The 124,806-nt window shown below is 35.3% G+C and overlaps 1 protein-coding gene and 1 pseudogene across 5 annotated transcripts; both read left to right on the forward strand.

Moving 5' to 3' along the window:
• Positions 1-38,049: 38,049 nt before the first annotated feature.
• Positions 38,050-87,684, forward strand: LOC309661780 (UDP-glucuronosyltransferase 2C1-like). 4 transcript variants are annotated; one of them, XR_014264272.1, is made up of 8 exons: positions 38,050-39,719; positions 46,103-46,251; positions 53,157-53,288; positions 60,959-61,046; positions 62,399-62,618; positions 69,325-69,468; positions 77,966-78,113; positions 85,610-87,684. XR_014264272.1 is itself a non-coding variant. In XM_082463823.1 (8 exons), exons 1-7 carry the CDS (start codon positions 38,999-39,001, stop codon positions 76,068-76,070), a joined length of 1,473 nt encoding a protein of 490 aa, XP_082319949.1. In that variant the 5' UTR covers positions 38,050-38,998; the 3' UTR covers positions 76,071-76,116; positions 77,966-77,984. The 4 variants fall into 4 exon arrangements, 3 of the variants coding, with proteins under 3 accessions (XP_082319949.1, XP_082319948.1, XP_082319947.1); XM_082463823.1 differs by lacking the exon at positions 85,610-87,684 and adding an exon at positions 76,052-76,116 and having other exon boundaries at positions 77,966-77,984; XM_082463822.1 differs by lacking the exons at positions 77,966-78,113; positions 85,610-87,684 and adding an exon at positions 76,052-77,093.
• On the forward strand, positions 87,335-117,071 carry LOC309660868 (UDP-glucuronosyltransferase 2B17-like; annotated as a pseudogene). Its single transcript, XR_014268390.1, has 5 exons — positions 87,335-87,421; positions 99,969-107,871; positions 112,513-112,661; positions 112,769-112,823; positions 116,234-117,071. The product of XR_014268390.1 is annotated as a UDP-glucuronosyltransferase 2B17-like (transcript).
• The last annotated feature ends 7,735 nt before the right edge of the window (positions 117,072-124,806 follow it).

The following is a 124,806-nucleotide window of genomic DNA, read 5'->3' on the forward strand; positions in this document are numbered from 1 at the left end:
ACTGCATTGTAAATCTAAAAAAGATTTCAATACCACATTTTCTTTATCACAACACTGTAGATATAATCAAAATATCCACCTCAATTTTTCACTTAATTTTACACTTTTCATGTACTTCTATCAAAGTTTCCCTTATAGTTAAGGTGATGTTATTAGCTGCACTCACATAGAATTATTATAATTTCCCAGTGAACTGAAAATTTTAATATTTTTTTCTCAGTGATTTTGTTTTTGATAATGCTTTTTTAGTCAAAGTAAATTATTTTCTAATATCAATATAACAATATCTGCATTCTTTAGTCAAGTATATATGTGATATATTTTTCATATATTTACTTTAAATGTGTAATGTTGTAATGCTTTAGATGTTGTCTTTTTATCTAAAATATAATTAGACATTTTTTAATCTACTGTTTATGAGTATTTTCTAAACACAAAATTTTAATCTGCATTTATTTATTTGGAAACTACTATATTTCATTGTCATTATCTTTTCATGGGTTTTCTGGATTTCAGTTTATATTTTCCCATTTTTCTTTTGTTTTTAGAATTGGATGCTTTTTGTTTTGCTGTGCTTTTCCTTTTTTATTTTTTTTCTACTTATTTGGAAGTTACACACTATACTAATATCTAGGTATACCTCTTTTACCCAGTGCATAACTGAATTTTTATAACCTATGTAAGCTTTACATCTTTTACTTGGAAATTTTTATCCAGTGATATATTCTAGTGAAACTGACATATTTTACTTTTATAATCATTTTATATATTTCAATTTCTCTGATTTTTAAAAATTATTTTTCTTTTTGGCTTTTTATTATTTTCTTATGGACTAGAAGTTTTATTATATCTTTTATTAAAGTATAAATGAGAAGAAAAACTACAATCCTGCAGCCTGCGGACCAAAAACCACAGTTACAGAAAGATAGAGAAGATGAAAAGGCAGAGGGCTATATACCAGATGAAGGAACAAGAAAAAACCCCAGAAAAACAACTAAATGAAGTGGAGATAGGCAACCTTCCAGAGAAAGAATTCAGAATAATGATAGTGAAGATGATCCAGGACCTCAAAATAAGAATGGAGGCAAAGATTGAGAAGATGCAAGAAATGATTAACAAAGACCTAGAAGAATTAAAGAACAAACAAACAGAGATGACCAATACAATAACTGAAATGAAAACTACACTAGAAGGAATCAATAGCAGAATAACTGAGGCAGAAGAACGGATAAGTGACCTGGAAGACAGAATGGTGGAATTCACTGCTGCGGAACAGACTAAAGAAAAAAGAATGAAAAGAAATGAAGACAGCCTAAGAGACCTCTGGGACAACATTAAACGCAACAACATTCGCATTATAGGGGTCCCAGAAGGAGAAGAGAGAGAGAAAGGACCAGAGAAAATATTTGAAGAGATTATAGTCGAAAACTTCCCTAACATGGGAAAGGAGATAGCCACCCAAGTCCAGGAAGCGCAGAGAGTCCCATACAGAATAAACCCAAGGAGAAACACGCCGAGACACATAGTAATCAAATTGGCAAAAATTAAAGACAAAGAAAAATTATTGAAAGCAGCAAGGGAAAAACGACAAATAACATACAAGGGAACTCCCATAAGGTTAACAGCTGATTTCTCAGCAGAAACTCTGCAAGCCAGAAGGGAGTGGCATGATATACTTAAAGTGATGAAAGGGAAGAACCTACAACCAAGATTACTCTACCCGGCAAGGATCTCATTTAGATTTGATGGAGAAATCAAAAGCTTTACAGACAAGCAAAAGCTAAGAGAATTCAGCACCACCAAACCAGCTCTACAACAAATGCTAAAGGAACTTCTCTAAGTGGGAAACACAAGAGAAGAAAAGGACCTACAAAAACAAACCCAAAACAATTAAGAAAATGGTCATAGGAACATACATATCGATAATTACCTTAAACGTGAATGGATTAAATGCCCCAACCAAAAGACATAGACTGGCTGAATGGATACAAAAACAGGACCCATATATATGCTGTCTACAAGAGACCCACTTTAGACCTAGGGACACATACAGACTGAAAGTGAGGGGATGGAAAAAGATATTCCATGCAAATGGAAATCAAAAGAAAGCTGGAGTAGCTATACTCATATCAGATAAAATAGACTTGAAAATAAAGAATGTTACAAGAGACAAGGAAGGACACTACATAATGATCCAGGGATCAATCCAAGAAGAAGATATAACAATTATAAATATATATGCACCCAACATAGGAGCACCTCAATACATAAGGCAACTGCTAACAGCTATAAAAGAGGAAATCGACAGTAACACAATAATAGTGGGGGACTTTAACACTTCACTTACACCAATGGACAGATCATCCAAAATGAAAATAAATAAGGAAACAGAAGCTTTAAATGACACAATAGACCAGATAGATTTCATTGATATATATAGGACATTCCATCCAAAAACAGCAGATTACACATTTTTCTCAAGTGCGCACGGAACATTCTCCAGGATAGATCACATCTTGGGTCACAAATCAAGCCTCAGTAAATTTAAGAAAATTGAAATCATACCAAGCATCTTTTCTGACCACAACGCTATGAGATTAGAAATGAATTACAGGGAAAAAAACGTAAAAAAGACAAACACATGGAGGCTAAACAATACGTTACTAAATAACCAAGAGATCACTGAAGAAATCAGAGAGGAAATCAAAAAATACCTAGAGACAAATGACAATGAAAACACGACGACCCAAAACCTATGGGATGCAGCAAAAGCGGTTCTAAGAGGGAAGTTTATAGCTATACAAGCCTACCTAAAGAAACAAGAAAAATCTCAAGTAAACAATCTAACCTTACACCTAAAGAAACTAGAGAAAGAAGAACAAACAAAACCCAAAGTTAGCAGAAGGAAAGAAATCATAAAGATCAGAGCAGAAATAAATGAGATAGAAACAAAGAAAACAATAGCAAAGATCAATAAAACTAAAAGTTGGTTCTTTGAGAAGATAAACAAAATTGATAAGCCATTAGCCAGACTCATCAAGAAAAAGAGGGAGAGGACTCAAATCAATAAAATGAGAAATGAAAAAGGAGAAGTTACAACAGACACTGCAGAAATACAAAACATCCTAAGAGACTACTATAAGCAACTTTATGCCAATAAAATGGACAACCTGGAAGAAATGGACAAATTCTTAGAAAGGTATAACCTTCCAAGACTGAATCAGGAGAAACAGAAAATATGAACAGAGCAATCACAAGTAATGAAATTGAAACTGTGATTAAAAATCTTCCAACAAACAAAAGTCCAGGACCAGATGGCTTCACAGGTGAATTCTATCAAACATTTAGAGAAGAGCTAACACCCATCCTTCTCAAACTCTTCAAAAAATTGCAGAGGAAGGAACACTCCCAAACTCATTCTATGAGGCCACCATCACCCTGATACCAAAACCAGACAAAGACACTACAAAAAAAGAAAATTACAGACCAATATCACTGATGAATATAGATGCAAAAATCCTCAACAAAATACTAGCAAACAGAATCCAACAACACATTAAAAGGATCATACACCACGATCAAGTGGGATTTATCCCAGGGATGCAAGGATTCTTCAATATACGCAAATCAATCAATGTGATACACCATATTAACAAACTGAAGAATAAAAACCATATGATCATCTCAATAGATGCAGAAAAAGCTTTTGACAAAATTCAACACCCATTTATGATAAAAACTCTCCAGAAAGTGGGCATAGAGGGAACCTACCTCAACATAATAAAGGCCATATATGACAAACCCACAGCAAACATCATTCTCAATGGTGAAAAACTGAAAGCATTTCCTCTAAGATCAGGAACGAGACAAGGATGTCCACTCTCACCACTATTATTCAACATAGTTCTGGAAGTCCTAGCCACGGCAATCAGAGAAGAAAAAGAAATAAAAGGAATACAAATTGGAAAAGAGGAAGTAAAACTGTCACTGTTTGCGGATGACATGATACTATACATAGAGAATCCTAAAACTGCCACCAGAAAACTCCTAGAGCTAATCAATGAATATGGTAAAGTTGCAGGATACAAAATTAATGCACAGAAATCTCTTGCATTCCTATACACTAATGATGAAAAATCTGAAAGAGAAATTATGGAAACACTCCCATTTACCATTGCAACAAAAAGAATAAAATACCTAGGAATAAACCTACCTAGGGAGACAAAAGACCTGTATGCAGAAAACTATAAGACACTGATGAAAGAAATTAAAGATGATACCAACAGATGGAGAGATATACCATGTTCTTGGATTGGAAGAATCAACATTGTGAAAATGAGTATACTACCCAAAGCAACCTACAGATTCAATGCAATCCCTATCAAATTACCAATGGCATTTTTTACGGAGCTAGAACAAATCATCTTAAAATTTGTATGGAGACACAAAAGACCCCGAATAGCCAAAGCAGTCTTGAGGCAAAAAAATGGAGCTGGAGGAATCAGACTCCCTGACTTCAGACTATACTACAAAGCTACAGTAATCAAGACAATATGGTACTGGCACAAAAACAGAAACATAGATCAATGGAACAAGATAGAAAGCCCAGAGATTAACCCACGCACCTATGGTCAACTAATCTATGACAAAGGAGGCAAAGATATACAATGGAGAAAAGACAGTCTCTTCAATAAGTGGTGCTGGGAAAACTGGACAGCTACATGTAAAAGAATGAAATTAGAATACTCCCTAACACCATACACAAAAATAAACTCAAAATGGATTAGAGACCTAAATATAAGACTGGACACTATAAAACTCTTAGAGGAAAACATAGGAAGAACACTCTTTGACATCAATCACAGCAAGATCTTTTTTGATCCACCTCCTAGAGTAATGGAAATAAAAACAAAAATAAACAAGTGGGACCTAATGAAACTTCAAAGCTTTTGCACAGCAAAGGAAACCATAAACAAGACCAAAAGACAACCCTCAGAATGGGAGAAAATATTTGCAAATGAATCAACGGACAAAGGATTAATCTCCAAAATATATAAACAGCTCATTCAGCTCAATATCAAAGAAACAAACACCCCAATCCAAAAATGGGCAGAAGACCTAAATAGACATTTCTCCAAAGAAGACATACAGACGGCCACGAAGCACATGAAAAGATGCTCAACATCACTAATTATTAGAGAAATGCAAATCAAAACTACAATGAGGTATCACCTCACTCCTGTTAGAATGAGGATCATCAGAAAATCTACAAACAACAAATGCTGGAGAGGGTGTGGAGAAAAGGGAACCCTCTTGCACTGTTGGTGGGAATGTAAATTGATACAGCCACTCTGGAGAACAATATGGAGGTTCCTTAAAAAACTAAAAATAGAATTACCATATGACCCAGCAATCCCACTACTCGGCATATACCCAGAGAAAACCGTAATTCAAAAAGACACATGCACCCGAATGTTCATTGCAGCCCTATTTACAATAGCCAGGTCATGGAAGCAACCTAAATGCCCATCAACAGACGAATGGATAAAGAAGTTGTGGTACATATATACAATGGAATATTACTCAGCCATAAAAAGGAACGAAATTGAGTCATTTGTTGAGACGTGGATGGATCTAGAGACTGTCATACAGAGTGAAGTAAGTCAGAAAGAGAAAAACAAATATCATATATTAATGCATGTATGTGGAACCTAGAAAAATGGTACAGATGAGCCAGTTTGCAGGGCAGAAGTTGAGACACAGATGTAGAGAATGGACATATGGACACCAAGGGGGGAAAACTGCGGTGAGGTGGGGATGGTGGTGTGCTGAATTGGGCGATTGGGATTGACATGTATACACTGATATGTATAAAATTGATGCCTAATAAGAACCTGCAGTATAAAAAAACAAACAAAACAACTAATACTAAACTTTCATTGGGTTATTTGTATGGAAATATGTTAATATAAATGTTTCAGACATTACATGAAATTCCTAAAAATCTTATATTTGTATTTGTATGGAAATATGTATGGAAATATGTTAATATAAATGTTTCAGACATTACATAAAAAAAAAAAAAGTATAAATGAATTACAAAATTATATCTGTTTCAGGTGTACAACAAAATGACTCAACATGTTTATGCATTACTAAACAATCATTAGTATAAGTCTAGTTACAACATGTCACCATACAAAGATACTACGATATTATTGACTATATTCCCTATGCTGTACATTACATCACTTTGACTTATTTATTTTATAACTGGAAGTTTGTACCTTTTAATCTCCTTCACCTATTTCACTTATTCCCCCAGCCCTCTCCCCTCTGGAAACCACCTGTTTGTTTTCTATATCTATCTATGAGTCTGTTTCTGTTTTCTTATGTTTGTTTGTTTTATTTTTAGCTTTCACATATAAGGGAATTAAATGATATTTGTCTTTCTCTGTCTGACTTATTTCACTAAGAATAATACCTTCTAGGTCCATCCATGTTGTCGCAAATGACAAGAATTCTTTCTTTTATATGACTAATATTCCATTGTGTTTGTGTATATATATGTAAATGTATATATATATATACATATATATACACACATATATATACATGCACACACATATACCACACTTCCTTATCCAGTCATCTGTTGATAGGCATTTAGGTTGCTTTCATACCTTGGTTATTAAAAATAATGTTGCAACGAAAATAAGGGTGCATATATCTTTCTGAAATAGAGTTTTCAGTTTCTTTGGATAAATACCCAGAAGTGGAATTGTTGGATCATATGGTAGCTCTATTCTTAATTTTTTGAGGAAACTATATACTATTTTCCATAGAGGCTACACCAATTTACATTCCCAACAAAAGTGCATGTGGGTCAAATAAATAAATAGTTACACAGGAAGTGGAAATACTCTTGCTATATTATCTAGTTCAAATTCCACTAAAACTTTAAAAATAAGCACTTCTTTAAAGTCGGTGTGTATACCACCTAGCCTGTTTTTATTCCTTAATTATTTAATTCTATATATTTCTGCATTCTCTCCTAATTACTCACCAACTCTGAACTCTTATATTTGTTCTAGCAAAAAAAATTATCCTAATCTTAACCACCTGTCTCTACAATCTCAAATGTACAACGTTTTGTTCTTATTATTGAGAAAACTAATATATTTATAAACTTGAAGTTAATGATTATTACTACTATAACTTTATGAAAGCTAAACAAAAATCTGAGATGCAACTATTCAATATACAAATGATTTCCCAGAAAATAAACATGGAGCATGACAGGTCTTTCTTCAAATGATGAGTTTGATAAATATATCTGACTTGTTATATATGTATCATCTTCCAAATGGTGCAAAATCCTCCTTTCATGCCTTGATACAAACCCAACACTTTGAAAATTTATTTCATAACACATCAACACTCAAAATTCAAATTTGTTCCTATATACCACTGTACAAGTTTGCTAGAGCCAATGCTGCAAAGTAGTATAAGCTGGGTGACTTAAACAATAAAAAATTATTTTCTCACAATTCTGAAGGCTTGAAGTCTAAAGTCAAGGTGTCAGCAAGGTTGGTTTCATCTAAGATCTCTCTCCTTGGCTTACATATGGTCATCTTCCTCTGATGTCTTCACATGGTCTTCTGACAAGTCCTCCATATAAGGTGGGCCCTATATGACCTTATTTTACCTTAATTCCTCTTTCAAAGTGCTATCTCCAAATAAACTCACATTCTGAGGCACTTGGGGTTAGTACTTTTTGGAGGGACACAATACAGCCCATAACAAACACCATTTAAAATTTCAAAATAAATGCTATATTTTGACCAAAACATCAGTAGTAAATTAGAGTATGATTCCTCAAAGTATACACCTATCGTCACCCCAATATTAAGAAAATACAACAGTGAGAGAAAATATTCTACTCAAATAATATTTATATTTTTTCAGATTTGAAAAAGCATGATATTCACATTGATTACAATAACTCTAAAAATGATTGTAACACTGAAACAGCGCTTAGTATACAAAAAAAGTCATATATATATACATATGTATGTATATATATTGGGTGGGCCAAAAAGTGCCTTCGGTTTTTTAAGTAAAAATAAAAGACACATTTTTCATTTTCACCAAGAACTTTATTGAACAACGTATCCACCCTTTTATTCCACTACCTTCTGCCATTTTTCAGCCAACTTCATAATTCCATCTTCTCAAAACTCTTTATCTTTTTGAGCAAAGAACAGTTCCAGGTGACTTTTACAGTCTTCCAGGGAATTGAAATTTTTTCCATTAAGAGAATTTTGTAAAGAACGAAATAAATGGAAAACTGAAGGTGCAATGTCTGGTGAATACAGCAGATGAATCATAACTTCCCAGCCAAGCTGTAACAGTTTTTTGCCTGGTCATCAAACAAACACGCGGTCTTGAGTTATCCTGATGGAAGATTATGCATTTTCTGTTGACTAATTCTGGACACTTTTCGTTGAGTGCCATTTTCAGTTGGTCTAATTGGGATCAGTACTTGTTGTAATTAATCGTTTGGCTTTCCAGAAGAAGCTCATAATAGGGGACTCCCTTCCAATCCCACCATATACACAACATCACCTTCTTTGGGTGAAGACTGGCCTTTGGTGTAGTTGGTGGTGGTTCATTTCTCTTGTTCCATGATCTCTTCTGTTCCATATTTTTGTACAGTATCCACTTTTCATCACCCGTCACAATTTGCTTTAAAAAAGGAACGTTTTCATTACATTTCAGTAGAGAATCGTATGAGGAAATATGGTCAAGAAGGTTTTGTTACCTTAACTTATGAGGAACCCAAACATGAAAGCGATTCATATAACCAAGCTGGTGCAAATGATTTTCAGCGCTTGATTTGGATATTTTGAGTATGTTGGCTATCTCCCTCATGGTATAACGTTGATTTTTCTCAATTATTGTTTCAATTTGATCGGTATCAACTTCAACTGGTCTACATACCATGGAGCATCGTCCAGCGAGAAATCTCCAGCATGAAACATCACAAACCACTTTTGACACATTCGATCAGTCACAGCACCTTCTCCACACGCTGCACAAATCTTTTTTTACGTTTCAGTTTTTACTTTTCTTGAAATAATAAACATAATATGCCGAAAATGTTGCTTTTTTTCTTCCCTCTTCAATATTACAATGGCTACACAAAAATTCACCAATTTTGATAAGTCTTTTTATAAATGCATGCTAATATGACAGCTGTCACATGCAATCTAACAAAATTGTTTCGAATGAAGTTAAAGGCAACTAAGTGCTACTGGAGCCATCTTACAGAAAAAACTGAACAAATCTTTTGGCCCACCCAATATATATATATATATATATATATATATATATAGTCACCAAGAACTATGGTTCCTGTAAAATACTAATAGCCAGATACTAGTATATAAAATGTGAAGTTCTGACATTGTATATATTTTTAGGAAATAAAACAAAATCCAAAACCATTTTTGTTACTGTTGAAAGTCAAATATGTCAAATAACTTAGCTGTGGGCACTATCACCAAGTAAAACCAAACTTGTATGAGATGATCACTGGATACAAAGCTGGTGAACTAGGACCTGACACAGGTAAGAAAGTTGTACTGGTTCTAGGAGAGGGTAGGAAACATGAAAACACCCTTCTACATAATTCACATTTCTTCCCCAGCCTCACCCTCCCTCCCCCAAAGGTTTCACAAAATGCCAGTGCCCAAAAAGAATCATAATTCTATAACTAGCAAGATAAAAGTTTCTCCCAAACTTCCTTGATGTTGGGCTATAAGTGAATTCTAAAGTATGCATCAGCTAAACAAGGCCATCAGTCACCCAGCTGGAAGACTGGTGCATAGTTTCCTCCTAGGCTGGTGGTACTAGAAAGTACTCCAGTTTTTGAATGGAGCCAGATTTATATGTTAGCTCTGTAAAATATTGAGCTACTGTAGCAGCAAATACAAAATTACAGAAACAAGACAATTTTATTTAAGAATTCATTTCTGTTACATTAAAACAATTTTTTTCCCTTCACATCTGTTTCCTTTAACCAGACATCAATTTCTTCTATTGCTGAATTATGGTCTATTGCACTGCTGTGGAGAAGGGCAAATTCAAATTCTGGAAAGTTTAAATTTAATCTTAAAAATGTGAATTCAGGAATTTTTAAGTAAATAAAAGTCTGTTCTAAAAGTATCTCTCACATGTATACATATATTTAAATACTAAAATAAGCTACCTAGGATTTTTGTAAAATGGCTCTTGAAAAGATAGCAGAGGCACAAAGAAGCCATATAGTATTTTCCAACTGGGCGTAAGGTGTCACAAGGGTACCCTACAAAAAGGCAGACAATCTCTATCTGATGCAAGAGGAAGCACCAGCAACAACGGAAAAATCAAATACATTATTGGGACCTGGACTGAAATCAAATTTTACTCTATTAGGGGTTGTTGTCTTTAAAAAAAAAAATCTTGAAATCTAAGCATTAGAAGCCATTGCTTTGTATAAGGAAAATGAATAAAGTTTATGATCTTACACCTTCCAAACACCTGACGGCATTCACTTCAGACACCTGAAAGATGAAGAGCAGTGCAACTTTCAATAATTTAATGGACCAGTCTCAGTATGAGAGACTTTACATAGCATTTGTCAACTTGAAAATTAAATTGATAACTGAAATAAAAGAAAGCGCTTAGAGAAAACACAATTATAAACTAATCATAGAAAAGTTTCTTTCTAGAAAAAGCAAGTGTTTCTAGGAACTGCATGAAAGGCTTCCCATCTTTAAATGAACACAGTCTCCGCTCATACCAAGGAAACAGCATGTGTTTTGAGGAGATGACGGTGCCTCTTAATGTAGGGAAGATTGACACTTCCTCAGCAGATGATATAATTTAGTAACCTAAACATTCATTTACAGGATGATTTCTTAACTTGTTTAATTGAATAATGACATCTGGATATGGTTAGACCAGTATTTGGGAAAACAAGGACAATTTAATAAATGTCATGACCTCAAACCATCAAGAAGCAATTTTATCAATAAATCATCACATTTGAGCCTAGGACTTTAAGTTTAATCAGCAAAATTAGTCAGTTTAAAAGAGAAAGGTAATAATCAAAGAATCTGATTTTATAAACCAGGCACTTCAAACTGAAATTTAAAAATTTTAGTTAAAAAAAAATTTTTTTTAAGTTTTCTGTTTTCAACCAACTGTCTGAACCCTTAAATTCTTTATAAACTATTATGTACGAGAATCTTGGTATTCGTTGGAACTGGCCTGGCCCCTAGGCAGAGGGAGATACGTAACCGAAGTAGCACATATACTTTAAGGCAGTCTCATGTTTCGGATACTGCCAAATCGAGATGCCAATAACATCATCACCTGACATCTCTGCAGAGACAGTTTGTAAAGATATGGAACTATTACTTTTTTATCATAAAAATATAATCACTATGATGTAGTAGAAATATCTAACTGTATTAGTTGAGTATGAAGTTAGAAAAAAAAAAGTACAACTATGATGTCATTAACAGTCTTCATCCCATAATCTGACATAGGCTTAACTCCCCATTAATAAATCTCAACATATTTATAATCTAAAAATGAAATACCCACAGAATGTCTGCTCCTTAGTTGAACCTGGAAATTGGTTCAATTCCACTTCATTGTTAATCTGAGCCATTATTGCTTTTGGCAAATTATTCTTGCTAAGGGCCTACCAAATAAAAATGCACTATGTCACCAACATTTTGTCAAGCAAAAATGACACTGAAAGAGAAAAATGGGTATAGGCAAAATAAGGATTAACTTAATTTAAATTTTGATGATTTGAGCTTAAAGCCTATAGGAGTAGGCTTAGCTGTAAATATTCCTCATAGACATGGTTACTGGAATAAAGCTCCCCCCCAATTCTGTTCCACTGATTCAGAAAAGAAAATCTAGTTTGTATGTATGTTTCTCTCAGTAACTTTCAAAATCTAAATATATTATAAATAAATCATCTTATGTCAATAACTTACACTGAAAACCACATTTACTACCTTTTAGCAACTTTGGGTACTTTCCAGATGTGAACTTTACTATTTTTTCCCTCCCATTTAATATTAATAACTAGAAAACTATTCTCCCTCACTCGGATCTATATTCCAAAGCTATAACTTCACATTTTGCAGATGAGTGAAAATAGAGTAAGTACTACACAAAAGTTTCTAATTCTTTTCATCAATTCCTTAAATCTCATAGTCCTTTCAGTTACAATATTATAATTTTAGGATTGTTCATTCATCAAATAATAAGAATAATTCTCTCTGTGTGGCATACTAGTACAAATTGCCATTACATTATAAAGTAATGTATTTCTCAGGGGCTACAAAGCTAAAAGAAACTAAAACATGATCTGAGAATCTTCAAAATAAAAGCCACTAAACTAGATAACGGTCTTCTATTTAGATTAAGAATGAGAAAAAAAATAATAAGAGATAAAATAAAAGACTGAAAGAGTTAATACAGCTTCCAAAGTCTCCCAGGGAATCATTTATACATCAGGAGAGACTGGTTCAGTAGTTAGAAGGTAACAGAGTTACCAATGATAAGTAGATAAGTACATTAGATGTGCTGGCTAGTTCATTCTACTTGGTAAAATAGTTTAACAAAATGGAAGGGTTTTTTTTTTTTAAACCAAGGGGCATGTGTCATAACATGGAACCAGAATGGAAGTTCTGTAAGCCAGAATGGTTGCTGAAATGTTAAAATTTAAGAATGAATGTAGCTATTTAAACATTTTAGTATACTTTGTCTCACTGAAATTGAGAATTTTAAAAACTGGCAATGTAACTAAATATATAACTATTTATTTAAAATAGAAATTAATAAGATTACTTTAAATTCAAAGTAAGAAATACCCATTTAAATATATTTGTGGGTGATAACCTCCAACTGTACCCTTTTCTCGAAAACTTAAAATTCAAAAAAATGAAAACTAATATTAATGGTTTTTTTCTGAATTAATACAATCACTGACATGCTAGATGCTTCCACTGTTAGAATACACCCTTAAAAATGGAAAGAATGACTGCAGGAACTGTAATATCCAGTATCACAGCAAACATCTTTGTTCATTTCTAAAGTATGGATATCATACCTATTTGATAGCTTTAAAATGAAAAATAAATGCTTTTCCTATATAAAATACTTGGTTTAAAAAGGCCATTTATCTTGCATCCTAAAATTTAAGCCCTTTAAATATCACAAATTTACCCTCTTGGGCCTTTAAGAAAGATATCTATCCTAAAGTATTCTAAACTGGAATTTTCTTTTTTATGTTTAGTTATACTGGTGATTTCTAATGGATGGGATAATATAACTGACTTTCATCTCTTTGCAATGTTTTCCATATATTCTGATAAAATTATACATCCAGGCATCCTTCTCTTAAATGAATTTAAAATAAATCTAAATAACATTATATACAATTATCCCTTGCAAATTAGTTTCTTAAAACAGATCCATAAACTAAATATCCTTAAACTGTGTATCATGAAAAATGTAGGGCCTCACTGAAATAGAAAAAAAGAAAAGGCCTTTGTCTGTATCATATGGTAATTACTAGTTAGTTACCTGTAGGTAGATTCAAATGTTTCATAAAACTTGGAAATCTGTATAATTTGTCATTACCAATGAAAATCTAACGTTTCCATTCGGTAAAAAATAGACAGTGATGGTAACCCTATATTTTGAGAACACAGAACACCTCAGAGCTGCCAAAATTGTGTAAGACTCTCTTAATGCAAAATTCTCAGGACAGGTGGTGTGCTGAAACACTTTCAACCAACAAATCTCCAAACGGTTCTGATATATTTCTTCTCATTAACCCTATTTCTTTCCTTCCTTTTTTTTCCTTCCTTCTTCTTTTTTAAAAAAATAACTCTTAGAACTGAGGGCAACAGTGACTCCTGGTCATAATTTTACCATTCTTTGTCTTGTCCATATAAGATTTTAAAATTAACTTTGAGGTTTATCTACTGGTATGCATAACAGTTACCAAAGAATCTATGTGACATTAAAAGTAAAACTTCCTGACCTTTCCAGTTGAGAGACAGCAGTACTGCTATTAATAAGTATCACAGTCCGTTGAAGAAAGCATAAATAATGGAAGGCCATCATAACCAGTATATGTTGATTTTCCTGAAGGTACTATACCTATGTTTTGGAGCAAAGAGGAAGCAACAGATTCATGAGTGAGAAAAGGAGATGGAAACCAGTTAACAACAGCAGAATATGGAGAGACAGAAAGAACATTAGCCTAAAAAATCTTCAGGGAGCTCACTTTCCCTTTCTTTACATCTGTAAGGGATAAAATAAGTTATAGAATTAGTCAATTAACAAAATGAAACAATTAAACCACTATAACTTAAAAAAATTTTTTAGTAAGGTCTAGCACCCAGACAAAACTGAGATCTTGTGTTTTGAATAAGAAACTGTATTTTCTTTTTCTAATCTAACCAGGTGCTTTCATAATTATTAAACTTCAGGTATATACATGGAAAAAAAGTTACTCAAAAGTTTATTGTTCATGGACTCTCAAATAAATATTTAAATAAATCTGAAGAAAAGAAACCAAACCATTCTATTCAAAGAGACAGGGCATAATGGTGAACTTTTTTAGACTCAGTTAGAAATTACTTTGATTTGTGTTTAATTTTAAGCACTTGAATTCCCAACCTGTAAATGTAGCTTTTAGTAAGCTTTTGATAGTTTGAGCTATGTTGCTCAATTTTATTGACTTTTCATGTCAGATCAGCCATGCTCAATTTCAAACATTGGTAAGGGCAGGCCGTCCAAAGTTCAGCCATGTTCTCCATTAAATGGATGAGAGATTGAAGCACAATATACACTAATCATAACTCTAGATTATGAGCTTCCTATGTTTGGTTTGAGCCTAGATTTAGTTAGAGCAAGAGCTCTTCAAATGAAAAATTAAAGTGACTTTAGGATTTTCCTCTGGGTTGTAATCTAACATGGGCAGGCCATTTGTTAGGTAGCACCTGTTAGGGTACCAATGAAAAGAAATACACACACACATACACACTTAAATATGCATAATTCCAGAAGGTTTATACTTAAGTGTTTTAAAGTAATTATAATAATATAATATATTACATTATATCAATACCAAACCACAGGAGAAAGATCTGAAAACCTCAGTTTTCGTAATTAGTTTCACATTGTTGGTCATTTCTGGATCTGAAACATTCCTTATTCATTAAAGTCCAGAGATATAAATGGATGTATATTGTGGTAATAATTTTGCTCTTCAAAAGAAAAATAAAATAATAAAATTGTCTGCCCTGACAGGTCTTAAACAGAAGTCTGTTTTCAAACCATTTTTCCCTACCCAGAAACTAATATTGTCATCATGTACTTCAAGATTAATCTTTATTCAAACTACAAATATCACAAAAATTGCTTGAGAAAAAAATATACCTATGCTGTTTGGTAGCTTTTCTCTAAATGTATTCTATAACATCACCTCATGGTAGATAAGCTTCAGACTTTAATCACTAACACTTATTTTCCTCATAAAAGTTCCATATAGCTTCACCTGTATTTTTCATCTGTAATAAATTCTCACTCTAGTTGTTCTTTGCTGCAGGAAATTATGATCTACAGTGAATTCTGTTTTTAAACATAAATCTTGATTGTAGAATTTAGAATGTGAACATGATTCTAGAGATATAGTTTGCTCAATACAGAATAGAATAGGCTACTGTATGCTATATTAGGAATGACCTATCTTAGAGACTTGGTTCAAATTTCAGTTAACAGAATGCTCACCACTAGGCAAGGGATGTCAACAGGTTGACAGAATAGGGTGTCCCTCACTCATCCACCCACAGCAACAATAATTTGGCAGTCATCCACAAACAAGAGTGCTTTTGTGGGAGTTTTGGGATCTAGATGGTGAAACCCCTATGGAGCCCAAGACTGTGGAGGGCCATTTTAAAAAGGTAGGTCTGCACCCTGGTGGTAGGCTGGCCAACTATGATCCTAGTTACAGATCTGGAAACAGCCCCATGTTCCTATGGATTTGGTTAGAGCCCTGATTGGCCTTCGTCTTGCTACTAGCATCATTCACCAAAGGGCTCAGAGCTGCACCTGCCCGTACCTCAGGTCTGAAGATCTTGGTCCCTACTGAGGATCCTGAAGCAGCCCTATAACATAGCTTCAGCCCCTCAACTAACCAACCTTAGCTGCAGCTGTGGTCTATATGTACTCCTGCCAGCCCAGGGACCCAGTGGGAGTCATGCCCATCTGTGCCCCTGGAGGCAGGTTCCCTGACCTCAACCTAACTGCAGGTCCTGCAACCCCTTTGATTCAGCTCCAATCCCTCCTAGTCACAGTCATGCCTGCCCAGAGATCTGGCAGGACACACCCTTATTCATGCCCCCAGAGGCAGGCCTTCAGATCTTGGACCTGGCTGTGAACCTTAAAAGCAGCTCTGTGACCCTGTTCCAGCCTCACTCAGCTGTGGTCCAGGGCTAGTCCTGCCTGCCCAAGGACCCACTCAGTGACCCAGTAGGAGTCCTCCCAGGAACCTGGAGAGAGCCACACCTACACAAGCACCTGTAACAGTTCTGCTGTATGTGGACCCAACGGCGAACATGTTAGAGACCATGACAACACTAATCATAAAAAAAGAAAAATGATAAATTTAAGCACATTAAAACAAATAACTTCTACTCATTAAAGACATCATGGGAAGAGTGAATAGACAAGGCACAGAGTGAATGGAGTTTACAATGGATTTTAACATATGCCCCATCACCCAGAAGTAGCTAGCCTAATTGAAAGATGGAATGGCTCACTGATGAGTTATAGCAACACTTGGAAGGCAACACCCTGAAAAGACTTTTTGTTTGTTTTATAGGAGGCAGTGTATGCTTTGATTCAGAGACTATTATATAGTGATATCTCCCGATAGCCAGCATACATGGGTGCCAGAATCAAGAAGTGGAAGTGGGATTATACTCTTACACCTGCAGAATTTTCACTTCCCATTCCATCGACTGACCTCAGTTCTCAATGGGGAACCTTTCTGTGACCAAGTCCAGACTTGTACTGTTCACCACACAAAAGGCCAACAAATTGAAAGATGAGGTGTTGGGGCAAGGACTGAGGAGATGGTGGACTAGTGTCCCAAAGAACCATCTTACTCAAGCTAGAATTCAGGTTTCTTTTATAGTGAAAGAGAAGGGGATGTGGCTGGTTGTTGCACACTTCTTGGTGCTGGCCAGACCCAGAGGGGATGTGATAATCCTTTGCTCTTGCACCTGTCCACATAGGTCTAGTCACAATATTCCTGTAAACCTCCAAAAAGACAAATGTTAGTCTCTGTTTTGCAACTTTTTATCTCTATGTGAATGAAAAGTTTTATACCTTTAAAGGTCAAGCCTGGGAGGCACCTTGAGAAAGGACTATTATATTCCAGGCTATAGGAAACATTCTTTTACAAAGGGGCAGAGCCAGTATGACTCAGCACAGGCAACAGAGCACAAAGGTTAGAGCTAAAGGAATGGGTCCAATATGGAGTCGGGTTTGTTCTTCTTATTTGATTTCCACCAGGGGACTCAATAATGGTTCCACTGAATTGGAAGATGACACTACCACCTAGTCATTTTGGGCTTTTTATGCCTCTCAATCAAAAGGCAAAAAAAGAAAAAAAAAAAGAAAAAGAAAAGAAAAGTTAATCTATTGTATGGAGTGATTCATTCTGATTATCAAGGGGAAGTTTAGCTGCTGCGACAAAATAGAGATAAATAGGACTATGTCTGGAACTCAGGGGATTATCTGAATGCCTCTTTTGCTTCAACACCAAGTTGCAAATCTTAATGGAACACTAACAGCAACCAAAAAAAGCCAAGATGGTTAAAGAATCACACCTTGTAGGAGTGGAGATTTGGATCACTCCTCCAGGTAAAGAACCCAGAAAAGTTTCTGGTTGAAGACAAGGAAGTATGAGATGGGCACTAAAGAAGAAAGCCACAGATATCAACTATGACATAATAACCAACTTACAGAAATGAGGACTAAAGTATCTTTGATATTTTCTCTTTTCTTGTTACATGTATGTGTTATTTGTGTATAGTAACCATTTTCTTCTTCTCTCTCCTTCCCATTTTATTTCATATACAAATTGTTAGAGATTAACTCACAATATAATCTTTGAATAACAGAATATTTATGGAGATGATGACTGAATTTAAAGAGTGTTTTTTAAATGTTTATTCTGGAGAAATTATACATATAAAAGTCAATTATTTACTTACATTCAAATGTAAAATTTAAGTGAATAAAAGTCAATGCACAGAATAAATGGAACAGGACTGAAGTAAGAATATTATTATGTGCTGAATAAGTCTAATTTTATAGAACCTTTACCTCTAATGATTAATTACCTTGGCCACACATCTCCATTTTGGAATCAGATGGCCCAGCATGTAACAAGTTCTCTGATTTTGGACAAGATGTATATTACCTATAAAGATGTTATTACCTATAAAATATGGATGGCTTAAGGTCGTTATAAGGATAAAATGAGATAATGTACACAACGAACTCAGTTCAGTGAAATTGGTAGACATTTAATAAATGTAAGTCATCCATTCATTCATTTTTCTCATTCAACTTATTTACCATGCACTTAGAGTGGAATAGACAGTCTGTTAGGTACTGACACCTCTTTTCATGGAAATTAAAGTCATTTATGGGAGGAGGTGACAGATATTAAATTTCCACTTCAACAATTTTTATCTAAATTGATCTCACTTCTCCAAACCTGTTTGTTTCTTTTACAGCATTTATGATCATTTTTCCCTTGGTTTTTGCCTGTTTGCTTTTTCTATCTTCTTTTTTAGACTATAAACTTAAAAAGGCAGGGATTCTTTCTGAACTATCTCTCTCTCAGTCATCACAATGCACAGCACAGTGTATAACATCTATAAATAATTGTTGTTGAAGATTTTTAAATAAATTATCATTCTAATACATAATTACATATAAGTACTCTAAAAAGTTGTAACAAGAGACTCTAAAAAAAATAACCAACAGAAGTGACAAATGAGAAGAAAACAGAAACAAAAGAAGATGCCAAGTTTCCCAGTCCAAAGGAGAAGATGGAAGAACTGTTGCAGAACAAAACTTGGGTTCGTTCACCTGATGTGCAGAAAAGCCAATCTACTGACACCAGGTGGTGGTGAAGGGGACTACAGCATTTATTGTAAGGCATCAAACAAGAAGAGACAGCTAATGCTCAAAAGACCTGAACTCCCTAATGACTTTCAGAAAAGGGTTTTTAAAAAAAGTATGGGACTTCCCTGGTGGTGCAGTGGTTAAGAATCCTCCTACCAATGCAGGGGACACAGGTTCGAGCCCTGGTCTGGGATGATCCCACATGCCACGGAGCAGCTGAGCCCGTGCACCACAACTACTGAGCCTGCGCTCTAGAGCCTGCAAGCCACAAGTACTGAGTCCACATGCCACAACTACTGAAACCCATGTGCCTAGAGACTGTGCTCCACAACAGGAGAAGCCACTGCAATGAGAAGCCCACACACTGCAATGAAGAGTAGCCCCCACTCGCCGCAGCTAGAGAAAGCCTACGTGTAGCAACAAAGACTCAATGCAGCCAAAAATAAATAAATAAATTTATTTAAAAAAAATAAAAACAGTATGAGGGAGAGGATTACAGAGTGTGTGATCAGCTCACACACAATTCTCTTATCAGTTGTTGGTGTGGTAGCAGGGTGATATTTGGGAATCTCATTCATCAACCTTCTGGTTTCAACTGGTCTGTGGGGGTCTTTGTGCTGGTGGCCAACATGCAGTTAATTTCTTGCAGCCGGTGAGGGTTTTAATATTTGCAAAACAACTCAAGGATATGTCTCAGGATATGATCTATAGCCTTGAGGAGGAACTAAAAGTCCTTGAATTTGTTTTATGTCTAAACTATTATTGTTTTGTCTCACTTGACTGTTTTCCTTTGTTTCTGCATTTTCTCACTTCTCTGACTGAATTTCTTTGGAACTCGAGGAAGGCCTAGGAGGCTAAAGTTTTTCTACAAACAAGAGGCAGGGGTCATGGGGTTCTCTGTCCTGGGGAAAGCCCCCCAAGGTCCTGCTTGGTTTCAGAATCAGTTTTAGACTTTATATCTCCCAAAGGAACTATTACCCAATCACTGGAAAAGCTAAAGGGAAATGTTTTTAAGGTTCACAAATGTGCTGTGTGCAGTTTCATAATGAAAAATCTCCTGCAGTTCTATGACAACAACCTGTAACACAAATTGAATGATTCTTCTTACCAGTGCCCAAATGTGGCCTCTGTTATATGTCCCAAGTCTCTCTGTCCAGGCAGCTCTTCATAGTGAACAAATTGAAGTAACCTCAGCCAGTGTCCAAACAGAATGGGTGTGGGGAAGGTAACCCACAGGAGAACAAACCTAGGCACAAGGATAAATCATCTGATGGTGTAGTGTCAGAAAGATAAAGCGAAGTGTGTGCAAAACATTTTGCAGCTGATGCTGCCTTAAATACTCACATGTGGACACATGACATGATCTTTATTAAATCCAAAGAAATGAGTTCAACTGAGAAATAGCTACAGATGTCTGTTAACCTAAAAAATAAAACAGCCAGGAATTTAACCAGCAAAATGGGTTTATCTGGGAACAGCAAAGAATTGCAATTCAGGACAAGCAGGCTATAGGAAAAGCCATAGGCAAGTCCAACAAACAAAGGAGAGGAATGTTATTTTATAGAGAAAAAGGAAGAAGTTAGGAGGGATTGTTTTGAAGGAAAATCCATTGGACGAAAGTGAGAATTCAGAGCGAAAATGTTCTCACTGGCTTAGTTACTGGGGTGTTCAATTTTCTGAAGGAGATGCAATATACATCTTTCCTGTTGAGACTTGTAACTGACAATTCTTTCCTGTTGATGACTCTTCTTGTTGGGGTCTGTAATTGAGAGTCCTTCCTGTTATTGACCAAGTGGTACTGTGTGAGAGCTCCCCCTTCTGGCCTCTGACTCCATTTTAAATGAGGTTGCTCTTTATTAATTTTCACATGCCTATAAGGAAAATCTCTGTCCATGTTGGATTGAAAAAGGCAGGGCATTTTTGTTGCAAAAAAATGCATCTTAGTCGAGTTAACAGTATGGTCTAGGCTGTTGCAGTATATTCTCTTTCCATGTGCCTTCTTCATCTTATATATGTACTTGATGAGTTTAAAACATATTTGAGTTTAAAAGAGTTTGCATATATTTAAATGAATAACATTTTATAATCTTTGTTACAAGTTTATATCAGTATCTGGTGGAAAATGTTTTGAGTTTTTTAGGGTTAATTTCCTCTTTTACTATTTCTTTAAAACAGAGTTCTTCATAACAGAGGAAGTTCCTAAATTCAAATAAACCATTTTGGATGTTGCAAATATTAAAAATATTAGTTTGTTAACTAATTACAGGTTAAGATATTGCCTTTTTAATTTTTAGAATTAAATTAGAGCAATTTTAGAATTAATTAGAAATTAATTTAGAATGTGTTTTTTAACTTTTATATTTACTACATAAATTATAGGTGATCATGGGTCTCAATAACATTAAGAAAGCTTCATTACCTTAACATTATCCTCAGTGTGCCTACTCTAAGTCTAAAAGTGCACATTTGAAACACAGCTGCAGAGATGGGTTCCTCACAACTTTTTTTTTAATTTAATTTAATTTTATACTTTTTATTGGAGTATAGTTGCTTTAAAATGTTGTGTTAGTTTCTGCTCACAGTTTTTTTTAGGCCACACCAAACAGTTTCTATTTTATTTTTTTCATTAATTTTTATTGAAGTATGGTTGCTTTACAATGTTATGTTAGCCTCCACTGCACAACAAAATGAATCAGCCATACACATGCATATATCCCTTCTCTTTTGGACTTCCCTCCACTTAGGTTACCACAGTGCATTAGGTAGAGTACCCTGTGCTATACAGTAAGTTCCCATCAGTTATCTATCTTATACATAGTATCAATAATGTATATGTGTCAGTCCCAATCTCCCAATTCCTCCCACCCCACCCTTTTCCCCCTTGGTATCCATACATTTGTTCTCTATGCCTGTGTCTCTATTTCTGCTTTGCAAACCGGTTCATCTGTACGACTTTTCTAGATTCCATATATATGCATTATTATATGATACTTGCTTTTCTCTTTCTGACTTACTTCGCTCTGTATGACACTCTCTAGGTCCACCCACGTCTCTACAAATGACCCAATTTCATTCCTTTTTATGGCTGAGTAATATTTCATTGTATATATGTACCACATCTTCTTTATCCATTCATCTGTAGCTGGACATTTAGGTTGCTTCCATGTCCTGGCTAGTGTAAATAGTGCTCAAAGAACATTGGGCTGCATGTGTTTTTTTGAATGGTTTTCTCTGGGTATATGCCCAGTAGTGGGATTGTTAGGTCATATGGTAGTTCTATTTTTAGTTTTGTAAGGAACCTCTATACTGTTCTCCATAGTGGCTGTATCAATTTACATTCCCACAAACAGTGCAAGAGGGTTCCCTTTTCTCCACACCGTCTGCAGCATGTATTGTTTATAGATTTTTTGATGATGGACATTCTGACTGGTGTGATACCTCACTGTAGTTTCATTTTGCATTTCTCTAATAATTAGTGATGTTGAGCATCTTTTCATGTGTTTGTTGGCCATCTGTATGTCTTCTTTGGAGAAATGTCTATTTAGATCTTCCACCCATTTTTTGATTAGGTTGTTTGTTTCTTGGATATTGAGCTGTATGAGCTGCTTGTATATTTTGGAGATTAATCCTTTGTCAGTTGTTTCATTTGCAAATATTTTCTCCCATTCTGAGGGTTGTCTTTTTGTCTTGTTTATGGTTTCCTTTGCTGTGAAAAGCTTTGAGGTGTCATTCAGTCCCATTTGTTTATTTTTGTTTTAATTTTCATTGCTCTAGGACATGGGTCAAAAAAGATCTTGCTGTGATTTATGTCAAAGTGTGTTCTGCCTATGTTTTCCTCTAAGAGTTTTATAGTGTCTGGCCTTACAATTAGATCTTTAATCCACACACTAAACAGTTTTTAAAGCAGCCTTACAAGTAGTTTTTTTTTTTCCCAGTGGTGGAGAAAAACTTAGACTAATAATCCAGTAAGGAATGCAGATTTTCTTAACTTAATCTTGAGGAATGGGGAAGAATGGTATTATATAAGAAAAATGTGGACTTGTTTTCTGGGCCAATTTGCAAGGCTGGTTTAAAGGGCACATGGGATAAAGTTATAAAAGGGCTGGACTACTGTAAAAGTTACAAATATGTAGTTAAATCAAAGTTATAGAGGCAAGTTTTGTCATGTAATTTATTCGATATTAGAGAAACAATCAGCAGTATCAAGTATTTCTCTTGACCCTTGACAGTAAAAATATCACAACTGACTTAATCCTTTCCTGTTGGAAGAGTTTGCATTTCCTGTTCTGGATGCCACTGCCAAACATCCTGGTACTTTGAGTTGGTGTGCATGACTTCAACAACTGCTTTGACAATGCAGCAGTCTGAGTATTGCAAATGGCTGTTAGATTAAGCACTGAGCTACCTGGGTTTAGTTCAGTAATTTCAATAAGCATGTTTATTGTTGGTAGTTCCACTTTATTGAAGTGCAGCAGAGGTACTCTATTGGCTCTTCCATTTGTAGTTCTCTGGAAGAATTATATTTTTTCTTGTCTTTTTTTGTGTTTATATATTTTATTTTACATTTTAATAATGTTATGTAATTTAAAAAAGAAATGTTCTGTGTGTATAGATATTTGCATGATATAATGTAGTTGATATTCAGTTCCTCAAAAGGTCTTGCTGCGGTCAGATGTTATGTACTATATCCATCATGACTATATTAAACACAGCTCATATGTGAATAAATATAGGATGTTTGGCCAAATAATAATAATGAAAATAATAATAATAATATTAATAACCTAGATTCAAGACTTCACCTCACCGTGTCCAGCAATCCAAAGTTATGTCATAAACCTTGTCAAGTCACAACCTGTTCTTTACAAAGTCTTCCTTGATATCACCAACCAGGCCCCAACACCCTAACTATCTTCCCCTGACTTCCCTGATCTGAAGCAGTAAAAAAGCCCAGTCAAAGTACTTTACACCCTTCCTGTAATAAATCAAATGAACCTAGCTTTGGTGATTTTGTATTTAATGAGTTTCTTACTGTAGTGCATTAAAAATGACTGTTTGCTTTGTATCTCCTCCTATCAAGAGGTGGAAGCTACTTCTCCACCCTTTGAATATGGGCTTGACTAGTGACTTGTTCTAAAACTCAATAGAAGAAGCAGAAGTGACATTGTGTGAGTTCTAAACCTAAGCCTAAAACTTTCATGCAAGCTGTTATAGAATTCTGCTCTCATCTCAAAAAGTTCAAGCTTGTCTGTTGGAGGGGCCACAAGAAAGTGAAAATCAAAGCTTCCTACTAATCTGCCAAACTCCAGCTATGTGACTGATGCCTTCTTGGATCATTCTGCCCCAGCTAAGCTGATGGCTAACTCTGTACTAAAGAGTAAGCTCAGGGGAGCTCCAAAGATAACACTTCCCTGACCCCAGACCAAACTGCTGGTCCAGAGGGTCATAAGCAAATAATATGGTGTTGTTTTAACCCTAAGTTTAAGAATGGTTGGTTATTTTTTTGTATGGTGTTAGGAAGGGTTCTAATTTCATTCTTTTACATGTCGCTGTCCAGTTTTCTCAGCACCACTTATTGAAGAGGCTGTCTTTGCTCCATTGGATATTCTTGCCTCCTTTATCACAGATAAGTTGACTATATGCACGTGGGTTTATCTCTGGGCTTTCTATCCTGTTCCATTGATCTAAATTAGAACACTCCCTAACACCATACACAAAAATAAACTCAAAATGGATTATAGATCTAAATGTAAAACCAAACACTATAAAACTTTTAGAGGAAAACATAGGCCGAACCATCTATGACATAAATCACAGCAAGATCCTTTTTGACCTACCTCCTAGAGAAATGGAAATAAAAACAAAAATAAACAAATGGGACCTAATAAAACTTAAAAGCTTTTGCACAGCAAAGGAAACCATAAACAAGACAAAAAGACAACCCTCAGAAAGAGAGAAAATATTTGCAAACAAAGCAACTGACAAAGGATTAATCACCAACATATACAAGCAGCTCATGCAGCTCAATATCAAAAAAACAAACAACCCAATCCAAAAATGGGCAGAAGACCTAAATAAACATTTCTCCAAAGAAGATATACAGATTGCCAACAAACACATGAAAGGATGCTCACCATCACTAATCATTAGAGAAATGCAAATCAAAACTACAATGAGGTATCACCTCACACCAGTCAGAATGGCCATCACCAAAAAATCTACAAACAATAAATGCTGGAGAGGGTGTGAAGAAAAGGGAACCCTCTTGCACTGTTTGTGGGAATGTAAATTGATACAGGCACTATGGAAAACAGTATGGAGGTTCCTTAAAAACTAAAAATAGAACTACCATATGACCGAGCAATCTCACTACTGGGCATATACCCTGAGAAAACCATAATTCAAAAAGAGTCACGTACCACAGTGTTCACTGAAGCCCTATTTACAATAGCTAGGACATGGAAGCAACCTAAGTGTCCATCAACAGATGAATGGATAAAGAAGATGTGGCACATATAGACAACGGAATATTACTCAGCCATATAAAGAAATGAAATTGAGTTGTTTATAATGAGGTGGATGGACCTAAAGTCTGTCATACAGAGTGAAGTAAGTCATAAAGAGAAAAACAAATACCATATGCTAATACATATATATAGAATCTAAAAAAAAAATATATATATATATATATATATATATAGTTCTGAAGAACCTAGAGGCAGGACAGGAATAAAGAAGCAGACGTAGAGAATGGACTTGAGGACCCGAGGAGGGGGCAGGGTAAACTGGGACGAAGTGAGAGAGTGGCATGGACATATATACTACCAAATGTAAAATAGATAGCTAGTGGGAAGCAGCTGCATAGCACAGGGAGATCAGCTTGGTGCTTTGTGACCACCTAGAGGGGTGGAATAGGGAAGGTGGGAGGGAGACACAAGAGGGAGGAGATATGGGGACGTATGTATAAGTATAGCTGATTCACTTTGTTATAAAGCAGAAACTAACACACCATTGTAAAACAATTATACTCCAATAAAGATGTTAAAAAAAATGGTTATACAGCAATATATAACAGAGATATTTTGATTTATCAAAAACACAGTACATATGTAGCTCTTTAAATAAACAAGCCCAAAGAATATTAATATAGTGGATCAGTGTCAAATTGGAAAAAAGTCCAGAGTGTCAAAGACTTCTAGGTTACTCGTACAAACTCTATAATGGTTGATAAACTTTCATTGAGAAACTATCATATTTCCATTTCCTCACTACTCTTAACAAAATATATCTTTTTAATTTGAAATTTATATATTATACATATATATGTGTGTGTATGAATTCTAACAAACACAAAGAAAGTAAGGTTTCTTTTAAAATACTAGAGGGAAAGTGTAATAAGTAAAAAAGGGTCTTACCTAATACTCCACTGTACACAGATAATCCCCGGGCTGTGGTAACTGTGACTATTTTACTCCTTTTGGTCACGGTGAATTGGGACCATATACTTTTGGAAGAATAGTTACTAGTGGTTGTGATATATCAGGTACTGGATAAATATGAGAAAAACAGAAATTATGAGTAAATGAAGGTACATGTTTGTTTCTGCATTATATTTTCTGTGGCAAATATAATGACAGAATGAGGACTCTAAACCATCATATTAAGGTTAAGTGAGAAAGCCAGAGGAGCGTCCTTAGCAGCTCCTAATATAAAGAAATTCTCACCTCTTGCAGAAGGAAAAAAAATCAGTATCATTTTAAAATAAAACATTTCCAGTTCTACTTAAATTCCCAACCTAGTTTTAAATTTTTCGAAGATCAAGACCCTAGTTGAGAAAGAGCAGAATGCCCAAGAAATAGTTAATGTATGTGAAAATCTTGAATTCCTAGATTCCCATGAGCTTATTCCTCTCTATGAAGGGGTAGCACTTCTCCATTGCTTGAGGATGATATACTGTCCTCTACCCTCCAGAACATCTTGCATCCCTGCCAGTATCTGCTCTTATCTCCCTTCTTGGCCACAGGCCAATAACTAGGGTTAATCACGTGTATAAAGCCAGGTATAAGATGGATCTACTAAGGGAGGAAACATAGTATAACTCAAAAGAACTGGAGGACCTATCCAATATTTACCAACAGGAACTGAGGGATTATATGTGGAACTGTATGCTGAGGAAAGGATTAAGGAAAGTAGAAGATAAAGTTGTATAAGGAAGCATCTTTTTAAATTTTGGAGCACTCTCTCAGGACATAGGATTTAATACCTGGGTTTAGACTCCAGGAGAAACTTGGAAAAAGTGATGACCTATAGGAAGTAAAACTGATATGCTGAAAGTGCCATGATAAACAGTGAAAGAAGGAATCCAAAGGCTTAGAGTAGTGGATATATTAAGATTTATATGCTTGTAAGTCTGGAAAATCTACCACATGATTGTTTACTGAAGTTATAAAATGTTCATTGTGGCCATACTGTGAGGGCGAGGCTGTTGGCAGTAACAAAACTGAGCTCAATGATGTTAATTGTAATCAAATCCAAAAATAATACAGACTAGGTGATGGTACTCAGTCATCAGAAGTCAAGCAGTCACAATGGTCACAGTGAACAGTGAGGTTAGAGTGGCAACCAGGCAGTCTTAACCCATGAAAAGCTATCAGTATGGTGATAGAGATAAACAGGCCACCAAAAAGGGCATTGTCCCGTCTATTCTACCAGAAGAGCTCGAGGATGAGTATCCGAAGGAGGAGGACCATCGCTTCCCTCAAATCATAATCACTTGCCAAGCTTTTAGACCTGAGAGTGTTTAGACCTGATCCACTGACTAATGAAGAGACTGGGTCCTTTAGAGGAAGAACGCTGTAGCATCACAGTAAGTGTACGTGCTAATAATTTCCTCAGTTCTTTCCCAAGAGGACGGCAGCATCCTCGGACAGCTGATGATTTTTTCAGTCCCTCAAATATATAATTGGATAGCAATACTTTGTCAGTGGCACAAATCCAAACTGTATCCTTGACATGTGGGATAAAATTTGTAATAGTGGGAAAGGTCGGGTAGAAGCACTCTGTATTAGATTCCTAGGGCTGCTCTAACAAATTACCACAAATTTGGTAGTTTATAACAACTGAAATTTATTCTTTCACAGTTATGGAAGCCAGAAGTCCGAAATCAAGGGGGTGTTATGGTCCATTACTTTTTGAGATTTCTTGAAAAATCCATTCCATGGCTCACTACAAGATTCTGTTGGCTTCTGACAATGCGTGCTGTTCCTTGGCTGTGGTTTCTCTCCAGTTGCTGTCTCTCTTCACATCACCTCTTCCTTTGTGTGTCTATAAACCTCTTCCATCCTTCTTGCCATAAGAATATCTGTCATTGGATTTAGAGTCCATCCTAAATCCAGTAGGAACTTATCTTGATATCCTTAACTTAATTACAGGCATATTTCAGAGGTACTGCAGTTTGGGTTTCAGACCACCATAACAAAGCAAAAATCACAGTAAAATGAGTCACAAATTTTTTGGTTTCTCAGTGTATATAAAAGTTATGTTTACACTACAATGTAGTCTATTAAGTGTATAAAAATGTACCTTCCTTGATTAAAAAGTGCTCTATTGCTAATAAATCTGAACGTTCAGTGGGTCATAATCTTTTTGCTGGTGGAGGTCTTGCCTTGTTAAAGACTGTTAACAGATCAGGGAGTTGGCTGCTTAAGACCAGGTTGACTGTGACAATTTCTTAAAATAAGAAAACACTGAAGTCTGCACATCAACTGACTCTTCCTTTCATGAATAATTTCTCTGTAGCATGCAATGTTGTTCGATAGAAGTTTACTCTCAGTAGAACTTCATTGAAAATTGGAGTCTATCTGCTCAAACCCTGCTGCCACTTTATCAACTAAGTTTATGTAATATTCTAAATCCTTTATTTTCATTTCAACAATTTTCACAGCATCTGCACCAGCTGTGCTTTCCATTTCAGGAAATCACTTTCTTTGCTCATCCATAAGAAGCAACTTCTCACCGGTTAGTTCTATCAGGAGATTGCTGCAGTGAATTCAGACCTTCAGGGTCCACATCTAATTCAAGTTCTCTTTCTATTTCCACCACATCTGCAGTTCCTTCCCCCACTGAAATCTTGAACCCCTCAAAATCATCCATGAGAGCTAAAATCAACTTCTTTCAAATCCCTGTTAATGTTGAGATTTTTACTTCTTCCCATGAATCACAAATGTTCTTAATGGTGTCTAGAATGGTGAATCCTTCCCAGAAAATTTTCAACAGACTTTGCCTAGCTCCATCAGAGGGGTCACTATCTGAGGCAGCCATAACCTTAAAAAATATATTCCTTAAATAATAAGAGTTGAATGTTGCAATTACTCTTTGATCTGTGGGATGCAGAATGGTTGTTGTGTTAGCAGGCATGAAAACTACAGTAATCTCATTACACATCTCCATCAGAGCTCTTGGGTGACCAGGTGCTTTGTCAATGAGCAGTATATTTGAAAGGAACCTTTTCTTTCTGAGCAGAGGACTCAACACTGGGCTGAAAATATTCAGTAATCCATGTTGTAAAGAGGAGATGTGCTGTCATCTGTTTTGTTGTTCCATTTATAAAGCACAGGCAGAGTAGATTTAGCATAATTCTTAAGGGCCGTAGGACTTTTGGAATGGTAAAAGAACACTGGCTTCAACTTCAAGTCACTAGCTGCTTTGGCCCCTAACACGAGAGTCAGCTTGTCCTCTGAAACTTTAAAGTCAGGCATTGACTTCTCTTCTCTAGCTATGAAAGTCCTAAATTGCATCATCTTCCAATATAAGGATCTTTTGTCAACATTGAATGTCTGTTGTTTAGGGTAGCCACTTTTATGAATGATCTTAGCTAGATCTTCTGGATAACTTGCTGTAGCTTCTACATCAGCACTTGCTGCTTCACCTTGCACTTTTATGTTATGAAAATGGCTTCTTTCCTTCAACTAAATGATTCAAACTCTGCTAGTTCCAACGTTTCTTCTGCAGCATCCTCACCACTCTCAGCCTTCTCAGAACTGAAGAGAGTTAGGGCCTTGCTTTGGATTAGACTTTGGCTTAAGAGAATGTTGTGGCTGATTTGATCTCCTATCTAGACCACAGACATTTTCTCCATATCAGTAATAAGACTATTTCACTTTCTTATCATTTGTGTGCTCGCTGGAGTAGCACTTTTCATTTCCTGCTAGAACTTTTCATTTGCAAAACTATTCCTTGATTTTGTGCAGGAGGCCTAGATTTTGGCCTACCTTAGCTTTCCACCTGCCTTCATAACTAAGCTTTATTATTTCTAGCTTTTGATTTAAAATGAAGTACATTCAACTCTTCCTTTTACTAGATACTTAGAGGCCATTGCAGTGTTATTAATGGCCTAATATCAATATTGTTATGCCTCAGGGAAGCGGGAGATCTGAGGAATGGAAGCGAGACAGGGGAATAGCCAGTTGATGGAGCAGTTAGAACACATATATTTATTGATTAAGTTCACCATCTTATATGGGTGAGGTGTTCTGGTGCAACCCCACAACTTAAAATAGTAACATCAAAGATCACTGATCACAGATCATCATAGAAAATATAATAATAATGAAAAAATTTGAAACATTTCAAGATCACCCAGACGTAACACAAACATATGAAGTGAGCAAAGGCTGTTGGTAAATGGCACGGATTGACCTAATTCACTCAAGGTTACCACAAACTTTCACTTTGTCAAAAGCCAACATGTGTGAAGCACAATAAAGCAAAACACAACAAAACAAGGTATGACTGTACATTTCAAGGACGCTTTCTCTATATAAGATCAGTTTCATAGTTACAACATGGACATATTTTGGGATATCCACTGTTCAACCCACTATAGCCTTGAAACATCTTCCTCTCACCACCACCCTGACCCAAACCAAAGCACAAACAGAAGATAAGAATCACATTTCTATGGATGGTACAAATTAACGATCTCAAAAAGTTAAAGAATGCAGGATGATTAGCTCCATCATATCTGGGCCCTGCAAAACCAAAAGATCCTGGAAAATGGTTCTGGCCTCCTGCAAACTCATCCAAGAATTCATTCTACTCTCAGCCTCTCTTTAAGATGGGATATCTCTGCTAGAGCCTATTAACACATCTTCAGGTACATAGTAGGAGGTCATTTCTTTGGTGATTGTGTTCTCTGCCATCTCTATTTGAGAAGATCAGACAGAGTGCTCATTCACTTGGAACAGAAACAGCAGACATTTACAATTTTTACTGAGGACCAAATAAAATAAACTTTTTTCTCTTCCCTCATGATATAGGCCAATGAGATATGAATTATCTGGATATCCTTCAGAAAATTGTATGAACTGACTATGTTAATATAACATTGAGCTAATCACACAGGACAAACAAGAAGTGAATAGTATGTTGGACACCTGTGTAAGACACATGCACCTTAGAAAGTGGGAGATAAACCCTATGAATATTCAAGTGTGATCTGCCACATCAGTGACATTAATTGGAATCCAGTGATCAGGGGTATTTGAGGTCATGATTTCCAAAAGAGAATAGATTTTTGTATTTGCCTTTCTTTCTACAAAGAGAAAAAAACAGTAGTTATTTGTAGGCCTTTCCAGGAATTGGGGAAAGCATATGTATTCCATCCTGTGACTCATATGCCAGGTAACACAAAACACTACCAGTTTTGAGTGGGCCCATAGCAGAACAGAATTCTGCAGTTGGTGTAGCCTGTGATGGGCTATAATATTAGGTAGACCTTATAGTATTAAATACATCAATAGTGAGAAAAGACACTGTGTGGGATCTCTGCCAAGGTTAATGGCAGAATCACAACATAGCAATACAAAGTCATCTGGACTGAAGAATTCCATGTGTTTGGAAAAACAACTCCTGGCATGCTATGGGACCCTGTTAGAGATGGAACATTCAACCATAGAACAGAATGTTATTCCCTACCAGAGATTATCCATCATAGAATAGGGATTAAGCAATAAAGTAGGCAAAATTACCCAGCCAGGTCACATCAGACAGCCTTTATTATCATCCACCCCAGTGCCTGTCCCTAGAACAAATTAACAAAGTTGTTATGGTGACAGCGAGTGGAGCTATGCATGGGCTCCAATGTATGGGCTCCTGTTTACCAAGGCTTATGTAACTACCCCCTAACTGAGTATCAAGATGATCACATCTGCTAGGAATCTAATTAAACACTGAGTTCCTGATAAGGCACTGTTGTATGAGTAGACCAACTGGATACTGGGGGCCACTTTCCTAACTTGGATCTCTTCCACACTGGCTATTTACCCTGACAGGAATAGTCACATATACTAGGAATTACTTTATCTTATTATCTGCATGAACTCTGCAAAAAGGTCACATTCCATTAACCAGGAATTTTAGCAATTTTAACAGTTCATAACACTGAAAGATATAAAAATGGTAAAAAATTAAGATATTTTAAGGTCATGGGTGAAAATTGACTTCAGCATGTGAACACAAAATCTTACTTACCAAATGACTAGCTTACTTATTTGGTAGAAAACAGTGTGGGACATTTTGAATTTCCAAATTATGCTGTTCCTATTCCAGATGTCAATTCTCCTCAAATTCTAATTTCTTTTTCTACAATCATTGATACCCCCAGTTTCTGCTGTTGATTCTATTTGGGGCAATGTAATCTCAAAAGTGGCTACAGTCAGAAAGCTATAGTGATCTTAGGGTTCACCTAATTAGCTTCCCTTCTCTTAGTTGTCATGTTTCTGTGATGCCTGATTTCATAACTGAAAATAGTGTTACATATAATTTGTCCAGTTTTCTATTTGTTCATGGCAGAGGGTTAGTCTGGTCCCTGTTAACACTATCATGGCCAGAAATGGAGTCAATACCTTAAATGACTTAATTACTAAGCAGTTTAACCAACTTGGAATAGTCTTTGAGTAGACAAATGGAAGCAGAAACTGAGGAAGATTTCTAACAAAAAGGGAATTTTTGTAATGTAGAAATTCAGTGACTCGCTGAACTCATATGTAAGAGAAAGCACATCCTCTTGTTTTTCCAAACTTACTAAGTTTAGGAGAACAAAGTAAACACCTTTTATTCCTCCTAAAGTACAACCAGGCCAGGAAACACCTAATAATATTGAGAGAGTAATGTTGATAATGGATATATTTGTTGGCTCTGGGTCAAAGTTCTTTAACTCTTCTGTAGTTCATGACAAATATAATTCTGAAAAAGTGTTGATGCAGAGAATTTTTTAGTGACATCTAAGCATTATTTAAAAATTTTTTTTCCAGTTTATTGAGATAAAATTGACACACAACATTGTATAATTTTGATGTGATTTGAAATGCTTATATATTACAAACATATAGACATATACTGGTATTAATTAACACCTCTATGACACCACATAATTATCATTCTTTTCTTTTGTGGTGAGAAAATTGAAAATCTATTCACTTAACAACTTTCAAGCATAATACAATACTATTAACAATAATCACCATTCTGTAAATTGAATGCACAGAACTTATTCATCCTATAACTGGAAGTTCGTGCCCTTTGACCATCTTCTCCCCCTTTACCTTAACCCTCAGCCCCTGGAAACTATCATTCTATTCTCCGTTTCTATAAGTTTAGCTTTTTTAGATTCCATATATAAGTGATATCATACAGTATTTGTCTTTCTCTATCAGACTTATTTAACTTAACATAATGACCTCAAGGTCCATCCATGTTGTGGCAAAAAGAAAGACTTCCTTCTCTCTCATAGCTAAAGAATTTTCGATTGTATGACATGTATCACATCAACTTTATCCACTGATGGACACTCAGGTTGTTTCCATATTTTGGCTGTAGTTAATAATGCTTAAATAAACATGAAAGTGCAGATATCTCTCCAAGATTCTGTCTCCATTCCCATTGGATATATACCCAGAAGCAGAATTGCTTAATCATGTGGTAGCTTCATTTTTCTTTTGAGAAACCTATATAGTGTTTTCCATAGTAGCCATATTAATTTACATTTCCCAAAACAGTATACTAGAGTTCTCTTTTCTCCACATCCTAACCAACACTTTTTATACTTTGTGTTTTGATGATAACCATTTTAATGGGAGTGAGGTGACATATCACTGTGGCTTTGATTTGCATTTCTGTGATCTTTAGAAATGTTGAGCACATTTCAATGTAGTTGTTGGTCACATATGTATTCTTTGGAAAAATTATATTCAATGTGTCTGCCCATTTTTAAATTAGACTTTTTTTACTGTTAAATGTATGAGATTTTTTTCTTAATTTTTAGTGGAATATAGTTGATTTACAATGTTGTGTTAGTTTCTGCTGTACAGCAAAGCAAATTGGGAGATTGGGTTTGACGTATGAATTCTTTTTATATTTTGGATATTTTTTTTTAAATTAATTTATTTATTTATTTTTGGCTGTGTTTGGTCTACGTTTCTGTGCGAGGGCTTCCTCTAGTTGCGGCGAGCGGGGACCACTCTTCATCGCTGTGCGCGGGCCTCTCACTATCGCAGCCTCTCTTGTTGCGGAGCACAGGCTCCAGACGCGCAGGCTCAGTAATTGTGGCTCACGGGCCCAGCCGCTCCGCGGCATGTGGGATCCTCCCAGACCAGGGCTCGAACCCGTGTCCCCTGCATTGGCAGACAGATTCTCAACCACTAGCGCCACCAGGGAAGCCCTGGATATTAATGTCTTATCAGATATATGATTTGCTAACATCTTCTCCCATTCTGTCAGTTACCTTCTCTTTTGTTGATTTTTCCTTTTTCTGTGCAGAACTTATTAGTTTGATAAGGTCCCACTTGTTTATTTTTGCTCCTGTTGCTGTGCTTTTGGTGTCAATCCAAAAAATCGTTGCCAAGACCAATGTCAATGAGCATTTCTCCTGTCTGTTTCTCTAGGAACGTCTTCAGTTTTTGTTATATTTAATTCTTTATCCATTTCATGCTAATTTTGTGAGTGGTGCTGTATAGGGGTTCAGTTTCATTCTTCTACACGTGATGATCTGGTTTTTCTACCCCATTTACTGAAGAGATTATCCATTCCCCGTTTAGTGTTATTGGATTTTGTGTCAAATATTAGTTGACCTTACTTATGACAGTTTTTTTTGAACTCTCAATTCTGTTCCATTGGTCTATGTGCATATTTTATGCCAGTGCCATACCGTTTTGATTATTATTATTCCTTTGTAATATAATTTGAATCAGGAAGTGTGATGCCTCCAGCTCTGTCCTTCTTTCTTGGGATTGCTTTGGTGTTTTGAGGCTCCATACAAATATTAGGATTGTTTTTTCCTATTTTTGTGAAGATGCATTGGAATTTTTATATTAACTGCATTAAATAGAGAACGCTTTGGTTAGTATGGACATTTTAACAATATTCTACTCATCCATGACTTTGTATATCATTATAACTTTTTGTGTCTTCTTCCATTTATTTCAAAAATGTCATAGTTTCTTGTGTAAAGAACTTTCCTTTCACCTCCTAGGTAAATTTATTCCTACGCATTTTATTATTTGTTATGCTATTTTGAATGGGATTGTTTTCTTTGTCCCTTTTTTAGGTGTTTTGTTAATAGTGTATAGAAACACAAATCATTTCTTTTATGTTTATTTTTATCCTGAAAATATACTGAATCCACTGATTATTTCTAACAGTTTTTTGGTGGAGTCTTTAGAATTTCCTATATATAAGATCATGTCATCTGCAAAGAAACACAATTTTACTTTTTCCTTTCAAATTTGGATGCCTTTTATTTTATTTATTTATTTATCTATTTATTTATTTATTTTTGGCTGATTGCTCTGGCCATGACTTCTAGTACACTGTTGAATAGAGCGTATGTGTTATTCCTGGTGAAATTTCAGAGGGAAAGTTTTCAATGTTTTATTATTTTCTATTATGTTATCTGTGGGTTTGTCATGGATTGCCTTTATTATGTTGAGTCATGTTCTCTTTATACCCAGTCTAAGTGTTTCTATCATGAAAAGATATTATGTTTTTTCAAAATTTTTGCATCTATTGAGATGATCACATAATTTTTATTTTTCATTCTTTTAATGTTGTGTATCACATTATTGATTTACTTACGTTGACCCATCCTTGAATCCCAGGGATAAATCCCATTTGATCATGGTGTATGGTCCCTTTTTTTTGCACTGTTTAATTTGGTTTGCTGATGTCCTATTGAAAAATTTTACGTCTATATTCGTCAAAGATATTGGTCTGTAATTTTTTACTCACTCAGATTTTGTTTTTCTGGGAAAGTATTTCTCTCTATTTTTGAAGGACATCATTTTCAGGTAAAATATTTTCAGTCACAGATTTTGTCTTTCAGAACTTTGAATATATGAACCAACTCTGTCCTGGCCTGTGAAGTTTCTACTGAGAAATCCAATAATATTCCAATGGGGATTTCCTTGTATGATATGAGGTGTTTTTTAGACTTTCTCAGAACATTTCTATGGATATGTCTGTTCCACATTGCTTCTTCCCTCTTGAGGGGGATTTCTTTTGATTGTATGTCTCCTTTTGATCCCACAATGCAAGCCACATGTTGAGAGTCTCCCATTCATTTTCCCTAGTACCAAGTCCTGAAATGTTAGTTTGTGAGTATTCTTCCAATCCAACAGATATGGATCCGATTTCTGCACTTGCTAATTCCCGCTTTCCATGGCAGTGCACAGAAGGATACATTTCTGTGGGTCAGGGAGGAGGAGCAGAGTGGTGTGGGTGAGGTACACGAAGCATTGGAGAAACCTGTGGCCACTCAGAGGGGTCTGCAGATGAGGCGCCTAAGGAGATGGTGGGAATCCTGATGGAGTCCACAAATTGTTTAGCAGGAAGAATCACAAAGTGGTTAGTAGCATTGCTTTGATGAGTTCTAAGGCCTGGCAATGATCCCAGCCTCTCGTAGCCCCTAAGCTTTTCAGATCACCTCAGTAATCTCAGTAAGGTGAGGAAAAAGTGGACATTCCTTATTGCTGGGGAAACCAGGCACTCACTCATACAATTTCACTTTCCCCTGTGGGAGACATTACATTTCACATGGATCTTTCTTGGCACTAAGCCACAATAATTGGGAAAGGATTGACACAGAAAAGTGAAACTATTCATCTTACCCTCTTCAATGCACACGTTCTTGGAATTATTTGCTCCAGTGGTGGGACAAAACTTCTTCACTGGACTTTCTGATTCCCAGAAAGTTATGCTCACCCCTGGGGGACTGCCAAAATCATTGTTCTGTGGGGATGACAGTAGAGATATCTTATTCTGCAGTCCTGCTGATGTTACTATAGAAAAGAAATTCTTACCATGAAAACCTCAAAGGAAGCTGATATCAATGGAGGTGGAAGAACATAAGATTAGAAAACAAGTCAGGATCTTGTGGGCCATTTCAGAGAGTATAGATTTTAATATATAGATGAGAGAAAGTTATTAAAGCATTTTACCCAAGTATGATAATTTCTAAAACAGATTTTTTTTTGCAAGTCAGACAAGTTTTTTATGGAGAGTGAGTTGCAGGTATGCAGAAGTTGAAGCAGTGATATTGGAAGGGTACTGCAGTAAGTCAAAGTTAGTTATAAAAATGACTAGAGTCAGATAGATGCAGTGAAGACTACAAATGAAAATAGGTTGATTTATAATTTGTGAGTAGAATATATAGAAATAGTAAGCAATTGAATAATTACACAATTACATTTTTATTAAGGACCAGTTATTATCATCATATATTCTTATTGATTAATTGCTTGAGGAAAATCAACTTTTTAAGTAAAAGGATTATAGATGAAGTTATTGTCCTAAATATCATTGAATCCATTTCTACATGGGGTAGTGTCTTCCAGTTGTGAAGATCCAAGCAAAAAATAGAATTTTACATTATAAAAAGTATCTTAGAACAGGAAGGCAAAGAAAATAGAATTGGATGTGCTGGAAGGAAGGATAAGCTTATCAAGTTATGTTCTTCATGACTTCTCCATTCTAAGATATCTCTTCTCAATATAACATTAATCTGATGAGAACCAGAACTTGAACTCCTATCTTCAATAACAGTAAAAAGATATCTTTTTCTTTTTCTCTTAAAGATAGATGTGATTTAGCAGGAAAGGCACTGAATTTAGCTTCAGAACATTTGGATCTAAATCTCCCTGCCTTAACATCTCAAAGTGTGCATATTCTCTCCTTCTGGCAGTAAGTGATGGCCTCATTCTTATCTGCAATATTTAGCAGAATTATCAGCAAGAGAAACACTACAGAGACCATTTTGTTCAAAAGAACATTCAAATAAAAGCAGAGAAAAAGATCCAAAAAATCTAGTCTTATTTGAATATGCATCAGATGATGATGGATTTTCTTAACATTATTTAGAAATTATTATGGATTTGTGTTTAACTTCACACCCCCTTTTTTTGATATCCTCTAAAAGAAGTTTGGTAACTCTCATTCTGAGGTTTGTTTTTTTTCCCTAACTTATTTTATTGACTTTATTGACATTTTTTTTTTCCATCAAGGCACTTGCGTTTCATTTTACTCTTCAATACAAAGTACACAACTCAAAGTTCAGCCCAACCTACTATAAATTGATTGGGAGGGTCAAGGACAAATCTTTGGATTGTGAGTTTCATGCACTTGGTATAAGCTCAGATTTAGTTTGAGCGAACTTAATATCATGAAGACTGTGAAAAGCTTCTGTGTCCTTTTTATGCTGCATCTATCGTTCTTTGACTCTGGAAGGACTGGGAAAGTACTTGTATGGCCCATAGATTTTAGTCATTGGATTAATCTAAAAGTTATTCTGGAAGAACTCCACCTTCATGGGCATGAGATAACCATCCTGGTACCTTCAACAAGTTCTCTGCTTGATCATACCAAGATTCCCTTTAATGTGGAGATACTTCAACTTTCAATAAGTAAAGAAAGTTTCATGGAAGAGTTCAGTGCTGATCTCTATACACTTTCTTTTGAACTGCCGAAACTTTCATGGTGGGACAGGCAAGTGAAACTGACAAAAGTTATAAACAATTTTTTCGCATCAGCCAAAAGAGTATGTGACAGTGCTGTCACAGACAAGGATTTACTCAGCAGGCTACAGGCAGCTAAATTTGATATCTGTATTGCTGACCCTTTAAGCTTTTGTGGGGAATTGGTGGCTGAACTCCTCAATATTCCATTTATATACTCTTTTCGGTTTTCCTATGGGAATGTCATTGAGAGATTGTGTGCTAGGCTTCCTATGCCTTCTTCATATGTTCCTGGCATCACATCAAGACTGACAGACAACATGACTTTTATACAGAGACTGGAGAACTGGTTATTGTATACAATGAGTGATATGATGTCTTCATACTACGCATTTGCAGAATGGGATGAGTATTACAGCAAGATTTTAGGTAAGAGAAATTTGCATGTAATAATGATTCTTATTTCATATGTAAAATGTGAATATTTATCTGACTGTAGGAAAACTTACAAAAGCCTTTTTTAAGTGAGGACCCAAGCTCCTGTTGCTTAACTGTTTTGAGTGAAAACAATAAAAACAACTCTTTTTCTTTCTTTTTTTTAAACTTTTTCTTTTTTGTTTTTTTTTTAGATCATTGAGTACTGCAAATATATCAGAGAGGGAATATTCTCTATATTTCTCCATAAATTCTGTTTGATGCTACTAATTGTTTTTCAGAGTATCTGGAAAACCCAAATCTGATGTGCGCTTAAGTTCCATAAACTTGGACTACTTCTCTCTTGTTTACTTCTCCTTTTATACACTTGTTTTCTTTCTGATTAACCTGCTGTTTCTCAGGCTTTCTGTTTGCATCCTATCAAGGCTTGATTGACTGATTCCTGGGCTTGGAAAGTGGTAAGCATGAAACTGGAAAATAAATAAATATATCTTGATTTCATCTGCTCTTGTCTTCCAAAGGAGAAACAAGGAAGATTTTTCTCTAAAGGACCATGTTTCTAGACTTTTAAACTTATCTCATTGTTATCTTGTTGTTATTGTTCTATTCATAATTGCATTAGAGGTCAACTAGAGAGCTTTGACCCTGAGCGCAAAGCTTTTCTCAATTTAAACAGGTCTGTAACCACTTTAATTTTCCTTTTGCATAATTGATTTTTTTATTAAAGAAGCTTTTATTTAATTGTGTTAAGGATGATTTTCCATAGTATATTAGTTACCTTAGAGGAAGCAGTATCCTATTTATATTATTTAGTTAGATTTTTGGAGATATAATTAATATATAACATTGTATTAGTTTCAGGTGTGAATGAAAAAGTTAATCAATAGTCAATCTAAGAAATGGAAAACTTTATTTGAGCCAATGTGGGGATTATAGCCCAGGAGACAGTCTTTCAGAAAGCTCTGAGGAATGTTTCACCCATTAGAAGTCAAAGCACAGTTATATATTTTTGAGACAAAGTGTTTTACATCAAAGGGTTATACATCCTAGTAATGTATTGATGGTTTACATAGGCCAACAAAGCGAGTAATGAGTTACTGTGACCCTTTAGGGGATTAAGGAAAGAATGTTGTATCGTAAGGAGTTACCTTGCTGGCACCAGGAGGAAATTGGCTTTTTTGTTTGTTTCGTTTTTGTTTTGTTTGTGAGCAGACATTCCTGTGTCTTCTAAGGAGATCTTGTTAATGTACAATGCAGATGCAAAATGTACACTAAAGGGGAGCAGGGTGGTGGCTCAAATGGCAGAGAAAATTTTACATTAAATTTTTCTTGTCCTGCCTTAAAATCGTTTTGTTTCATCACAGGTAGACAACGTAATGATTTTATATTTGTATATATAGGGAAATGATCGCAACAATAACTCTAGTTAACATTCATCACCACACATGGTTAAAAGCCTTTTTTATCTTGAGATGAGAACTTTAGATCTATTCTCTTAGCACATTTCAAATATTCAATACAGTATTATTAACTATAGTCACCATAGTCTACATTACATCCCTAGGACTTACTTATTTTAGAACTGGAAGTTTATAACTTTTGTCCACCTTTACCTACCTATTGTGCCCACCCTCCAACCGTAGGATCTTGCAACAACCAATCTGTTCTCTGAAACGTTTTTTTTCTTTTTTGTTTTGTTTTCTTTTGAGGTTCCACATCTAAATGATATCAAACAGTATTTGTCTTTCTCAGTCTGACTTACTTCATTTACCACAATTTCCTCAAGTTCCATTCTTGTTTATGCAAATGACAGGTTGTCCCTTCCTCTCATGACTTAATATTACTCCATTGTTTATATAACCATGCTTTCTTTATCCATCATCCATTGGAAAACAGATTGTTTCCATATTATGGCTATTGTAAATAATGATGCAATGGACATGAGAGTGCAGTAAAAATTTTATTTTGACTTTTTTGAGGAACATTCATACTATTTTCCAAAGTACCTGCACCAATTTACATTCCCACCAACAGTGCACAAGTGTTCCGTTTTCTGCACATCCTCACCAATATTTGTTATCTCTTGTCTTTTCGATGACAGCTATCCTAATAGGTGTGAGGTGATTCCTCACTGTGATTTTGATTTGCCTTTCTCTGATGATTAGTGATGCTGAGTACCTTTTTATGTATTTGTTGGCTATTTGAATATCTTCTTTGGAAAGATGTCTACTCAGGTCCTTTGCTCATTTTTTTAATTGAATTATTTGCATTTTTCTTTGTTTGTTTTTTTGCTGTCGAATTCTATGAGTTCCTTAGACATTTTGGGTGGTAATGACAAATCAGATACATGGTTTGCAAATATCTTCTCTCATTTCATAGGTTGGTTTTTCATTTGTTGATCATTTCTTTTGCCGTTCAGAAGCTTTTAAATCTGAAGTAGTCTTCACTTTTTTATTTTTAATTTTATTGCTTATGCTTTTGGTGTCATATTTAAAAAACCATTGCCAAGACCCATGTCAAGGAGCTTTTCCCCTATGTTTCCTTCTAGGAATTTTATGGTTTTTCAGGTCTTATATTTATGTTTTTAATCCTTTGCAAGTTAATTTTTGTAGCAGAGTAAAATGGGGGTCTAGTTTCATTCTTTTGCATGTGAATATCCAATTTTTTCAGCAAAAATTATTTAAAAGACTGTCTTCCTCCATTAAGTATTTCTGGCTGCCTTGTGAAATATTAGTTGACCTTATATGCATGGGCTTATTTCTGGGCTGATCAATGGGTTTATTTTCATGCCAGTACCATATTGTTTTGATTAGTTCAGCTTTAAAATATTGCTTGAAATCAGAAAGTGTGATGCTTCCAGGTTTGTTCTTCTTTATCACAATTGCTTTGGCTCTTTGGAGTCTTTTGCACTTCCATATAAATTTTAAAAGTGTTTTCTTTGTTACTAATTTTAACAGAAGTATCTCTAATACCCTACCATTACTAAAAATTAATTTTATTCCTAAAGAATTAAAATTTACCCTTATAGTTGCGATCTATTATTTTATGTAGCCACTTCCTTTTTTCTTTTTCAGATATCTGTTCAAAATTTCCTCTGGGAAATTATTTCTTCAACAACTCACAAACAATATGGGTGCTTCTAATGAAGTATGCTGCCCAGGAATATACCATATATTCAAAAAAGGCATATGACCTAATCAAGGTCGACATGTTGCACTGAGGATTTTTCTGGGCACTCTGTGACAGAAACAGGTGCTTATATCTCTAGACTTGACCCTAAAAAAAAAAAAAATGTGGACAGAAACTGCTGTACCCATCACTTACCCAAAGTCACAGCCCAAGCTGCAAAAGGCAAAACCGAAAAAAGATAACTTAAAATCTCATCCTAGTGACATTTTCTGAGCCATGGATCAAGCAGTGACTGATCTACAGGTGTATTGAAGTTATTTGTTTACCTCTGGTTCCAGCAATTTTGTACTCAGTTTTGGAAGCTCTTTTATAGTGAGGCATAAGTTATAGGACATAACTCTGTCTCTGATTCCTTGCTAGCTCTTGGCACCTTAGAACATTCTTTTGGGGAACGTATCAATAATCTGAGAAAGAATAATAAAGGCTTGGTAAATAGAAGAAAAAATTTCTTTTACTCTCATAAATTTTAAAATGCTATTAGATATAGATTGTCATTCAGTATCAATTTAGTATCTTCCTTATAAAATGCATTCCAAGTATATTTTTCAAATTTTAAAACTATAACTCATAACTTATACAATTATAAATTGAATCATGTCATAGATATGTTCAAATAATTGAGGAGGAAACAAGTAAGAAGGTATCTGGTTCAAACCATATTTTGAGGAAATATTAATATAACGTTTTGGGAGACAAAGGAATGTTAGGATAATACTATTGGGTTAGACACAAAAATGGTCAATGTCTAATAGGGCAATAAATTCATAATTTAGGGGGTGATCTTTTCTACCAGACAGAAATATGCACGCCAACTTTTTAACTTCACAGTGCCTGAACAAAAAAGTCCACAATAAATCAATAATAAATAACAAAATAAAATGTAGGCACACTTTCCTGAAGATGTAAATAATCCTTTAATCATTCAACAAATGCCCTAGCATTATATCAAATGTGGCATTGCTTTTGGAAATTTGGAAAAGCTTTTCCAAATCTGAGATATTTTCTCACAATCTCCTTATTCAGATCAATTATTTTTTTACTTCTCCTACAACATTATCTTCATTTCAATAAGATGCATTAAGCACACCAGATTACTAAATCAGTAGTGGAGAATTAACAGGAAAAAGATGTCGTCTTGATATGAAAGAAAGTGAACCAAACATATGACCCTGCAATTCTACTCCTAGGTTTATAACCAAGAAAAATGAACACATATGTCCACAGAAAACATATACATGAATGCTCATAGCAGCATTATTCATAGTAGACAAATGTGAAAACAACCCAAAAGTTCACCAACTAATGAATGAATGAACAAAATAATGTATATCCCTACAAAAATATCATTCAGCAGCAAAAAGTAATGAAATATTGATACATACTACCACGTGGATGACCCTTGAGAAACATTATGCTAAATGAAAGAAGGCAGCAAAAAAGACCACATAGTGTATGATTTCATTTATATTAAGTTAAATAAGGTTTTTCTGGAATAGGCAAATGAAGGAAAAAGTAGATTAGTGGTTGTCACGGGCTGGGAAGAGGGAGAAATGAAGAATGACTGCCAATGGATACAGGATTTCTTTTGCAAGTAATAAAATATTTTTTTTTAATATTTTATTTATTTATTTATTTATGGCTGTGTTGGGTCTTCGGTTCTGTGCGAGGGCTCTCTCCAGTTGCGGCAAGTGGGGGCCATTCTTCATCGCGGTGCGCGGGCCTCTCACTATCGCGGCCTCTCTTGTTGCGGAGCACAGGCTCCAGACGCGCAGGCTCAGTAATTGTGGCTCACGGGCCCAGTTGCTCCGCGGCATGTGGGATCTTCCCAGACCAGGGCTCGAACCCGTGTCCCCTGCATTGGCAGGCAGATTCTCAACCACTGCGCCACCAGGGAAGCCCTAAAATATTTTTTAATTTAATAATGGTGATGGTTTCACAATGTTATAAATGTACTAAAAACTACTCAATAGTTTATTTAAAAAGAAGAATTGTATGGTATATAAATTATACCTCAATAAAACTGTCATTAAAAAAGCGTGGGAGTAAAGCATCACACAAAGAGAATAAAATTATACCCATGGCTGATACAAATAGGGCTCCAATATGGGGTCTGTACTGGGTCTGAAACTGGATTTTGAATACTTTTGTCATTACCAGAATAAAACCCCTAAATTACTGAGATTTGCTTGTGATCTCTTACATAGATAGATTGTCCTGGTCAGATCAAAACCCTTATATTTTCTGATCAAAACTTTAGCACACTTAGAACACCAAGGAGAATATTCAAAAAGCCATGCGGTGAGAAACCAGATAGCTATGGTTTCCTCCTATCAGTGATATGGAGTACGTATTTCAAAAGGACACCAAAACTCTGGGTAAGGTTCCTTATACCACAGTAATTGAATAGAATTCAGAAATGAAGCTCTGGTTCCCAACTAAGTAAAATGATTTAATTCAGAGTCACTAATTTGAGTTTTTATTCTGTTAATGTTCACTTGATTTCCACTTCAGTTCAAAGGTATCCCTTTTGTACTGTTTATCAGCTAAGTATGTCAAAATAGCAAATATTTCATCACCAAATTATTATGCAGTGCTCTCTCTTCACCAAAGAGGACAAAGTCTTGTAAAACAGGAGCTATAATTATGTACAGCAAAGGAATAATCACTTTTAAATTTTTATGAAAAGATTTCCATTCCTGATAGGATATAATTAGTTATGGAAGCACAGTCCCAAACACCAGAAGAAAAGAGGGATAAATTTCAAAAGCTGTTTTTAAAAGATATCAGAGGCTTTTGGAGCAATGAGGATGAGATAAATTGGAATTCCAGAAGACGAGGAGACTCTACCATAGTAGGCTGGGATCACTGGCTGAATTTCTTATTCATTGCTAGGAGCACCTGCTGATTCTGAGCTTGGAGTGGGGCTCAGGCTTAGCTCAAGCAGAAAGAGTCTGTTGGCAGAGAAAAAGCAGCAGGCTTTTGCCTTGTTCCATACTTAAATCTGTGTTTGGTTATTCATAATCTCAGTACTGTGTACTCTTGGGGGGCAAAGGCCTATTGATTTCTCATGGGTTGCATAGAACTAATATTGCTTCTTTAAAGATTTTTCTTAGAAAGTTCTATGGTAAAACATGTCTCATTTAACATATCAGATTGTTTTCCCTCTATCGTCTTCTATTTTTGTTCAGGAAAACGTACCACATTATGTGAAATTATGGGGAAAGCTGAAATGTGGTTGATTCGAACATACTGGGATTTTGAATTTCCATTCCCTTACTTACCTAACGTTGAATTTGTTGGAGGACTGCACTGCAAGCCTGCAAAGCCCCTACCTAAGGTAATTAAAGGTGTTCCTTTTTGCTTCTCTGAGTATTTACCTCCTGGAATCATTTCTAGTTTATTATTTTTTTAGTATTTGATCCTCAAACTGAAAACCTGGACACAGGAATTAATGGGAATTATCCACCTTAGACTATTACATTACCATTAAGTATTTACTACATTATTGTGGTAATCATTAGTGATGCATATCGAATATGCCAGATATTTGACAACAAAAATGTCCCTAGCCCCTGAGTTTAGTGGAATTGTCCAATACTCTCAGGACAGTGAGAATGAACTGAAGTGACAGGTATCACTTCCAGGTCCAACACTTAATTGTCAGGTGCACTTACTCCAGAGTTCTCTTTTCCTTTGTGATATCTTTGGGGGCTGTGTTCCAGAGTAGCTACTCTGCCAATCTGAGTCCTGGTTAAAGAATATATATAACAGTTGCAGCTCAATAGATGGACATATGACATGGGAAAGAAATAATGTAACAGGGAGGAGCCAAATCTTGACTACATGTTGGATCTGTTTCTTTTACTTTAACCTTTGCTTTCCGCTGCTTTTGTTCACTAAAAGGATACTGTCTATACATAATGGCCTGCCTTGGGGAACCCTGCCCCTCTGCCTGAATGTTAAACCAAAGTGCCTTTGTTCAGGCAAACATCCAGACCCTGTCCACCTGTGGATGGCTACAAGAAAGAAGAAATTAACACATCCCCTCCCCGAGGCTGGCCGTTCTAGGTGATATTTGCAAAATATATGGCCTTTTTACTTTACTTCCTCATCTCCCCCCCACTCTCTGTTCTATAAAAGAAACTGGCATCCAAACCCCGATAAGATGGTTATTTTGAGACTTTAGTCTGCCGTCTTCTCAGTTTGCCGGCTTTCTGAATAAAGTCGTATTCCTTGCCTCAACACCTGGTCTTCAGTTCATTGGCCGGTCCTGCAGCGAGCAAAGCGAGCTTGGACTTGGTAACAATAAGGTGTTGTTTTAGGCCACTGAGATTTTGGAGCTGAAAGTTATTTTGCATAACCTAGTCTAAAAAATGGACATAGTAGGGAAATTATAGTAGTTTGAGAAAAGATCAAATAGAGATGGATGGCCCACCCAAAATCCTGGCATAAGTTCAGTAATGGTGACCTGTTTGGTTTGAATAGAGGAGAGAAATTAGCCTGGAGAGGTGATCGCAGGATAGGTTATAAATAAACAAATGGGCAATACTAAGTATTCTTTACTTCAAATTTAAGGTCAATGAATGATCAATGTATAATTTTTAAGCAGTAACGTGATACAACTTACCCTTTCATAAATATTATCTATTGAATTGTTTGGAATGTAACAAGATTTAAAGGAGGGAAATGAGCTGAGATAGAGGTGCAATAGTTCCTGCAAGCCGTTATAGAGATCCAAACTACAATATGATAGCAATTTTGAGTAGAAATGGAGAGGTTTAGGAAGTATTTACAAAGAAAGTCAATAGGATTTTCTGATAGGCTGGAGATTAAGGGAGAGAGTTCCAGAATTAATCCTTGGCTTTTTGTTTCTTTGTACATGTCATTTCTTTACATTTATTTATTTATTTTTTGTACAGACAATTTAGTAGAGAATATTATCATTTACGAGGAGAAGAGGGAAAAGGGAGCAGTTGTGAGGAAAAATGATTTGTTCATATTTGCATATGCTGAATGCGGTACAATGCAGTGTCTAGCAAGCATCTATCAAATACATTGGTTTAATCTCAGGGAACAGATTTATGTAGTATTTGTGTTTTTTTTAATTAATAGACTATTTTTAGAGACACAGTCACAGCAAAATTGAGCACAAAGTACAGAGAGTTCCACCTATCTCTTGCCCCCTCCCATGCACAGCTTCCCCAGCCATCAATATCCCACACTCCTGCAGCACATCTGTTACATTTTATAAACTAACATTCACATTAATCTCAACCAATGTCCACTGCATACAAAAATGTTAACTCTTTGTGTTGTACATTCTATATTTTGATAAATATATAATGACATGTATCTACCCTTATACTCTCATACAGACTCTCCACTGTCCTAAAAATTCCCTGTGCTCCACTTCTTCATCCTTCCCTGTCCCTAAATTTCTAGAAATCACCATTTTTTTTACTTTCTCCATTGATTTGCCTTTTCCATAAGCAGTAGTCTCACATTAGCAGTCAAGGAATAAGAACTCATGACTTTTTACTGGCTGCTTTTTGTGAGAATTACATCACCCAGAGTGGAAAACAGAACTTGGGGTGGATCAAAATACTATAAACTAGATGCCTAAGGCTTCTGTGAAGAGGGGTTATTCCTGAAAACCTGACCATTGACATTAGAGCAATAGATGACAGTATAGAATAAAGACATAAAGACAAGGATACTTTTTTAAAAAATTGAATTTTAAAAAATATTTTATTTTATTATTATTTTTTTACTAGGGTATACTTGCTTTACAATGTTGTGTTAGTTTCTATTGTACAATGAAGTAGAGTTCCCTGTGCTATACAGCAAGTTCTCACTAGTTATTTATTTTTTACATATTAGTGTATATATGTCAATCCCAATTTCCCAATTCATCCCACCCCCCCTTTCCTCCCTTGGTGTCCATACATTTGTTCTCTACATCTGCGTTCTATTTCTGCCTTGCAAGCAGGTTCAACTGTACCATTTTTCTAGATTCCACATATATGTGTTAATATATGATATTTGTTTTTCTCTTTCTGACTTAACTTCACTCTGTATGACAGTCTTTAGGTCCATCCACATTTCTACAAATGACCCAGTTTCGTTCCTTTTTATGGCTGAGTAATATTCCATTGTTTATATGTACCACATCTTCTTTATCCATTCATCTGTCGATGGGCATTTAGGTTGCTTCCATTACCTGGCTATTGTAAATGGTGCCACAAAGAACATTGGGATACATGTGTCTTTTTGAATTTTGGTTTTCTCTGGGTATATGCCCAGTAGTGAGATTGCTGGGTCATATGGTAGTTCTATTTTTAGCTTTTTAAGGAACCTCCATACTGTTCTCCATAGTGGTTGTATCAATTTACATTCCCACAAACAGTGCAAGAGGGTTCCCTTTTCTCCACACCGTCTGCAGCATTTATTGTTTGTAGATTTTTTGATGATGGCCATTCTGACTGGTCTGAGGTGATACGTCATTGAAGTTTTGATTTGCATTTCTCTAATAATTAGTGATGTTGAGCATCTTTTCTTGTGTTTTTAGGCCATCTGTATGTCTTCTTTGGAGAAATGTCTATTTAGGTCTTCTGCCCATTTTTGGATTGGGTTGTTGTTTTTTTGATACTGAGCTGCATGAGCTGTTTGTATATTTAGGAGATTAATCCTTTGTTGATTCATTTGCAAATATTTTCTTCCATTCTGAGGGTTGTCTTTTTGTCTTGTTTATGGTTTCCCTTGCTGTGCAAAAGCTTTTAAGTTTTGTTAGGTCCCATTTGTTTATTTTTGTTTTTATTTCCATTACTCTAGAAGGTGGGTCAAAAAGATCTTGCTGTGATTTATGTCAAAGAGTGTTCTGCCTATGTTTTCCTCTAAGAGTTTTATATTGTCCAGTCTTACATTTAGGTCTTTAATCCATTTTGAGTTTATTTTTGTGTATGGTGTTAGGGAGTGTTCTAATTTCATTCTTTTACATGTAGCTGTCCAGTTTTCCCAGCATCACTTATTGAAGAGGCTGTCTTTTCTCTATTGTATATTCTTGCCTCCTATGTCATAGATTAGTTGACGATAGGTGCGTGGGTTTATCTCTGGGCTTTATATCCTGTTCCATTGATCTATATTTGTGTTTTCGTGCCAGTATCTTTGGAACAGGGTCTTTTCTTTTTAAAATTTAGCCCCATCTACTGAAGAACTAGAGGGAGAATCACAGTTAATCATGTATGTGTGTTCTTGTAACTCTCAGCACAACAATCCTCTAGTGAATGTGACCCAACTAAGGATCTGCAGTTAGACTCAGACTTTCATCTTTTCCTTGTAAGGAAGACATAGGAAAATGTTGGGGAGAGGAGTGAAAAATTTCCCTCGCACTACAACATGATAAAAATGTCAGTTTGATTTTGAATGCCACAACATGTTTGTGGAATTACAGAATTTGTTTTTCTTTGTTTTTCGTGCATCTCGGGGCGACAGAATATATTAATCATACTCTCAGTTCATTCCACTCCATAATCAGCCCATGACAAACATCTCTTTTGGTTGATTTTTCTTACGTTTTTTCTTTATCTTCTTCTCTTCCATTACCCCACAACCAGTGGGTACCCAGTCAAATGCATTTAATATTTATCATCTTATTTCAATTTAAACAGATAACTGTGGATCCTCAAACTATATGTAGAAATGATTTGAGTTTTTTAATTATATAAATGATGTTATGTTATAATTCACACTTTCTCATTCTTATTAGTCTATATAATTTTTTTCATATGTATCCAAGTTTCTATTTGTAAATCCATTTCATTCATTCTGACTATAGCAGAGAATTTTGGTATATGTATTTATTCCCCACAAAGGACAATTTGTGTCCCTATATCTATCATACAACAAAGAATATTGGGAGGAAAAATTGCAAACCTATGCATATATTTGAGAATTATATCCAATAGTGGGATGATAGTGTCATGGGTCATAGGCATACTTAATTTTTTTCTGCATTTAACTTCACTTAATATCTATAAAAATGTATTGTTTCATCAGGAATGCTTAGGGGGTTACATCTTCCACATCTTATCTAAACCTTGATTATTATTCTATTTTCTAATATGGGTCAGTTTCATAGAGGTAAAGTGATATCACACTGATGAATTTTATTTGTAATCTCCATTTATAGCAAAGTTGAACATTGTTTCAGAAACTTATCAGTTATTCTTATTTTCCCTTTCTGAAACTCAAATATTTAGTATATTTTTTGGATAATCTTTTTTTTCAAGTAATATCAATTCTTTCTGTAATTTAGAATATCTAGGTATTAATCCTTGATCTAGCCATTGCAAATATCTTCTCCTATGACTCCATATATTTGTTAATATTTTCTCTAATTACTTTTTTAAACATAAAACACCAAATTTGATGTAATCAAATCCATTTTTTAATACATTATGATTTGTACTTTTAAAAATCTCATTTAAAATATTTTTCTCTTTATTAAGGTTAAAAAGACATTCTCCTATATTTTATTTTTAAATGTACAATATTATATTTTAACATGATACATTTAATCCATTCAGATTTTTAAAATTAATACATGGTAGGAGGTAAATATTCACCTCCCTTTTTTTGTCTGAATAATGAACATATTATTGTACCACCACTTAATAAACCATCCACCCAGTGTGATATTTTCTCACTGATTATCCCAGTGAATTGTGATATCATCTTACCATACAGGAGGCTTTCACATACTCATGGCTCTCTTTCTGGCCTCACTACTTTATTCTATTGTTCACTTTGTTAGCAGGTCAGTAGATTTCATTTTGTATTGTGTATTATTATCGGATTGAAATAGTCTCCAGTGCTCCTTTTTCTTTTTCAAAATTCACTCATTATTTATGAAAATGTATTTTTATATAATTTTAAAAATATTTCCTAGTATCTGAAGAATATGATGATATAATTGAAAATAAATTTAAAGTGATTGATAGCTTTACAAATTATGTCAATCCATCTATAAATACACTGTAACAGTTAATTTTATGCATCAATTTACCTGGGCCAGGTACCCAGGTATTTAGCCAAACATCACTATGGAAGTTTCTGTGAGGGTATTTTTGGATGACATTAACATTTAAATATGTGGACCTTGAGTAAACAAATTGCTCTCCATTATGTGACTGAGGCTCATCCAATTAGTTGAAGACCTGAATAGAACAAAAGACTGAACTCTCCCAAGGAAAAAAAGAATTCTGCCAGTAGACAGCCGTCAGACTTGAACTAGGGCTATGGCTCTTCTCTGAGTCTCCAGCATGATGACCTATTCTTCAGATTAAACTTTCCAAACTCCATAATCATGTGAGTTAATTCCTTAATATAAATTTCTTCCTTGTCTTTCCACTTTAAGTCTTACACATTTTTATCTTCTCTTATTTGGTTGAATTAGTTTTGTTACTAGTTCAACTTAGGATGAAAAGATTTCTTTTTACTTCATCATAATTAGATATGATATTTTTATTTTTAATGGAAAGCCATATATTTCTATTATATTACTGTTAACCTCAGAGTATTCATTATAGTTCTTTCTGCATGTCTTATCTGGTCAGGAATTTATATGGCTACCTCATTTCTAAATGTGTTTGTGGAAGCTTATACGAAGAGAAAATATAACCAAAATAAAAGAAAATTGAAATTTAGAAAACAGAAAAAAGTAAATATACCAAAAGTATGTCATTATACTGACTGTGATTCAGCAGCAAAATGAATGATAATCTTATTAGCATCCAAGGCTAAATATAAAGTGAAACACCAGAACTATTTAACTTAAACTAGAAATTTGGCTCTGCCAGCTACTGCTGCATAGACTTGGACAAATTACTTAACCTTACTGAGATAGCTTTCTCATCTGTAAATGTATACATATCTCTTAAGATTCCCATATATCTAAGTTAAATCATACATGTAAAGAGCTCTGTAATTGGGAGAAGATAACATGTAGTCAATAATTTGTAAACACACACACACACTCCCCTCTATCATGCTGAAGGGAACCTCCAATTTAAATCATTTTTAATTTGCTTAATAACCAGTGATTTCAGGTCATATTTTGTATACTGAAATGGTTAACATATGAAAAAACAGAAGTGTTATAAGAATTCAGACATGTTGAGAAAAGTGTGTGACTTATTCTTGTAACTATCAACTTTCATATAAGAAAGACTATTTCCCTCACAGGAGTTAGAAGAGTTTGTTCAAAGCTCTGGAAAAGATGGAGTTGTGGTGTTTACTCTGGGGTCAATGATCAAAAACCTCACAGAAGAAAAGTCTAATGTGATTGCATCAGCCCTTGCACAGATTCCACAGAAGGTCAGATAATCTTATTTTTTCAGGGAGGGACAGCTACTTTAAATTCCATGAAGATATCCTTAAAAGTGTGCTTAAAAAAGTAGGAAAAGTTATTGGTATTGTTAGTGTCAGTTTAACTGAAGTGTAAAGAAAAAATATTAAATGGTAAAACAGGATACTTGATTCTTATCTTACTTTAAACCTGGCATTACTAACAGGAAAACATATTGCAGAATTTTCTTTAAATAATTACCTAAAACTTAATCATTCACTACTGTCAAACAATCAGTCAAATTTGTGTCTAGGTTTTAAGGCTTCCATGTAATCTAACATTGTTTTTTGGTGTTTATTGGTGTTTTTTGGTTTGTTTGTTTGTTTTTTAATCTGAGGCATATACACAAGTTACAACTACCTTGATGGAGAATAAAGGATTAGATATTCAAAAATACAGCCTTAATTCACTGGATGCCTTGGGACTATATTTCCTTATAATTAATGGATTTGTACCAGGCCATGGTTGAGCCTGGAACTGACAACTTACATTCCTGGAATACTCCTTAATAGATACTCTTCATTTTAAACAGTTAAAATCTTTAATAATACAGTACAAGATTTATGCAGTTCACTCCTTGAAGTTCCCCCAAATTATAATTTTTTATTTATACCATTCTAGGTTATAACTGAGTGGCATTGTTTTTAAACTACCATGAGCACTTTTTTCCCCTACATTTAGTTAAAATAGAAAATTGCATGTAACTTTAAGTTACAAATGCTCACAATAATTATTGTATTCATAACCAAATTACTTTCAATAATTGTTTTGTGGAAGCAGCACCCATTTAAATATTTAATCTAAATTCCAACTTCATAAAAATATTAAACTTTCAATTGCATTAAAATACAATGTTTACAATGTGAAACCAGGGTAGACTAGGAAGCACCAAACCTGTCTCTCTACCTAAACAAAATTGTACTAGCAAAAACTGTCTGAAGTAACTATATTGGAACTCTGGACTCTAACTGAGCACTTGCAACTCACAGTGGAAAAACTGAGTGGGAACTGTGGTTAATTTTAGTCAATGTCATCCCTTTAGAATAGCAGCAGCTTCAAAGTCTTCATCACTCTGTCCCATGGCAGCCAACATGCCTGCATTCCTGGTGTAATTTGGTGGAACCGGTAGACAATAAAGACCTTATCCTCCAAATACTGTGGTTCTGCATTCTAATTGCTGATTACTGCCCATGATCATTGAGGTATATGCACAGAAACTGGGCACAGTTGTTTCAACATTCATTAGAAGAAGCAACTTCCAGGGGTTTTAAAGGATAAGCTTTTTTTTTTTTTTTTTCCTTTTTTCTCCATTTGGGAGCCAGGCATTAAAGAATTAGACCATTAAAAAACAACCTCACAAACAGTGGAATTTAGAAAACTATGTGCATGTCCAGGGAAAAACACTGGCTCATAAAATACCTGAGAAAACCTAAAGCTTTAACCTCAGCCTGATTTCTAGCAAAGAGAAACACTTCAACAATAGCAACAACAAAATCAAACTCTAACAAAGGGGCAAATCTGATTTCTGAAGATAGAACATTATAAAAAGCAAATGTACAATACTCGAAAAATATCACAAGGCATACAAAGATAGATGAAAGTATGGCCCAATCAAAGGAACAAAATAAACTGAGAGAAACCATTCCTGAGGGAGCCTGGATTTTGGAATTACTAGAAAAGGCCTTTAAAACCACATTTTTAAAGATGTACAAAGAACTAAAGGAAGACAATGACAAAGAGAAGAAAATGATGGAGGAACAAAAGGAAATATTGATAATGAGAAAGAAATAATTTTTAAAAGAACCAAAAAGAAATTCCAGAGGTAAAAATCACAATAACTGTAATGAAAAGTTCACCTCGGGTTCAAAATCAGACATGAGCAGGCAAAAGCATCAGCAAACTTGAAGAAAGAATATTTGAAATTATCGAGTTCGAGGAAGAAAAACGAATGAAGAAAAATGAACAAAGCCTAAGGGACTTGTGGGACACCATCGTGTGACTGAGCATACACATTGTGGGAGTCTCAGAAAGAGAGAAATGGGCAGACTGGGCAGAAAGAATATTTAAAGAAATAATGGCTTAACATAGTCCCAATTTAATAAAATACATAAATTTACAAATCCAAGAAGCTTAGTGAACTTCAAGTTGGATAAACTCAAAGACATCTACACCAAGACACATTATATTCAAGTTGTTGAAAACCAAAGATAATGAGTGACTATTGAAAGAAACAAGAGAAAGAATTCATCACCTAAAAGATATCTTCAATAAAGTGATTAGCCAGTTCCTCATCAGAAACACTGGAGGCCAAAAGGCAGTGGATTGGTAAATTCAAAGTGCTGAAAGACAAAATTGAAATTGAGTTATTTGTAGTGAGTTGGATGGACCTAGAGTCTGTCATATAGAGTGAAGTAAGACAGAAAGAGAAAAACAAATACCATATGCTAACATATATATGGAATCTAAAAAAAAAAAAATGGTTTTGAAGAACCTAAGGGCAGGACAGGAATAAAGATGCAGACGTAGAGAATGGACTTGAGGACACGGGGAGGGTGAAGGGTAAGCTGGGACGAAGTGAGAGAGTGGCATGGACATATATACATTACCAAATGTAAAATAGTTAGCTAGTGGGAAGCAGCCACATAGCACAGGGAGATCAGCTCGTGCCTTGTGACCACCTGGGGGGTGGGATAGGGAGGATGGGAGGGAGATGCAAGAGGGAGGAGATATGAGGACATATGTATTTGTATAGCTAATTCACTTTGTTATAAAGCAGGAACTAACACACCATTGTAAAGCGATTATACTCCAATAAAGATTAAGAAAAAAAAAAGAAATCTTTAACATTACTGTGAACTGGAAAATTAGACACCCACAACTTGTAGACCCCTAGTTGAAATTTTGATACAAAGAGAATTGGTGAGGGAGTTATATTAAAACATTAAACCTGTGAATATGTGAACTCTTAAAAAAAAAAAGTAATGAGTACAGTTTAAGAGACCTCTGTGACAACATCAAACATACTAACATTAACATTATAGGGGTTCCAGAAGGAGAAGAGAGAGAGAAAAGGGTAGAGAACATATTTGAAGTCATAATAGCTGAAAACTTCCCTAATTTGGGAAAGGAAATGGTCTTCCAATTGTAGGAAGCAGAGACAGTCCCAAATAGAATGAACCCAAAGAAGACCACACCAAGACACCTTGTAATGAAATAGCAAAAATAAAACATAAAGAGAGAATTTTAAAGGCCCAAGAAAAAAGGAACAAGTTAAGTACAAGGAAACTCCCATAAGGCTAAAAGCTGACTAGTCAGCAGAAACACTGCAGGCCCGAAGGGAGTGGCAGGATATATTTAAAATAATGAAAAGGGAAAACTTACAACCAAGAATACTCTACCCAGTAAGGCTCTCATTCAGATTTGATGGAGAGATCAAAAGTTTTACAAGCAGCCAAAAGCTAAGAGAGGTCAGCACCACCAAACTAGGTTTACAAGAAATGTTAAGGGGACTTCTCTAAGTGAGAAAGAAAAGCCCACAACTAGAAACATAAAAATTACAAAGGAAAAATCTCATTGGTAAAGGCAAATATGCTGTAAAGTCAGTAAATCAGCCATGTATTAAGCTAGAAGGAAGGCTAAAAGACAAAATTATACAATCATGTATACTCACAATAACTAGTTAAGGGATACACAAAACAAAAAGATTTAAAATATGATGTCAAAAACAGTAAATGTGGTGAGGGAAGTAAAAAGGCAAGGTTGTTTAAAATTCATTTGATCTTCAAAGATCAGCAACTTAATCATGTACTTTACATATATATGTATGTATTTTGCTAAGTACAGTGTGAGGAATATGGACAATAGCTATGTAATATCTTCACATGTTGTAACTAGACTTATCGTGATAATCATTTTGAAACATATAGAAATACCAAATCACTATGTTGTGTAACAGATACTATCATAGTGTTGTAGGTCAGTTTTACTTCAAAAACAAAGAAGAAACAAACAAACTCACAGAAAAACAGATCAAATTTGTGGTTACCAGAGTCAGGGGATTGGGGAAGGGACAATTGGAAGAAGGTGGTTAAAAGGTTCAAACTTCCAGTTACAAGACAAATAAGTACTAGGGATGCAATATACATCATAAATTTAGGTAACACTGCTGTCCTTTATATGTGAAAATTGTTAAGAGAGAAAATCCTAAGAGTTTTCATGTCAAGAAAAATTTTTTTAAATTTCTTTAATGTTGTACCTACTGTGAGAATCATTTCATAATGTATGTGAGTAGAATCATAATTCTGTACACATTAAACTTACACAGTGCTGTATGTCAATTATATCTCATACAACTGGAAGATAAAAGAGGATATTATGAAAAGTTGCACAACAAAAATTAGACAATCTAGAAGAAGTGGATAAATGCCTTGAAAAACTCTATTTACTTACACTGACTAAAAAAGACAGAGATTACTTCAACAGACCTATATCAAATTAAGAGACTGAATTAGTAATCAAAGACCCGCCAAAAAGGAAAAATCAGGGTCAGATAACATCAATGGTAAATTCTACCAAATGCTTAAGGAATTGAATAATTAAGGTAATCCTTTTCAAATATTCCAAAAATGTGGAAAGAAGGAAACAATAAATTATTCTATGAGGCCAAATGTTCCCTGATACAAAAGCCAGATAAAGACATCACACAAGAATAAAATTACGGACCATGATCATTTCTAAATATAGATATTAAAATACTCAAGAAAATATTTGCAGATCAGATCCACTAGAATGTTGAAAAGAGTATTCACCATAGTAAAATAGTATTTATGCTATTTATGCAAAGTAAATAAATATTACATTGATTGATTTACCGAAAGTAAATCAATCAATGTAATACATGATTATAATGAAGGGGAAAAAAAAAACCACTATCAAATGATCATTTCAACTTACAGAGAAAAAGAAGTTGAGAAAATCCAACATTCTCTACTGATAAAAACTCTCAAGAAACTAGGAACAGAGGGAAAAGCCCTCAATATGATACAGGGTATTTCTGAAAAACCCACAGCTAATATCATACTCAATGGTGGAAACTAAGATCAGGAACAATACAAGGATGTATCATTTCACTGCTGTTAAATAACCTTATACTAGAAGTTTTAACATGGGGATTATACGGGAAAAAGAAATGAAAGGCATCCAAATTGGAGAGACGTAAAACAATGTGTATTTGCAGATGACATGATCTTATGCATAGAAAATCTCAAGAATTCACAAAAAGCTACTAGAACTAATTACCAAACTTAACAAAAGTGCAGAATACAAGATTAACACACAAAAATCAGTTTTGTTTATCTAAATGTCAATGAACACTCTGAACATGAAATTTTTTAAATTCCATTTACAAGAACAACAAAACAAATACTTAAGAATGAATCTAATCAAGGAAGTAAAATATTTGTTGCTGAAAACCACAAAATATTATTGCTGCAAGAAATTAAAGAATGCCTAAATACTTGGAAAGTCATCTCATGTTCATAGATAGGAACGTTTAACATGGTTAAGAAGTCAACACTATCCAAAGCAATCTACAGATTAATGCAATGCCTATCAAAACTCTAACAGCCTTTTTTATAGAAATGAGTAATCCAATCCTCAACCTCATATGGAACTATAAGAACTACAATCAGACAAAAAAATCTTGAAAAACAACAAAGTTAAAGGAGTCACATTTTCAAACATTGAAATTAGAAATATGCTATAACACCTACAGTAAATTAACACTGTTGTACTGGAAGAAGGACAGGCATATAACCCAATGGAACAGAAGAAAATGCAGAAATTAATCCTCACATATATGGTCAACTGATTTTCAACAAGAGTGCAAGACCGTTCAATAGGGGAAAGGACAGTCTCTTCTCAACAAATAATGCTGATAAAATCTTGATATCCACATGCAAAAGATTGAAGTTGGATCCTTACCCTACACCATATGCAAAAATTAACTGAAAATGGATCAGAGACAAACTTTAAAAGTAAAACTGTAACACTTTCCCAAGAAAATTCTCAGGGAAAACTATCACATTGGATTATGTCAGGATTTCATAGATATAACACCAAAGCACAAGCAAAAAAAATTTAAAAATAAATAAATAAATTGGACTACATCAAATTGGACTACATCAAATGCAGAACTTTTGTGCATCAAAACATACTATCAAGAAAGTGAAATACAATGTACAGATTGGGAGAAAATCTTTGCAAATCATATCGCTGACAAGGAATTAACATGCACAATACGTAAAGAACTCCTGCAACTCAACAACAGCAACAAAAACCCAATTGAAAAAGGGGAAAGTACTTGAATAGACATTTCTCCAAAGAAGATATACAAGTGGTCAAAAAGTATATGAAAAGATGCTCAACATCGTTAATCATTAGGGAAATGCAAATCAAAGAACAAAGAGATACCACTTCACATAGGACAGCTATTATTTAAAAAGAAAATACAAGTGTTAATGGAGAAATGAGACCTCCTGTATTACTAGTAGGAGAGCAAAATCATGCATCTTCTCTGGAAAACATTTTTGTGGTTCCTCAGAAAATTAAACACGGAGCTATCATATAACCCAATAATTCTAATCCTGGCTATATAGCCAAAAGAATTGAAATCAGGGGCTCAAACAAATACTTGCACACCAATGTTCACAGCAACATTATTCACAATAGTAAATGAGTGGATAAAGAAAATGTGATATACACACAAAACAGAATAGTATTCAGCCTTAAAAAGAAAGGAAATTCTGGCATGGTACAACATGCATGAACCTTGAAGACAATGCTAAGTGAAATAATGCTAAGTGGGAAAAGGGCAAATACTGTATGATTCCACTTATATCAGATGTCTAGAGCAGTCAAATTCAAAGAGACAGGAAGTAGAATGTACTTTACCAGGGGCTAGAGAGTGGAGGAAATAGGGAGTTATTGCTTAATGGTACAGAGTCTATGTTAGGGAAGATGAAAATATCTGGGGTATAGATAGTGCTTATGGTTACAAACATTATAGATGTATTTAATGCCACCAAATTCTATACTTACAATACTTTAAAATGATAGGTATCATTATGTATATTTTACTATAATTAAAAAAGGCAATGCTTGATTCTATATTACTGTGTCTGTGTATATATATATATATATATGTATATATATATATATATATATATACACACACATACATTTTTATATATAAAACAAAGGTCAAAGCATTAACAGTTTCTTAGTGAGGTAAATAACATCTCTCCCCTTTGCCTCTGAAAACTATTTCAAAAATCCCCTTTACCAGAATGGCTTAGTAACACCACTATGTAATTGTTTCAGGTACAGGTTATCTTTTTTCTTCATCTCCTAAGTGAGAATTAACCTGATGATAGCCTATCGATTAGAATTATTGCAAGCATTTGTAAACATGGTTATAGCGTCAATGGTTTAAAAACATTCATTACTTAATCACTTCAGGCCTCAGTTTGCTTGTGTATTACCTGGAGGCACCAAACCAGGTTAATTCTAAGTCAGTTGCTTCCTTCTGATAGGATGTGATTCTAAAAATTTTCTAGAGTAAAGGCATTTATCTTAACAGGTCCTATGGAGATACACAGGAAAGAAACCAGAAACTTTAGGAGTCAATACCCGACTATATGAGTGGATTCCACAGAATGATCTTCTTGGTAAGACCAAAGAGAAGCAAAATTAAATGGAAGTGAATGAGGGATAATCTGAATGATTACTCAATAACAAATATATCCAACAAATTTCTATTCAAAATAAGGAATAAACAACAACAAAAAAAAACCCTTGATGTCTTCACATTTCTTGTGGAGCTTGTTAAAGAAAAAATTATAAATGGCACTTGTTAAAGACTGTAAAGCACACATTATTCAAAACCATCATGATAAGTATAGTTACTACTGCAATGGACTTCTACAGTAAGTCAGAGAGATTGGGCTCAACTCTGAGTGCAAAAAGGAAAAGTGGGAAATTTGTAGGCAAAGTTCAGAGTGGGGGGTGTCACTGGATGGAAGATTACTAAGGAAACCTCAGGGGCAAGGGGGGACCCTGGCAAAACTGACTTAATCAGATTCTTGCTGAAGGCAGACATCACTTGGGGGATGGTGAAGTATGAGGCAACAGTTACATAGGGTGATCAGATATCAGGCTGGAAGAGTCTAGCTAAACTGACTTAGCAGGATGCTTGCTAAAATTGGGCCATGCATAGATAAACAAATAAACCCCCAAATCAGGGCCTAGTTGAGAAGAGAGTTCAGAGGAGTTTGACTAGACTTTGGTCAAGGATAGAATCTTTGTTAAGTTCTAACATAAATATGGAATTTATAATTCTCCCATTTATGATACAATCTCTCCCTCCTCAGAATCAAAGTCAAGGAAAGTACCTTTAGATCAGGCTCTCATTAACTTTTGTATACAATATTGCAGCATCCTCCTGACTTTCTGTATCCAGTTTCTCCCACCCACCTCTCTTCTCTTTTACTCACTATAACTATTTGAAAACAATCTGATAAACCATTTCACCAACTATAATGTTATAAATGGTTCCACATTACTCAAAATAAAGGGCAAATTCCCATTTTCCTAAACAGAAACCTCATGACCTTGCCCTCATCTATCTTTCTAGCCATTCTCACATTGAAACCCTGCGCATATTACCCCCCTTCCCCATCCACAGAAGCATTTTTTTTCTTAAATCCCTCAGTCCTGTTTACTAAAGTATTCTCACCCCAAAAACTTGTCCAAAGGCAAGTATTCTTCATCATTTAACTCTGTGCAAACCTTTCAGAAGCTTATGGGATCACTTAATTGCTGGAATCACTAGTTGCTGCTTAGCATGGAATAATCAATTGCTGCTTTCTTTCGAGTTTATAGGAATTTACATATGGCCTCATGGCACAGAATTATATAGAAGATGCTCCATAATTGAATTAATTATTTATACAGGTGTCATGATTTTCTGTTTCTGAAGCTCTTACAACATGGAATAATGATACATATTTTTTCTTTTTAGGTCATCCCAAAACCAGAGCTTTTATTACTCACTGTGGAACCAATGGGATCTATGAAGCTATTTACCATGGGGTCCCTATGGTGGGAATTCCCCTGTTTGGTGATCAGCATGATAATATTGCTCGTATAAAAGCCAAAGGGGCAGCTGTTGAAGTAGACTTGCAAAGAATAACAAGTTCCGATCTGCTTAACACTTTGAAAGCAGTTATTAACAACCCTTCGTGAGTACAGAATATATTCTTTTCTGAGAATCATCAGTATTTTAAAAGGAGTAAATTGTTTTATTCTACTAAATTGATTACTTTTACATAATCACCAGGGCCTGGCTAACATTAAATATGATTGTCTTATACCTTTCAAATTTTATGAATGCATTTAGATTCACCTGGGCAATAGATTACTGGGCAACAATTTACAATATCAAAGAAATACTAAATTTATTTAAATAAACTAAGCTATTACTAAATATTATTATTTTTATTAATAGTATTTATTGTATATTTCTTAAAAATCGCAGATATTACCATTATAAAGAATTTAGGCAATATGACAAAAACATAAGGAAATAAAAATGAAAAACCACTTAACTCTCTTCATGTAGCTATAACCAATTACCAGTAGAAATATTACCTCAGCTATTTCCTTGTACTAATTTATAAATAGAAAAGAAAAATAATCTTATAAAAATGGGATCATGCTACTTTTTCATTAAAAATATTTCAAGAGAAAGTCAATGAAGTAAAATTGAGAGCTCCAAATGGAGACATAGAAGACCCCAGCCTCCCTGTCCCCTGACAAAGATCAACAATTAGACACTATCCATGAACAAAAACATCTCTGGGAGAGCTCTAAAGTTCACTTAAGAAATTTTAGCAACAATGTGGAACAAAAAAACTCTGAGAATAATCACACAAGAACAGTGGAGACAGCTTATTTATGCCTGCATCATCCCATCCCCAGGCCAGCATTGTTCAGCACCAACAGAGATCTTCCCAGCTAGAAAGAGTTCCTCACCAGGAAAGGAAGAGTGAACTGAGTGACCAGCTTCTAAAGCCTTTTGGGGCACAGAAATAGAAAAAACAATCCTAAATTTGTATGAAGCCACAAAATATCTCAAATAGCCAAAGAGACTTTTCTCAGACTTTTCAAGTCCTGAGAAAGAAGAATGAAGCTGAAGGCATCCCACTTCCTACTTCAAACTATACTGCAAAGCTATAGTAAATTTAAAAGTATGGTATTGGCATAAAAATAGACACATAGACCAATGGACAGGATTGAGAGCACTGAAACAAACCTTCATATACAAAGTTGAATAATATTTGAAAAAAGAGCCAAGAATAATCAATAGGAAAATGGTTGTCTCTTCATTAAGTGGTACTGGGGTAAATTGATAATCATATGCAGGAGAATGAAATTTGGACCCCTATGTTCCATCACTTAGAATCATTGACTAGAAATGGATTAAATACTAAAACATAACCTGAAACCATGAAACTCCCAGAAGAAAACAAAGGGGAAAAATTCCTTGGCAAGGCTTTTGCCAACAATATTTTAGGTATGACACCAACAACACAAGGAACAAATGCAAAAATCAACAAGTGGGACTATATCAAACTTAAAAGCTTGTGCACAGCAAAATAAATGATCCACAAAATGAAAGGCAACCTACAAAATGGAAGAAAATATTTGCAAAGTACATATCTGTTAAGAGGTTAATATAAAAAACATATAAAGAACTCTTATAAAGCAGTTACTGAATAGATATTTGTCCAAAGAAGACACGCAAATGGCTAACACGTACATGAAAAGGGGTTTGATGTCACTAAGCATCAGGAAATGCAAATCCAAACGTTAATAAGGTATCACCTCACACCTGTTAGAATGGCCACCATCAAAAGACAAGATATACTGTCTTTTCATCTTGTTTATTGTTTCCTTTGCTGTACAAAAGCTTTTAAGTTTAATTAGGTCCCATTTGTTTATTTTTGTTTTTATTTTCATTACTCTAGGAGGTGGGTCAAAAAAGATCTTGCTGTGGTTTATGTCAAAGAGTTCCTACGTTTTCCTCTAAGAGTTTTATAGTGTCTGGTCTTACATTTAGGTCTTTAATCCATTTGAAGTTTATTTTTGTGTATGGTGTTAGGTAGTGTTCTAATTTCATTCTTTTACATGTAGCTGTCCAGTTTTCCCAGCACCACTTATTGAAGAGACTGTCTTTTCTCTGTTGTATTTTCTTGCCTCCTTTGTCGTAAATTAGGTGACCATATGTGCGTGGGTCTATCTCTGGGCTTCCTATCCTGTACCATTGATCTATATTTCTGTTTTTGTGCCAGTACCATACTGTCTTGATTACTGTAGCTTTGTAGTATAGTTTGAAGTCTGGGAGCCTGATTCCTCCAGCTCCGTTTTTCTTTCTGAAAATTGCTTTGGCTATTTGGGGTCTTTTGTGTTTCCATACAAATTGTAAAAATTTTTGTTCTAATTTTGTGAGGAATGCCATTAGTTTGATAAGGATTGCATTGAATCTGTAGATTGCTTTGGGTAGTATAGTCATTTTCACAATATTGATTCTTCCTATCAAAGAACATAGTATATTTCTCCATCTGTTTATGTCATCTTTGATTTCTTTCATCAGAGTTTTATAGTTTTCTGAGTACAAGTCTTTCAACTCCTTAGGTAGGTTTATTCCTAGGTATTTTATCCTTTTTGTTGCAATGGTAAATGGGATTGTTTCCTTAATTTCTCTTTCTGATTTTTTCTTGTTAGAGTATAGGAATGCCAGAGGTTTCTGTGCATTTATTTTGTATCCTGAAACCTTACCAAATTCATTGATTAGTTCTAGTAGTTTTCTGGTAGCATCTATAGGATTTTCTATATATAGTATCATGTCATCTGCAAACAGTGACAGTTTTACTTCTTCTTTTCCAATTTGTATTCCTCTTATGTCTTTTTCTTCTCTGATTTCTGTGGCTAGGACCTCCAAAACTATGCTGAATAAGAGTGGCAAGAGTGGACATCCTTGTCTTGTTCCTGATCTTAGAGGAAATGCTTTCAGTTTTTCACCATTGAGTGTGATGTTTGCTGTGGGTTTGTCATATATGGCCTTTATTATGTTGAGTAGGTTCCCTCTATGCCCATTTTCTGGAGAGTTTTTATCATAAATGGGTATTGAACAAAGGCTTTTTCTGCATCTATGGAGATGATCATATGGTTTTTATTCCTTAATTTGTTAATATGGTGTATCACATTGATTGATTTGCATATACTGAAGAATCCTTGCATCCCTGGGATAAATCCCACTTGATCATTGTGTATGATCGTAAAGACAACCCTCAGAATGGGAGAAAATGTTTGCAAACGAAGCAATGGACAAAGGATTAATCTCCAAAATATACAAACAGCTCATGGAGCTCAATATCAAAAAAAAAAAAAAAAAAAATCTAATTAAAAAATGGGCAGAAGGGGCTTCCCTGGTGGCTCAGTGGTTGAGAATCTGCCTGCCAATGCAGGGGACACGGGTTCGAGCCCTGGTCTGGGAAGATCCCACATGCCGCGGAGCAACTGGGCCCGTGAGCCACAACTACTGAGCCTGAGCGTCTGGAGCCTCTGCTCCACAACAAGAGAGGCCGCAATAGTGAGAGGCCCGCACACTGCGATGAAGAGTGGCCCCCACTCGCCGCAACTGGAGAAAGCCCTCACAAAGAAACGAAGACCCAACACAGCCAAAAATAAAAATAATAAATAAATAATAAATTAAAAAAATTAAAAAAAAAAAAAAAAAGGGCAGAAGACCTAAATAGATATTTCACCAAAGAAGACATACAGATGGCCAAGAGGCACATGAAAAGATGCTTAACATCACTAATTATTAGAGAAATCAAAACTACAATGAGGTATCACCTCACACTGGTCAGAATGGCCATTATCAAAAAATCTAGAAACAATAAATGCTGGAAAGGGTGTGGTGAAAAGGGAACCCTCTTGCACTGTTGGTGGGAATGTAAATTGATACAACCACTATGGAGAACATTAAGGAGGTGTCTTAAAAAACTAAAAATAGAACTACTATATGACCCAGCAATCCCACTCCTGGGCATATACCCTGAGAAAACCATAATTCAAAAAGAGACATGTACCACAATGTTCATTGCAGCACTCTTTATAATAGCCAGGACATGGAAGCAACCTAAATGCCCATTGACAGATGAATGGATAAAGAAGATGTGGCAAATATATACAATGGAATATTACTCAGCCATAAAAAGAAACAAAATTGAGTTATTTGTAGTGAGATGGATGGACCTAGAGTCTGTCATACAGAGTGAAACAAGTCAGAAAGAGAAAAACAAATACCGTATGCTAACGCATATATATGGAATTAAAAAAAAAAAAAGGTACTGATGAACCTAGTGGCAGGGCAGGAATAAAGATGTAGACATAGAGAATGAACTTGAGGACACGGCGGGGGAGGGGGAAGCTGGGGTGAAGTTAGAGTAGCAGCGACATATATACACTACGAAATGTAAAATAATTAGCTAGTAGGAAGCAGCAGCATAGCACAGGGAGATCAGCTTGGTGCTTTGCGATGACCTAGAGGGGTGGGATAGGGAGGGTGGGAGGGAGGCTCAAGAGGGAAGGGATATGGGGACATGTGTATGCATATGGCTGATTCACTTTGTTGTACAACAGAAACTAACACAGTATTGTGAAGCAATTATACTCCAATAAAGATCTGTTAAAAAAAAAAAAAAAACAAGTTATAACAAGTGTTGGTGAGGATATGAAGAAAGGGGAACTCTAGTGCACTCTTGGTGGGAATTCAAATGGTGCAGTGACTATAAAAAAGAAGTATGGAGGCTCCTCAAAAGATTAAAAATAGAACTACTACACTATCCAGTAATCCTACTTCTGGGTATGTATTTAAAGGGAATAAACACAGAATATGGAAGAGATATCTTCACTCCCATGTTCATTGCAGCATTCTTCACAATAGCCAAGATATGAAAACAACCTAAGTTTCCGTCAGTGGATGAAAGGATAAAGAATATGTGGTATATGTATGTAAAGGAATATTATTCAGCAAAGAGAAAATAGGAAATCTTTCCATTTGTGATAATATGGCATCATGCTAAATGAAATAAGTCAGAGAAGGAAAAATACTATATGATAGCACTTATATTTGTATATAAAAAGTGAAATGCACAGAAACAGATACTAGAGTGGTGGTTACCAGGAGCTAGGAGTTGGAGGAATGAAGAGATATTATACAAAATTACAAACTTTCAGTAAATTGAAACTTACTTCAGTGAATAAATTGTGGGGAACTTTGTACAACATGAAGATTAGCTGTGATCATAAATAAATAAATAAATTCCTAATGATGAATGGTTATACTTATTTTGTTATTCTTTCTCACAAAAATCAAATAAATATATTCTGTGAGGAAAAAACATTAAAATTAGAAGTATTGCCAGGCTTTGGATAAATATTTCTTTAATATCAGATAAATTCTTACTAAAAATTTCATATAAATCTATGAACAAATTTTGACATTAGAGATGAGAATAATTATTTTGTAAATGTTTCCAATTTTGGTCAGTATAGAATGACTTTTGCTTGAAGTCAATTCTCAACTTCCAGCCCATGTCTCTTAAACATCACATGTTAATTTCTGTTAGCTGTATTATCATTACAACATTATCAAAGCTTACAACATACACATCTTGCCCATGACCACATTTCCAACATTGTTTAGCATTAGTTTGGTGTTTATATGGACTTGATGTAATTCACGTTTTATTACAGTATTTCTATTCCTGAACAATTTTGTTTTTATTATTTTTTTATCTGACAAATATTTTGTTTCTGTGTCTTGGAGCTTTTGTTGTTGTTGTTTCCTTGTTTTCCTGAGATATATCCAGAGGTATTTACTCCTTAAATTCTTGTGTATTAAGAAAGGCCTGTTGTAGTGTGTTGTTTGGTTTTTTTTTAGCCAAAGAGCAACAGGACTTTGTATAATTTTTTTTTTTTTTTTGGCCACAGTTATCTTCCTCAGAACTTTCTACATGCTGTTCCACTATTTTCTATAATTTAATGTTCTGTATTCTCCATCAATGGCGACTGCACTTCAATTTGGGAGAATACCCTCCCTTCATCTCCTTCACAAACCCAAGGAAATCTTTTCTCTAAGTCAGCCGTTCAAAAACTTAAACCAAAACCAGGGACTGGTCTTCTGTTCCTTGACTAAAATTAGAAGGGTTAGTGTTCTAGTTGTTGCCATTTTTCCCTCTCACCTCTGCACTTGCATCCCTCTGTTGCCTGAAGCAAAGTTTCCAGCATCTACTCAATCTCAGGCCCTTCTTCTCTCCCATAGGGTCACTTTTTGTTTTCAACTGAAATGTCAGGGTCATGAAGATCACAGACTGAAATCTTTCTTGCTACTGTTGAAGACTAGCTTCTTGTTAACACTAACACTCCAGACAGAACCTGAGGAAGGTTGGGGGGGAAGAGGAAGGGGTTCCTTTCTCATAGACCTACCCCTCAATGCTGCTTCCTGTCACTATCATGTTCCCAATACCACACTCAACAAATGAGATCAAATTCTATATTCTCAACCTACATATTCTACATTCCTATTTCTGAACTTCTAAAATTCTACTTCCAATTAGAAATACTTTTCTCCCCTACCTCCAATCATTACTAAGACTATGAAACATCCAATGAATTCCAGCTGATAGACCACCTTATCTAGAAATATCTCAAGAGGAAACAAACTTTCATGTGCATTCTGTGCCCTTAGTGATATATTTATGAAATAATGTATTAATAATTATGTAATATACCTTTAATAATATATAACAATTTTAGGTATTTCATGTCCTTAACAAATTTTTCAAGTGAGTATCTACATATTTATTCAATCCTTAGCTATAAAGAGAATGCTATGAAGTTATCAAGAATTCACCACGATCAGCCTATGAAGCCCCTGGACCGAGCAGTCTTCTGGATTGAGTTTATCATGCGCCACAAAGGAGCCAAACACCTTCGGCCAGCCATCCACAACCTCACCTGGTACCAGTACAATTCTTTGGATGTGATTGGGTTCCTGCTAGCATGTATGGCAACTTTTATATTCCTGGTCACTAAATGTTGCCTGTTTTGTTACTGGAAGTTTGGTAAAACTGCAAAGAAGAAAAAGAAAGAGTAGTGTTTTTTTGTTTTTTTGTTTTTTTAACAGTTGCGCTGGAAACCTTGATAAAATCCATCTGAATTAACCCAGCCACTGATTTGAACAGATTCCTCTCCTACTCTCCTGGGTTCTTATCCATTCCTCAGCTTATCAAGTCACAGATCAAAGACTCACCCCAAAAATGTGCCACATGACTTAGAATTAAGGTTTAAACTAATCTATTCTTTAAAAAGAGAGGATAAACAAATAAACACATGGAAGTTGCTACCATTAAAGACTTAGTGCTTTACTTCATTCATTGTTTTCAGCTCAACAAATTGAGATGTTGTTTGAGGCCTTGGGAACATAATGATTAATTCTATTTTCAGTACTGATCATATTGAATATTTCCTAAATATCTAACATCATTTTGGGTCCAGTATGTAAGAATTATTGCATATTATCTAAAGGAACTAGACAAGAAGTAGTGTAGAGCATACTCTCTCTAGTCAGAGCTTCCCTTCCAATCAGGAAGGTCAGGAGACTGTTAGGGTTTCTAGTCTGCTATTAAGCATGTTTTACACCATCACTTTCCTTTTATATGACACACTGGACTTTGTTCCTCTTAGAATACAAAACACTATTTTTGGTCTTTGATTTGAAGATTGTCTTTCATTTGGATATTAATAATGATAGTACTTCATTTGTATTGTAACACTTTGTGGCTTCGGAGAACTAGCTAATTATCATATGTTAGCATGGTTAATAGTATGATGGAGCAAAAGTAAATGATTGGAATTTAATACCCACTTTTTAAAAGTAACTTAATTTTTTAAAAAATTCTTTCCTACGTTAACTTTACTTACAATAAACATATTTGGAAATAAGCAAACTTCTTAGACTACACTGCAGATTCTTTGGGGGAAAAATGCATTTCTCTGGAATACTATCTGCTATGAGGATGATTTCTACATATAATCAGAAACTCGGTGAGTTTCCTCATTTCTTCCTTTTCTTTTACTCCATAACTTCCACTGGTCTTCTCATAAACTGTATTGTGATCACTATACCAAGCACAAGTACTTAGGCTTCTTATTAACTAGCGTCAGCCTGAAATCTGCAGTAAACATGAAGACAACATGTTGGATTTTAATAGAAAGATGTCTCAAAAAAAAGAGTATTCCCTCTCCTTCTTCTCTAACCATACAGGGTCAATTTTGGAGAGTTCTGACAATGATTTTATTTTGAAATTCTGCCAAATTCTCCATTTTAAAAAAAAGTCTCTTTCTTTCATTTCCAAAAAGTCTATCTTCAGTATGCTTGCCAATAATTTGCCCATGAGGTCAAAAAATTATTCAATATAATACATATCAACCAAGTTCAGTAATAATTTACTATGGACTGTGATATTTATAACCCAAGCAAAATAGACTGAAAGTTACTATCATAGAACAAATATAAGTCTATCAAATATAAAATTATTTTAGAAAATAATATAAAATTATCTTAGGACAAATGAAAATTATTTGGGCATTTATCTGTTTTTTTAAATAAGAATAGTGGCACAAATAAGTACAATGTAAATATAAATTTATTCTTGAATGGCAAATTAACTATAAAGAAATATAGCAGAAAAAAACGTATTTTCTTAATTTTATGAGATTTGAAATAATTAAATAATTATACTTTAAGGTATAAAGTTTAAAAAATGTAAGCACTAATGCTGTTTGTTTTAAGATCTAATTCATGTAATCAAAGCAATAACTTACCACACTTCTAAATCATTTATTCTGGCAATAAGATAATGTCCTTTCCTATAATAATCTTTAAAATCATAGTTTAATCTTAATGTCAAGATATCTCTTCACTTTTTCATTCTTATAAAATGATTTAATATAAAGGAGTTTAAACTCAAGATTTGGATACCTTGTTAGCAATTTCTGTTTATTCAAAAGAACTGCTCCAACAAATAAATGAATATATTCTATTTATAGAGACCAAAGCTTTTCTTAAACACAAATATTTACCTATTTATATCATCTATGCATCATTATATTAACTATATTAACAATCTGGTAATAATTTTAGGTATGCAGAAGTTAAACCTTTCTAATATGTTACATTTTTCTAGTTTAAGTTTCAATAAGAAGACTTTTTTCTGGAGTTTGATGACCTCTGGCTTTCCTAGTCAGTTAAAACAATATGATTTAAAATACTCTATTTGTAAACTACATATAATCTATATGTGGCTATGTTAGGAAATCCTGCTCAAATATCTTCTGTGTCATGACTTATTTGAAAATGATAATAGGCATATGCAGGTATTTTGTACATGTGCACATGTATATATGTGTGAACACAAAGTCAAGCTCTATCTGTTATAAATAAAAAGTGATTCATATGGTTGTATGTTTTGATTGTCAAACTTGCTTCCCTTTTCTGATGAGGGAAGTGTTTGTTACTGTAATGTTCTACATATTTTACCAAAAATAATGATTAACCTACAGCCTCAGATCTACCATACTCCCCAAATTTATGGGAATATCAACGGTGATATTTTAAAAGGCAATACAGTTGGGACTTAGAATCTGAGTCTGCTGCCTATGGAACAAGGAACCATCAGTCCCACAATGCACATTGAATCGTTACCTACCCTTGGCTTCTCAATTTCATTTCCTCTGCAGGTTCTTTGCTTCTGAATCCCACTCCAATTCTACCATGGTTCTAGATTCTGGCTCTAATGTCTCACTCTCAATTCCTCCATTAATTTCCCACAGAGATGACCTTTTTATATCTTCAGATGTAAACCACTCCTATATGATATCAGAAGTCAACATGATACCATGAAATGCAGGCACCTATTTTTCACCCTTAAAGCATCTGTCAGGTGGTAAAATCATGATTCTTTTACAGAGGGAAACCTCCCCACATCTTAGATCATTTGCCCTGGTTAACATGCTTCATTTTAGATCCTGTCTCCTTTCCAGGACTCCTAGACATAAAATCTCATCATGCAGGTAGTGATAGTGATGATCCTAAAACTCATGGAGAATTTGGAACAAATTAGACCTTTCTTCCTTTATTGATATAAAACTGCTATTTCATCATGCTCACTGAGAATGAAGAAATGCCCCAAGGTCGATATAAATGGTTAAATGAGAAACTGATTTCTAAAGATGACAAATTCTTCCATGCTAAGTATGGAAGTGCAGCATAAAGAATTTGCATCACTCACATGTGTCTCAATTTGGTCTCCAATTGCACTAGTCAGCCACCAGAGAATAAACAGGTTACACATGAGAAGGTGAATTTCCTTTTGGAGTGTAAAGAAAGGCAAGCAGAGAAGCCCCAGTGGCTTAAGAGCCCACCCTAATGATGCAGATCTCACGAGGAATCAACAAGTCTTCCCTACCATAGCGAAAAGACTCATCCTTCTATGTATATTTTATAGAATAAAGGTTATTGCAGGACTAAATTCCTGGTTAATCCATGATCAGTAAGGTGAGTGATGAATGAGATGCACTAAATTAAATGATGTCTTTCACCTCCATCTCCATGTCATTTATATTCTTCTTCCTAGGTAAGTTGGAACTTCCTGAAATATATTGATTATTGCAATTTAATATAAGTAAAAGGTTGCTTGATAACTGCCTGGAAAGAACAAGTCCATGAAGAAGTATAGCATGATTTAATCTATCAAATGTTTTCCCATATCTAAAGTTGTGTCTCTGGTTTCAAGAAAAAATATAAGTATTAAACAAACTGAAAAATATTACTAAGCAAGCAGGAATGGGTAAAAGGGAGATTCAACAGCAAAAAGCTAACAATTAGCACTTGTATATATTATAGCTTGGTCAAAATATCTCCTTTGTCAGTTTCTATCCATAGACTAAATCAACAATGCTGTGATGGGTGCCTGTTCAAGGAATGACATAAAAAATCTGGAAAGTTAGGCTGGAGAACTGACTTGGTTATAAAAGCCTATTGGCAGTAATCGTACAATCAGAAAATAGATACTTGATAATAATAATCCTAATGTTAATCCCCAAAGTTTTAGTTTTCCTTAGCAAATAAATTTTAATCCATTGAGAAGGAAGGAGTAATAACAGACAATGCTCAGAGACAACTCATCCATAACTAAGCAATTTTCCTTCCTAATAGAGAAATAGCACAGATACAATAATAGAAAAACTTGAATTTGGAGAAGAGATATCAGAGATATCATTCTGAAAGCTGCAGGAACATCAGATGTGAGCCCATAGAAATGTTTGATTTGTAAGGCAAACAAACATAAAGTTTACATAAAGTAGTCATACTTTCTTATGTTTAAAGTAGATTTTTTACTAAAACCATATTTGAAAGATGTACTTCCTCATGACTTTATTTATATTTAAATGAAGTTTCTTACTGCACTATAATATAAATGGTTACGTTTGCTTTGTAACTCCTCCTGTCAAGAGGTGAAGCTACTTCTCCAGCCTTGAATTTGGTCTTGCCTCATGACCCGTTTTAAAACCCAACAGAAGGTAGCAGTGTTTGTGATATATCATGTATTTGATAAATATGGAAAAAGCAGAAATTATGAGGAAAATGAAGGTACATGTTTGTTTCTGCAGAATTAGTGCTTTGAAAAATATGATAGAATGAGAACTTTAGACCATCGTATTAAGACTAAGTGAGAAAGCCAGAGGAGCCTCCTTGTCAGAATATAAAGCGATTCTCATCTCTTGCAGAAGGCAAAAAAAAAGAAAGAAAAATCAGTTTTATTTTAAAATAAAACATTTCCAGTTCTACTTAAATTCTCAACCTAGTTTGAACTTTTTTGAAGAGCAGGACTGTGGTTGAGAAAGAAAAGAATGCCAAGACATCAGAGAAATAGTTTATGTGAAAATCTTGAATTCCTAGATTCCCCTGAGCCCACTCCTCTCTGTGAAGGGGTAGCACTTCTCCATTGTTTGAGGATAATATAGGGTCCTCTACCCTACAGAACATCTTACGTCCCTCTCAGTATCTGCTCTTCTCTCCCCTCTTGGCCACAGGCCAATGACTAGGGTTAAGTCACACTGTATGAAGCCAGGTATAAGAAGGATCAACCAAGGGAGGAAACATAGTATAACTCAAAAGAACTGGAGGACCTATCCAATTTTTCCCAGCAGGAACTGAGAGATTATATATGGAACTGTATGCTGAAGAATAGGATTAAGGAAAGTAAAACATAAAGTTGTATAAGGAAGCATCATTTAAAATTTTGGAGCACTCTCTCAGGACATAGGATTTAATATCTGGGTTCAGACTCCAGGAGATGGTGGTAACAGAGTACTAAGATGCCTGTAGAAACTTGGAAAAAGTGATGGCCCTTAGGAAGTAAAACTGATATGCTGGAAGTGCCATGATAAACAGTGAAAGAAGGAATCCAAAGGCTTAGAATAGTGGATATATTAAGATCTATATGCTTGTAAGTCTGGAAAATCTACCACATGATTGTTTACTGAAGTTATAAATTGTTCAGTGTGGCCATATTCTGAGGGCCAGGTGGTTGGCAGTAACAAAACTGAGCTCAATGATGTTAATTGTAATCAAATCCAAAAATAAGAGAGACTAGTGATGGTACTCAATCATCAGAAGTCAGACAGTCACAATGGTCACAGTGAACAGTGAGGTTAGAGTGGCAGCTAGGCAGTCTTAACCCATGAAAAGCTATCAATATGGTGATAGAGATAAACAGATAGGCCACCAAAAAGGGCATTGTCCCGTCTATTCTACCAGAAGAGCTCGAGGATGAGTATCAGAAGGATGAGGACCATCGCTTCACTCAAATCATAATCACTTGCCAAGACTTTAGACCTGAGAGTTTTTAGACCTGATCCATTGACTAATGAAGAGACTGGGTCCTTTAGAGGAAGAACGCTGTAGCATCACAGTAGTGTACATGCTATTAATTTCCTCAATTCTTTCCCAAGAGGACGGCAGCATCCTGGGACAGCTGATGATTTTTTCAGTCCTTCAAATATATAATTGGGTAGAAATACTTTGTCAGTGACACAAATCCAAACTGTATCCTTGACATGTGGGATAAAAGGTGTAATAGTGGGAAAGGTCGGGTAGAAGCACTCTGTATTAGATTCCTAGGGCTGCTATAACAAATTACCACAAACTTGGTACTTTATAACAACTGAAATTTATTCTTTCACAGTTATGGAAGCCAGAAGTCCTAAATCAAGGGGGTGTAATGGTCCATTACTTTTTGAGATTTCTTGAAAAATCCATTCCATGGCTCACTACAAGATTCTGTTGGCTTCTGACAATGCATGCTGTTCCTTGGCTGTGGTTTCTCTCAAATTGCTCTCTCTCTTTTCACGTCACCTTTTCCTTTGTGTGTCTATAAACCCCTTCCATCCTTCTTGTCATAACAATATCTGTCATTGGATTTAGAGCCCATCCTAAATCCAGTATGAACTTATCTCGATATCTTTAACTTAATTACAGGCATACATCAGAGGTATAGCAGGTTGGATTCCAGACCACCACAACAAAGCAAAAATCACAGTGAATTGAGTCACAAATTTATTTGTTTCTCAGTGGATGTAAAAGTTATGTTTGCATTATAATGCAATCTATTAAGTGTGTAAAAAAAAGTACCTTCCTTAATTAAAAAAAACATTTTATTGCTAATCAATGTTAATCATCATCTAAACCTTCAGTGGGTCATAATCTTTTTGCTGGTGGAGGTCTTGCCTTTTTGATGACTGTTAATGAATCAGGGTGGTGGTTGCTTAAGACAAGGGTGGCTGTGGCAATTTCTTAAAATAAGACAACAATGAAGTCTGCACAGCAATTGACTCTTTCTTTCGTTTCTCTGTAACATACAATGCTATTTGAAAACATTTTGTGCTCAATAGAACTTCATTTGAAATTGGAGTCAATCCTCTCAAACCGTGCTGCCCCTTTATCAACTAAGCTTATGCAATATTCTAAATCATTTGTTTCCATTTCAACAATCTTCGTAGCATCTGCACCAGCACTACTTTCCATCTCAAGAAGTCACCTTCTTTACTAATCCATAAAAAGCAACTCCTCACCTGTTAGTTCTATCATGAGATTGCAGCAATTCAGTCACATCTTTAGGCTCTACATCTTCTTTTTTTTTGGCTGCTTCGGGTCTTAGTTGTAGCACATTGGCTTCTCTCTAGTTACGAAGGGCGGGTTTTCTTTTCTCCAGTTGTGGTGTGGGCTCCAGAGTGCATGGGCTCTGTAGTTTGCGGCACACAGGCTCTCTCACTGAGGTGCGCAAGCTCAGTAGTTGTGGCGCGCAGACTTAATTGCCCCGCGGCATGTGGGATCTTAGTTCCCCGACCAGGAATTGAACCCATGTCCCCTGCATTGGAAGGTGGATTCTTTATCACTGGACCACCAGGGAAGTCCCTAGGCTCCACTTCTTTTTTTTTTTTTTTTAACATTAAAATAGGAACTATAATTATGGATAGCAAAGGAGATAATAACTTTTAAATATTTATTAAAAGATTTCAGTTCCTGGGCTTCCCTGGTGGCGCAGTGGTTAAGAATCCGCCTGCCAATGCAGGGGACACGGGTTCGAGCCCTGGTCCGGGAAGATTCCACATGCCGCGGAGCAACTAAGCCCGTGCGCCACAACTCCTGAGCCTGCGCTCTAGAGCCCGCGAGCCACAACTACTGAAGCCCGTGTGCCACAACTACTGAAGCCTGCGCGCCTAGAGCCCGTGCTCCGCAACAAGAGAAGCCACCGCAATGAGAAGCCTGCTCCCCACAACAAAGAGTAGCCCCCGCTCACTGCAACTAGAGAAAGCCCGCGTGCAGCAGCAAAGACCCAATGCAACCAAAAATTAAATAAATGAATAAATAAATTAATTTAAAAAAAAAAAAGATTTCAGTTCCTGATAGGATATAGTTAGTTGTGGCGGCACACTCCTAAACACCAGAAAAAAAAAAAAAAAAAGATGGATCAATTACAAAAGCTGATTTTTAAAGATATCAAATTCTTTTGGAGCAATGAGGATGAGATAAATTGGAATTCCAGAAGAGGAGGAGACTCTACCATAGGAGGCTGGGATCATTGGCTGAGTTTCTTGTTCATTGCTAGGAGCACGTGCTGATTCTGAGCTTGGAGTGGGGCTCAGGCTTAGCTCAAGCAGAAAGAGTCTGTTGGCAGAGAGAAAGCAGCAGGCTTTTGCCTTGTTCCATACTTAAATCTGTGTTTGATTCTTCATAATCTCACTATTGTGTACTCTTGTGGGGGAAAAGGCAAGAGTTACATGGGACAAATACTGGTTCTTTAAAGATTTTTCTTAGAAAATTTGATGGTAAAACATTTCCCATCTCATATATCAGTTTGTTTTCCCTCTATCATTCTTTATTTTTATTCAGGAAAACCTACCACATTATGTGAGATTATGGGGAAAGCTGAAATGTGGTTGATTCGAACTTACTGAGATTTTGAATTTCTTCACCCTTATTACCTAATCTTGAATTTGTTGGAGGACTGCACTGCAAGCCTGAAAAGCCCCTGCTAAAGGTAACTAAATGTACTTATTATTGCCTCTTTGAGTGTTTACCTCTTGGAATGATTTCTAGTTTATTATTTTTAGTATTTGATCTTCAATCTGAAAACTTGGACATAGGAATTAATGGGAATTATCCACTTGGAGTATAATAATACCATAGTATTAATAACATTATCATGGTAATCATTAATGATGTTCATCAAATATGCCAGATATTTGACAACAATAAAAATCCCTAGCTCCTGAGTTTAGCGCAATTGTTCAATACTCTCCAGGCAATGAGTATGAGCTGAAGTGTCATGTATCACTTCCAGGTCCAACACTTAACTGTCAGGAGCACTTACTCCAGAGTTCTCTTTTCTGTGATGTCAATGGGCTGTGTTCCAGAATGGCTGCTCTGTCAACCTGAGTCCTGGTTAAAGAATATATGTAACAGTTGCAGCTCACTAGATGGACATATGGCATGGGAAAGAAATAAGCTGTTGTTTGAAGCCACTGAGATTTTGGAATTGCATGTTATTTAGCATAATCTTGTCTAAGACATGGACAATAGTGGGGAAATTATAATACTTTGAGAAAAGATCTAATAGAAATGAGATGGCCCAGTAAAATTCTGGCAGAAATTCAGTAATGATGACCTGTTTGATTTGAATAGAGGAGAGAAATTAGACTGGAGACATGATTGGAGGATAGGTTGTGAAAAAACAAAGGGGCAATGCTAAGTATTCTTCACTTCAAATTTGAGGTCAATGAGGATCAACATATAATTTTTAAGCAGTAATGTGATATAGCGTTCCCTTTCGTAAATTTTGACTATTGAATTGTTTGGAATGGAGCAAGATTTAAAGCAGGGAAATGGGCTGAGATACAGTTGCAATAGTTCCTGAAAGTCATTATAAAGATCCAAACTTCAATATGATAGCAATTTGAATATAAATGGAGAGATTTAGGAAGTATTTACAAAGAAAGTCAATAGGGTTTTCTGATAGGCTGAAGGTGGAGATTAAAAGAGAGAGTGCCAGAATTAATCCTTGGCTTTTGTTTCTTTGTATATGTCAGCCCTTTACTTATTTTCTTTTTTGGTATGGGCAATTTAGTAGTGAATATTGTCATTTACTTAGGTGAAGTAAATGAGAGCAGTTGTGAGGGAAAATGATCGTTTCATATATGGGTATGTTGAATAAGATACAATGCAGTGTTTAGCAAGCAACTATAAAATACATTGTTTCAATCTCAGAGGACAGGTCTATGCAGTATTTGTGGGGTTTTTTAAAATTAATTGACTATTTTTAGAGGCATTTATATTCACAGCAAAGCTGAGCACAAAATACAGAGGGTCCCCACCTATTTCTAGCCCCCTTCCATACACAGCTTCCCTCACCATCAATATCCCACACTCCTGCAGCACATTTGTTACACTTTATGAACCAACATCCACGTGAATATCAACAAATGTCCATGGTTTACAGTAAGGTTTACTCTGTGTGTTGTACATTCCAGCTTTTGATAAATGTATAATGACATGTTATCTACCCTTATACTCTCATACAGAATCTCCACTCTCCTAAAAATCCTCTGTGCTCCACTTCTTCATCCTTCCCTGCCCCTAAATCTTTAGAAATCACTATTTTTACTTCCTCCACAGTTTTGCCTTTTCCATAAGAAGTGGTTTTAAATTAGGGATGTCAATGAATAAGAAGACATGACTTTGTATTGGCTGTTTATTGTAAACATTAAAAAAGAAATTGGGGTCAACAGGAGACTATAATCCAAATGTCTAAGGCTTTTGTGAACAGGTGTTGCTCCTGACAGCCTGACAGTTGGCATTAGAGAACATGAGTAGTTGACGGTACAGAGTAAAGACATAAAGATAAGGATATTTTTTAAAAGCAGAGAAAATGAAACGGTTGGAAATGGCAGTCAGAAGAAAGCAGGACACACATTAAGACTCTGTCTGGACCCTGTTTGATGTAGGTAGGGTAGAATGATTGAGTATACTTAAAGGATTATAGGGCAAGACCTGAGTTTCAGGTAAGGTCAGGAAATATATGGAATACTCATTGAAGAGGTTGAGAATTTGGAGGAATTTTTAAATCATGAAACAGAATTTTTTACTTTATCCTGTTATATGAATATGTACATTAATATTTTGACAAGTTAAATGATATTGGATATCCATTCTACATTGTTCTAAGCCATTGTTTCTGCTCAGAAAGCAATCACTTAAATATTCTGAGCCTTTTTTATTTTATTTCATAATTTTTGATAAAAGGTCTATGCCCTGTTAGGATAGTGTGAGACTTATTTATAAGTATATTTGTTATATTTAATAATTCAAAAATATTCAGAATTCTCCTATTGCCTTATTATTGACCCAGTAACACACATACATGTATATATAATGTGTGTTTGTGTGAATTTGTGCATTTATTTATTTTACCAACTATATATCACCAAGGATCTAACTGATTTTTTTTGTATGAACTTTAAGGATGTCCAGAAAGTGTAAGAACTTTGAAGTATTTCCAGTGGATCTTATTTCCCCTGTCTCCACCCATCAGAGAACACTAGGACCCTGGGGACACTACAAAAGCATAATCACATCTCTGCAGTCCAATAATGACATGCTCTCACACTCATGGAAAAAAAAAACGATTCCTAAGTTTATGACAGCTGTAAGGGGGTTCTTTAATATAGCAAGCATTTTCACAACATTAATTGTTTGAATAATTCACATGATTAATTGTGGTATTAGAATATTTCCAGAAGATTTTCAATAATATCCCTAACTATAAAAAGCAGATACTAGGGACCTCCCTCGTGGTCCAGTGGTAAAGAATCCGCCTTAACAGTGCAGGGGACGCGGGTTTGATCCTAGTCAGGGAACTAAGATCCCACATGCCGCAGGGCAACTAAACCTGTGCACCACAACTACTGAGCTCGCGCGCCTCAACTAGAGAGCCTGCCGTGCCGCAAACTACAGAGCCCACGCACTCTGGAGCCCACGTGCCATAACTAGAGAGAGAAAACCCGCACACCATAACTAGAGAGAAGCCCACATGCCCCAATGAAGAACCCACGCACCGCAAGGAAAGATCCTGCATGCCTCAATGAAGATCCCGCGTGCTGCCACTAAGACCTAATGCAACCAAAAATAAAATAAAATAAATAAATCTTTTTAAAAAAAGCAGATACTAAAGTACACTGTATCTACATTTACATACAAATATGAGTCGATGTGAATGTGCAAAGTAACACATAAAGAGAGTGACAAGTAAAGTAATCGTGAGGTTTGAGGCTCTAATAGAAAGGAATATGATGGGAGAAAGTGTAAAACTTGAACCTTTCCACAAACAGTAACCACATTTGTGTTCTGTTTCTGAGTTAGAGTATGTACAATGACAGATGATATATAAGTGCGAGCCCTTTGTTAACTACATTTGTGCCTTAATCCGTCTGCAGAGCTCTCTGGTAAATTAGCCTGGATCATTTTGTTAAACTCAAAGTGTACACAGCTGCTTCTTCCCTTGAGCCAAAATCTTATCAATGTCAGGCAGCTATGTCAAATTAATGAGATCAATGTAAACATTAAAAGGAAAAAGCAGCATTGAAGACCCATCTTTGGAACAGGGTCTTTTCTTCTTAAACTTTTAGCCCCATCTACTGAAGAAGTAGAGGGAGAATCACAGTTAATCATGTATGTGTGTTCTTATAACACTCAGCACAACAGTCCTCTAAGGAATGTGACCCAACTAGGAATCTGCAGTAAGACTCAGACTTTCATCTTTTCCCTGCAAGGAAGATGTAGGAAAAGGTTGGAGAGAGGAGTGAAAAATGTCCCTCCAAATAAAAGTAATAAACTTATTTACCTCCTTCACACTAGTCACACTATTCATATTAACAATTCCAATTATAATAACATTTACAATTATAAACTCCAGCATTTACAAAATATATATCCATCCTATGTAAAACAACAATCTCATATGCTTTTATCGCCAGCCTAATTCCAACAATAATATTTATTCACACAGGACAAGAAATACTTATCTCAAACTGACATTGAATCACAATCTAAACCTTAAAATTATCACTTCAAAATAGATTATTGGGCTTCCCTGGTGGCGCAGTGGTTGAGAGTCTGCCTGCTAATGAAGGGGACACGGGTTCGAGCCCTGGTCTGGGAAGATCCCACATGCCGCGGAGCGGCTGGGCCCGTGAGCCACAATTGCTGAGCCTGCGCGTCTGGAGCCTGTGCTCCGCAACAGGAGAGGCCGTGATAGTGAGAGGTCCGTGCACCGCGATGAAGAGTGACCCCCGCTTGCCGCAACTAGAGAAAGCCCTCGCACAGAAACGAAGACCCAACACAGCCAAAAATAAATAAATAAATAAATAAATAAATGTAAAAAAAAACACTTTGAAATATTCTAAAAAAAAAAAAAATAGATTATTACTCAGTAATGTTTGTGCCAGTAGCACTATTTGTCACATGATCTATTATAGAATTTTCAATATGATACATGTATTCAGATTCCACTACAACATGAAAAAGATGTCAATTTGATTTTGAACACCAAAACGTAAGTTTGTGGAATTATGGAATTTGGGGTTTTCTTTTTTTAATTTCAGAGCCTCAGAATGTATTAATCATTCTCTCAATTCATGCCATACAATAATCAGCCCATAGCTGACATCTCTTTTGATTTATTTTCTTACATTTTTTTTCTTTATCTTCTTTTTTTAATTACCCCATAACCAGTAGGCACCCAGTCAAATGCATTTAATATTTATCATCTCACTTCAATTTACACAGATACTGTGGATCTTCAAACTATATATAGTATTGATTTGAGTTTTATAATTATGTAAATTGTTTTATACTATAATTCACATTTTCTTTTTATTATTACTCTATGATTTTTTTCAAATATATCCAAGTTTCTATTTGTAAATCCATTTCATTCATTGTGAGAGTTGCAGAGTTTTGGTTTATGTATTTATCACATTTTATTTATTCCTCACAAAGGGTAATTAGGTGTCCCCATCTCCATCCTACAACAGAGAATATTAGGAGGAAAAATTGCAAAGCTAGGCATATATTTGAGATTTATATACAATAGTGTGATTAAATTATAGTATCATGGGTTATTGGCATATTTAATTGTGTTGTACATTTAACTTCACTGAATATCTGTACAAATGTGTTGTTTCATCAGGAGTGCATAGGTGGTCACATCTTCCACATTTTATCTACACCTTGATACTATTCTATTTGTCAGTTTCAAAGAGGTAAAGTGATATTACATTGCTGAATTTTATTTGTATTCTCTGTAATAGCAAAGCTGACCATCTTTTCAGAAACTTATTAGTTATTCTTATTTTCCCTCTTTGAAATTCATATACTTAGTACATTATTTTGGATATTCTAACTTTTTTTGCAAGAAATACAAATTCTTTCCATAGCATAGAATATCTAAGTATTAATCCTTGATGTAGCCATTGCAGATATCTTCTCCTATGACTTCATATATTTGTTAATATTACCTCTAATTTCCTTTTTAAACATAAACTGCCAAATTTGATGTAATCAAATCCATCCTTTAATACCTTATGATTTGTACTTTTCAAAGTCTCATTTAAAATATTTGTATCTTTTCTGAGGTTAAAGAGACATTCTCTTATATTTTATTTTTAAATGTATAGCATTATAGTTTAACATGATATATTTAATGCATTCAGATTTTTTTATTAATACATGCTAGGAGGTAAATATTCATCTCCCTGCTTTGTCTGAATAATGAATATATTGTTATACCACTACCTGATAAACAATCCACTCAGTATGGATTTTCCTCACTGATTGTCCCAGTGAATTGTGATACCATTTTTAGCATAAATGGGGCTTTCACATACTCATGGGTCTCTTTCTATCCTAACTACATTATTCTATGGTTCACTTAGTCTGTTAGCAATTCAGTAGCCTTCATTTTGTATTCTGCATTATTATCTGATGAAGTAGTCTCCAGTATTTCCTTTTCTTTTTCAAAGTTCATTCATTATTCATGAAAATGTAATTTTTATATAAATTTTAAAATATGTGCCAATTTGTCAAGAAAAATGCCATAAATGAAAAGAAATTTAAAGAGATTGATAGCTTTACATATTAAGTCAATCCATGTAAAATATAGTGTGATGTTTAATTTTATGTGTCAACTTGCCTGGGCCAGGCACCCAGCTATTTAGCCAAACATCATTCTGGAAGTTTCTGTGAGGGTATTTTTGGATGACATTAACATTTAAATATGTGGACCTTGAGTAAACAAATTGCTCTCCATTATGTGGGTGAGCCTCACCCAATTAGTTGAAGACCTGAATAGAACAAAAGACTGAATGCTCCCAAGCAAAAAAGAATTCTGCCAGTAGACAGCCTTCAGACTTGAACTAGAGCAAGGCTCTTCTCTGAGTCTCCAGCCTCATGGCCTATTCTGCAGATTAAACTTTCCAAACTCCATAATCATGTGAGTCAATTTCTTAATATAAATCTCTTCCCTGTCTTTCCCTTTCAAGACTCACACATATTTTTCCTTCTCTTATTTAGTTGACTTAGTTTTAGTTTTGTCAGTAGTTAAACATAGGATGAAAGGATCATTTTTTACTTCAGCAATGATTAAATATGATATTTTTATTTTTAATGGAAAGCCATATAATTCTATTATATTACTGTCAGCCTCAGAGTATTCATTATAGTTCTTTCTGCATGTCTTATCTGGTCAGGAATTTATATGGCTACCTTATTTCTAAATGTGTTTATGGAAGCTTATACAAAGAGAAAATATAACCAAAATAAAAGAAAACTGAAATTTAGAAAACATAATAAAGTAAATATACCAAAATTATGTCATTATACTGACTGTGATTCAGCAGAAAAATGAATGATAATCTTATTAGCATCCAAAACTAAATATAAAGTGAAGCACCAGAACTATTTAACTTAAAGCAGGAATCAAATGTTCTTCATTTGGAACATTGTGGAGAGGGTTTTGGAAGGCAATAGAGAGTACTGAATATAGTCATTGGCTTTACAATCAACAAGCTTAACTTAGAAATTTGGCTCTGCCAGATACTGCTGTGTAGACTTGGACAAATTACTTAACCTTACTGAGATAGCTTTCTCATTTGCAAATGTATAAATATCTCTTAGGATTCCCATATATCTAAGTTAAATGATACATGTAAAGAGCTCTGCACATGGCAGAAGATAACATGTAGTCAGTAATTTGTAAACACACACACACACACACCGCTCTATCATGCTGAAGGGAACATCCAATTTAAGTCATTTTCAATTTGTCTAATAACCAGTGATTTCAGGTCATATTTTGTACACTGAAATGATAAACATATGAAAAAACAGAAGTGTTCTAATAATTCAGACACCTTGAGAAAAGTGTATGACTTATTCTTGGAACTATCAACTTTCATATAACAAAGACTGTTTCCCTCACAGGAGTTAGAAGAGTTTGTGCAAAGCTCTGAAAAACTGGAGTTGTGCATAGTTTTGGAAGTTTTAGCCACAGCAATCAGAGAAGAAAAAGAAATAAAAGGAATCCAAATCAGAAAAGAAGAAGTAAAGATGTCACTGTTTGCAGATGACATGATACTTTCACATAGAGAATCCTAAAGATGCTACAGAAAACTACTAGAGCCAATCAATGAATTTGGTAAAGTAGCAGGATATGAAATTAATGCACAGAAATATCTTGCATTGCTATACACTGATGAAAAATCTGAAAGTGAAATTAAGAAAACACTCCCATTTACCATTGCAACAAAAAGAATAAAATATCTAGGAATAAACCTACCTAAGGAGACAAAAGACCTGTATGCAGAAAACTATAAGACACTGATGAAAGAAATTAAAGATGATACAAACAGATGGAGAAATATACCATGTTCTTGGATTGGAAGAATCAACATTGTGAAAATGACTATACTACCCAAAGCAATCTACAGATTCAATGCAATCCCTATCAAACTACCACTGGCATTTTTCAGAGAACTAGAACAAAAAATTTCACAATCTGTACGGAAACACAAAAGACCCCGAATAGCCAAAGCAATCTTGAGAAAGAAAAACTGAACTGGAGGAATCAGGCTCCCTGACTTCAGATTATACTACAAAGCTACAGTAATCAAGACAGTATGGTACTGGCACAAAAACAGAAATATAGATCAATGGAACGGGATAGAAAGCCCAGAGATAAATCCATGCACCTATGGTCAACTAATCTATGACAAAAGAGGCAAGGATATACAATGTATATAAGACAGTCTCTTCAATAAGCAGTGCTGGGAAAACTAGACAGCTACTTGTAAAAGAATGAAATTAGAACACTCCCTAACACCATACACAAAAATAAACTCAAAATGGATTAAAGACCTAAATGTAAGACTGGACACTATAAAACTCTTAAAGGAAAACATAGGAAGAATGTTCCTTGACATAAATCACAGCAAGATCTTTTTTGACACACCTCCTAGAGTAATGGAAATAAAAACAAAAATAAATAAATGAAACAATTCATTTGGACCTAATGAAACTTAAAAGCTTTTGCACAGCAAAGAAACTATGAACAAGATGAAAAGACAACACTCAGAATGGGAGAAAATATTTGCAAATGAATCAACAGACAAAGGATTAATCTCCAAAATATATAAACAGCTCATGCAGCTCAATATTAAAAAAACAAACAACCCAGTCCAAAAATGGGCAGAAGACCTAAATAGACATTTCTCCAAAGAAGACATACCGATGGCCAAGAGGCACATGAAAAGCTGCTCAACATCACTAGTTATTAGAGAAATGCAAATCAAAACTACAATGAGGTATCACCTCACACCAGTTAGAATGGGCATCAACAGAAAATCTACAAACAACAAATGCTGGAGAGGGTGTGGAGAAAAGGGAACCCTCTTGCACTGTTGGTGGGAATGTAAATTGATTCAGCCACTATGGAGAACAGTATGGAGGTTCCCTAAAAAACTAAAAATAGAATTACCATATGATCCAGCAATCCCACTACTGGGCATATACCCAGAGAAAACCATAATTCAAAAAGACACATGCACTCCAAAGTTCATTGCAGCACTATTTACAATAGCCAGGTCATGGAAGCAACCTAAATGCCCATCAACAGATGAATGGATAAAGAAGATGTGGTACATATATACAGTGGAATATTACTCAGCCATAAAAAGGAATGAAATTGGGTCATATGTAGGTATGTGGATGGACCTCGAGACTGTCATACAAAGTGAAGTAAGTCAGAAAGAGAAAAACAAATATCATATATTAACGCATATATGTGGAATCTAGAAAAATGGTACAGATGATCTGGTTTGCAAGGCATAAATAGAGACACATATGTAGAGAACAAACATATGGACATGGGGGCGAGGGGTGGTGGGATGAATTGGGAGATTAGGATTGACATATATACACTAATATGTATAAAATAGATAACTAATAAGAACTTGCTGTATAAAAAAATAAATAAAATAAAATTCAAGAATAAATAAAAACCTTAAAAAAAAAACAAGTGTACCATACTAATGTTAGATGCTTGTAATAGCAGAAATTGGGTGTGGGGTTTATGGAAATTCTGCAATTTTTCTGTGAATGTAAATGTATTCTAAAACATAAACTTAAAAAAAATCTGAAAAAAAATAGTAATTGGAAAATATTTTTTTTAATGAATGAAAACACAACAGTCCAAATCAATAGATGTAGAGAAGCAGGACTCAGAGAGGAATTTATAGGTGCAAGTGCCTACATTAAATAAGAAGAAAGATCTAAAAATCAATAAACTAATATTATACTTTAAAGAACTATAAAAAGAAGGCAAACTAAACCTAAAGATAGCAGAAGGAAAAAAATAATGGAGTTAGAGCAGAGATAAACAGAATGAAAAAAAAAAAAAAAAAAACAGAGAAAATCAATAATACCTAAACCTGGTTCTTTGGAAAGGTCAGCAAAATTATCAAACTTTTAGCTAAACTGCCAGAGAGAAAAAAAAAGTAGATGCAAATAATTTTAAAATGAGAAATGAATCTAGGGAGATTACTAATGGCTTTTCAAAGATAAAAATTTTATAAGAGGATATGAAGGAGGTGTAGCCAAGATGGGAGAGTAAGAATACCTCAGCTTACCTCTTCCCACAGTGAGACAGATAGGGGGGATGAAGAAGTGGTATAGTCAAGACTCATACCACCAAGTGAGCAAATTAGCAAAGGTTGTCCCCAAGGAGTGCATAGTTCAAGCCCAACAAACATTAGGCTCCCCAGACCAGGGCTCTGGCACCAGGAAGCCATGCCCCCAAAACAATGGCCTTAAAGGCCAGTGGAGAGTACTTTCAGAAGAGCTAAGGGCTCATAGTAATCAATCTGCCACAACAAGAGGACACAGGTAGCCCAAATACAGGTACCCCTAGAGCATCTAAGTCTGGTGACCGGATGAGGGTGCACTGCTTGGATGGATAGGATATCTAATACAAAAGGCCACTTTTCCAAGGTCAGGAAATGTAACCAACCTTCTGATACATAAAAATAAAAACAGCAAGTTGGGTGAAATAAGGCAACAGAGGAATATGTTGCAAATGAAGCAACAACATAAAACCCCAGAAAAAGAACTAAGGAAGTGGACATAGGCAATCTACCCCATAGAGAGTTCAAGGTAATGATTGTAAAGATGTTCAGAAAAACTGGGGAGAAGATTAAATAAACAGAGTGAGAAGGTAGAAGTTTTTAGCAAAAAATTAGAAAATATAAATAAGAACAAAACAAAGATGAACAATACAATAACTGAAATGATAAATACACCAGAAAGAATCAACAGTAGATTAGATGATACAGAGACATCGATCAGCGAGCTGAAATACAAAGTAGTGGAAATCATTGAAGTTGAACAGAAAAAAGAATAAAAAGAAAGGAAGACAGTTTAAGAGACTTCTGTGACAACATCAAGCACATTAATATTTGCATTATAGGTCTCCCAGAAGGAGAAGAGAGGCAGAAAGGGGCAGAGAACATATTTGAAGACATAATAGATATAATTCCCTAACTTGGGAAAGGAAACAGTCATCTAGTTGCAGGAAGCAGAGACAATCCCAAACAGGATCAACCCAAAGAAGACCACACCAAGACACATTGCAATTAAAATGGCAAAAATTAAGAGAAAATTTTAAAAGCAGCAAGGGAAAAGGAACAAGTTACTTACAAGGAAACTCCCATAAGCCTATTGGCTAACTTTTCAGCAGAAACACTGCAGACCTGAAGGGAGTGGCACAATATATAATATTTAAAATGATGAAAGGGGAAAACCTACTACCAGGAATACTCTCACCAGCAAGGCTCTCATTCATGTTTGATGGAGAGATCAAAAGTTTTACAAGCAAGCAAAAGTTAAAGAGTTCAGCACCACCAAACCAGGTGTACAAGAAATGTTAAGGGGACTTTTCTGAGAGAGAAAAGGTCACAACTAGAAACATGAAAATCACAAAAGGAAAAATTGGTAAAGGCAAATATATAGTAAAGTTAGTAAATCAGCCAGGTATAAAGCTAGAAGGAAGGTTAAAACACAAAAGTAATACAATCATGTATACTCATAATAAGTAGTTAAGAGATACATGAAACTAAAAGGTTTAAAATATGATGTCAAAAATAGTAAGTGTGGTGAGGGAAGTAAAAATGCAAGGTTGTTAAAATGCACTTGAACTTAAGAGATCAGCAACTTAAAATAATCATGTATTTTCACATATATATGTATGTATTTTGCTAAATACAGTGTGGGGAATAAGACAATAACTTTGCAATAGCTTTACATGTTGTAACTAGACTTATCGTGATGATCATTTTGAGAGGTATAGAAATACCAAATAGCTGTATTGTGTAACAAGAACTAACATAGTGTTGTCGGTTAGTTATACTACAAAACAGAAAAGAAAAAACAACCTCATGGCAAAACAGATCAGATTTGTGGTTACCAGAGGCAGGGGCTTGGGGAAGGGACAATTGGAGGAAGGTGGTTAAAAGTTTCAAACTTCCAGTTATACGATAAATGAGTACTAGGAATGCAATATACATCATAAATAAACACTGCTGTGTGTTATATATGAAAATTGTTGAGAGTAAATCTTGAGTTCTCATGTCAAGAAATTTTTTTTCTATTTCTTTAATTTTGTACCTACATAAGATGATGGATATTCACTTATTCACTTATCACTTATTGTGATAATCATTTCATAATGTATGTAAGTAAAATTATAATGCTATACAACTTAAACTTAGTGCTGTATGTCAATTATATATCAACAAAACTGGAAGAAAATACGATATTATCAAAAATTGCACAACAAAGTTAGACAACCTGGAAGACGTGGATAAATACCTTGAAAAACTCAATTTACTTACACTGACTAAACAAGAAATAGAGTATTTCAACAGACCTATATCAAATTAAGAGACTGAAATAGTAATCAAAACCTACCAAAAAGGAAAAGTCTTGGAGAGATAGCATCACTGGCAAGTTCTATCAAACATTTATATAATTAAATGATTAAGTAATCCATTTCAAATATTCCAAAAAAAGTGAAAAGAAGGAAACATTAAATAATGCTGTGAGGCTAGATTTACCTGATATGAAAGCGTGTGTATTGCCGAAACCTGCTTTCAGTTTCAAGGTTCGTTGGACTCACCGGCAAAATAACCACTCGTCTCACACAACTGAACAGATTTAATTAATTTCTTTAAAAGTAGATGATTTAACTTAATTTCAATATACAGTCATTAGAAGGGGATGAATAAAAGTATTAGAAAGACATAACAGAGTATACATCACCGGATTGGGCCGACACCTTCATCCAGATTCAAACAGCAGCTGGGAAATCCCGAGTAACAGTAATCTGGAGTCCCAGCTGGGAAGGGTCCCAGGCGGTGCGTCCACCTCAGGGGTGAAACTTCAAATTGTACTTCTGGGGGCTTCCATTTATAATTCCAGCCACAAACTGATGTCATCAGTTTGCATGCAAAAATGCAGCTCTGGTTCAACTGTAACAATGCTGTTGATTTCACCATAAGAGTCACAAGATTTTCTAGACCCCAGGGGACTAGCCAGGTCCCCAGGGCTCAAGAAATTCCAAGACCCACTCCCTTTCTTATTGTTCTTGCTGCTTGACTTGTTAGTAACAATTGTTAGGTGTGCAAGCAGGCATGCAGTCCAGGCAGGGTCACAAGTCGGTCAGAGGCCTTCTTTTGCCTCTGAAGCCTAAACAAGACTACTTTACTAGTTTTCCCAACAGCCAGATAAAGACACCACAAAAGAATAAAATTACGGACCATGATCATTTCTAAATATGGATATTAAAATACTCAAGAAAATATTTGCAGATCAAATCCACTAGAATATTGAAAGGAGTATTCACCATAGCAAAATGATACTTACTCTATTTGTGCAAAGGTGGTTCAGCAAATGTAAATCAATCCATATAATACAGCCCATGAATATAATGAAGGGAAAAACAAACAAACAAACAAATGATCATTTTAACTTACACAGCAAAGGAAGTTGAGAAAATCCAACATTCTTTTGATGAAAACTCTCAAGAAACTTAGGAATAGAGGGAGAAGTCGTCAATATGATACAGGATACTTTTGAAAAACCCACAGCTTATATCATACTCAGTGGTGTAAACTGAAAGCTTTCTTCCTAAGATCAGGAAAAATACAAGGTTGTATTGTTTCACTGCTGCTATTTAACCTTATACCAGAAGTTCTAGCATAGGAATGACACAGGAAAAAGAAATAAAAATGCATCCACATTGGAATGAGAGAGGTAAAGCAATGTGTATTTGCAGATGACATGATACTATACATAGAAAATCTCAAAGAATTCACAGAAAGCTACTAGGGATAATAATCAAACTTAACTAAGGTGCATAATACAAGATTAACAGCAAAAATCAGTTTTGTTGACACACAGGGTCAGTGAACACTCTGAACATGAAATTTTTAAAATTCCATTTACTAGAGCAACAAAACAAATTAAATACTTAAGAATAAATCTAACCAAGGAGGTAAAACATTTGCATGATGAGACCCACAAAACATTATTATTATTATTATTTCTGTGCTGCGTGGCATGCAGGATATTAGTTCCCCAACCAGGGATCGAACCTGTGCCCCCTGCAGTGGAAGCTCAGGGCCCTAACCACTGGACCGCCAGGGAATTCCCCACAAAACATTATTGCTGCAAGAAATTAAAGAATACCTAAATACATGGAAACTCACCCTATGTATGCTCATGATAGGAATACTTAACATGGTTAAGATGTCAACACTATCCAAAACAATCTACAGATTTAATGCAATGCCTATCAAAACTCTAACAGCCTTTTTGTAGAAATAAAAAAATCCAATCCTCAACCTCATATGGAACTACAAGAACCACAAATAGACGAAACAATCCTGAAAAACAACAAAGTTAAAGGACTCACACTTTCAAACACTGAAGTTAGAAATTTACTATAAACCTACAGTAAATTAACAGTGTGGTAATGGGAAAAGGGCAGACATATAAACCAATAGAATAGAAGACAAAGTAGAAATTAACCCTCACACGTATGGGCAATTGATTTTCAACAAGGATGCAAGACCATTCAGTGGGGAAAGACAGTCTTCTCAACAAATAGTGCTTGTAAAATCTTGATATCCACATGCAAAGGAATAAAGTTGGACACTTACCTTAAAAAAATTAACTCAAAATGGATCAGAGACAAACTTTAGAAGTAAAAATATAATACTTTTACAAGAAAATCCTAAGGGAAAACTTCATCACATTGTATTTTGCTATGATTTCATAGGTATGGCACCAAAAGCACAAACAATAAAAGAAAAAGTAAATAAATTGGACTTCATCAAATGCAGAACTTTTGTGCATCAAAAGATACTATTATAAAAAATAAATAAAAGGAAAACAGCAAGGGTTGGTGAGAATGTGGAGAAATAGGACCTTGTGCGTTACACTTCTGTTACCAAATGCAAGTTTGTATACCTGATGCACAGTGAGTCCAGACAAACCAAAACATAGGAGTTTGGAGCAGAGAAAGGTTTACTGCAAGTCCACGAAGGAGGTGGGTGGCTTGTGCCCAGAAAACCCTGAACTCTCATAAGGGTTTCAACAAAGCACTTTTAAAGGCAAGGTAAGAGAGGTGTGTGGTTAGTCGTTGCAAACTTCTTGATGTAGGACTGTACTTTGTTCTTGCCACTCTCCAAGTAGGTCAGGTCACGATGTTCCTGTAAACCTCCAACAAGACAAATATTGTTTTCTGTTCTGCAACTTTTATCTCTATATTAATGGACTCTTAAAGGTCAGAGCCTTGAGAATAGGCTATCCTGTACATTTCAGTCTGTAAGCAACATTATTTCACAAAAGGTGGAGAGCCAGCATGACCAACACAGGAAACAGAACAGAAAGATTAAAGTAAAATTTGTTCTTCTCTATTATACTCATAAGAGTGCAAAATGATGCATCTGCTCTGAAAAACATTTTTGTTGTTCCTCACTAAGTTAAACATAGAGCTGTTATATGACCCGGTAATTCTAATCCTGACTATTTATGAAGAGGAATTGAAATCAGGGACTCAAACAGATATTTGTACAACAATGGTCACAGCAACATTATTCACAATACCAAAATGAATGGATAAAGAAAATGTGATATACACACAAAATGGAATATTATTCAGCCTTAAAAAGAAAGGAAATTCTGATATGCTACAACATACATGAACCTTGAAGACATAATGCTAAGTGAAATAATGTTGTCAGAAGACAAATACTGTATGATTCCACTTATATCAGATACCTAGATTAGACAAATTCATGGAGACAGAAAGTAGAATAGAGGTACCAGGGGCTAGAGAGTAGGGGAATTAGGGAATTATTGCTTAATGATACAGAGTTTATGTAGGGAAGATGAAAACATTTGGGGTATAGATAGTGCTTATGGTTACACATCATTGTGGATATATTTAGTGCCACCAAATTCTATACTTACAATACTTTAAAATGATAGACATCATTATGTATATTTTACTATAATAAAAAAGGCAATACTTGATTCTAAGTTACTACCAAGTATATAACAAAGATCAAAGCCCTAACAATTTCTTAGTGAGGTAAATGACATTCCTTCCCTTTGCCTCTGAAAACTTTGTTTCAAAAATCCACTTTACCAGAATGGCCTAGTAATACCAATATACACTTGTTTCAGATACAGATTGTCTTTTATCTTCATCTACAAGTTAGAATTAAACTGATGATGATAGCCTATCGACTAGGATTATTGCAAGCATTTGAAAACACTGTTGTGGTGTCAATGGTTTAAAAACATTCATTACTTAATCACCTAGGACCTCAGTTTGCTTGTGTATTACCTGGAGTCATCAAACCTTATTAATTCTAAGTTAACTGCCTCCTTCTGATGGGATGTGATTCTAAAAATCTTCCAATAGAGTAAATGCACTTGTCTTAGCAGGTTCTGTGGAGATAATACAGGAAAAGAAACCAGAAACACTAGGAGCAAATACCCGGCTATCTGGATGGATTCCACAGAATGATCTTCTTGATAAGACCAAAGAGAAGCCAAATTAAATAATTTTGCTTAATTATGAATGAGGAATAATCTGAATGATTACTCAATAACAGATAATTTGTATTCAGAATAAGAAAATAAAACTTAATTTCTTCTTCACATTTCTTCTCGAGCTTGTTAAAGAAAAACTTATTCATGACACTTGTTAAAGACTGTAAGACACACTTTAGTCAAGACCACCATGATAAGTACAGTTACTACTGCAATGGACTTTTACAGTAAGACAGAGAGATTGGACTAAACTCTGAATGCAGAAAGAAAAGTGGGAAATGTATAACCAAAGTGCAGAGAGGGAGGTCAGTGGATGGAAAACTACTAAGAGGAAACATCAGGGTCAAGGGAAGACGCTGGCAAAACTAACCTAATCTGATTCTTGTTGACGGCAGGCCAGGGTGATCAGCCATTGCTTGGTGGATGGTGAAAGAGGAAGCAACAGCTAAAAAGAGTGATCAGGTATCAGTACTGGGAGAATCTAGCTAAACTGACTTAGAAGGATGGTTGCTAAAATTGCACAATGCAGAGATAAACAAAAAGCCCCCAAATCAGGGTCTACTTGAAAAGAGAGTTCAGAGGAACCTGACTAGAGTTTGGTCAAAACTGGAATCTTTGTCAAGCACTAACATAAATATGGTATTTATAATTCTTCCGTTTATGATACAATCTCTCCCTCCTCAGAATCAGAGCCAGAGAAAGTACCTTTACATCAGGCTCTCATTATCTTTTGTATAGAATATTGCAGCACCCTCCTGGCTTTCTGTATCCATTATCTTCCTCCTCTCTTCACTTTTCCCACAGTAGCTATTTGAAAAATCAATCTGATAAGCCATTTCACCATCTGCAATATTATAAACGGTCCAAATTACTTATAATCAATTCAAAATCCAATTTTTAAAACAGAGTACTACATAAACTTGCCAAGGTCGATCTTTCTAGCCTGTTATGCCAACATTCTCACATTGAAACCCTGCACATCTCAACTCCCTTTCCCTATTAAGGCAAGCGTTTGTTTTCTTAAATCCCTCCATTCCTTTTTATTAAAGTATTCTCACCCTAGCAACTTGTCCAATGTCAAGTACTCTCCATCGGTTAACTCTGCACAAACTTTTCACAGGTGTGGAATGACTTAATTGCTGGAATTACTAATTGCTCCTTAGCCTGGAATAATTAATTGCTGCTTTCTTTAGAGCCTATAGGAATTTATATATGGCCTCATGGCACAGAATTATGCAGAAGATGCTACCTAATTGAATTAATGATTTATAAAAGTGTCATGATTTTCTGTATCTGAAACTCTTACTAATGATATACATTTTATTTTTAGGTCATCCCAAAACCAGGGCTTTTTTTACTCACTGTGGAACCAATGGGATCTATGAAGCTATTTACCACAGCGTCCCTATGGTGGGAGTTCCCCTGTTTGGTGATCAGCATGATAATATTGCTTGTATAAAAGCCAAAAGGGCAGCTGTCGAATTAAACTTGCACACAATTACGAGTTTCAATCTCCTTAACACTTTGAACACAGTTATTAACAACCCTTCGTGAGTATAGACTATATTCTTTTCTGAGAAGCGTCGGTATTTTAAAAGGAGTAAATTGTGTCATTCTGTTAAATTGACTACTTTTACATAATCACTAGGACATAACTAACATCAAATATGATTGTCTTACACTTCTCAAATTCTATGAAAGTATTTAGATTCACCTACTGTTACTGGGTAATAGATTCCAACCTCAAAGAAATACTAAAAATCACTTAACTCTCCACATGCAGCTATAACCATCAGTATAGAAATATTACTTTAGGTATTTCCTCGTGCTAATTTATAACTAGAAAAAAAAGATAGAAATACTTTTATAAAAATAGGATCATTCTACTTGTTAATTAAAAACATCCTATATTGGCATATTTTAATTGAAAACAAGAGAAAGACAGTGAAGTAAAGAGTGTGAGACAGTGAGATCCAAATGGAGACATAGAAGACCCCAGCCTCCCTGTACCTTGACAAAGATCAACAATTAGACACGACAGTATCCATAAACAAAAACATCTCTGGGAGAGCTCTAAAGTACACTTAAGGAATTTTAGCAACACTGTGGAACTAAAAATTCCTGAGAATAATCACAAAAAAAACAGAATGAAGACAGTTTCATTCTACCAGTATCATCCCATTTCCAAGCCAGCATTACTCAACACCAAGAGAGAACTTCCCAGCTAGAAAGAGTTTCTCAACAGGAAAGGGTGAGTCGAGTGACCAGGTTCTAAAGCCTTTAGGGGCACAGAAATAGAAACACAAATCCTAAATTGTAGCTACTACAGTTCTTTTAAAAGTATGGTACTGGCATAAAAACAGACACATAGACCAATGGACAGGATTGAGTGTCCAAAAGTAAACTCTCACATATAAGGTAAAAAAATATTTGACAAAAGAGCCAAGAATACTCAATAAGAAAACAGTAGTGTCTTCAATAAATGGTGCTGGGGAACCTAGATAATCTCATATAGGAGAATGAAATTGGACCCTTATCTTACATCACTTACAAAAATTAACTAGAAATGGATTAAAAACTTAAACATAAGACCTGAAACCATACAACTCCTGGAAGAAAACATAGAGGAAAAAAGCTCCTTGACAAGGGTCTTTGTAACAATTTTTTGGATATGCCAACGACAGCACAAGGAACAAATACAAAAATCAACAAGTGGGCTACATCAAATTTAAAAGCTCCTGCACAGCAAAAGAAATGATCTACAAAAAGAAAGAAAATGTACAAAATGGGAGAAAATATTTGCAAATTAGATATCTGATAAGGTTAAAATACAAAATATATAAAAACTCATATAACTCAAGTAAAGAAAAATTTAAAAATTAGTAGAGTTACTGAATAGACATTTTTCCAAAGAAGATGTACAAATGGCCAACAGATACTTGAAAGGGGACTTGACATCAGTAAGCATCAGGAAATGCAAATCAAAACCACAATGAGATATCACCTCACATTTATTAGAATGGCCATGATCGAAAGAAAAGGTATAACAAATGTTGGTGAGGAAGTGAAGAAGCGTGTTGGTAGAAATGTAAATTGCTGTAACCACTATGGAAAATAGGAAGGAGGTTCCTCCAAAAATTTAAAATAGAACTACTACATCATTCAGCAATGCCACTTTGGGGTATACATCTAAAGGAAATTACAACAGAATATGGAAGAGATACCTGCATTTCTATGTTCATTGTAGCATTATTCATAACAACTAAGATATAAAAACAACCTATGTATCCATCAATGGATAAATGGATAAAGAAGATGTGGTATATGTATGTAAAGGAATATTATTCAGCAAAAAGAAAGAAGGAAATCCTGCCATTTGTGCAACATGGCATTTTGCTAAGTGAAATGTCAGGCAGAGAAAGTCAAATACTGTATGATATCAATTATATGTGTAATCTAAAAAGTCAAATTCATAGAAACTGAAAGCAGATTGGTGGTAACTAGAGTCTAGGGGTTTGGGAAGTGAAGAGATGTTGGTCAAAAGGTACAAACTTTTAGTTCGAAGTGAATAAGTTATAGGGATATTTGTAGTGCATGGTGATTAGCTGTGATTATAAATAAATAAAAATGTTCTCAACAGCAAGTGATTATATTTATCATTTTAGTGTATTTCAAATAAATCAAATATATTCTTGGGAAAAAATAAGCTATATTAAAATTAAAAGAATTGCCATGGTTGGATAGATGTTTTTTAATATTAGATAAATTCTTACTAAAATTTTCCTATAATTCTATGTACAAATATTTACATTAGAGTTTAGAATAATTACTTTTTAAATATTTCTAATTTTTGTCAATATAGAATGACTTTTCACTATGCAGTCACTTTTAAACTTCCCATTCATGTCACTTAAACATCACATCTTAATTTTTGTTTGCTGTATTATCATTATAACATGTTCAAAACTTACAACGTACACATTTTGTCCATGACCAAAATTTCGAATAACATTTAGCCTTAGTTTTGTATTTATATGGATTTAATGATGCACTTTCTGTTTATTGCAGTCTCTCTATTCCTGGAGGATTTTCTTTTTCATTAATTTTTTATCTGACAGATATTTTGTTTTCGTGTCTTGGAGGGTTTCTTGTTGCTATTTCCTTGTTTCCTTGAGATACATTCAGAAGTACTTATTCTTTAAATTCTTGGTATTAAGAGAGGCCTATTTTATTTTTTTTAAACCAAAGAGCAACAAGGATTTGATTTTTTTCTGACTTACCGTTCCCTTCCTCAGAACGTTCTACACGCTCTTCCACTGTCTTCTACAATTTAATGTTCTATATTCTCCATCAATGATGACTGCACTTCAGTGTGGGAGAATAACCTTCCTCCTTCAACTCCTTCACAGATACAAGGAAATCCTTTTTCTAAGTCAGACATTCAAAACCTTAAACCACACCTTGGTCTGGTCTTTGTTCCTTGACAGAAGTTAGAAGGGTTAGTGTTCTAGTTATTGCCATTGTTCTATCTCAACACTGGCACTTGCATCCCTCTGTATCTTGAAGCAAAGATTCCAGCATCTACTCACTTTCAGGCCCACTTCTTGCCCAGAGGGTCACATGAAGCTTACTGGTTTCATCTGGAATGTCAGGGCCATGAAGATCACAGACTGAAACCATTTCCCATTACTATTGAAGACTAGCTCCTTGTTAACACTGACACTCCAGACAGAACCTGGGGAAGGGCGGAGTGGTGGGGGGAAGAGTTCCTTTTTCATAAACTTACCCCTCATTGCTGCTTCTTGTCACTATCATGTTCCCAATACCATACTCAGCAAAAGAGATCAAATTCTTTATTCTCAACCTACATATTCTACATTCCTATTTCTGAACTTTCAAAATGCCATTTCCAGTTAGAAATTCTTTTCTCCCCTGCCTCCAATCATTACTGAGACTATGAAACATCCAACAAATTCCAGCAGATAGGCCACCATATCTAGAAATATCTCAAGAGGAAACAAACTTTCATATGCATTCTGACTCTTGGTGATATCAGTTATGACGCAACTTATTATATAATTATGTATATACTTTTAATAATATATGTTTTAGATATATCATGTCCTTAACAAATTTTTCAAGTTGCTATCTGTATATTCAATTTTAGCTATAAAGAGAATGTTATGAAGTTATCAAGAATTCACCATGATCAGCCTATGAAACCTCTGGAATTAGCAGTCTTCTGGATTGAGTTTATCATGCGCCATAAAGGAGCCAAACACCTTCGGCCAGCCATCCACAACCTCACCTAGTACCAGTACAATTCTTTGGATGTAATTGGGTTCCTGCTAGCATGCGTGGCAACTTTTATATTCCTGATCACTAAATGTTGCCTGTTTTGTTGCTGGAAGTTTGGTAAAACTGCAAAGAAGAAAAAGAGAAAGTAGCTTTTTTATTAACAGTTCGGCTGGAAACTTTGGTAGGATCCATCTGAATTAACCCAGCCACTGATTAGAATAGATTCCTCTCCTGCTTCCCCAGGCTCTTGTCCATTCCTCAGCTTATCAAGTCACAGATCAAAGACTCACCCCAAAGATATGCCACATGATTCAGAATTAAGGTTTAAAATAATCTGTTCTTTAAAAGAGAATATAAACAAAACACATGGAAGTTACTACCATTAAAGTCTCAGTGCTTTATTTCTTTCTTTCAGTTCAACCAATTGAGATGCTGTTTGAGACCTTAGGAACATAATGATTAATTCTATTTTCAGTACTGTTCATGCTGAATATTTCCTAAATAACATCGTTTTGGGTCCAGTGTATAAGAATTATTGCATGTTATCTAAAGGAACTAGACAAGAAGTAATGCAAAGCATTACTCTAGCCAGAGCTTCCCTTCTGGTCAGGAAGATCAGGAAACTGTCAGGGTTTCTACTCTGTTGTAAAGCAGATTTTACACCATCCATTTCCTTTCATATGACACATCAAACTTTGTCCCTCTTGGAATACAAAACACTATTTTTGGTCTTTGATTTGAAGATTTCCCTTCATTTGGATATTAATAATGATAGTACTTCATTTGTATTGTAACACTTCGTGGCTTCGGAGAACTAGCTGATTATCATATGTTAGCATGGTTGATGATATGATGGAGCAAAAGTAAATGATTGGAATTTAATTCCTACCTTTTTAAATTAATTTAAAAATTTATTTAATTCTTTCCTACATTAATTTTACTTACAATGTACATATTTGAAAAGAAGAAGCAAACTACTTAAGAGCTACTCTGCAAATACTTTGGGAAGAAAATGTATTTCTCAGAAATGCTATTTTCTATGGGTATGATTTCTCCATCAGAAACTCAAGAGTTTGCCCATTTCTTCCTTTTCCTTTGTCCCATCACTTCCCCTCATCCTCTCATGAACTGTACTGTGACGACTATCATAAGCACAAGTACCCATAACGGTAATTTACCCTTTAAATTACATAATCTCATCTGCCAAACTTGGAAACATATAATGTTTGCAGTCTTTGTGGAGGAAATGTTTAGTTGAATATTAAATTGTCTATAAAAGTGGATTCTAAGTGAGAAATAAGGGTGCAAGTTTTCTTTAGCCTTGTTTCATAAACTCATATTGGTCCAGAGATAATGTTAACTAGATGTTTTACCCAGTAGTTCATACCAGAGGAGTAAAAGCCACCATCCTGATGATCTATGGACAAAATCTGCCAATCATTAACAAGCATAGTGTTCTGGTCCCATGAAATAATAAGACAATCATCAGATATATGGTCAAATTTTTATCTCATTAGTGACCTTATGAAACAGACTGCAGAGCTGTTGAAAATGTTTGCCTGATGTGAGGCAGTTATTAATTGGCATGTCCAATTTTAACTTTTCCACCTATATAAAAATCATTTTCCAAATCTTATGCCTCTCTAAGGAATTAATGTACTGTTAGAAAAAAGTTAGTGAATTGAACTATTAGACAAATTCAGGGTGCTTAATGTACTAGTAATGTGGGAACTTGAAACACCAGAAAGAACATTGTGAACAAAGTTCTTATGAGCATCAGAGTGACTTAACAAAAATACTTCTCTTCTTAAAACAAAGCAAAGAGACGTAAACTCTCTGGCCTTCATTACTTGGAGAGATGTAAAAGAACTAATTCACTAAAAGGAAATCCTGAGAGCCTACCCAGAAGAAAAGTAAATCAATCTAACAATTTTATCAGACATAGAATGGCACACAAATAATCCTAAGGACCAAGTTATGGACCGACCATCTCTTGTTTCCTCTTTGAGGAACAAGAACTCATCTCTATCATAAATTCGTGGTCATTTCCATTGCTTATCTTGTTTATCTATAATTTACGGGTTATAGATTTTATATCAACTATCTCAAGTGAAGATATTTAATTATTTGGCATATTAGAAAGTAGCATTATAGTAACAATTTATTTCTATTTACAAGTGTATGCATCTATTTCTTTTTGAAAAATCCTTCTGATGCCTTTCTTTAATGGATGAGCAAATTCTTTCTTTACAGAAAATGGAAAAATTTGTCCAGAGCTTTGGAGAAGATGATGTTGTGTTATTTCTATTGGAATCAATGATGAAAAATTTCACCAAAGAAAACACAAACATGATCACAGTGATCTTAGCCCAGATCCCATAGAAGTTCAAATAAACTTTACACTCTTGATCATATCTGTAAAATGTTTTCTACAAAAAGAGGTAAAATTTCAAAATGCATGTATAGTCAAATATCCTCCTATTTCCATATTTTTTTAATAAAATTTCTTAAATTTTGCAAACTTTGCTTTGCTTTCAGAAAGTTATATGAATATAAATTAAGAAGGAGATTTTGGTATTATGACCAGGAACAAAAGAATGCCTAGATTCATCCATCAACTAGACTTCATCCCAAGGGATTTCGAAATAAAATGTGACACCTGCAAGCAGCAACAGAGGGAGTCATGGTATCATTCCAACCACGTGTTACCCAGTGTAGAGTTTGGTAAAAGGCTGAGTTGACAAGCTCTGATTCCAGGTACAAAATGGCCTCCAACTTTCCCCCTGCTCATATTCCCTTTTTCCAACTGAGTACTGTATAAAATTGGGGAATAGCATACTTGGTGTGTAGCCTAAGATAGATGACATGGGCCACTCTGAGTCCACTTACACTGTGGAATAGAGGTAAGAGACCAAAAGTCAGTCTAAAAATGGCTAGTTCTTTATCTGGTTTCAAGTGGGAAATGACAACATAAAGATTGATCCATAGGTTCCTGAATTTAATGTCTCCTCAATTGCCCATGCAGAATGTGACTTCATCAATCTAATTGCTTCTGAATAATTAGATGAACAATTCCAACTTTCTCAGCTAGGGTAGGAGTGTACAGGTATAAACTTGGGGAAAAAAAGTGGCAGAGTCAGGTCTACCCTAGAAAAAAGTAAATAAGTCCCCTTTGTTTAAAATCTTACTGTTTTTTTCTAAAATTGTAAGATCAGAGTTCTCTCATTGCTTTTGAGCTACAGGCTAGGTTCATGATTGATCTGAACTACTTCCAAGCAACCTACACACAGTGTTATTTTAGAGCTGACCTGGAATGCAGTACATAGCAATTCGTCCTTAAAATATATACATTCCAGTAATTTCAGATTCCCTGGGATTTTATTCCATGGATTTGGTTGCATAATCAGGCTCTAGTTAGATTCATGGTATATTCGATCTTTTATAGATAATAAAGTGTGATTAGATTGCCTAAGAGAACACCCTGATAATTTTCACATTTTCACTAATGATGGTAAATTGACTATAATGTGGGATGATCATTCTTGTGGATATACCAATAATAACATTATTATTATTTTTGTCATTCCTATGGGCTTTTTTATTTCTACATCAAAACTAATGACTAGGCCCTCAGTGACAAAACACATTAGATGCAAGTCAAAGATTTCTGTCCACAATATTCTAGGAAACAAGGTTTCCCACTACTATATAATAAAAATTTAGTTATATTGCCTCTCAAAGAAGAATAAATTATATTCTTACTCCCAAGTCAATGACAATAGTATTATTGAACACATAACATAGAAAGATATAAATCTTCTGTGAAATATCTTATGGGTAAGAAATATAAGCAAATCACTCCATATTTCCTAAAAAAAAAAAAAAAAAAAAAAGAGTAACAAGGATCATAGTAAAGGAACTAAACTGGCTTAGAGAATACCTAAAACATAAAAAAATAAACTGTCAGTGTAAATATTGGCATTAAATTTGCTGCCAGTGAGTGCTCAAAAGAAAATGAAAAGTGTATGATTGGAAACTGGAGGAAAGAAAATCCTTGTTATATCGTATCAGAAAGCTTGAAGAAATTGTCCTATGACTACATGGAATGAAGGATTTCTATGTGACAAACTTGTATGTCTAGCTGAGGAGATTTTCAAGCAAAGTTTCAAGATACTGACTGGTGTCTTCTGCTGCTTATAATAAAATGTGAGAGAAGAGACAGTAAAGTGATGGAAGAACTGTTAAACCAAAAGTAACCTGGACTTGATGACTTGTGAAATTCACAGTCTGTCCAGATTGCAAAAGAAGCTAATGTTAAGAGAGTCACTGTAAAACAAAACAAAACAAAATAAAACTGCTCTGGAGAAAAAGCCAAGATGGCGATAGAATCTTTTGCTAATACCTCAGAAAAATCAAAAGATCAGAGTACTCAATCACACAAAAGATTCTTTGGAGACATTGAAGGTATGAATCAATCAAACCAGAGAGCATAGTGGAAGTTACCCTTTCTTCCCCATTTCCTCCTCTTTTGAACTACAGTGTCTATAATTGTTATGCTAGATCTGTCACCATTATATTTGGAGAGCGGAAAACATCTTCCTTAGTCTCACAGGAGAGGAATCATTCTCCATAATGAATCATATCCAGAGCTTCTCCCATACCTGACTGAGATGATATGAAGGATGAAATTTGGGACTTTGAGATCATGCTGTAATGTGTTGAGACCTTTAGAAACCGTAGGAGGAAGTGAATATATTTTGCACGTGTGATGAACATGAATCTTTGGGGCCCAGAGGATAGACTGTGGTGATCAGAATAATGGCTGACAAAGATATCTAAGCCCTAATCCTCAGAATCTGTGAGTATATGTGAGCACCCTTGGTGAAAGTAACTTTGCAGATGTTATTATAATTAAAAACTTTTGAGGGGAGGGAAGTATCTTGGATGATCCAGGGAGAGCCCATCTAATCACATCTAAGATTTCTCAAAAGTAGAGAACTTTACCTGGCTTCAGAGGACCAGAGAGATGACAAGATGAGAAGAAATCAACTTGCTGATGCTGAATTTGGAGATGGAGGAAGGGGTTGGAATGCAGCTACTCAGGGGAGAAATGCACCAGGGAATGCAGGCAGCCGCCTGAACCTGAAAAAGAAAAGAAAATTGATTACCCCCTAAGCCTTCAGAAGGAAATGCAGCTCTGTCAACACCTTGAGTTTATTCCACTGAGACCTATATCAGACTTCTGATCTAAGAAGTAAATTTACAAGGTTTAAAGTTCTGAGTTTGTAGTAATTTGTTACACCAGCAATAAAAAAAAAAAAAAAATTAAAAAAAACTAACACAGAATTAAATTCTATGATTCTGTACTTCTAATCATGGAATAAAAACATCTCTTTATATAAACAGGTTCTATAGAGATACAATGACAAGAAACCTAACACCTTAACCTAACATCCATTCTAAAGATTGATCACTGGAATGATCTTCTTGGTATAATTCACAGACACAAACACTGAAAGTTAGAGTAAGAGTAAAACCAATCTGAGAAATAATAGTTCAACAAGAAACCATTTAACATTTGCTACTCTGAAACATTGACTCCTAAGTGCTAATTACTTCTCCTCTGGAAATTTTAAGAGTTTCTACATTGGTCCCCTTATTGAGTGGTTCTTTCATCTCATATCTACATTCTTACAATCTGCCATAAGAAATTTTCAAAAATGAAATAAGGAAATATCTCTCCATGACTCAAAACTTTCAAAGACTCCTCACTGTCTACAGAGCAAAGTCTAAATATTTATATTACCACAGCGAATTGCTCCTCATACTCTGAGGAAACTGTGTTCCTTCAGGCTTCCATGCTTTTTCACGTTGCTTTCTAAATCTAGATTCCCCCCCACACATATTATACTTGACAAAACACTAGTCATTACTCACTCTCTGCACCAACATCACTTTGTGAACATCACTCTTTTACTATTCCAGGCAGACTTATTCTGTATCCTACAGGGATTTATAAGGAGCTTTATGAACAGAACAGTCATAACTAAAATAATGCCTCCTTCATGGGTGTACACTAGCCATTGCCATTTCCATTTCTATATTTCCAAATTTATATTTCTCCTTTATCTCTTTCCTCAGTCTCCTGGAAACCAAAGCTTATATCACTCACAGAATGAATGTTTACTTAGAATCTGTATCCAAATCCTTTTTAAGGAAGATTCTCCTCTCATTTCAGGTCAATAGATTATTGATAGCATGAAAACAAATCTATCCCATGACATGCATCTTTCCCTTCCTACTTCTAATTTGATGGGAATTCCTGGTAAGATATTTTTTTAAATATAACTTACCTGAACTACAAAGGCAAGATACAAAACAAAGTTCAGAAGAAGGTACTTAGAGGATAAATACTTTCTAAGAGTAAGTATTGAGGAAGTATTGAAGAAGTGAGAGAAATATAAGGAATGTTGCAAATGTTCAGAAAAGGAAATGATCATAATTCAGAGGTAATATTCTTAAATAAAGGAAAGTAACCAAAGTTGATAGTCAAAGGATACCCATGTTTGGATAAAAAGGAAAAAAGGGAAGGAATAACTATAGCCAAAAGAACAACAGCAAGCTAAATGAAATGGAGCTAATAAAACAGGTGTGAAAATATGGAGAAAAATGCTTGGAAATGCTCAAATAAATCAGAATATCCTTGTGTTGACACATGCTGCTTTCGTATCTGGAAACTCCCTACATACAAGGTAATTTCTTCTTAGCCTAGAGCCAGTCGCATTTACAATGATACTGGTATTTATTTTTCACACTTAGAGGCACAAGATCATCTACGCTTTTCTTTATCTATTTGCTTTCCAAAGCCTCTGAACTGGAGATTAGCTTGCAGAGAAATTACGAAGGCGTGCTCTTGGAAATAGTCTTTATCTCATAGTCATTGTGACCTTGCTATGTGCCAGTTATATTTTAACTACTTAATTGACTCCATCCTGGATATAAGTGAGAGTTACCTCTGCAGTAAAGAAAGTTTATGAAGAAGGTTTGGATTTTATCAAGATGTCTAAGACACGGGCTTCTCCTCTTGTGCTTTCTTTTTATTTCGGCTGTGCATCTTGTGGAAAGGTGCTGCTGTGGCCAATGGAATATAATCATTGGATCAATTTAAAGACAATATTGGATGAACTTGCTCAGAGGGACCATGAAGTGACTGTGCTAGTATCTTCAGCTTCCATCCTTGTGGGTCCCAATAAGCCATCTACCCTTAAATTTGAGGTTCACCCTACATCCTTCACTAAGAATGAGCTTGATTGCTTTTTATAAAATGGATCAAGATATGGACATATGAGTTACCAAAGAGTACATTATGGGCACATGATCCAAAGATGCAAAAAACATATTATGAATATTCTGATACTGTTCAAAAGCTCTGTGAGGATGCAGTTTTGAACAAAAAACTTGTGAAAAAACTGCAGGAATACAGATTTGATGTTGTTCTTGGACATGCCATTTCTCCTTGTGCCGAGCTGCTGTCTGAACTACTTAACCTACCTTTGGTCTATAGTCTTTGACTTACCACTGGAATACATATGAAACATTCTGTGGAGGGCTTATATTACCTCTTTCCTATGTACCTGTTATCATATCAGAACTTAGTGACAAAAGGACATTTATGGAGAGGGTAACAAATATGTTGTATTACCTATATTTTGACTTTGCATTTGAGACTTTTAACAAGAAGTAGTGGGATAAATTTTACAATGAAGTATTACGTAAGTCTGGTTTATTTATTACATTTTCCCTCTAGTAGATGGAAAGAAACCTTACTTCCTTTGTGTGGGTTACAGTGTATATGTGTGTATATATATATATAATTTAAAATAAAAAATAACTTGTATTTTCTTAGTTTTAGTGTCAAAATGGAAATAGAACAGCTTCTCAGTCAAAATTTATCAACTATTCAAGAAAGTATGCAAAGTAATCTAGAACTGTGTGACACTGGAGATATCCCTCCATTTGACAATAATATTCCAATATGTGAATATTCTTGGGACTTGTTTATTTAGAAAGCTACATACTCACTGTGTTTTCGATAAATCATACTGTCTGTTATTTATTGCTGTAAAACCAACCACCCTAAAACTTAGCATTTAAAAGAGCAAACATATTATTTGCTCATGATCCTATGAATCAGCAACTTGGGCTGAGCTCAGGGAAATGTTTCTTCTTTGAGGCTTGTCTGGACTTCTTCATTAGCCTACGGTTAGTTATCAGCTTGGCTGCGGTGGAACAGTCCAAGAAAGTGTCACTCTCATGGCTGGGATTTGGCAGATTGGCAGGATACTGTGATTGTCTCTTCCATGTGACCTCTCCAACAGAAAAGCTTGGAATTTTTCACATGACAGCAGAATTCTAGAACAGCTTGTATGAAAGTTTTAGGCCTAGATTTGGAAGTCACACAATGTCACTTCTGCCACCTTCTATTGGTAAAACAAGTCACAAGGCAAGCCCGAATTCAAAGCGTGAAGAAGTAGCTTCCACCTCTCAATAGGAGGAGTTTCAAAGACTACGTAGCCATTTTTAATATACTATAGTAAGAAACTTCATTAAATATATTTAAAAATCAAGTGAAAGTCAGTCATGAGCAAATGTAATTTTAAACCTGGGTCTAGTAAAAAAATCTACTTCATGTACAAGAAAGTATGACACTTTGTGTAAGCTTTATGTTTACTTGTTTTTAAAATTAAACATTTCTATGAACTCATACCTGAGGTTCCTTTCAGCTTTCAGCATCAAAGTCTCTGATATCTCTCTTCTAGATTCAGTTCTTCTATTATTTTAATATCTCTAACATCTCCATCAGCTAATATCTCTATTAAGAAGGAAAATTACTTAGTGTGGATGAGTTGTCTCTGGGAATTATATAGTATTATTCCTTCCCTCTCAATGTATTAAAAGTCATTTGCTAAGTAAACCTAAAACACTGGGGATTAATATTAGAATTATCAATGTCTGCTTTCTGATTCTACAACACTGCAGTTTGAAAAATGAAGCAAAAGGCGAAGGTCCAGTATATTTTTCATATCTGGATGATTTCTAATCTTGATTCTGTGAGTACATTCATTCAACTACAAATATTTATTGAGCTTCTTCTTGTTCATGGTGGGGTGGAGCACAGAAGGAAAGTAGTAAATATTTATTGAGAATTTACTCTTCTCCAGGAAATCTTCTACATCCTTTACATTTATTAACTCATGAGAGACACACATAGAAATCCTGTTCATAGGCACTATTATTCTCGTCATTTTATAAATATGGAAACTTAAGTAAGATAACCTACTCAGGTTCTCTTGGGGAAGAAGTGATGGAGATGGGGTTAAAACACAGCAGTCTGGCCCCTGGACCTAAGCACTTGTATATTGCATTAACTGAAAGAAAAGCATGAGACTGTAATTTCAAAACTCCATGTACGATTTGGAGAAGCATTGTGCTAAGCACCAAGTGTGCTGCAATATAGAAGACCAAGAAGATTAGTTTTTCTTGATGTTGGTGGTCTTTATAACAAACACTCTCCATAGTCAGCATATACCGCTCAACTAACCAAACTTATCTTTGCCAGGAGAGATGTTCCCTCACCACCATTTACTCATAGGTACATATAAAGCATCTTTTTGTTTGGGAAGTATTGTAAAAATTTTAGAAACCTAAGAAAATTATCCCTTCCAAACTTATCTTAACCATCCTTGACAGAAATTCATAATTACTCTCAATGCCTAAGAATATTTACAAGGTAATTTACAATTACAAAGGAAATAAATATCCGAGTTATATAAATATTAAACTTCGAATACATATATAGTGTATGAGGTTATAGGAGGTAGTGGATTGGAGAATAGAACCAAGGTCAAAGTCTCAGGAACAAATTCTGCTAAAAATTAATCAAGAATCACAGATCATAGAAAATAAGCTCTTAGATGAGATTCCATTGCTAAGGCATGCAAGGTAATGTGAAGGAAAACAGAGCATCAAATGCCAAACAATCAAAGTAGAAAGCTGGTTGGTGAATGAAATGGGAGGATGAGTAGGCCTATCTGGAATAAAAGACTAAACAAATAACCCAAAGACCAATGTTTCTAAGATAAAAATTAATCAGGAATCATAGGTCATAGAAAATAAGCTCTTAAATGAGATACCATAATAAGCACATGCACAGCAATGGGAAGGAAAACAGGGCACCAAATAACAAACAATCAAAGTAGAATGCTGGGCTGTGAATGGGGTGGGTGCATTGGTCTGTGAGAATATGACTAAGCAAATAATCCAAAGTCAAGAAAAAGCTTAGAGAAATTGTAGGTAAATAAGGGGACAGAGGTGAAAGTGATTGACACAAATAGACTTTTACAACCAAGGCAGTTTTCCAGTCTGACTTTCCAGAAGTTTTATGTCATTCCTTGAACAAGAAGCCATCCCAGCATTGCTGATTTATTCTAGGACTAGAAACTAACAAAGGAGATCCTTTGACCAAGTTATAAACACTAAAAAGGAAGATATTTCAGCTTTTGTCAGGTGAGTCTGCTTTATCACCCATTCCCACTTGCTTCATAATATTTATTTTTAGCTTTTCCAGTATTTATAATTTTTCTGGAGACCAAAGAGACAAGTTTAGATATGGGAAAACACTTCACAGTCTGAATCATGAGATACTTCCTTAGCCTCCTATCCTTTCTAGGCAGTTATCAAGCAGCCTTCCCTTTATATTAGATTGTAGTAATTGATACAGTCAGAATGTTTCAAATTTCCTAGGACAGAAAAAATAAATGACATAGAGATCAAAGTGAAGGACATCATTTCATTTAGTGCACCTCATTCATCATGCCCTTTCTTGATCACAGATGGTCCAAGAATCTAGTCCCACAGTAAGCTTTCTTCTTTAAAACATACAAGAAAGGGTGAGACTTTAAGCTATGGAAGGGAAGGCTATTGATTCTTAGTGATATACGCATCATTAGGGAAGCTTCTTAAACCACTGGGGTTTCTCTTCTCGCCTCTCTCTATATCCCTAAAGGAAATTCAATCTCCTATGAGTAACCTGTTTATTCTCTGGTGGCTGGCTTAGTGACACTGGAGACCAGATGGAAACAAGTGTGAACAGTGCAAATTCTTCATGCTGCAGGTCCATGTTTAATGTGGAAAGTCATTAATAATCTTTAGAAAACAATCTCTATGGGGGTGAGATCAAGTTGGTGAAGTAGGAAGGCCCTGAACTTACCTCCTCCCATGGACACACCAAAATAAAACTACTCACAAAGCAACTATCTTTGAGAACAACTTGAAGACTAGCATAAAAGATTGCCCACAACTAAAGATATAAAGAAGGAGCCACAACTAGACAAGTAGGAGGAGCAGAGATGCAGTCTAACCAGGGCCCACACCCTGGGGTTGGCCATCCACAATCAGGAGGAATATCACAACCACAGAGGTCCTCCTCCAGGAGGAAGGGGTCTGAGCCCCCACTTCAGGCTCCCCACTTTGGTAAGATAGGCCCCCAGAATGTCTGGCTTTGAAAACCAGACGGGCTTACATTCGAGAGAACAGGAGAGTCTGTAAACAGAGATTCTGTTCTCAGAGTGTGCACACAAAATCTCACACAGTCTGAGTCCCACTGAAGAGGCAGTAGTTTGAAAGGCACCTGGGTGAGACCCACTTTCTGATCTTGGCGAGTCTCCTGGAGAGACATTGTGCAGCTGGGACTCCTCCTAGGGATGGAGACTCCGGTGGCAGTCATTTTGGGGAGCTTGTTCTACCATGCTGACACTGGCACTGACAAGCACAATTTTGGAAGCCTCCCTCTAACCTATTAGCACCAGGGGCTTGCCTGCCAGTGGGTCCACGGCAGTCACACAATCCTGGGTCATCCCTGGAAGATGGGGATGCTCAGTTAGTTAAAAAAAAAAAAAAAAAAAGTTTAAAATGTTAGAGCATTAAGTAAAAATGCACAAATATCATGAACGTGATACAAGCCCAATGCTATGCAGGAAAATGACCATTTAGAATGTAATATTCATCACATACTTAAATAATTACAGAGAGATATTGACTTAGAATTAAAATCTGTTAGTTAACTTGAACTTGTAATACATAAAACGAGAAGTAATCTTTAACAATTATTTGAACCTGGCTTCAAAGGTGCAGAGGGGAGAGGTTATTGTAAGCTATGTAAGTCTCTCACTCAACATGTATTTTTTTTTTCTTCTCTTTTTTCTGTATATATGTTTGTTTAAATTATAAAACACTGGCATTATTTGTTCATCTTGACCAACACAGACTTGAAGCTTTATTGCTATATCTTGTAAGAAAACATGGATACAAATTCACAAATTTACATATATTCCTTTTCCTATTTTCTTTTTCAGGAAGACCCACTACATTGTGTGAATTGATGGGGAAAACTGATATTTGGCTGATAAGAAGCTATTGAGATTTTGAATTTCCCCCCCCACTCTTACCAAATTTTGAATTTGTTGGAGGACTCCACAGCAAACCTGCCAAACCACTGCCTAAGGTAAACTGGTCTCTTGAATAGTTTTCCATTCCCAGTCCAAATACTGTCTTATGGAAAAGACATGGACAATATATAAAATTTCTTCACACCATGCCCTCACTTATTAGGTGTTTCATGTTTTATTATCACTGAAGATTCTGAGCTACATAACAGTCATGAAAAGTAAGAGAGAAATGCAAGATTGTGTGGATATAGCCACGATAAAAAAGTCTTCCAAACATAGGAAACGATATTTTTTTCAACAAATGTGTATTCTTTGTCTGCTAGATACCAGATTCTACACTCTGAACTGAAGAAGGAGGGGTGAATGAGATAGACACAGTTGTAGTCCTTAGGGATATTATAGACTGGTCAGCCAGAAAAACTATAAATGTTAAACAGTTATTTACAATAAAGTACAAATCACAAAATGCATAAGACTGAGGTAATGTGGGAGCTTATCTCTTGTATTTTATTAAAGTAAATTGCAATGAGGTATTTAAAAGAATCAAATTCTGATATGTGTTATTAAAAATGGAAATATGTGAGAGTATTCAAAGGTTATGGAATCTGGTGCTTTAATATATGGTACTATGGTAGCTAGGAAATATACAAAAGCCAAATCCTACCGGTAGTGCCTTTCCTATAAAATATGGATGCACAAGAAAAAAAGAAGAAAAATGAGGGAGGGGGTTTACTTACCTATCTCATTGGAGTGGTGTGAGAACAAAATGGTCTAATACAGTCATTCCTCATTATATACAGATTCTGTATTTTCAAATTTGCCTACTCACTAAAATTTATTTGTAACCCCAGAATCAATATTTGTAGTGCTTCATGGTCATTCATAGATATGTACAGAACAGCAAAAAAGTTACTCACTGAACGTGCATATTCCCAGTTGAGCATTGAACAAGGCAATCCTCTGCCTTTTTGTTGCAGCTCTCACACTGTAAATAAGTGTCCCTTTCAGGTCTAATTAATGCCACATTTTTGCATTTGAGTGCTTTCTGTTGGTGATGTCGCTGTTTAGAATGGCCCCCAAGGAGAGTGCTGACATGTTTTCTGTTGTTCCAGAAAAGAAGTAAGAAGGCTGTGATGCGCCTTAGGAAGAAAATATGTTTGCCAGATAATCTGCATTCCGTTCCATGAGTTATAGCACTGTTGGCTATGAGTTCAGTGTTAATGAATCAACAATGTATGTTAAACAAGGTGTTTTAAAACAGAAACACACATAAAACCAGCTTATGTGTTGAGCAGTTGACAAAAATGTTGCGACAAGAAGCTTGGGTGAAACCAGGAGCAATGATTCATTACTCACTAATGACATGTTTGTGGCAACTTTATAGAACATAATTACTGAGAATAAAAAGAATCGACTGGATACATAAAGCCCGTACACAGTGCCAAGGACACAGTGCTTGATAAATATTAGCTATTGTGAAAAATTTCTTAGTGTCCCTTTTGACAAAAGGAATTTGTCTCAGAAACCAAAGTAAGAAGAAGAAAATGTTAAAATTGTATTTGAAGATTTAAGCAGTCTCACTAGTATCTAGAGTGGAGGGATTCCTTCTGATATATGCACTTGTGTATGTGCCATACTGGCAAACTCATGACAGTTTTCCCAAAAAATTTGTTCTCATCATATTTGAGATCAAAGAACTTCACAGCACAAAATAGAACAGAAATTATTGTATCCTGATAATACAATTCATGGAATAAGCCTCTCTCAGGAATTGGTTGTAGTGGTGCATTAAAAATCATCCAGTAATGTATAAATTAGATAAGATATAGTTCTATTTCAATCATGTAAACTGCCTGATCTCACTAGCTAGGCTTGGAAACAAATATAGTAAAGTAGATATCAGAGAGAAAGTGCCTAGTTTAGTATTAACCTGCACAATAGGCTACAAATTTTAAAATGTAAATGAAAGTTTTCCATAACTTTATGTCATGAACCCCAATTAGTTCATAGATAGCCTGATCAGATGCTTTACCCAATATATCACACTCTCATGGAGTAAAATCCACCCAAAATAAACAGTTTACAGGCAAAATCTGTCACATTCATTATGTCATAGCATTAATTCCCTTAAAATATCTGGGCCATGATCAGAAATAAAATTAAATTTATACTCAAAATTTAAACATCCCATATAAAAATAATGATAATATATGATATTGTAATTTCATTAGGTTTTGAATGAAAATAGAGAGAAATAAACTACAGGAAGTTTTGAAAAGCTATTTCCTTAAGAGAGATGAAATTAATATAGCATGCCCAGTGTTATCAGAGCATGAGGTAGAAAGAAAAAGGAAATAATATTTTAAGATAAGGAAAATTGCTTTCATCAGTCTTTTTCTCTTTCAGTCAATTAATGTAATATCACCAGAAGTTTAATAGATCAGAATCTTAGCTGAGGATTAAATTTAGGGAACCTGTCAGTATTGGGAATTTGAAACACCAATAAATAAAGAATAAATTGTGATTAATAAATTCAGAGTCATTTATTTATATATAGATGATTTAACAAGAGCACTTTCCTTCTTTTACCAAAGCAATTATATGTAACCTCATAATCAGGTTATATTATCATATGTAGCCTTTATAATCAGGAAAGCCTGTACACCAAAAGAGACATCCTGAAAACTGCCAAGAAGAAAAGTAGACCAATTCAGTAACAAATACACTGGACATAGAATGACATAAAAATTCAAGAAGCCGAGCTACAGACAGACTCTCTGTTAGGAATTCAGGCCCTTTTAAATATTTGTCTTCTGTCAACTCCTCCAAACAAAACCAAAAAATAACCAAACAAACAAAAAAAACTTGTTGATCAAGCAAGGCTGGGTTTATTTGACTTATTATAGGAAACAAGAACAGCACTTTGACAGAGTTTTATTACTTTTCAGCAGAGGAAAGTCAGGGGAAGATAATTCTAAGGTGTTGGGGCCTGGTTGGTGATATCGAGGAAGAATTTGTAAAGTAAGGAACAGTTTGGGACTGGGCAAAGTTCAAGGCATAACTTTGGATTGCTGGACACAGTGAGGTCAGGTCTTGAATTTTGTCCTGGTGAGCAAGTCACGTGTTTTAATAAGCACACTATTTTACTTGGTCACAATCCTGTCATCCTGGGACAAATTACTAAGTCATTGTTGCTGGAACTTATCATTACTTAACATAGAACTAGAAAAAAATTCCTGGTCCTGCTATTGTTTGAGACATGGAATAAAAATTACACTGTTTTCAAAACTCACTTAAGAAAAGTAAACCTGTGCTGTCACAATGTAAAATGTTCTTCACTGGAAACTTCCACTTTACTGCTGTCTCTTGTTGATAAGTAATAAATAAATCACCATACTTGCCTAGTAGTCAATGATTATACATTGATTAAAGAAAATAGATTTCACATTACACATCTCTTTCCAAGGGGGTTTAATGGTTTGGCATGTTAGAAGATGAGGCATTCTAAAAATACTTCTCTCTTTAGAAATATATGTATTCATTTCCTTCAAACAAACTAAAAAAAGAATGAATGAAACAAACAAACAAACAAAACTCTCTCTCTCTCTTTGCTGATGCCCCTTTGTAGTGCAACAAACTATTTCTTTTCAGAAAATTGAAAAGTTTGTCCAAACCTCTGGAGAAGATGGCATTGTATTATTTAGTTTGGGCTCAATGGTCCAAAACCTTCCAGAAGAAAAGGCTAACATGATTGCATTGGCCCTTGCCCAGATTCCACAGAAGGTATGATACATTGCCTTTGTGCTGAACAACTACTTGAATGACTCTCTTTAATGTCTATGAAGTGGGTCCATTAAAATAGTTTTTGCAAGGGGGAGAGAATTTCATAACACAATTAGATCAAAATGAACTGGTATATCTGTTTTTCTTTTGAAGTCAAATTTTAAAATGGCGCAAGGGGGACTCATGTGCTTAAATATTCCAACTCAAGTTTTACTTTGTTCTCAGAGACACTTCTATATAAGAGGTTATGTGTGAGGTTTCAGTGCTATTAAGTTAATAGTAAGAACATAAGAATGTCCAAATCTTACCCCACAAATGATAATTTTCCCCAGAGGAGTTCCTGGGGGACTGTGGAAGTTCTGAGCAGCAGAGAGGCATTGTGTTACAGTTCAGTTAGTAGCTGCACTCGATATTCAATATTCAAAATAGAATTTTGAAAAAGGCTGAGTTGGAGCATAAATATTCAGATCCTTCCTCCTGCTCCTGCTCTCCCTTTTCCCAAGATGAAAAGAGCATATATCTTTTTTTTTCTTTCTTTTTTTTTTTTAAACATCTTTATTGGAGTATAATTGCTTTACAATGGTGTGTTAGTTTCTGCCTTATAACAAAGTGAATCAGTTATACATATACATATGTCCCCATATCTCCTCCCTCTTGCGTCTCCCTCCATCCCACCCCCCCATCCCACCCCTCTAGGTGGTCACAAAGCACCGAGCTGATCTCCCTGTGCTATGCGGCTGCTTCCCACTAGCTAACTATTTTACGTTTGGTAGTGTATATGTGTCCATGCCACTCTCTCACTTTGTCCCAGGTTACCCTTCCCCCTCCCCATATCCTCAAGTCCATTCTCTAGTAGGTCTGTGTCTTAAAACCAGTCGTTGAGTAAAAGACCAAGAGAGACCCCTGGGAGCCATGCTTTGTTTCCTGTTAAAGCAGAAAAGGATGACAGGAAGAGGCATACGCTCTGAATTTAAGGTCTCTTAGTCCTACCCATTAACAACTTGGCCTAATCAACATACAGTTCTGACCAATTGGATTAACAGCTACTTTCTCAGAGGTGGGGAGGAAGAGGAGAGGCAAAAACTGGAAAGCATGGGGGTAGTCAGGGTTAGCACAGAGAAAATTACAGAAGTGCTCCCTGGTAAAATCCTATAGCTATTTTTATGACAGTATAAATCCATCTGAGCTCTCTCACTACTTGTGAACTACTTGCCACCTTCAGGCATGATCTAAACTGCCCCAAAACAACCCACACAATTTTTACCTTCTACAGCCTGGAATCAGGCTGACTGCCTTGACAAGTAGTAGACAGCCACCTGCCTTTAAAAAAAAAAAAAAATTGCCCCACTAACCTAGGATTCCTTGGGATTTCATCCCATTGAGAAGTGAGAATTTCAGCATCCATGAATTCTTTCGGCTGGATATAGCATGTTCGATACCTTCTAAATTAGTGTTTTCCATTGTATAAAATGCAGTTATATCTCCTGAAAGCATAAACTGCTAATTTGCCTATTTTAGCATATAATGGTCAGTGAAAATTAATGTGACATTGTCTTTTTTAAAATTTTATCACTTGTATTATTCTTCAGTTCCTAGCTTTGTATAAAAATATGTAAAACTGTGCATGGATAACTCCACTCTTAGTAACTTTGAGGGAAGAAAACTGAGATAATGTCTTGAAAAATTTATACTTAAAAGATTATAGGATATTGGTTCAAGATGGCAGAGTAGAAGGACATGCTCTCATTTCCTCTTACGAGAGCACCAGAATCACAACTAACTGCTGAACAATCATCGACAGGAAGACACTGGAACTCACCAAAAAAGATACCCCACATCCAAAGACAAAGTAGAAGCCACAGTGAGATGGTAGGAAGGGCGCAGTCTCAATAAAATCAAATACCATAACTGCTGGGTAGGTGACTCACACTGGAGAACATTTATACCAGAGAAGTCAACCCACTGGAGTGAAGGTTCTGGGCCCCACGTCAGGCTTCCCAACCTGGGGGTCCGGCCACAGGAGGAGGAATTTCTAAAGAATCACACTTTGAAGGCTAGCAGTATTTGATTGCAGGACTTTGAGAGGACTGGGGGAAACAGAGACTCCACACTTGGAGGGCACACACAAAGTAGTGTGCACACTGGGACCCAGGGGAAGGAGCAGTGACCCAATAGGAGACTGAACTAGACCTACCTGCTAGTGTTGGAGGGTGTCCTGCAGAGGCGGTGGGTGGCAGTGTCTCACTGTGAGGACAAGGACACTGGCAGCAGAAGTTCTGGGAAGTACTGCTTGGCGTGAGCTCTCCCATAGCCCGCCATTAGCCCCACCAAAGAGCCCGGGTAGGCTCCATTGTTGGGTCGCCTCACGGCAAACAACGAACAGGGAGGGAACGCAGCCCCACCCATCAGCAGACAAGTGGATTAAGGTTTTATTGAGCACTGCCCACCAGAGCAACAGCCAGCTCTACCCACAACCAGTCCCTCCCATCAGGAAACTTGCACAAGCCTCTTAGATAGCCTCATCTACCAGAGGGCAGACAGCAGAAGCAAGAAGAACTACAATCCTGCAGCCTGTGGAACAAAAACCACATTCACAGAAAGATAGACAAGATGAAAAGGCAGAAGGCTATGTACCAGATGAAGGAACAAGATAAAACCCCAGAAAAACAACTAAATGAAGTGGAGATAGGCAACCTTCCAGAAAAAGAATTCAGAATAATGATAATGAAGATGAGCCAGGACCTCAGAAAAAGAATGGAGGCAAAGATTGAGAAGATGCAAGAAATGTTTAACAAAGACTTAGAACAAACAAACAGAGATGAACAAAACAATAACTGAAATGAAAACGACACTAGAAGGAATCAATAGAAGAATAACTGAGGTAGAAGAACGGATAAGTGACCTGGAAGACAGAAGAGTGGAATTCACTGCTGCAGAACAGAATAAAGAAAAAAGAATGAAAAGAAATGAAGACAGCCTAAGAGACCTCTGGGACAACATTAAACGCAACAACATTCGCATTATAGGGATCCCAGAAGGAGAAGAGTGAGAGGAAAGACCAGAGAAAGTATTTGCATAGATTATAGTCGAAAACTTCCCTAACATGGGAAAAGAAATAGCCACCCAAGTCCAGGAAGCACAGCGAGTACCATACAGGATAAACCCAAGGAGAAACACACTGAGACACATAGTAATCAAATTGGCAAAAATTAAAGACAAACAAAAATTATTGAAAGCAGCAAGGGAAAAATGACAAATAATATACAAGGGAACTCCCATAAGGTTAAGAGCTGATTCCTCAGCAGAAACTCTACAAGCCAGAAGGGAGTGGCATGATATCCTGAAAGTGATGAAAGGGAAGACCCTACAATCAAGATTACTCTACCCGGCAAGGATTTCATTCAGATTTGACAGAGAAATCAAAAGCTTTACAGACAAGCAAAAGCTAAGAGAATTCAGCACCACCAAACCAGCTCTACAACAAATGCTAAAGGAACTTCTCTAAGTGGGGAACACAAGAGAAGGAAAGGACCTACATAAACAAACCCCAAAAAATTAAGAAAATGGTAATAGGAACATACATATCGAAAATTACCTTAAAAGTGAATGGATTAAATGCTCCAACCAAAAGACACAGGCTTGCTGAGTGGATATAAAAACAAGACCCATATATATGCTGTCTACAAGAGACCCTCTTCAGACCTACGGACACTGAAAGTGAGGGGACAGAAAAAGATATTCGATGCAAATGGAAATCAAAAGAAAGCTCGAGTAGCAATACTCATATCAGTTAAAACAGACTTTAAAATAAAGAATGTTATAAGAGACAAGGAAGGACACTACATAATGATCAAGGGATCAATCCAAGAAGAAGATATAACAGATATAAATATATATGCACCCAACATAGGAGCACCTCAATACATAAGGCAACGGCTAACAGCTATAAAAGAGGAAATTGACAGTAACATAATAATAGTGGGGGCTTTAACACCTCACTTACACCAATGGACAGATCATCCAAACAGAAAATTAATAAGAAAACACAAGCTTTAAGTGACACAATAGACCAGAAAGATTTAATTGATATTTGTAGGACATTCCATCCAAAAACAGCAGAATACACTTTCTTCTCAAGTTCGCATGGAACATTCTCCAGGATAGATCACATCTTGGGTCACAAATCAAGCGTCAGTAAATTTAAGAAAATTGAAATCATATCAAGCATCTTTTCTGACCACAACGTTATGAGATTAGAAATCAATTTCAGGGGAAAAAAACGTAAAAAGCACAAACACATGGAGGCTAAACAATACATTACTAAATAACCAAGAGATCACTGAAGAAATCAAAGAGGAAATCAAAAAATACCTAGAGACAAATGACAATGAAAACACGATGATCCAAAACCTATGGGATGCAGCAAAAGCAGTTCTAAGAGGGAAGTTTATAGCTATACAAGCCTACTTCCAGAAACAAGAAACATCTCAAGTAAACAATCTAACCTTACACCTAAAGGAACTAGAGAAGGAAGAACAAACAAAACCCAAAGGTAGCAGAAGGAAAGAAATCATCAAGATCACAGCAGAAATAAATGAAAGAGAAATAAAGAAAACAATAGCCAAGATCAATAAAACTAAAAGCTGGTTCTTCAAGAAGATAAACAAAATTGATAAACCATTAGCCAGACTCATCAAGAAAAAGAGGGAGAGGACTCAAATCAATAAAATTAGAAATGGAAAAGGAGAAGTTACAACAGACACTGCAGAAATACAAAGCATCCTAAGAGACTACTACAAGCAACTCTATGCCAATAAAATGGACAACCTGGAAGAACTGGACAAATTCTTAGAAAGGTATAACCTTCCAAGACTGAACCAGGAAGAAACAGAAAATATGAACAGACCAATCACGAGTAATGAAATTGAAACTGAGATTAAAAATCTTCCGACAAACAAAAGTCCAGGACCAGATGGCTTCACAGGTGAATTCTATCAAACATTTAGAGAAGAGCTAAAACCCATCCTTCTCAAATTCTTCCAAAAAATTGCAGAGGAAGGAACACTCCCAAACTCATTCTATAAGCCACCATCACCCTGATACCAAAACCAGACAAAGACACTACAAAAAAAGAAAATTACAGACCAATATCACTGATGAATATAGATGCAAAAATCCTCAACAAAATACTAGCAAACAGAATCCAACAACAAATTAAAAGGATCATACACCATGATCAAGTGGGATTTATCCCAGGGATGCAAGGATTCTTCAAGGTATGCAAATCAATCAATGTGATACACCATATTAACAAATTGAACAATTAAAAACCATATGATCATCTCAATAGATGCAGGAAAAGCTTTTGACAAAATTCAACACCGAGTTATTATAAAAACTCTCCAGAAAGTGGGCATAGAGGGAACCTACCTCAACATAATAAAGGCCATATATGACAAACCCACAGCAAACATCATTCTCAATGGTGAAAAACTGAAAACATTTCCTCTAAGATCAGGAACAAGACAAGGATGTCCACTCTCACCACTATTATTCAACATAGTTTTGGAAGTCCTAGCCACAGCAATCAGAGGAGAAGAAGAAATAAAAGGGATACAAATTGGGAAAGAAGAAGTAAAACTATCACTGTTTGCAGATGAAATGATACTATACATAGAGAATCCTAAAAATGCCACCAGAAAACTACTAGAGCTAATCAATGAATTTGGTAAAGTAGCAGGATACAAAATTAATGCACAGAAATCTCTTGCATTCCTATACACTAATGATGAAAAATCTGAAAGAGAAATTAAGGAAACACTCCCATTTACCACTGCAACCAAAAGAATAAAATACCTAGGAATAAACCTACCTAGGGAGACAAAAGACCTGTATGCAGAAAACTATAAGACACTGATGAAAGAAATTAAAGATGATACAAACAGATGGAGAGATATACCATGTTCTTGGATTGGAAGAATCAACATTGTGAAATTGCTCTACTACCCAAAGCAATCTACAGATTCAATGCAATCCCTACCAAATTACCAATGGCATTTTTTACGGAACTAGAACAAAAAATCTTAAAATTTGTACAGAGACACAAAAGACCCTGAATAGCCAAAACGGTTTTGAGGGAAAAAAACAGAGATGGAGGAATCAGACTCCCTGACTTCACACTATACTACAAAGCTACATAATCAAGACAATATGGTACTGACACAAAAACAGAAATATAGATCAATGGAACAGGATAGAAAGCCCAGAGATAAACCCACGCACATATGGTCACCTAATCTATGACAAAGGAGGCAAGGATATAATGGACAAAAGACAGTCTCTTCAATAAGTGGTGCTGGGAAAACTGGACAGCTACATGTAAAAGAATGAAATTAGAACCCTTCCTAACACCATACACAAAAATAAAGTCAAAATGGATTAGAGACCTAAGTGTAAGACCGGACACTATAAAACTCTTAGAGGAAAACATAGGAAGAACACTCTTTGACATAAATCACAGCAAGATCTTTTTTGATCCACCTCCTAGAGTAATGGAAATAAAAACAAAAATAAACAAATGGGACCTAATGAAACTTCAAAGCTTTGCACAGCAAAGGAAACCATAAACAAGACGAAAAGACAACCCTCAGAATGGGAGAAAATATTTGCAAATGAATCAACGGACAAAGGATTTATCTCCAAAATATATAAACAGCTCATGCAGCTCAATATTAAAGAAACAAACAACCCAATCCAAAAATGGGCAGAAGACCTAAATAGACATTTCTCCAAAGAAGACATACAGATGGCCAAGAAGCATATGAAAAAATGCTCAACATCACTAATTATTAGAGAAATGCAAATCAAAACTACAATGAGGTATCACCTCACAGCAGTTAGAATGGGCATCACCAGAAAATCTACAAACAACAAATGCTGGAGAGGGTGTGGAGAAAAGGGAACGCTCTTGCACTGTTGGTGGGAATGTAAATTGATACAACCACTATGGAGAACAGTATGGAGGTTCCTTAACAAACTAAAAATAGAATTACCATGTGATCCAGCAATCCCACTACTGGGCATATACCCAGAGAAAACCGTAATTCAAAAAGACGCATGCACCCCATTGTTCATTGTAGCTCTATTTACAATAGCCAGGTCATGGAAGCAACCTAGATGCCCATCAACAGACGAATGGATAAAGAAGTTGTGGTACATATATACAATGGAATATTACTCAGCCATAAAAAGGAACGAAATTGAATCATTTGTTGAGACGTGGATGGATCTAGAGACTGTCATACAGAGTGAAGTAAGTCAGAAAGAGAAAAACAAATATCGTATATTGATGCATGTATGTGGAACCTAGAAAAATGGTACAGATGAACCAGTTTGCGGGGCAGAAGTTGAGACACAGATGTAGAGAACAAACGTATGGACCCCAAGGGGGGATAGTTACGGGGGGGTGAGGATGGTGATGTGATGAATTGGGCGATTGGGATTGACATGTATACACTGATGTGTATAAAATTGATGACTAATAAGAACCTGCTGTGTAAAAAATAAATAAAATAAAATTCAAAAATTAAAAACAAAAACACAAGTAATACTAAACTTTCTTTGGGTTATTTGTATGGAAATATGTTAATATAAATGTTTCAGACATTACATGAAATTCCTAAAAATCTTATATATTCTGGTATAATGTTATAAGTCATAATTCTAGTTATTATTTTAAAATGTATATCTCAGAAATAACTAAATTTCCTTGCCAATTGCATTATTATGAACTTTCATCAAATCTTTAACCGTGGTCATTTTTAAGTCTTTTGTCATTTACAGACAGTTCTGGGTGTACTCTGATGCTTTTGCAAAAATGTTCCTATAAAAGGGTTTCATCTTCAAGGAATTCATGGAAAAGGCTCTTACAAGTACAGGTTTCTGGTAACTGACTATACTGCTGAACTGAATGAATAAGCATTTTTCAGAACTCTAATGGAAAACTGATGAATTCATAAAAGTGCTAACAAAAGATCAAGATGAAAAAAAAATTAATTACATGGGACTGAGTGAACTGATGAGGATGATTGTAATTTTTGTGACTTGCTGTTTGAATAAAAAAAAAAAAAAAGAACTGTTAACGATGAAAACTTACTATGCCATGGCTTAGTATGGCCTGACTTGGAAATTTAGTTTCAGAGGCTTTTGTGAATATACCAAGGAAAGAGGACCTAGGTGTATCTTATTCCCACAGGCCGCCAATAAATATTTGCTTAACGGAGAAAAAATTAATATATAGTATAGGAGAGAACCTGATAGATGTTTAACATTACTGAGTGATAACAATGCCCAAACTCATCTGTGATCAAATACTATGAAGTATCCTCCTAAGGATAAACTCATTACAAATAAGAAGTG

The sequence above is a fragment of the Balaenoptera physalus genome, assembly GCF_965194825.1.
Source record: "Balaenoptera physalus genome assembly, chromosome: 5".
Lineage (NCBI taxonomy): Eukaryota > Metazoa > Chordata > Mammalia > Artiodactyla > Balaenopteridae > Balaenoptera > Balaenoptera physalus.

What these genes read in the sequence shown, in the direction of transcription:
- LOC309661780 (XM_082463821.1), top strand. Translation starts at nt 38,999, where the DNA reads ATGAAGACTGTGAAAAGCTTCTGTGTCCTTTTTATGCTGCATCTATCG. An exon ending in TCCACAGAATGATCTTCTTG is followed by an intron (nt 61,047 to 62,398) that starts GTAAGACCAAAG and finishes TTTTCTTTTTAG; the next exon opens with GTCATCCCAAAACCAGAGCT. An exon ending in GCAGTTATTAACAACCCTTC is followed by an intron (nt 62,619 to 69,324) that starts GTGAGTACAGAA and finishes TTCAATCCTTAG; the next exon opens with CTATAAAGAGAATGCTATGA.